The sequence below is a fragment of the Solea solea genome, chromosome 5 (genome assembly GCF_958295425.1).
Source record: "Solea solea chromosome 5, fSolSol10.1, whole genome shotgun sequence".
NCBI lineage: Eukaryota > Metazoa > Chordata > Actinopteri > Pleuronectiformes > Soleidae > Solea > Solea solea.
Genome location: NC_081138.1, coordinates 24,759,733 through 24,870,232, shown reverse-complemented (window position 1 = coordinate 24,870,232; position 110,500 = coordinate 24,759,733). Strand labels below are relative to the sequence as shown.

Here is a 110,500-nt window from a genome sequence, read left to right as displayed (position 1 = left end):
TTGCTCAAACTTTGTATACCATGTACCATATATGTATATATATATATATATATATATATATATATATATATATATATATATAATCATATAAAATGTATCTCTCTAAGTAACACCATTATCACCAGTTAAAATACAGTGGTGTAAATAGGTACAGCAAAGTCGGCTACAGACGTTTCTGTAGCGTTTCTGTTGGTCTCTCATCATCCTCCTCTTCCTCACATATACTTAACACACTGGTATAGTGAAATCAGATTAAGATGGAGTGAGAGATAAGGTGACTCTAATTATTATTATTCAATTAATTATTATTCTTTTGTTATTTGTTTCATGTTCTACACACTCTGGTCAAAAATCCTCCGATTACATACCCTGGTATATACAGTAGAACAGTATTTCTGATTGTCCTCCACCAGAGTACTACCAGAGGAAGCTTGCATACGTTTCAGTTGGAGGACAGGTTGGAGTAAACCATGGCTAATGTTTGTATTTGAACGGTCAGTACAGGAAGAAAATAGTTTGAATATAACATTTTGGCAAACATGTTTGTTTCATTCATCAGTTCTCAAGTGTTTGAGGCAAACATACTCACAGAGAGGTGATGGGGAAAAGTGGTGAAGTGTAACATAGTGAGGCCACATCTTTACCAAATGTCAGTGTATGATCTCAGTGAGTTGTATCCATGCAGAACCATGTGTTTTCATGCTGCAACAATTGATGTAGGGTGTTATGAGGACATAATCCTGACGTGTTTTACCCTGAAACATTAGGGTTGTTGTTGTTTTTTACAGATATAATGATAACACTATGAGGGAAAACCCACGACCTTTAATAGACCTAACCAGGTGCTGGATGTGCTTAAACCACATGTGCTTATAAACCTACATTCATATCAAGGAAATGACGCACATTTCAGTTCACACAATCACCTCTATAGACACACAAATACGTAACATCATTTTGGTTTGAGACCATCATTTCACATGTGTTGTTTTGCAGAATAAATGCGGCAACACACAGCTCCCACAAAAAAAGAAATATCAGTATACCTTGCTATAGTCTCTTTGGATGTATGGTATTAAAAACTGTTTGTCAGTTATATTCTTAACATGGCATGAGTATAAGTTAGTCTGTTATGTGTGCAGTGGCAGATTTAAAGAAAAGTTAAAGAAAAAGGACAGTTGTCGATAGTTTACAGCACTTTCTGCATATTTTAGATTAAAAAAAAAACATGATGTCATTTATTCTGCAAATGAATATTTTTAGATACAGTGGGTCAATGTGATGAATTTTGTGGCACGCAGTGGGAACAGGTCCACTCTGTCACTCTGTTCTATTTATGCTCTCAGCATTTTGAGCCAAATCATTCACAAAATGATCAATATTGGTAATTCACACAATATGAACACAGCCCAATTATAAACTGATGAGTACAACAGGGATAATGTGGGTGATGATCAATCCAACTGTTCCCTTGTCAGATGAGATCATTTTTTATCTCCGCTGATGAGGCTGTGTTGCTCAGTTGTTTTTGTCAGTCTGATTGTGAGCAGCATGCCTAAAATGTGACGGACAGGTTTTGATGAGTATGGAAATGACGGCTGAACAGCGGTAGACGGGGGAGTTTTTGATGTTTTTGTTAAGAAATGTCAGTAATCATGTCATAGGGCCTCATATAAATCAATGTGTACCGTGTAGTTTGGTTGAAATCTGGATTATTGATTAATGTTGACACTGTGGAGAAGTGAGCGGCCTTACAAGTGCGACAGGGAGGTGTTACAATACACAAAATATCTGTACGCTGGTAAATAGCTAATAAAAGTGAACCAAAGTTATTGAGACTATTGTGGAAGAGACTTTTAAACATTACATTTGTTTAATTGTGACAAAAGATAGATTAAAGAAAGATTAGACATTCTAAATATGAATTGTATGTGAAATAAATATAAATACATGGAACTGGTCATCAAAAAAGTAAATACAAATAAATACAAGTTGTTTGTGCACTTCACAGCATTTATCAAGCTGCGAGACTAAAGCCAGTTTCAAATCTTAAAAATAGGAAAAAAATCCATTCATTTTATTTGACGATCCCATGAATCGAGTGGTCAATGAAGACGTGTAAGAAAAACATCAACATTTTGTAGCTTCCATTGTGTCCGGAGGATTTAAGTGGCTTTTTACCCTTAACTAGTATATTTTTGGCCTCTCTGTAAAAATCTGTATGTGTAAACAGAACAATCATGCTTTCATATCATCATTGAGAAAGCTTTCTTCTGATTTGGGTGGAGAATCATCCATAAACATAAACAATATTTATGTGTCTGTAACTTTGAAGGATGTAAATACTAACTTTTAATTTTTAATTTTGCCACTCTGGGCTTATTCCATGGCAAGATAAATCATAAATAAATAAATCCTCCCGGTGCTCGATCTGCCTGCATGGGCCAAGTAATTATAAATGATGTCCAACTGATTCATTACCAATTAATCTAGATTGGGATTAGATCCGGTCGCGTCTTGGCAGAGGAGTGGACAGGTGGAGTGGCTCATAAAAATAGAATCCCTCTCAACTTGTGTGTGCATTTTGTGTGACTACAAGACACCCAGCGGCATATCATCTCCCGCAGAGTAGTTGGATTGCAACAGAGCCCAGAGGAGCAGCCAGGGCGCATGCAGACCATCAGGCTGTGTGTGTGCATTCTTAGCCGGGGACTAGTTTTCACTCCTCCATTCGGGTTAAGGGTAAACAGCACCGCCCCGATGGTTGTTTGTTTGAAGTGTGGAACGATCTATCGCACAGCGCCGGGCTCGATTGACACTGTCTGCTGATCTGCTACTGCGGATTGCTCAGAATAACAAGGCTGCTCGCTAATTCCCGTCTATCGGGGCTTTCGCCGAAGCACCGAGAGAGTGTTGGGTCCTCAAAAAAAGCCAACAAGGCAGGCAAGACCGCCGCGCCGCCGGAGTCCGCACCCCAGAATGGCTTCTGGAGACCTTTACGAGGTAGGATAAAACCATGTCCGAGGGAAATGCTCAGTGATATTGACGAATATTGGAATTAGGAAGTAAAGGGGAGGGCGTCGCGTATGTAAAACGCGGTGTCCTAAAGCCCTTTAACACGCGAAACTAACCAGAGACAGCGTGGACAAACACACTTTCTGTCGCTTCTGGTGTACTTTGACACCAGTGTTGGCAGCGGCGGCCAATAGATAAGAAATGGCTGAAACTCCTCAGTTGTGTCGCCGAGTTGAAAGTGGTGGTGAAGTGACAGCGGCAGCGCACCGAGAGCGGACGGTCGTGGTGAGCAGCTCGCAGGCGGATTGATGATCGCGAAGGTGCGCGAACATGCCAAAAGATACTGTCGGTCGTCATCACAGCCCTCACAGGTGTCAGTGCTTCAGTCGGACACGGTGTGGGTGTCTGTGGGAGTCGGCGTGAGCTCGTGTTCGTGGCTCGTGTGTGAATTTGTCACATTTTTGAAAGAAAATCAGGAGTTTGGGGCGTAAAAGTTGCCCCAGACGGGTGACGGGAAGGTCACGTCCCACTCGTGCGCATCATCACTGATGCCAGCATGTGCTCAAACATACTTTCACCATCGGCTGTGTGGAATGAGGCACTTAATGTCGTTATGAGGCTTAGTTATTGTCGACATGGTGTCATATGTTTGCCTTCATGGCTGTGACACAGAGATGGGGAGGGGGCGTATGAGGGTCTGATGACTTAACAGGACAAATAAATGAAAGTACAACACAATACATTATATATTACATTTATATTATATCATATTTCAATAAAGATAAAATGCAATCACTTTAAGACATAACACATGGTCGTATGTTCTTCTCTGCAAGTCTAGCAGTCTTCTGTGTATATATATATATATATAAAGTACATAAAAGGGATAGTAAAAGTACCAGAAAATTACTTTTATATGTTTTTACTTTTTATTTACTTGAACTAATTACTTTTTTATGTAATATTACATAAAGTCTTAAAGTATATCATATTTACTGTACTTAAGTATCAAAAGTAATTTAGGAGGTTCAACTGGAAGGTTGTGGGTTAAATTCCTGTATGAAAGATATGTGAATGGGTGAAAACTGTAGTGTAAAGCAACTCATTAAGACTAGAAATGCGCTATATAAATACTGACCATTACCAACTCTTCTTCTGATTTTATTTGATAGTAACGAGTAATAAAGATAGAAGAAATGTAGTGTAGAAAGTTAAAGTGCAGTAACAAAGTATTTGTACTTATTTGCTACATTACAACACTTATAATTAGCGATATGGACTGATTTGAAACATTTTTTTGATTAATCATGATTAAACATGTTTGCTCAGAATATCCAGCCAAAAAACTTAAAACATAAAACAAACAAGTATGTTCTAATCTCTATTTAAAATGCAAAAGTGTAAATGTGTTCCAAATGTCCACCTGGAAGGGAACTTGAGGAGCATGTGTTTTTTAGAAGATAACATTATCAGCTTTCACAGACAAACAGACAAACAGTCAAAAGCGATTGAGCGAGTTACAATGAGTTCTAACAGTTGAAAAGTGACAAGCAGGATGTAAGTGCCTGTTTTCAAAGTTTCTCTGTGAGGACCAGTGGCTATTAGAGTTGAATGATTTAGGTAAAACCTATATAATTATGATTTTTCTGACGTGTTGTGATATGAATCTATATTTACTGTGTAATATGATTCAAAAAAATGGAGCATGAACACAGGAGATAGCATCAGAATACTGTGCTATGATGCATCTTTGAGTCATGGCTTGTGTCAATCTTTTTTGTTTGAAATTACAATGATTAAATTGGAGCCCTCCTGATTTGCTAATTGTATTGTTTCGAACTGGAATTTTGATTTGAACATTTTCAGTGTTCAGCCATCATGGTTATGCAATGTATTTATTGCAATTGTTATGTTTCTCTAAGAAAGCGCATTGTTGTCTCACAAGAAATATAAAAAGGAATCACATTATTTGCAACCATATCACATTATGACAAGAAACAATAAATGATCTCACCATAACGTGTAATATTTCACATTATGATGTGATAAATTATCTCATAATGTGAAAATCATTTCATATTATGTATTATTGTTTAGCTAAGGGGAAATTCATTTTTGTATGGTGTATGAAAAATGAATAAATTGTTAAAATGGTTCATCTTCACTTTTTAATTAAGTTCTAACTCATGCTGAGGCATGGAGACGTGGCTGGCCAATAATTCAATAATACGCATCAAACTGTGTCAAACTCGAGGCCTGCGGGCCACGTCTGGCCCACTGTACCATGTGTCATCGGCCCCGTGAGATAATATTCTGTCTTTCCTGCTCCTCCACTGAAGTAAACAAATTAAATGTGGGCTCTGAAAACGCAGAGTGTTATAAGCACCTTATTTGTATTTTGCTCCCTCTCCTTTAGTTTAATAGGTTTTGTACAAAACAGCAAATGACTGACTAAAATACATGTGACGACAAGCAAATACAGCAGAGGAAATAAGATGATTTCAATGGAAAAACCATTCATAAATTCTTCTGATTCTGATTTACCACTCTTCTACATTTATGTTCTTTTGTGAGTACTCCAACCATACGTTTATAACTTGTAAACAGTAGTCCAATGTTGATATTTAGCCCTTCTGAGATTATTCCATGGGTAAATCAATTAATCTCATTTTCATGAAAAAAAGTATCCATAACTTTCACTAATATATCTCAACACGACACAGCTTTAATTTCAAATTTCATCTCTGAAGTTTTTGTTGTCTTTTTTGTTCATAAAGAAATATATAACCACAATTAAATTTGTCTTCAAACTCAATCTTTAACTATTTGACATCAATCATGATAATTATCGACATTGACTGATGTGAGACTTTGTTTATTGAGATGACGGTTTAATATAACACCAAGCTATAATTTCTCATTATAAGGTGATGCGGTTAATAATAATTATAAGAATATATATCTCGTTATAACATTTACACAAATGTTCACTTGGACTCAAAGATGGACTCAAAGGTTAGACTTTGGTGGTAAAATGTCAAGGTCACTGTGACCTGAAATCCGCTTGTTCAGCACTGATTGGGGGAAAAACACTCCACCCCATCGTCCAACTTCTAATTCCAAGTCAAGTGCATTATTGTATTATTTCAGAGAAGTAGTCGTGAGCGATATAGTACTTGTGTTTTTTTGTTTGAATACTTGATTGAGGCAGCTGATGATGAGTCACATTCAACCATTTACTCAAACTTTTTTTCATGCAGCATTTGTCTAACTCACGCATACACAGAGTACGCTTACGTGGACACCAGTAATCCGATCATCGTTCTTGTTCTGAATGAGACATTAAACGGATTATGATGTAGACATGAGTCGTTAATAGAATACTTCATGTATATTCCTGTTTTTACATAGTGCAGAGCATCGTGTGATTATTACTCATGTCGATGCTATGCCCACTGCTGAGAAAACCCCAAATAGGACGTTAAAATCTGATTTAAGACGTATACATGTCTTACATAATGTGACTAAGATGGGAATATGTCATGTAATGTGTGTGCAGCTTATTGCATTATCACTGCCCTCTAAAAGTATTTTGTGAGTGTGGATAATCCACTGAACCCTGAACGTCCAGGCCTGGTTCAGGCATAGGTTTAGTCATAGGTTATCACATAAATATATATATATTTATGTATATATATGTATATATGTATATACGTATATATATGTATATGTGTGTATATATGTATATATATATGTGTGTGTATATATGTATATATATGTGTGTATATGTATATATATATATATATATATGTATGTATATATATGTATGTATATATATATGTATGTATATATATATATATATATATGTATGTATATATGTGTGTGTGTATATGTACATCGGTGTGTGTGTGTATTGTTATTTATATTGTAAGTGTCTGTAAACAACACAAGCAGTAACCACAGTAACGTACTACTTGCTTGGAGAGGCTAACTCAGTGCAGCGTCATCTTATGGCACTTTGCCATGATACAGTTCTAGCACGACTCGCCTTGATTCTCCTCCCATTTGTTCTCAGTGTACTGAATCATTAGAATCAGTTAATTAAACAGATTTTTTCACCGAATCGATCAGTATACTTCCTGCATGACCGGATCACAGGCTCCTCTGACACAGTCAGTGAACTGAAATACAGCTGAACCGGTTGTGATTTGGCTCATGATCACCAGCTTTCAGCAGTGCTGTCACTAAATACACCAGACTCCTCTGTTTAATACTGAGATTTTATGTCCTTGCTAAATGTTGTAGATTATCGCATGTTTTGGGAATTTCAAGTGTTTTTAACTGATCTACAGTTCGGCATTGTTCGGTTTGATTCTTGTGTCAGACCCCGTGCTCATGACCTTTTAGCATTGACTCAGCTCGCCTGAAGAGGTACCAAAAAAAGCACCCTAATCCCTAATGGAAAAGCAAAACAAGTAGAGTCGAGCCGAGGGATGCCAGAACTGTCTAATGGAAAAGCGCCAATAGATTAACTACAGTGAACTCACTTTGGTTTAGACAGAAAAATGCGATCCGAGCAGCGCTGTAATCAAGTTGACCTCTGGTGCTACCTTCCGGAAAAAGAAATCAGAAATTCAATGGTCAGGAAATCTTTGTGATAAAAATCCCCTCGGTACATCTCCCTGCTCCGTGTTAGCATTTTGCTCAAATGACTGGTGCTGTATCATATGAAATCGAATCTGCACCTGAATCAGTTTTTGTAAATACAACAGATACACAACTTGTACCTCTTTACACATCTACTTCATTTTCCCTTTTTTTTTTTTACCATGCCATGAATGCATAATGTATGAAAAGGGAAAGTTTGCTCTACCACTTGAACCAAAGGCACCTTGCTTTTGTACCTGATTGACACAGATAACTGACTTGTAATTATCAGTACCCGAACACGATTTGCCAGCCCTTCAGGAATTAACTCAGAACGTCAGAAAGACGTGCCCTCAAAGTACATTTGATTATTTTCTTCAACATCCTGGTTACTAAAAACCATCACATTTTCAACGTCCTCCATGTTACTTTGTTGTGGACACCCTGAAGTCTTTGTCAGTCCTGAAAATGATAAATATCTCCGGAACGATTCATTTAATCTACTTTAACCTTGGTGGGAGTGTTGTTATGGAGCCCACGGAGGTGTAATGGCAAATTTCCTGTGAAAACTGTCACCTGGGCTTTGAATGAATTGTGTTCACATTCACCTTTGCCACCACCATAGTTTGAATTAATTCTACGGGGAAACACTGAATACCACAAACGGCTCCTTCTAAATAGACAGGTGTCGAATGGGCACTGTACCAGTACTAATTGATTTTTACTTTAGATTGTTCTTAATTTAGATCCCTATAAGATCACTACGCTCGGAAAACTAAGTAGTGGAGACCCAGGATGACTGTCAGTTGTCCTCTGTTGTGCACACATGTACAGTACATAACATAACTGTCTTGACCACTGTCTACTCGTCTTACTATGTTTTGTGTTGGAGGACCCTGAACAAGGAATTTGGCACCTGAGGGAAGATACGCCCTCCTCCACGCTTATGCTCCAGCTTGTGCTTGAACACAAGTGTTAACAAACCCTCTGATCTGTGGATACAACTCGGCTCTTCCGTCTACCTCCTCCACTCTGCAACTCTTTCTGCTATGCTTTTATATACAGTAATCGAAATCCCCCTGCTCTTTTCAGTGACATCGTTCCCCATCATATGTTCTCCCCATCGTGGAATATTCACAGACATGAGACATTCTGCTAGCATGAGGAGCAGTTATTACCATTCCATCTCCATTATTGGAGATTCTGGGAAAAACAGTTAGAGCAGGCTTCATTTTGAATTCAAAAGTCCAAGCCCCTTCCTTCAGACTTCCCTTCGAATGCCTCCGCCTCCAGAGCACAGGAACGCACAACGAACACTATGCAGCATCTGTAACTTTCGGTACTTTGGTGTTTGATACGGTTGCCATTTATCCTGTTGTAAGTTGGTGTACCATCACAATGACAAAAGGTCAAAACTCCTATATTTATTTTTGCTTTATTGCTGCCGTGTGTTGCACGTTCTGTGGTGACGTGTGACTCAGTGAAAGAGCAGCAGAGCAGCTGCTGCAGCTTCACGCGCCGCGGAGAATCAGTCAGGACAGCGTAGTTTGTGTCTGTGCGAGAACAAACCAAGCAATTGACAGCGGTTTCTGTTTTCGTATCTGACCGTAAGTGGAGCTCGATGCAGAGTTTCCCCTGACGCACTGTTGCATTGTCACTGTTGTTTTCCCCACACAGACGTGTACGGTGTAAAGGAATGTAGACACACACAAACACACACACACACAGATGTAGCATAAAAGACCAGTCAGTGTCAGTGTCACAAAACCAGACGCAAAAGTGATGATCATCACAAAATATGTCCTGCATTTGTGATGAGGTTGAAGGTAGAATAGTCACGGAATTGTGACACTCGGGTGCTGAAAGTGACAAAATGATGCATATTAAACAGCCAAAGCTGAGAAAAATTAAATACAGCTAAAAATCTATAGTGCAGAGAATCATTTGACACATCAAAGATGTTAAGATAATTGGATTATACTATTTTTGTAATATTGTTACTGTGGCATTTGAGAAAAAAAAATGCTATTATATAAAACTTTACAGCATGTTGACCACCCAGTGTGCAAGTGTTAATTTGTAAATTTTTTTAGAATGGATCTCCTGTACTTTCTTAAACGCTGATGATAACAGTTTTATCCAAATGATGATAAAATTACCAAGGGATGACCCTCTCCAAAATATCAAAGGTTAATTTTGCAATGCAGTGGATAATGCTGGTCATTTTTATCGAAGTTCAGTTATATTTTATTATACATTTGAGGGCACTAGAGATGTAAAAATGTTGGTCATAAAGTCCTAATTGCCTGTTCCTGTCCTGTGCTGCCTTAGGTGGAGCGGATCGTGGACAAAAGGCGGAACAAGAAGGGTAAGTGGGAGTACCTGATCAGGTGGAAAGGCTACGGGAGTAAGGAGGACACATGGGAGCCGGAGCATCACTTACTGCACTGCGAGGAGTTCATCGACCAGTTCAACAGTTTGAGACTGCACTCACACAAGCGGCCCAAAGCTCCCAAAAACCGCGGCGAGTCCCACATCACCAGCCACCCATCTGCTCCGGAGAGCTCCAGAGCTCGGTCCGAGTCCCGCAAAAAGAAAAGGACTTGTGGCCCCTCTATGGGGGTTGGAGTAGGAACTGTTTTAGGGATTGGAAGTGGAGCGTCAGGACCCACTCAGAAGCAACGGAGGGTGGGTGCGGGACCTGGGAAACACATTTTAGGAGACAGAATGAGCAAACCCGTGACTTACAACGCTCCTCTGTCAGCGGGGTCTCATTTTGTCCCTCCAGTCAGGGTTCCTCATAACGGACTGCAGAATGGAGACATGGAGCCTCCCCTGTACAGAGCAGCGGCGAGGTCACATCGACCACCCACAGACAAAGTGGATGGAGAACAAGGAGACGTGGATCCCACTGGACAGCAGCACGCCACTCAACTAGGTAAGCTGTCAAGGAATGTGCATGGAATTAGTTTTTGAGCCAAAAATTTGAACAATTTTTGATTTGAATTTTGAATTTGATCCTTTTTCTTCAACAATTAACCAAAACTGATCATTTAGTACTAATACTGCCTTGTTGGAGAAACTTCAAACCTATGTTTGGTCCTGACAATGTCTTTAATAATTCTAGCAGCAGCAACAATTTTGTTGTGATTCTTCTACTTTTCCAATATTTTAATTGAAGTTGAGTGATTTTTATTGGATTTTTATGGAAATCGCCAACATTTCAATTTATGTATTTATACAGTGACACAGTTTCAGTCATTTGTGTAATTCCAGACATTTTTACACACCATTCGATTTATATAGGACATCTCCACATTTTATGGTTCTTCAATATCGGCATTTAATTAAAAATATCCCCTTTGTGCTGCTGTAACTCCTTACAGCATCCTATGTTTTTGTTTTTAAGTACAAACCAATTTCCTGGGTTTACAGTCGACAGGTAGGCCTGTTATGTGTTTGTACAATGACGTCATTTAAATGTTTTGGCTCTGCACACCACAATTGATCCCAGATGAAGCCATCAAGGTGGGAATAAAAAGAAAATTAAATTCACCGGGGTTTTGACAGAAGCCTTACAGCCCTATTTATTTCAAATTGTGCATCCATTTCCAGAAGCTCCGATATATTTGGACCGTTTCATGACAGTTTTATGTTTATGGCCAGCTGTTCCCTTGTTATTTCAGAACATTAAAGTAGGTAAAAGGTCAGACAATGACTCCCAAGTGTTGAATTGGCATTTAGTAGCTGTTCACAGGAACTCGCACAGATCTGCCACAACTCTAAACCGGGGTAGCTGTTACTACTGATGTTGCAGATTTACTCGAGCCATAAAGATGTGGAAAGTCACTGAAGCTACAAAATAACTGTGTGCAGTGTTTGCTACAGAGACATCTTTGTGCAATTGAAAGGAGGCCATCATCCAGTTGATTAAGAAAAACATTTTTGGACAGGATTTGGACAGAGGCAAACCAATATTATTTTCTGTACAGCATATTAACCACATAATCAATTGGACATGGTGGACACAGTGTTATGTCCACCATGACAGGTGTAGCAGGATACATCAGATCTAGATCTCAAGTGTATGGGGATGATGGCACTTGACTCGGATTCAGCCACTTGTTGCAAAACCCACATGATGGTGCTCCAGTACAGATGGAAAACCACCCAAAACATATTTCACCCTCACTGAAGAGACAAAACTGGACAAACAATTTTACTGCTGTAAAGGAAACGATGGCAAAACATCTTAGGGGAGGAAATTCAGGACTTATAACTTTCTATAGCTTAGTTCACTGCTGATGGATTTGTAGGTAGGTTATAAGTTATGCATGTATATAAGTGTGTGTATATATATATGTATATGTATATATATGTGTGTGTATATATATGTATATATACATATGTGTGTATATATGTATATATGTGTATATATGTACATACGTGTGTGTGTATATATATATATATATGTGTGTGTGTGTGTGTGTGTGTGTGTGTTAAGTTGTGATTTCAAGGAACAGTAAACACTTTAGCGTCCACAGTCAATCACCTATCAAATAAAATGACTGAGACTGTTTGAGACGATATGAGGACTATTTTTTGACTGAACAGACTGAAAATACGTCATATATATATTTGATGAAATACGTCCTTGGCTTGGCTGTATTGTAGTTCCTTGGTTCATCACTAAATACATAGGTTATTCAGTTTAGTTCCGCACTTATTATTTCCCGTTAGATGATGATGATGATGACGACATTGCTCACAAACCTGACACTTCTACTGTGCAGAGTTCTGCTGAAGCACAGCTCTTAATGCTCCTTCTATTGGCCTTTACTACAGGAATAGCTGATAACAAATATGAATCTTACTCCTGGGTCACAGTCCAGGGTCTGTGTCACTGTAGTTAATCATTACATTCATTCATTCATTCAAAGTTATCTTGGTTTATTTTTTGCAGACATTTTGGATGAGAATGCAAGGGATGTTTACCACGCCTTAGTAACAGGACATGCGTGCTAAATACTGCATACTGCAATTTTTTGAATATGCAAAAATGTTTCATGTGTAGATTTGGGCTGTTGCCACACAAAACATTATTTTTAAAATAAAAAGTCAAAGGTCTTTATGAAATCTGTCAGTTCACTCATTTTAAAACGCCATTTCCAAACATATAATTTTGATAGTTTCAGAGCTCCTCGATGTGTGAACAAGATATTATGGATTCTAATCTACTAATCCTTGAAAGACATTCTCCTTATCCATCAACCTTCACCCATTAACCGACTGCACTGGCTGGGGGTTCCCCATGTGATTGCCCCGTCATTATGCAATTTCACTAAAAATAGAACCACAGATGTTGCACAGGACTGTGAAAATGTGACAAGATGGTGTCTAATTTATGTAGATGTACATTTTGGAGAGAGAGCACTTTTGATTTTAAGATTGACCTCCATTAAACATCATCGTCTGCTTTTGTTTTTTTACCTTAGAAAATCTGTGCCCAATCGGAAACTGTCAGTGTGTTTACATGCGCGTTAAAAGTCTGATTTTAGTTGGACTAAGACAATAATTTGGTTTTATTAATGACATGTAAACACCAAAGTCTATAATAACTATCTCCATTATATAACTATAATTGAGCTAGTATTAGTCAGACTAACATACCTGGATAATGTGATGTATGGAGGCGGAGTCAGACGTACTCTGCCAATAAATAAACATCCTCCTCCATGTATACTCGGACCCGTTGTCCGATTGCCTGTCTTAGTCAGACTACGGCCTTAGCTTGATTAAACTGTGCATGTAAACGTACTGATTGGTACTCTCTTATCATTTCTTTATCACTTTCAGATTATTTTATTTGCACCCATGGGTAAAAGTAAATATTTTACACAAAGTTCACAGACAACACTGACAACAGAATAACCCAACAAAACATGACAGAAAGAGTCCATGTTCCACAAGACTCTACAAAACAAGACCTACACTAAATAACAATAAAGTTGCCCTGTGCAGCTCAACATCCATCAGTAGGAAAAAACACAATCAAACAAAAACATATTGACACAGTGAACTGAGAGTATTTTTACACTTCTCAGAGCCCACACATTGATTTATATTTGCTGCCACTACTACAATATTACCTAATGGTTAAAATCATATTTCATGTTACAGCGATCTGAGTCGTGTTTGGATTCACTCGGCCTCTCCTGACTCTTTTCTTTTCTCTCTACCTTCACTTGCACTGATATATCGCAACAGAACAACACCTACACACTGACACACACACACAAAACCACAAAAACACAAACAAATCTGACATATCCGTTTCAGTCAGACTTGTTGAAAACACAATTTTGTTTTGTTTGTGAACTGAACTGATATCTGTTTAATTAGTCATACAGCGCAGGGTCGTGAGATCACAGGAGACCTGGCCACTTGTGATCGGCTCTCTCAGGGCAGATGTTAAAACCAGGTCTGAAGGCTGTAATGTGGACGGTCGAGTGGCAGTTGCTGGTCTTTGAAACCGAGGGACGCTCATTTCAAGCCCAGTTATTTATACATAAATTCTTGCATAAATTCTGACCGAGGCAGAAAAGGCTCTGCAACGCTGTCAATCCCAGTGTTTGTGCAAGTGGCAATTTTGCTGCATTTGTCCAATCGCCGTCCAGCTCACTACCTAATCTCATATTAGAGAATACTTGAAGCTCAGCTTTTAATGCGGAGGCTGCAATGGGAATACGGAAATCACGTTACTCGATCCGTCGTCTGTGATAAACAGCTGATTCTGGATGAGATAGTGAGGTTCTAATCACGTTATAGCACATGTTTAACCCAATTATATGGGTCAGCGCTAACGCTAATCCCTAACCCTAACCCACAGTACATATTTGATGACATGTTAGAGGAAGCGGAGCTTTGCTTGCTGTCTTAGTTACGTGACATTAGCTAAACAAAAAACCCTCTCAGAGTTTTTAAGACACACATCGGGGGTGACTGTGACTCAGTGGTAGAGTGGGTCATCTCTCAACCAGAAGGTCAAGAATTCAACTCCCCATGCCGACTTGAAAAGCATTATATAAATACTTCAATGGATGGTAGGAAGACTTCTTCAACTGCTAACGAAGTGTACAACTGCATGCTAAACTGGAAACTGCCTCTTACTAACAAGCTGGAAGGAAGCGTTTGTGTCCCCACCCCCACCCACCACAGCTGAGAGGAGGCAGACCCACTTCATTTGATAAATCGATTCCAGAAGATTCCAAAGACAGAGCAGAAGTCCAATTGAATGGCGTATTTAAGCTATAACCATGTGCATGTAAACATAGTTAATACTTGTTAGTAACTTTACCCATGGGTCACAAAGTGGGTGTATGTTGTCACATTTAGAATAGAAATGTAGTTGTACTTTTTTTTGTGACTCACTCTGATCAATTTGTTGAATGTGAAAATAAGATTAATATTCCTTCAAACGACAGTCATACACCTGTATATACACGTACACAATTAAAAGGCAGGTTCTCTTGTAAGAAAGTGTAGGGAAACACATGTTCTTCTAATAAGAAAATGTCGAATACGCCACTCAGTTTCAAAAAGAAAACGATTTTCAGTGTTTAAATTTTTAGCACCACACTTTAGTTTCTCAGTGCAATAAACTGTAATGGATTTATTTACAGGGCAGTCCTGGGAAACTGGATTTATTCCTTAATCATAAAAGTGAAAAACCATTGCTCATTCTAATTACTTAGAAAACTTAGTCTCTTGAGACTCATGAGTGAAGTTTCTCTTGTAGCTTTGTCAGGTTCACTTAGCTCAGTAGGTAAGTATAAATATTCTATTAGCTATATATAGCAGGTCTTTTTTTTTATCTTTATTTTTACCAGGAGGTCACATTGAGATCTGGCCAAGATCGCAGTCGTACAAAATCATAAAAATAACACTAAAACACATTAAGATCAAAGATCAATACAGCATATAACATAGAAGACATACAGCAAGTCTTAAAAAACACCCACAGACCTTTGTCACCACATTTTTTATGATGCTTAAATTTGCTGAGAGATCTTTCTGTATGTTGTTCCATGGTGCGTCATGTGATCAGTCACAAAGTCAACAAGTTCAGGTTGGAAACAAATATTCCCAAAGATATTTAATAAACATTAGCATAATATCTAAAATCAGCACATACATTTGCTCCAACACACCTGATTCAAACGGTCAGCTCGTCATCAAGCTCCGCAGAAGCCTGATAACGAGCCGTTCATTTGAATCAGGCGTGTAGAAATGTACATATCGGGAACAATTGACGGTCTTTAAAGCCAGACTGACCCGTCCGCCTCTGCTCCCCTGTGTCAGGCTGCCCTCTCGCCAATGGAAAGATGCACCTGCACAGCTCAGCGAAGCGGAAGATGGCGGAGGAGAAGGGCTACGTGTTCGACAAGCGGCTCAGGTACAACGTGCGACAGAACGAGAACAACTGTCGCTTCCGAGACATCGTGGTGAGGAAAGAGGAGGGGTTCACGCACGTCCTCCTGTCGAGCCAAACCACAGACAACAACGCTCTGACACCAGAGGTGAGAGAGCGCACCGATGTGCAGACACTTGTTTCACAGATTACACTGGCACGTGCATCCATCCATTACATCTTCCCATTGTAGAGGTCTTTTCAAGATGTAGCTGAAGACGGTGGTTCCCAAACTTTTCTTCAGACGTTTGACCTCCAGTCATTTGTGTACTCCTGGGAGTAGAAGTACCCCAGGGAATCACTGGCTTAAGACATTCATTTATTCCTCTGCACCTGGGGAGAGCCAGTGACAGGAGGTATTATGTTTTAGGGTTGTCTTATCTGTCCATCCTTTCCATTCTAGTGCACATGATACTTCAAGAATACCTTTGAGGGCATAAATATTTTGCTGGTCAATAGTTATGGTCTCTTTGAACTCACACATCCCATTTTTTTTGCCCTGTGAAAGACAATATCTCAGGGACTCCTTTAGGGAATCCTTTCAGATTTGGTACAAACGTTCACTTGGGCTCACGGATGACCAATTTAGAATTGGACTTATCGGAAGATAAATGTGGGTTTGATGTGAACTCAATTTCTCAAGTTGGACTTAAGTCATTATTATACAGATTATGGTGGTCAAAGGTCAAATTGACCATATGGTCTTTATAATGACCTTATTAGACTTAGTTGGTCAAAGGTAAAATGTCACTGTGACCTCACAAATCCCTTATTTGCCTTTCGAATGCATCATTTTGGCACAAATGTTTGGTTTTGGGTGGTCAAAGGTCAAGGTCTCGGTGGCTTCACAAAACATGTTGAACATAAGATGCTAGAAAACAATTTTTTACACGCTATCAGCATTGGTCAGATGAGGCAACAAGCACTGAGCAGTCGTTCTGGTTTCAGTTGCCAGCTGAATATGTTTACCTGCAAGAATCTAAAAAAAAAAAGAAAATACAGAAGCCCTCGGGGGCTTTTCATTGTACCAACAGACAGTTTCCTCAAACAAGGTTTCTACATGGAGGATAATTAGGAGCACACATAAACCAGCACAATGCCATCTGTTGTTCTAAAACCAAAATGTCACTTAAACTTGCAAGAGAATTATGCGGTAAATGTCTCTTCATAAAGGAGAAACCTTGCATAATCGTTCTCCAGGGAAGTGGAGATTCTCTAGGCCAGACTTTCAATGATTTCCACTGCTTGCAGTGTAGGAATAACAATGACATCTCTACAAGAGGGAGAGACTGTAAAAGAAATATGAGCTCAATGATTTCTAAGATAATCCAAAATCAAAAGAATAAAGTACTAATAAAGCCTCAATTTTGCAGAATTGCATGACAAGAAACTCCACGTTTAGGCTTTTGTTGGCATGTCTGACTTTGTGATGAGCTAAGGCAACGCTTCTTTGACTTCATCTCGTGCCGGCCCCTGTACATGTACTATGCAGACACTTGATGACTGCGCAGTCTCAAACGAGGTAAAACAAGAGCTGGTTTCTGTGACGCGGCTGCAGAACAACGCGAGGAGTACACGGGATTTGGAGATTTCAATTACAGGCTTCATTAAATAACTCATAAATGGGGGGAAAAAAAACAAAAAAGATTTTATGCATCCTTGTTAAATAGCTGATTTACAATTATAGTGAAGATGAGCTCCCTATTTTTAGAAGCGCTGTTATTAAGTTCTGTTGATGAAGCAGCCTCTTCTACAGGTGTTTACAACACACTGTATCGTGCTGTTTTTTCTCACGCTCTTCATCATTTTCACCCGCTCACTTGTGAAGAAATCAACAGCTAGTGGCAGAGCGAGCTGGGTATTGCATTGTTTTCCATCATGATAGAACACTGTGATCAAAAGGATTTCATTATTTTATCACAGTTTTGTCATTTTTATATTTGAAAATCCACACGTTTTACTTCACAGTGTCATCTATTGGTACGTAGACTAAATATTGTCACTGTTAAATCCTAAATAAACGAATGAAAGAGTTTATTAAGGGCTGGAACACGGGCACCTGCAGATGCACAGAATTAGACTCCGCTCTCATGCTGTAGCTTGTTGCTTTGTGATGATGATGATTCACTCCTTGAATTGGCCGCCCGCAGAGATGCACCAGTCTGGGATTGGCTGCTCATTTCTTCATGCCAATCAGTGTCGTGCTGCTCCTTTTACATTTGCCCTGGATGTTTTTGTGCCACTTACATTTCACTCTCTATATCGAGTGCGGTTTTGATTCATGAAAGTGTTATTGCTGTGTTTTTGGTTGTTGGTTGCCTTGCCAAACCACCATGACATTAGCCATTAGTTTGTGAAGTGTTATTATTTTCTATTTAAGTATTTTGGCCAGTGCCAGACACCACATGTGGAAAGTGCAGGCAGGGATGAGCATGATTGAGAGCTCATCCTCTGCACATCCACCTCCTCCACCTTCAACCGTGCACCTATTGGACCAGAAATCTATATCTTCCTCTGGGACTTTTAAACCCTGGGGAAGCTGCTAAAAAAGTGATTAACCCCCAATCCCATTTCCACAAGTAGCTCTGCCCTGTGGTGTTGTTTTTTCCACTCCTGCATGCACTCTGATGTCACAGATGAATCAGAAACCAAAGAGAGAAAACCCTATAGCTCTCAGTGATGCTGTTTCAGTGGTTACTATGTTGCTATGTTTCTTTAAACTGATCTGATCCAGTTGATGAAATAAACGATAGCTATGTTGACATTTAACAGTTTCAACTTCCCCTGTTTACGTGGACGTAGACATAATAAACCCTTTTTTTACACACACACACAGAGTGCGACTGAAAAAGAAGCTCCACTTGAGCCCTCAGATATTCCTCCTCTGCTCATCAATTGCATTTCCTTCCTCTCTCGCTTCTGTGACTTTCATTTCTGTCTATTCATATTTCTTCCTTTCTTTCTAAAAATGGGCCCACATTGTGTTCCTCAAACAATACTAATGCTTCTTCTCTTCAATGTAATGAAGCCACAGACTCAGCAGTTCTTTGTGCTCCCGGGTTTGATAAACAGAGGGAGAGGGCAGGAGGACATTTACATTAATCCAAGCACGTTTAATTTACTGCCTTACAGTATAGAGTTCTTTTTAAAGCTCCATTTTTTTCCTGCCATGTTTCTATATCCAGCAGTATGAATGAAAAGAGGAAATATGTCACGTTTTACGCTGCTGCACATGCACGTAATAAACCAAACCAGGAAGTCATGATGAGAATGTGTTTACATGGACACCTCAACAACCCCCTGGATCAGAATAAAATGCCCCTCCGTATGGGCTGTATTGGACCAGAGTATTCAGATTGACGTGTTGACATGCAAGCATTTTTATTCTGATTAGGCTTTTACTTTGTTTATTTGTGTCCATACAAAAACATAGCAGACAAAGAAGAAAGGAACATGTTTACCTTACATTCCCACTGATGGTGATCGGAGCCAAGGTTGATAAAAACTATGAGCGTTGCACGGTCATTTCAGTGAATGCTGATTAAACACATTCCCACTGGTAAAACAAAAAACAAAAAAAAAAGCTGATTAAATTCGGGATTAAACTGGCTTTTTGAGAAGTGGGAATGGGCCATGTGTGGCTCTAAAGGGGACCATCATTTACTAAATAAAGCTGTATTGGAAAAGACCTGGAACTAGTGATGGAGACCATAAAACTCCTTGGAGAAATGTTTACTTCTATTATAAATCAAGTGAAGAAAAGGGTTTTTTCTAATAGATTTGCATACAGACTTATTTTTGCAAGTAATGGAGTGGCTTCCTCATGGAAATTCTGGAGAAAAAGGTTTCTGGCACTCGACTTCGACTTTTCTCACTGAGACTTCCATTATTTACAGGCAGTCATTCATAATATAAGCCTTACAAAAAAGTGCTCATCTACAAATTAGATATAGCATACAGGAAATAGTTATTTATTTGTATGTTTTTTTTTTAAACATTGATCTAATTAAATTTAAAGGAAACAATTATGTGTCCTTTTTTTTCCCTCAACGGCTTCCTTTGAGATATGATAATATATATTAGTGAGGTTAGCATTTTGCAGACATCCATCCGCTGTGGAAAATAGGTTTTTCCCCCTCCTCCTCTCAGATTATACGATGTTCCTTCCACAGACGATTCTACCTTTGATTCAGTGTCACAGACGCTGAAGTGAACTAAACCGTACGCGTGTCTGTGTGTGTTTGTGTACTTTCATGTGTGACAGTAAGCCTGTAAGCTGTGGGTTTATCAAACGGCTCTGATCGTGCCTTCCCCCGCCTCTGTCTTTGAAGCATCAGAAAACAACAGATGCTCCGACTCGATAACTTCTGCAAAGAATGTCTTCGAATATACCCCCTATAAATTGTTTTTAAACGCAGTACAAAGTCATTTCTTGATCATTATCGTATCATTCAAATACTGTCATGACTGACCAAAGGAGCAACTTGTATATTTCTGAAAATTGCAGAGAATTGAGGTCTGGAGCTTGAATGTTCTCCCCGTGTGTGTGCGTGGGTTTTCTCCGGGTTCTCCGGTTTCCTCCCACAGTCCAAAAACATGCAGATTTTGGATTTGGACACTCTAAATTGACAGTAAATGTGAATGTGGGAGTGGATGTGGCCCTGTGACGGACTGGCGACCTGTCCACGGTGTACCCTGCCTTTCGCCTGACGTCAGCTGAGAGTTTATGACTTCTTTTCACTTCTTTTTATAATGTCAGTGAACATTTGTCTGAGGAGTTTGTAATCTCAATTGCAAGTTTCAGGTCTTATTCAAAACAACATGACGTCCACTTTATCTTATGACTCATATTTGTCCCACACTACAGTTGGGAAGTGCAGCTGCTATCAGCATGTGGTGTGTGCTGTCTGACAGATGATCAAGTGAACAAGTCATGTAAACATTTCACCTGCACTGAAAATGTAGCTCTCTAATAGCAAGCCCTGTGTCCTGATCCATGTAAATAGCATTTTTTTCTTAAGGTAATGTTCCATATAATAATCTTAGTTTTAACACTAACCAATAACTTTTAAATACGTAAATAGTTATTGAAAAATTCTTTATCCACTAGTCAATGGATTGCTATAGCATTTAGATGCCGGATCGCTGTAGCTGAGGCACAGCTGCTTTGTCCCTAAACGGTACAGTGCAGTTCAGATTGCCATGGTATGGTTTTGGACTTGAAATCCCTGAATTTGCACGACTGTTTGTGTAGGCCGCACGGTGACAGCTCTGTCAGCTCCACAAATAGTTTGGTATCATACCAGCCCACCACAGTGCAGCCCACCAATCAAAAGAAGAATGTGACATGGTAAACACTCCTTCATGCTGACATTATTTCCAATTTCAAAAACACCAAATAAAAACGAGCTTGAATTCCATCTCTGTCATAATGCATGGTACATTTAAAAAATGGTGCTTTCCCCCCCCCCCCCCCCCATTCTATTTCCTTTTGTCATGGAGAAGTTCTGATTCTTTAATTAACAGACCACTCTGCTAAGTACCACAACAGAAGGATGCCAAAAAGTGGGACAGTGTGGTTGCTGAACAACTTTTTGACAATGAAAACAAATTGCATAATGCACAATAATAAATAGTGTAATGTGGGAAACCCAGGTGAAAACACAAAGTCCAAGTTATTAGATAATGACAGTATATAAACATCCCTGCTGTCACAGTGCTCTGTTCATTTTCAATTTCAATCTGAGATCCTGAGTGGATGCCAGCTTTTACTCTGGAGGATTCGAAACGTTATTACAGTACTGTAACTCCTGTCTTTCAGTGAATGTGTGTGTGCGGGTGATAATAATGTAAAATGCACTTCCCCGCCCTCTTCTCCTCAGATCATGAAGGAAGTGTGTCGAGCGCTGGGCAATGCTGCCGTGGACGACAGTAAGCTGTTGCTGCTCAGCTCAGTGGGAACGGTTTTCTGCAGCGGCCTGGAGCCGTCCTACCTGATCGGGCGTCTGTCCACTGACCGCAGAAAAGAGAGCAGCCGCATCGCCGACGCCGTGCGGTAAGAGTCTTTTCCATCACAAACATGGACACACTCTTGTTTGGTACTGACTGCTGCTCTATGAACCCCCCCAAAGGGATTTTGTGTTGGCGTTCATTCACTTCAAGAAACCCATCGTGGTGGCAATAAATGGGCCAGCTCTCGGCTTGGGGGCCTCCATCTTGCCACTGTGTGACGTAGTGTGGGCCAGCGAGAGGGCCTGGTTCCAAACTCCGTGTGCAGCCATCCATCTCACCCCATCCGGATGCTCCTCATACACCTTCCCTCAGATCCTGGGTGTAGCCCTGGTGGGTCGAGCCTTTTTGGAAGATTTCACTTGATCTGTGGTGAATTGACCTGACTCAAACTTAAATATTAACGTGGCCCTCCGTGTCTCCAATGGCAGGCCAACGAGATGTTGTTCTGCAGCAGGAAGCTCACGGCACAAGAAGCTTGCAGTCGTGGTCTCGTGTCACAAGTCTTCTGGCCCACTACGTTTAACCAAGAGGTGATGCTGCGCGTGAAGGAAATGGCATCATGCAACGCAGTGGTAGGTCCTGATACAGAGGTAAATCTGTCTTCTGAATGTCGTTAAATTACCTTGTCCACTCTGTGTGTGTGTGTGTGTGTGTGTTTGAAAAGATTTTAGAAGAGTCCAAATGCCTGGTGAGGAGTATCGTCATGTCTCTCCTGGAGGAGGTGAATGAGAAGGAGTGTCAGATGCTGAAGCAGTTGTTGAGTTCCACCAAAGGACTGGAGGCGCTCTTCAGTTATCTGCACAGCAAGACATATGAGAAGTAACCGTCCACGCGAAGGGAACCAGGGACGGTCAGTCTGACGGAGGGAAACTCAGGACGCTAAGGTTGCAAACTAAAGGAAAAGTTGCATTGTTGTTTCCATTCATCAGCAAAAGGGGGAATACACTGATGTTCTGTTTGCTTCTATTGCTGCCGACAAATTGTTTCCTTATCACCATCTTTTTAAAGCAAGCTTTCGATTGGACATACAACTGTCCATGTCCAGAGGTTTGTCTTTTTTCTTTCTCAAGAGCAAAGGGCCAAATGCACATTGCAACGTTTCTGCACCTCTGTGACTCGCGTGACATCGATGTCTTTCAGAAAGCACATGTTAAAGTAATGTTAATATATATTAATTTATATTTATTTCACATGTTTAAAGACAGCTGTTTATATATTATACATGTTTCCATCCTTCCTTTGTTTGAGTTACTCACTGTTTTTCAATTGTAAACCAAAGTCTGCATGAGAACCGTTTCCTCGCTCGTGAACGTGCACATTCCATCTGCTCTGTACGGACAGGAGAAAACTACCAGGACTGTGGCCGTGAATCATCAAATTCAGACGTTGCTAAAAGACAATTGAAGCTTGGTGTCGTGTTCTTGTTCACTTCCATGTAGCTGATGAAAGCCAACAGGAATAGTTGTGCCCTTTGTCTTCAGGCCCCGGTATATTTCTGCACCAAAGTGCAAGGTCCCTGGCGCGGACCGTGGTATAGTCACGCGTCAGGGTCCTGTAGTATCTCACTTCAAGTCCGGACGCAGGGAATAGGACTCATTCCTACCAAAGAAGAAGAGAGCGATGCTGTGGCCCTCTTTACACCTGGCATTAGAATGCATTCCCTGTGGTCAGATACCACTTCACCACATGCATTTACACCTGGTGTCCACATCAAGATCCGATTTCCAGCGACAGACTACAGTGTCACATCCTGTGTACCACTATATCAACAACAATGTTAGTAAGAAAGTGGTCAGGCGCTATCCGATTGGAATCCAATCACAGAAATCGCATATTCTAAACAAACCATGATCTGTTTCTGGATATAAAAGCTGAAGATAGTAAGTCAACTAAATCTAAAAAAAAATGATTTATGATCAAGTTCAAATGCACTTACCCATGCAGACGCTGGCATTCTTCATGCGCTCCTCCTCTCCAGATATGGTTGCTGGGGTAGGCAACCTATTTTTTGGCGTTTGATCCAAAAAAAATTACATAATTTTCCTTTGATGGAACGTATGTTTTTTTGTTTTCTTTTCAAATCAAGGAAAAAAAGTGGAAAAGGAGAACATCTCATGTGGATGCTAGCACTACACACACACACACACACGTATTGAAATGGCACAATGATCCAGGTGGTTACATGAATTAGTGGCACATATTACATGGAAGATATAACGAATGACTTTGATCTACATATAGTGTAGTTGCCTCGCATGAGTCACTGTGGTGGTTCATACATTAAACACGTAGCTTCCGGCTCTCAATACAGACGGTAAGAAATGTGTGAAGTGTGATTTTTCTTTTCATCTGACAGTTTGTTTGTTTGTTTTTAACAAAAGAGATGACTCATGCTTGCTTCACCAATCGTCGCTGATCAGTCGTGTGACAATGCAACAGCTTTGTCCCTGGAGTCGACGTTGTCCTTGCAGTCGCGTGTGACGACATGAGATTTAAACAGATTTTTATATTTAAATGTGTACTATAGGTAGGGATCTATTTTGTTTTACCAAAAAAAAGAAGAAGAAACAAAGTAGGTCTGTGAAATTGTTTTGTAAACCTCAGAAGATATTTGTCCATTTTTTGCAGTCGTACACACGCAGTACAAAATAATATATAATATATAGACAACATACACTGTTTTGTGTAACCAATTGCATGTAATATGCATACATGTATATGTATGTGTGTGTATATATATACATATACATATATATATATGTGTATAAAAATGTGTTGCCTATTCTTCAGGGTATGTTTTGTACCAGCATTGTAAGTAATGTTAGAAAATGTTGCCGTTTATTTTTGTATTTATTTGAGATAGCTGTTTGGACGTGCAGTGCCATGTGGTTTCCTTTGCTCCATGGACTCCCCCCCCCCAACCCCAACTATAACTCTTAAAACTACCCACCCCCACAAAAAAACAACCAAAATAATCTATACTTATAATGTATATAAAATGATATAATGTCAAAGTCAAGATGCTAAAACCCTGCTGTCACTTGAACGTGTCTGTTTTCCTTCGGTGTTATCAGATTATTATCAAGAAGAAGAACATTACCAGAGGTAAATTGTTGTAAAAAAAATGATGAATGAAGTCGTGGGCAGATAATTTAATATATAATGGTGTGTTTTACGGAGTTTAACGAAGTGCAAACAAAATATTGATGAGATCAAAACGTTTAGTGTGCATAAAACACCCCACAAGGTTCTTTTGCGGTGAATTTCAGTGTCATGTGTGGCCGTTACAGTTTTAGTAATGAGGCATTTGTGACCAAAACCTCAGTTGTTCTTAAAGGAGCAGTGTGTAGGACTTAGTGGCATCTAGTGGTGAAGTTGAGTATCCTTTGCCTCATGCTCTCCATCCAAGTTTATATCAGAAATTGTGATTTGTCCATTCTGTACAAGCAAAAACACAACAGTCCTGTATTTCGTGTGATACTCATTTTATGAAAATCCTAATTATAGGTATTATATTCACATATTTTGGGAATGTTACACACGGGATCTTTAAATGATCAATTGAAAGATTGGGAAATTGAGGTAAATAACAGTTAAATTCCTCGTTCTTGTTGGGTTTAAGAGGTCAGAGAGGATCTTCTGTACGGCGTAGTTTCATTCACATTCACTCAGGTCCATCTGTAATCACACTGATCCTTTAAGACAGGGTTGTGTATGTATTTATTCATTTATTTATTGTGATTTGTAAAAAACAACAACATGTTCTTCAGTGTGTCATCTGAAAAAGAAAATGCAATTGTTAAAGAAAAAAAAAAACCTTCTAATTTTGAGTTTGTTTTTGCTGTTTTTTTCCTTGGCACCAGATCCTAACTCTCACCTCAGCATGTGTTTGAAGTGTGTGCTCATACAATTTCAAGTAAATTAGTTACAACATAGAAAAAAGATTCCTATTTATTATAAAAGACCATTTTTCCCCCCCACTCTTCTTGTCATTTATAATTACAATAACTTGTGCTGACTCATGTTGGTGTTTTTCTTCCTCAAAGCACATCTTAGGGTGCCTTACAGTTTAATTATCTGTCAAAGAGTGATCCATACTTTTGTGATGGGTAGAGTGAGTGAGCTGCTTCAAATAAAGAAACAGTGCTTTCACAGTGTGATTCGTGTTGAGCATTTCTTCTTGTGATAGTGAAACGTTTCTTTAGATTTCAACAGTAATATCACAAATTGCTCTTTGGCATTTTGTATGTTGCTTGCGAATAAGAATTGTCCTCACTGATGTAATATCCTTGTTGCAATCTTCATTATTATTATTATTTATTTTTTTTTTAAACACACAGTAGTCAGCCTGAAGCTACATCTCATCGTCTTCACTCAGGAAATGACTCGAGTGTGAACTTGTGACCTAAATGTTAACGTTCAGAGAAGTGAGCAAAGGGGTCATCAACAAAGAGCCGGTAAACCACTGAAGAAATGTTGACACGTCACATCTATTCATATCTATCTTTCTATTCCAATTCCAATACCATGCTATATTATTGCTTCAGGGTGATACAGTCGTTCACACTGGTGCCTCAGAGCAAGAAGGTTCTTTGTTCAAATCTCCGGTTGACTAAAACCGCTCTGTGTGCCGTGTGTCGTCCTCGATCTACCTCCCAAAGTCTCGCTGACTGGGGTGAAGGTTGACTGGTGACTCTAAATTGACTGTAGGTGAGAGTGTGAGTATGAATGCTTGAGTTTCAATTTGTCCTACTGCGCAACAAAATAAACAAAAGTGCCACAGAAAGTTTTGCTACAAACAAAATTGAGAAAGTTCCGAGGAGTGAGCACTATTTCACCTGTAACTGACCCAAACCTCATTGGTCTGTGCTCAGCTGAAATGTGGTGTCTCGCCTCTGGCAGTAAAACTAATACTTCCACTCAGTTAAGGAAAATAGAAAATACTTTTTGTTTATTGTACATTACCTCGTGATGTTGATCGTCCTGACCTGTTTTCCGTGTGTGATAATAATTCATGCACACATCCCCATTTTGTGTTAAATGCCTTCCAGCAGTGCAGAAAAGTGCTTCATGATTGACTGGATATGTATTTGCTGCTGCACCTGTTTTACGTTATGCACAATTTGGTGCATTGCACTTAGAAAAATGAAGCTTACTTACTGTACCCAGCCTCTCACCCAATGTCATCTGGGATTGGCTCCAGTTCCTTCAAAGGATAAACAGTATAGATAATGGAGGAGTGGATTATTGCCTACACCACGTGCTTTGCTGTAACAGCCCTTCCATCCATCCATTAGTTATACCACTTATCCTTTGATGATAGTAATGGAGCAAATCCCAGTTTACACTGGCCAAGAGCAGGTGTTTGCTGGTGTTTCAGCCCCTGCTGGAGCCAATCCCAGCTAACATAGGGCAAAAGGTGGGGTACACCATGGACAGGTCGCCAGTCCATCGTGGGGTTAACATACAGAGACAGCTACATTCACAACTATATTAAACTGAGAGTGTCGGGTTAACTGATTCACCAAACTGCATGTTATCGACTGTGGGAGGAAGCCAGAGTAACCGTAGATTACATTATTACATGTCATTTAGCAGACGCTTTTATCCAAAGCGACTTACAATAAGTGCATTTAAACATTTGGGTACAAATAAGAGCTAGAAGTAAGTAAGAGCTTCAAGTAAATCAAACTATGAAGTGCTAGTCATAAGTGCGATATATATATATATATATACATATATATATATATATATATTTTTTTTTTTTGTCGTCGTCGTCGTAGAGTCGGAAGAAATGTGTTTTTAGTCGGCGGCGGAAGATGTGGAGGCTTTCCGCTGTCCGGATGTCGATGGGGAGCTCGTTCCACCATTTGGGAGCGAGGACAGTGAACAGTCTCGAGTTCCGTAGAGTACCCACGCGGGGAGAACACGCAAACTCCTCACAGAAAGTCCCTCAGTTCTTCTTGCCATGAGGCAAGAGTGCTAGCCACTGTACCACCACATTACCTGAATGACTGAATTTCTTGTAGTGCTATTAATTGACAATGCTGTCAATAATCACCTTAGGGGTCATGTGAGAAGGCACATGACATTTTTGACTTATTTTCTGTCTAAAATGTATTTGTCTTAATTGTATTTAAATTGAACACTCTAAATTGACTGTAGAGAGACAACAAACAATTAGGAGACACCAGTTAACACAGAGAAGATCTTGGTCAAAGTCAGACAGATTTAAACCCTCAATCCCACTGCTGTGTCTGTGTGCCATCCACTACATCCCAGTTTAATACTTTGCTTTGCAATGACACATCACAGCAAAAACAGGTTCTTAATAATCATTTTTACTTTATTTTAAAGGAATAAATATTCTCATGAATCAATATGATTCTCTTTACAAGTGAACTTTCAAATGGCAGAGGATATTTTAAACATGCTTGTTTGCCTGCACCAAGGGCAACCAACCACTGGTCCTCTATTTTTCGGTGCATCTATTACACACTGAAATGGTCTGGTATGAAAATAATTAATATACCAGAATGTAACTGCTCAATTAAACCATTATTATATGATAGGGTTATGCATGTAGCTGCACTAATCAGTGAGGAGACCTAATACCAATTTTTATTCCACAGCACTTTAAGTTTGTTGTTTTGACCGAAACTGTTCTGGGAGCAGTGTAAGTTTTAGTTAGCAGGGATTATTATCCAGGAGCAACCTGTTGATTTTAAGCATTGGTATATGTGCATGATTTCAACATTTGTCATTTTCTTATGACTCATGTTTCTCTCAACAAAAATACCAGCTGTAATAGCAATAATAAATGGTAATAACAGCACTTTGATCTACTTAAAGCACACAATCACATCATACTTTATATCCTTCCTGTGCTGACACAAAAACAGCAGGGGAGGTATGTTGTTACACAGCTCCACGCTTTACCCAAATTGCAGAATCGGAACAACTTTAATTTCAGTGCCAGTGACAACATTGGAAAGTAAAATGTCCTTCAGAAAGGCTCTTTGGGCCCTTCTTTCAGCCTCCTTTTCATTTCCCGTGCATGCTGCACGCTGCGCTCCCGCTTCTCCAGACGCTGTTGAATGGTAAGAAAAACAAAGAAAACATAACTGACATGAAATAAACAACAACAGTGAAGGTCAGTTGTCTGAGCACTTGCTGTGTCTTACTAAGAAAGGACAAAAATAAACAGTACCTCTTTTTTCAAGCAAAGACGCATAGCGCGGTCCACATCGTTACACTCGCCAAAGAACTTCAGGACGTTGTGCTGAGGATAGCATGAAACAAGAATTACACCGAGTGATTGACTGTACAAAGCGCACAGCAGTGGCGACGACTTTGGGAGTGACGTACCTCTTTGTGACACTGCTTTAGACGAGCGACTAGCTCATTGCACTCAGCTGTGTGCAGGTGAGGTGACAGGTCAGGATGCATTCTGAGTTAAGGTTTAACTGAACCACTGCAGCTGCAGGGAAAAAGCCACAAACAAAAGGAGCACTGATTTGACTGGTACTGTGTTAGTAATAATGGTCGTAACGCATGCGACTGGTTAGTCGCAGGTTTGGAAACACGTGGAACAGAATCATAGTTAGGAGATACTGAATTCTCAAGATAGTTATACTTTTTCCTGCATAAGAAAGAATATACTGGCTGAACGGCAGCTATATATTAAAAGTAATTATTCATTTAATACCTTTCACACATATAACAAATAGAAGGCACAATAAAAGTTTTACTATTTGATTAATGTATCACTAAATGCATAGCTATTGTGTAAAATGCTCATAGAATTATTATTATACATTATTATTATAATGGTCAATACGCAACTTTGTACGGCATCACAAAACATGTTATCCACATATTTGAGATATTTAACTATTTATCACCTTACACTAGCCTGTTGATTTGTGTTCCCACTATTGAATTGAAAGTGTTTTCAGTATTACTTAATAATACATATGATATTTATCATCACTAAGTCAAGGACATGTCTGCTAAAGGATACTCATGCCTCCCCATCCCTCTCCTTCCTGAGCTGTCATTGTGAGGATTGAATTAACTCTTCCAATGGACGAGGACACTTAAACCTACAGAGACAGAGACAGGGGGATGTGCAATACAGTAAACAAATGCAAGACAATGATCCACGTCCACACTGAATCTTCTGGACCCATTTGAACAATACACAACTGACCAGAATACTGGCTCGTGAGAGCTCACTTGAATGGACTGTGGGGTGTGTAACTTTACAGCTAAGCTGAGTTTAGACACTGTTTTGAAACGTAAGTGTCGGGTTATATGCATTGTATGAATGTATAATTGTTCAACACAAGTTGTTTTGTACTGCTGTGGTGTCCTTACCAGGAGGAAGGACGTCACCTCGGTGAAATGTCACGTTAGCTAACCGCAAGGCCTAAGACACCGTTAGCATAGATCCATTTAACCCCGGAAGAACTACAAGGTACCTTCTTTTCTTCTATTCCGTTCAGTAACGAAGAATGTTTCTATAAAGTCTCGACAGTTCCCACTTCATTAGTTGTATTGACGCGAACCTCACCTTAGACACAACACGGAACAGAGGACATGCTGCCTTAAGCAACACAAGACAGCGCACAAGGTATTTGAGTGACATTCATCGGTAACGAATCAGCGCCCACCTTTTTCTAAATTGTCCAATGGCGTGTGTCCAAAGGCGGGACTTGAGATGGCGGAGGTTTTAAGGACATCCAAGATCATTCCCCTCAACGTACGTCCGTATTCGCTTTTTGTTGACCACTAAAACATGCATTCGACATTTTTTTACACTAAATATTTACCAGAAACTAAGAAATATAAGTATGTCATGCATTTCTTTCAAATATATGTAGAGGTAGAAGCCGAAACGGAGAAAAACGTATTATTTACATAATTTCAATACCACCCCAACTCAGCTGGGGGCGCTAAAGAAAATCAAGTTCCATTTTTGGCTGCATCTGATTGGTTGATTCGTGTAGCTGAATGGTCGACGGTTTGTTTGACTTTTTCGATCTGTACCGTATATTGTGTACGTTGCTGTTAGGGAACGGTCGGCCACTACATAATATAGAATTCGACGTCAGTGCGGGGAAGTATGGACGACCCTTCTCAGCGTTTACTGCGGCAACTTCTACGACGAATACCGGCTGGAAATTTAAAAACAACACTGGAAAAGTGGGGGCGCTTGACGGCGGCACAGTGGCGGACCATCGACTTTACGCAGACAAAGTCGTCGATCGTGCAAATGCTCGCTCTCTGCGCGGTGCGTGATACTTTTGTGTGAACCTGACTTTGTTGTGTGATATTAGTTGTATAATACTAGCAATTTGCTGAGTAACAGGCGGAAAGTGTGTTTATTTATTGAACCATGGGTTGCTCTTTGGTCGTGGAAGACAACGCTGACAACACAAACATGCCACGTTAACCACACGTAAATGGATTTTAAGTCATGTTTGAGTGACTTTTTCTTTTCTCTTTAACTTCACTACTGTTGTTTTTGTCTTCACAGGAAAATGAGTTCACTATGAAGCATATCACAGAACTTGAAATGATGTGTAAGTCACGTGTATGTGTTGTTTTGCTTTAAATAATCACACCACCATGCCTACAGCCCATGAATGATTTGTGTCACTTTGCTTTATTTATCGTTTAAGATGTCATTGACAATCCAAACAAGGGAATGTGGTATGCTTTCCAGCTCATTGACCCTGAAGGTATGTAAAAATAAAAACTAGAGAAAGCACTTAGACAGCCTAACTCTCATCTGTGCATTTAAGGTGTTTTCTGGTTGGGATATTTTCATAGTGTCTTGGTCATCATATAGTTTACATTGTATTGTTTATCAAATTCAGCACATTGTATGGTAATGTAACCCTTATTGTGTTTTGGTACACAATTCTAAATGGAACACATTTTACCCTTTTTGCCTGTTTTTAATGTTTAACACAATGCTATATCTTCCAGCTGATTCTCAATCTTTGGAGCTGACACAGTTCAAGGAGCAATTTAAGTCTCACCTCTGTGAGCTTGTAAGACATGTAAGTCAGATAGTTCTCGTCACTCACATTTTATTTTCAGTGCATCATTAAAAGATGTAATTGCCTTCTGTTGTTTAGCATCCAGAATTAAAGGTCTACTTTTTGCACTGCATTCAAGGTGTCTGTCAAAATCAAAAAGCACACAGACGAAGCTGTATGGATTCGGATTGCGTGGGGAGATAGCTACTCAAGGCCCAATCACCTGAAACCGACGTACATTGTTCACCATCTTCAAACCCCTTATGTCTTTGTGACTGGCCTATCACCAAAACAAAGGCCCCTAGTATCCCAGGTAAGGAATTTTATGTTAAAGTGATATATATATATATATATGTACAGTATGTGTATATATATATGTGTGTGTGTGTGTGTGTATATGTGTGTATATATATATATATATATATATATATATATATACATATATATATATATATATATATATATATACATATTTAATTTATTTGTTTTGTATCCCTCTCTAATAGAGTTATGTTGTTTACAGGCATTGGTGCTTTCATCCAGATATCATGCCATCAAGGCAGCTAACCTCAGTGGGCGAAATCTCACTGCCATCAGGGACCTGCTGATGAAGCAATATCAACAGGTAAAAAAAAAAATTTCTGATCATGTAAATATTGTCAGTGTTGTGGTTTGGAGTGGGTTGTTTCTCACTGGGGATAAATGCAATGTGGATTTGATGAAGAAGCTCCCTGGGGTCTGGGAGATGGTGGAAATTTGAAATGTGATAAAGAACTGTGGAGGGCAGCATGACTCCTCGGTGTACAGCCGGTTGGAAATAATTAGAAGACTCTCACTTTTGAAAACATAGTTACAGTTAGACTGGCCTGGCTCGCATTAAATTTGCAGTTATAGTCTTCCAACAAATAGCGTTTATATCATTGTATAATGTTTGAAATAGATGTAGTTGCTGTAATATGATGTTCCAGATTTGAGTGCATATATGAAACTTATCTCTGACCGTAGTTATTTTTATAAGACGGAGATGAAAGAAACGTATGCATGCAAAATGACACAGTTTCACACTGATGCTAGGTATATATGTATTTGATGTTTCCCTAATGTGATGTATCACTTTATTTAACACTAATAACAAAAGTTTCAGTTAAGCTAGAATTGAATCACAAAAGGGAGATTTAAAGATTTATCATTAAGACGACTTTACAGTAAATCACTTCACATTACATTATATCAATAAATATCAGTTATTTTGCAGAAGCAGCCTCTGGTCATGTTTCACCTTTGCACTAGAATTGTCATTATAGCACCTGTTGTGGACAAGAAATCAAAGTCAAAGCAGCTACTTTACAAATAGCAGCCTTTAGTCAAGTGTCAACTAATCACAGCCCCAACTGTAGGTTTTCTAATGCAAAATATCTGTGGAAGCCAGTTCGTTAATCGTAATTAACTGATGATTTGTTTCTTTTTTTTGACATTTTTTTTCGTTGTTACTAGGTGTTTCCCACAAGGTTTCCCAGCCCCCTTTCAGAAAGGAATCAATCAGTCTCAAGTATGTTTATCAAATCAGACCAACACTACATAAACTTAATCTTCAATTTAAGGAAATTCTACAGTCATTTTTATTCTTTTTATTCATTCAGCTTAATTTGTATTTATAGACCCACAGATAGAAAGAGAACACGCTGGACACAAAGAAAACAGACTTCAGATGGCATCTGAGACCTTCGGTGATGGAATGTTACCTCAACTACAGTCATCAGTTTACAAGGTACCCTGTCTGAGTTTAAATTGCTGTGTTGAGTAAAAGTTTAAGGGTCGCTGAATATCAGAATCTAAAGAAAATAAGTCACAAGTTGCTCTCTTCCTATATACCAACATGCAAATGTGAGCGTCTGAATAATTTTTGTGTTTGTTTCCTCAGCTGGAGACAAAATTCAGAGACCGTGCCAACCAGACCATGACAGAGCGGGAGGAGCCTTTCAAATGTGTTGTCAAATTTGCAAGCACCAACCTCTTGGAGTCACTTAAACTCTGTGTATCCTCAGGTACCATGAATTTGTTTGTCTCAGGAAGCTAAAAACCCAATTTGTATCCTCAGAAGTCATTTGAAAAAGTATAAACTTGCAATTACATATGTTGACCACAAGATGGCACATACACCCTATAGGACAGGGGTCACCAACCTTTTTGAGACCGAGAGCTACCTGAAGGGTAGAGAATAATATGGAGGGCTACCATATTAACATTTTATGCAATTTACCATTTAAATGATGAATATTATGCATTCAATTGCATACACACTAAATCCAGTGCTTACTCCTAGTGATTATCACAGTTTTTATAAACAATATCAGGACATTTTACTCAGTGATCATATGGATACATGCAAGTGAGGTGAGGTGAAGTGAAATGAGCCCACGGGCACCTCGTTGGTTGCTCGCGGGCTACCAAGTGCCCGCGGGCACCACGTTGGTGACCACTGCTATAGGAAATACTGGGTGCATTCCAGGCATACTCACCTCTTTGCTCCTGAACCTGTCTTCATACTTTTCAACCATTCAGTACAGACTATGACTATAAATAATCTTAGTTCATGGAGAACTTGTACTTTCATTCACTAGTGTAGATGGAACTAGCAGCCAACAAGTAGAGAGCAAGACATTTTTTTTAATTGCCAATACCAAACAATGTTAGAAAGCTGATTAGTACAGTTTACTGACATGAAAATGTTACATAATGGATGATTGGCCAATACATTCATCAAATAGCAGTATACATTTGAATTTTTCCATGTACAAATAACAGCATTAACACTGAAATATAAGGATTAACTCAGCACCACATATATGCAGCACTGCACAAACACAGTCAATCACTGTCAAGATGTCACATATCGCTCCCCACTGGACTGTCAAAACTTTATGACGTCCATAAAGTTTGCTGGCAGATGTCGGTGTAACTATTTGGTTTAGCCATGGTTGACAGTAAACTGAATAAAGTTGACAATAATTAACAAACTTCAGCCCTCATCAGACAGATCTCTATTAGTTTTTATTCATAATGGCTACATGTCCACAAACATTTTGTGTGTTATGTTGCCAAAAAACTGATTCGAAATTGTGTCTGTCATAAATAATTGTGATTAGTTTTCAGCTGAACTAACTGTGTATCTTTATATTTCACAGGAATTGCATCCACTCCTGTGACCCCACTGCTCTCATCTATTCCTCTAAAAGGAAGAAACTATTTTGTCATCACAGATAATGGCCCTGCTCCCTCCTCACAAATGCCCCTATCGCAGAACTGACGGTGATGAACACTTGATTTAAAGGCACTGTGTGGCCTGTTCTTACTTTTTTAATTTTATCTTGAACCTGCGGCTCCTGAAGAGTCATGGCTTTATACATTTTAGTATCACCTTGTCCTTTCTTTACGCTCTTGTAAATATATTAGTGTTGTGCAATAAATTCTTTTTTTATCATCTTTTCTTCCTGTTTAAATTATATCCTCTACTCTAAGGTGACTCCACTCTTCCCCAAAGGTCTTACCATCTCTCACTTTTCACTGTTGTCTTTCTGTAGCAACTCACTATTTGCCAAGATTTTACCATGAGACTTTTGCATCATGTTATGTTGTCATCTTCTTTCTATGTTCGAAACATGTAACAAGTCAAAGCTGTTGGTATAAAATGATAAGCTCATTTATTCAATAATGCACACTGCAGCTGTTTTTTCGCAGTCGCTGGCTGTGGTGTTCTTGCTCTTTCAGGTTATATTTTGAAACATTTTTGTCACTATTACTTATTAAGACCCTGCAATATGGAAAAATGTGGATTCACCTTTTAAACAACATGAATCAAAATCGGTATGCTTACTCGCATTGGAAGACTTATTGGTTTGTTTTGCCCATAATGATGGAAGATGTTTAGTAAAAATAGCTTTTAACTTCACTACTTGTTTTTAAAGTGGATAAATAGCTGGTTGGGCTAAAATCACAGGTTATCAAACAAATTAGTGTGTACCTATTGTGATGTTTGGATCACCATCATCTTTTTTTTTTCTACCATAGGTCAGAACTTGCTTTACCTGAAAATTAAATATGTTCTTTAAATGTTTAATTATATTAATAATACATTTATTTATAAAGCATTTTTTTTGGAAAGCGCTTTACAGTAAACAAATAATAACAATGAAATAAAATACACACAATGCAGAAGTAAAAAATACTAAGCGCTAATTAAATTACAGACACAAACCGCAGTTGTAAAACAGGAAAATATTAAAATGACATCAAGAAAGGCCAACATACTTAGATCGTTTCGATTTAAGTGTGTTGTTCCAAACAGACAAACGTCGACAAACCGTCGAATACTTTCTTCTATGTGGAGGAAATAACGATATTAGGGGTTAAATGTCTTCTGTGATCATAAACGACCTGAAAAACTTTTATTTTATAAAACGGAAACGTAGTCGGTACACCGGATATTACGTAACTGCTCTCGTCGCCCTCCTGCGCGTGAGGCATGCTGTCAACACAGTAACATGGCTACCTCTGCTGCAGGGAAGGCGAGTAGCAGAGATGCGGCTGTTGCAGACAGTCCGAAACACCACGAAGACTCTCCGTCGCAGTCACGGGAAATATTAAAGCCCACAATCACGGAGCTGACCAAAGAAGTGAGGACGAACATCCTCTGCACCGTGAAGGGATGTGGCAAGATTCTTCCCAACACACCTGCACTCAACATGCATCTGGTGAAGTCTCATAGAATAAAGGTAAACGCCGACTCAGTCTGGAATTGTGTTTGTAGGGGCTAACTGCAATGCTAACTTGGCTAAATGTCCGAAAACGCAAGTCATCCATAATAAGTCAGAGAAAACTAACGTAGCATTGACGCTTAGTGGAAAACGTACCTATGGTCAGTTTAGCGTAAAGTATACGCAGCTGGTTCTAAATGTGCGTGAATCACCGTGACGTGTAGTTAAGTTTACCTTTAGCCAGCTAGCTTCATTATAGTCATCAAGTGTTATCATAAACATGTGATTATTGATCATTTGTACAGTTTCTTTATAAATAGTTGAAGGCGGGGGTGTGGCGAGTGTCACATTTCATACAGGATATCAGGAACACTGTTGATGGATACATAGCTTGTTATCAATAATAAAGGGTCATGTGACATGTGGACTACCTGACCCTGGTTCTCATGTCCTCACTGGATTCAACTGAGGTTTTTTGGTGGGACGCAGTAATTCACTGTCTCCACTCAATGAATGGGGTTCTGTGGTTGGAAAGGCTGCCTTTTGTCCTGCAGCAGACTGAGCTCTTTGTTAAAAAAATAGGTGAATGTGAGAATTTGAATGAGCTCTCTCAGAAATTGGGATCAACGAGGATAACACTTAAAGTCCCAAGTCGGTGGTTACACCAGACTGACTGAGGCACAATCAGGGAGATCTTTTAACTTCAAAGATCCAGTGTGTAACATTCAGGATGACAGAAATGGTCAGTTGCACATTTGTTGTAACATTTAAAATAGAAATCTAATAGCCTTAGATCAAGCCTTTAATGTACTTGGATGAGGTATTGCTCATTAGAGGCTGCTGAAGATGTCTTTCTGACATCTACAAGTGCAGTTGCTACTGATTCAATGACATTTGGAGAACTATGACCCAGCTTAATGAGAATATACTAAGTCCTAAGAAGAATGACATCCTTTCTTGTGTGTGAAGGTCATCGTTGTTCCCTGACGTTCATGGAAAAGAGAGCAGTGAGTGGAGAAGTCCTGATTGTTACAGTCTTCAGGGTCTCCATTAGCTTTCACAAATTCTTACATAATGGAACTTTAAGTCAATAGTCTACAAATAGTTTTACACAACTGGTCGAAACAAACCATCAGGGAAAAGGGGAAACCTTTGACCCCAACATTTAGTGCCTACCCATTGTTTGTCATGTGAAAATAATTGAGTCAGTTGTGTTGAATTTTCTATTCTGCAAGTACACCACAGTTCATGCTTTGGCTACAAAGTGAGAGGAGGTAGCCAGTGGTGGTGATTCAGTGAAAGTCTTTGAGCCTAAAGCCACAGATGGCGCATCCATCCCTCCATCTATAATATATGCCGTTTGTGCTTTGAACGTAGCAGGGGAACTGGAGCCAAATTCCACTTGAAGATGGGCAAGAGGCAGGTTACACTCTGCACGGGTCTCCAGCCCAACAGACAGAGACGAACAACATGCTCACATTCTCACCTACAGTGAATTTAAACTCTAACCCCCTTCTCCTACTGCACAGAGGAGAGGTTATTCCTTATTCACCACCGAGCAATAATAATAATCCAGTTGACATGCTGCAAGAATGTGGAACACAGCATCTGTTTTTTATTTCCTACACCTTCACAACGCTGTTGTTTTTCTTGCAGTAATGTATTTTCTGATCAGTTATTGTAAGTGGGTGGCTGCTTCCCTATGAATACTGCTTGTATTTTGTATTTCTTTTTCATTTTAGCTTGCACACTCCATTTCCTTTCATAAGGCTAATGCATCTGTTTTGACTTTAGTCTGACTTCTATTCACAACACCTTCCTTAACAGCCAGTTTAGAGAAGATTACCATGATAGCATGATCACCATGTAGTGCAGTCTCCACCCCCAAAGAGAGAGATGAGCCACTTTAGAAGCTGCGTGGACTGACCTTGCTGTTATAAAAACACTGCTCTGTTTCACATTCAACCCACAACCACATGATGCAGCTGAAGTAAACTGCAAGCACATTTATTGTTGGCAAGATATGTATATTATTATGAGAAACCACAAGAGGGTTTATGTGCTTCACATGTTCTGCCCTCTACACTGTTACATCATATGGATGTGACCTTGACTGCTGTAAGGCTTAAGCATTAATGTCTGTTATGGACTGTGATGGTGATGTTTACGTACACACATACATTTAATGTAGGCGAAGATTTCTTTAAAAAGAACCAAACTACTCATTAGAAAAATACAATATTTAACTTAAATTATATTTTTTTTTCTGGGTTAAGAAAGTTAGTCTATGCATAACCATCACTTTAATTTTGTAGTCCCGATAATACCTCTGTGAATGTGCCTCTTTTGGTTGTTTTTTTAACACTTATATAACTAAGTATATACTGATGCACACATTTCACATGTAAACATTGCCTTTTTCTCTCATCGTTGATCTCAGGATGGAATTGTCAATCCCACGGTCAGAAAGGACATGAAAGGCTCTCAGAAACTTTACTGCTGTCCCATTGAGGGCTGTCCCAGAGGGCCTAACAGACCCTTCTCCCAGTTCTCCCTGGTAAAACAAGTAAGTCTTACTGTGCTACGTAACGCAGTCGGTGAAGTAAGACGATTAGGCCGGAAATTATTTTACAGTTAATGTAATTATTAATGCTGCCATGTGCCCTGTGTTTAACTGTAGCACTTTATGAAGATGCACGCAGAAAAGAAACACAAGTGCTCCAAGTGCAACAATGGCTACAGTACAGAGTGGGACCTAAAGAGGCACATTGAGGACTGTGGGAAAACCTACCATTGCTCATGTGGTTGCCCCTACGCCAGCAGGGCTGCTCTGCTCTCGCATATCTACAGGACGGGACATGAGATACCATCTGAACACAGGCATGTACACACATAAGCCAAATAAACTTTGTGCCGAGTATTTGTTTTGGGTTTGGCAAAACATTAACTCAGTCGGTGTCTGTGTTGTTCCTTTACAGGATTCCTCCGGTAAAGAAGCGAAAGATGGAGAGACTGTTGAGTGCTTCAGAAAAGGTTAAGACAAATGAGTCAACCTGTCAGATGATGCCCACGACTATTGAGCTCACAGAGCTGGCTCCCCCTTCTCATATAGCTCTTCACATCCCAGATTCAGCATATCAGAGCCTCAACCCCCGTAAGAGCCTGCAGAAGTTGCTCTTACCAAAGCCTAAAATGGCATTGGTCAGCGTTCCAGTGATGCAGTTTGCCCAGCTGCCTGTCCTCCTTCCATCTACAGAGAGTGGTGCCCTGCGGTCTGTGGTGCTGGCAGTAGACAGCCAAGGATCTGTCAGCACCCTTCACCTTTTACCACAAGCCACAGGAGCTGTTGTACCCCAACTTGATACAAACATTCTAGGTTTTAAGGATAGCATGCCAACATCACGCTCTAGCCTCGGGCCGGTTAGTACAGGCGTCCAGGTCAGTCTGGACTCTGCAGGCACAGAGGACTCAACCAGTAGCCCGACAGGACACCGGGGTAGAAGCACGTCCACCAACATTCAGACAGACAAATCATATTTATCTAAAATTCCCACAGGGGTGAGTATTGGGGAGGGACTAGGCTTGTGCTCTGTGGGTGAGTCATCTGTGTCATCGTGCTCCCAAACAGACATTAGTGTGAGTGCTCAAGTTCTCCTCCCGGTCAGTGTCGAAACCCAGACGTTTTCTTCCTCCCAAGCCAAGGTCACATCCTCTATTGGAGCCCAGACAGACAGCCAGTGCCTGAGCCACATTCCTTGTTCCCCCTCATCTGTGCCCCCATTCATAACCAGACAGACACAGACACACTTTGCCATGCCACTTGCTGACGAGAAGGCGCAGGAGCAGGCCATCATGTGCACTGATCTCTTTGGCAGCGACTCCCTGAGTGTCTCCACCCAGACTGCCTTGGATATAGATGACCCCCTTGCGCCTGCAGGAAGCAGCCTGTATGAGGACTCAAAGTCACCAGGTGGTTTGTGTTTTGGCGTTCAGACAGATGAGCTGAACTCGAACAACATGGCCGACAATCAGACCCAAACGATGACCTTGTTAAATGACCTAGAGAACATTCTGTCTGACAGCATGTCAGGCCACCAGGCTCTCACTGAGGCCTCCGCAGCCTGTGGTTCAGCTCTGGGTTCTGTTCAGGAGCAACACAGTGGCATTGACTTTGACTTTGAGGAGTTCCTCAATGCTGTGCATATTCAGACACAGACAGAGGAGAGTGAGCTGGGAGGACTCGGTAGTGACATGCCTCTCGAGTCTCTGGACATCCAGACCCAGACAGACTTCCTCCTGATGGATGAGTTGGACCAAAGCGAGGGACCAAATAGAACCCAAGCCAGCGACCTGGAGCTGTTCGACACTCAAACTCAGACCGATCTCAACTTCCTGTTAAATGCCGGTGGCCAGATGCCGCTGAGCAGCATCCTGCGACATTCAAGCTTTTCTATGAGCACAGAGTCCTCTGACACCGAAACACAGACGGATGTCCCTCCATTTGCCACGAGCCTCTCCGCTCAGACCGCCATCAGTCAGGGAGACCACGCGAGGCTGCTGAACAGCACCGAGACACAGACTGTGACCAGCCAGGCAGAAGGATTGGGGCACCTCTTCCTCACCAGCAATGAAACGCAAACCGTCATGGATGACTTCTTGTCAGCGGACCTCGCTTGGAATATGGAGTCCCACTTCAGCTCTGTGGAAACCCAGACATGTGGAGAGCTCTGTGCTCTCTTTCAGCAGCCCGAGAAGCCCAATAGTTGAAAGCCTCACCTAGCGAAGCTGCCTAAGCTTTTGCGGTACTAGCTTTCTCAAATCTGCCTCTTCCTGTAAGAGGAGTCGGTCCACGCTCTCTTTTGGCAGATTATAGTCTTAGCAGTGGGTAGTCTGTGAAAATGTCTTTCATCATTCCACTGGGGGCATTCTGTCCAGAGCCTTCCCCGGTACATATCCTACCTGCTCTGCCGCACTTTATTGGCTCAGCGGATGTGGTTTCTCAGCTCCTCTGACAGTTTACATATTTATTTGCACATAAAGAATAATAATAATGTATGTATCTTTTCCTCAATGCCAGTTTACTGCTTTTGTTTTCCGTGTATAACCACTGTGACTGGTCTTACCCAACGACGTAAAATCCACATTTTATCAGTGTTAAAATCTGCACTTAAAGGGATGACTTATTTAGCTGTGTGTGTGTGTGTGGCGTTTAACCTGCATCACAGCACACGGATACTGTATGAACACAGAACACATCTCAACTGTACAGTGTGTGATACTGCACCTTTAATTTATGTTTATGTTTGAAATGTACATATGGCCTTTACTTGGCTTGCAGAACAAACAACAAATTGCATCTCTGAAATGCACCTTTACTCATGAAGATGTGGCACAACTTTGAATTAAATGTTTGCGTTTGTCTCGTCAGTCGTTGAACACACACACTCGCTGAGAATTTGAGTATTTGAGAAGTTAACACTTTTAGGGGATGTCTTTGTAGCTGAGCAGTAAGTTCATGCGAGTAAACATAATCGGGTGTCATTGTCGTTGACTTATTGATTAGCTGGTTGTAAGCGTATACAGTAGCGCCGCTGACGTTGATTACGTGATCCATCCAGTCACTGTACAGAATCACATTTTGGATTAGAACTAGTATTAGCACAGGGCTATTGTATGAACACAACACCTTTGTAATCTGAGCTCCAACCAAGTCAACCGTAGGTTTTCATTGTTTTTTGTCCATTACTGCTGCATTGAATTACCTCATTGAGCACAAGCGCCACACATGGACCATGTTCTGCTAAGGAACACCCGTTAGAGCTGTTTGTAGGACTTGTTTATTTATTAATTCCTTTTATTTTGTTTGTGCCTTAACCCAAGTATTATGTTTTTTCGTTCTGTTACAGGTGACTGATTTTTGCTGCTTTGTGGCAAATTTTACACAAGAATAAGTTTTCTGTGAGCGGCAAGGAAAAAAAAAATAGTTTGCACCATTTTTGGTCTTTGAATTGCATGTTTTATACTTTATTCTATTGTGGCGTTATGATCATTGTTGCATGGATACATTGGAATGTCCCAACTGTTCTCCATAGTACATGTAGAAGGATGTCTGTCCCATGAATATAATGCTGTACAGCATTTAGTTGAAGGAAATGTGTTTGATATGATTGCCGGTGCAATTTGTAGATGTTTGCAGAAACGGAAGAATGTACAGAACATGACACTGTGCCCAAGGGTATAACATGCTCTAATTTTCCTGTGTTAATTATCATTTTTTTGACACTTCATTTCAACATTTCTCATATTGAGATTAGTACTTCTAGTTTGTGGTTGTTGAATATGAATCCAGAGTAGTTGCTCCTTGATGGTTTAGTGGCAGGGGAAAAATAGCCTTACTTACGACTCAATTATGTGTAGTAAAAGCCTCGTCAGTCTCAAGTGTCAGTCACAGTGCTTTATTCTCTCTCTCTCTTAGTGCATGTAGATGAGAATTTGTCTTTAACTGAAGTTAAACTGGAGTTTTCTTGCCTGTACTTGTAGAGTTGACATTTGCCTTGAATAACTGCTAAAGATGCACTACAGATGTTCTGAATAAACTGCAGAAAAACATGTATCACTTCCCTCGTCAGTTAATGTGATCTGTCCATGGCGTTCCCCAGTGTCGACTGGGATCGTCTCCAGCTCCCCCCCAGTGATGCACAAAGGATAAGCAGGATGAATGGATGGCAGGCGGTGTGGAAATCATGGTAGGAAACAACAACTCAAACGACACGACTACATGTTGCCACAGTGACCAAAAAAGTGCCGAAACAATTCATGTACACCAGAGATTCCCCAAAGTTCAGACCCCAGAAAAATCAGTAAAATGCCTCAGGCAAGATCATGTAGTGTTACATTTAAAAGATATTATCGGAATATATTATGGAACATTTAATGTCACAATTCTGACCTTAATTAAAAAAAATGATTAATGAATGCTTGTATAAATCTTATTTGATCCCATTTCTACTTTGAACAAAATAGATTACAGTTTTGGCCTTAATTGCAAAGTCCTGTGTTTGTAAACGCAACATATTAAATTGTGAAAAGCAATATGAGGCGTCATATTTTATTAATGCAACATATTTTTTAATAAATCTTAATTTAGACCAATGTTTTTTTTCTCGTGTGAAACCAGCAACACTATCTTTGGCTGGCTATGCACTCACTTTACCAAACACCCACGAAGAAAGCAGGGGTCGATGAAATCCTGTGTACTATACTGTACTGTAAAAATGGTTTCCATGATCAAACATTATAAACATTTCACTGTGATACATCTGCGTTCTACTAAATCTGAGAACATAAGGAAAATGAAGACAATATTATGAATGGTAAACCGCATTCTGATTGCGGTTGCCCTTACCTTAATGACCTTAAGTAATCATCAGATTAACATGTGAAGTATGCCCTTTTCCAGGGTTATTAGAGCGGTGTAGATACATGTGGATAAGAATCATATTCATACTATGGAATGGAATATTTTATTAGCAACTCATGTAAACACAATTGCAATAATAACAGTATATGGTCAATAGTTAGATTACTAGTGTACATGTAAACACAGTCACTGTTATATAAGAGAGTTAATTTTGTCTAATTTTACAGGAAAGCTCAACAAAAAAAGAGGTAGAATAATGAAGCAAAGTAACAATTTCAACCAGTGATACAATAATATATATATTCCAGGATCTTGGCATAACACTGTATAAACCAGATTCTATCTACGACCTTCAGCAGGACGATTGACAACAATGAAAGCTTCACTGAGCAGATGCAGTATAGTTTGGCCATTGATTATATCACGTATAGACAGAAGCTATAGCACAACACAGTGGTACATTTCATACAGAGCTTCAGTGTAGCTTTGAGTTGAGGTGTGTGAGGGAGGCAGACTTACAAGGCAACTTTAACAGCTGAAGAAAAAACAACACTTGTGGTGAGTGGTTAGAACAAAATAAGCCACAAATGGCCGAAGCTGCTTCTTCTTCTTCTCCTTACTTGACTGTTGTGGTGAGTGTGTTAATGTAAATATTGAAACTCAAATGAAGGACCTGTGCAATGATTAACTGAAGAACATAGAGGTATACATGTCCTGAGATGTTTAACTTCTAAATATTACTCCTCATCAGATAATTCCAGTTTTATTTCACAGGCCTCATACAGCATGGTGTTTTGGGGAGAGCGACGCTAAGAGTGGAGAACAGGAGAGGCTTATGCTGACATGTCCGGTGTATGGAGGTCAGTGCTGCAGAGTAACTATGAAACTCATCGTTGGCACCAGTGTCTCCTCTCGTGTCACTCTTCTTACCAAACATGAACCAGTCTTCCTCGAACATTTCTCCCTCTGGAGCCTTCTTACCACTGTGACCCTTAATCTTGGCATCCAGGTGTGGGGGCTTGATCGGTGGGAAGAATGTGAAGTTTGTTATGGGCACCAGAGTATTAGTGGGCTTGTGGCTGTTTTTCACGGTGTTACTGTGTCTGGGGTTGTTTTTGTGAGGCTTGGTGGGCCTGTTATCAGAGTATTTTGAGGACGGGTGGTGACGCTGCAAAGACGTCTCTCTGAGAGTCCCTTCTTCCCCTTGCGTGGCACTGAAGACGGGCCGCTCTGGAGCGTCTAGCCGCAGAGGCGCCACAACAGTGTCGCTCAGTAAATCCACTTGCTTCTCTAATGCCGTGGATTTCTTTAGGGTGTAACGACGTCCTGCCTGCGACCCGCAGCGATGCTCTGCAATGCTGGTTGAGCTCTCCGGGTCAACAGACGAGGGCTCCGGGTTGTCGGCTGCCTCATTCGGGGGTCGCCTGTATTTGTGTTGGGTCAAAAGAATGCAGCTCAGTGGAGCAGCTCTGGCCCAACCACAGACCTGTGTGAACATGTAAAATAATGTAAATATGAGTTTGCAAAGCATAGGCATTATAATGAAACTTTATAATGATTTTGATACTTGTTATATATCTTTTTCCCTCTATGTTTATATTCTTATATTCGTCAAGTTTAGTTCACTGTAACAACATTTTCCCATCCTGGGAGAATGGATCCCTCACCATGACTCTCCCTGGAGTTGTTCAGATCTCATTAGATTAGATCAGATTAGACTTTCACTTGATACTGCAGCAAAATGGTAAAAGGTTGGACCAGAATGAGTAAACAAATAGAATCTTCTTCTTCTTCTTTCGGGCTTCTCCACCACAGCAGATCATCTGCCTCCATCTTGCTCTATCCCCCCACGTCCTCCTCCACAACATCCATTAACCTTCCCTTTTTTCTCCCCCTGCCCTGCAGCTCCATCATCAACATACTTTTTTTTCCCCCAACATAGTCACTCACTGTCCGTCCTCCAAAAAACATCTCAACCATGCCTCTCTTACTTTATTTCCAAACGTTCAACCAAGTCAACAAGTAGAATAAGCAAAAGATTAAAATCAATAAATAAATGAATCTAATCTAATTATCAGGAAATCTCAGTGTGGTTAATAATATAGTAATAGAACACATTCAGATATTTTATGCTCTACCTTTGTTATTCCCAAGTACAAATGATATTGCTTATATACGTTTGCCACTGTATAACTGACACGGGCAGTTGATACACACTTAAAAAAAGATTAAACACAGGCAGAAAACATGTTCATTCACTTACTGCTTCTTCCAGACCAGAGTAACGGTGGTAGTCAGGCGGCTCCAGTTCTTTCACAAAGATCTCCTCACTAATATCTAACAGGACTTCAGTAAGTCTCCTCTCTGGTGTCTTGTCTGTTGCCATTGTTCACTTTGTACATGCAGGCTACTCCAGGGTGACATCTATTAATAAAGAACATTTAAGAACAGAAATGACCTAAATATCCCCTATACATGTGTGATGTAGAGAGTTTTTAGTCGAGTTACAAAGACACAAACACTTTCTCACACACAGACTTAATCCACTCACCAAAATGAGGCAGACTTCTCCACCTTCGGTCTCAAAAAAATAAACCTTGGTCAACAGTTTAACTTCTGCTTCTCAGTCGTCTGGCTCTCACGGAAGTGCAGAGCCAGTGAATGCCTTCGCAGACTCGAGCGCCGCAACGCTGTCGTCATGACAACCCGTGACAAAAGCGCAGCGACTGAGACGAGACGACCGCAGTCAGGCACGACACATCACTGTTTAGACTAGTTAGGTGGATGTGTGACGGTGACACTGTGTAAGAGGCGATTTCACAATAAAAGCAACACAGGATAAAGCGGTAGATGATGGATGTACATGTCACAAATTAGGGTTTTTTAAAACTTATATTTTAATAATACGTAACACTCTTAGTTTGAGGCTCTTATGGTGTAGAATTTTAAAACAATTAAAAAAAATTAAAGCTCTAAACTATAACCTGAAAAAACTTCCTGTTGTGGGACCACTTCCACTTGACACAGCTTTAAATGTGACATTATTCACATTTAATCATAGAAAACATGTATTTAAAATAAATAAAATAATTTTGCTACTATAACATGCTTGACCACATTTGAGGATGTTCTGATAAATTTCAAAGTAAAAAACCCTCTGAAATGTCAAAATGTGAAAAAGGAAGCCACCTGTTGGCACATAAAAGGGAAGAATTAATCTTCCCTTTTATCTTTAATCAAAGACCAATCCCACACTGACATTTAAGGGGCTTTAAATGTGACATTCTCCATTTATTGAGTGTCCATTTATTGACACTGAAAGAGTTGATAAATTTTTTTTTTTAAAAACTCTGTGTCTCTGTGAAAACCAACATAGCTAATAAAATAATCCACTTAAATACCAGACATTGAATGACAGGCCTATGGAATTTCAGAATCTGAAAATAAAGTTTCTGTTGGCTCAAAAATAGGAAAACAATGACTAATCAAATACCATTGAAGCCAATAGATCATGTTTTGACATTCAAGGGGCTTTGAATGTGACATTCTCCATTGATTAATACTGAAGGAGGTGATGTTCATTAAAAACGGTGTCTTTAATATGGATTAAAGCAAACACGCGGGCCACGTGTGGCCCCCCCATTTGATGTCCTGCGGCCCTGCACTAATTTTAAAATGATCATGAAAACTGGCCCTAACTGAAGAAAAATAATTTTGATTATATTTTAATCATATTTAATCATTTAGAAGCATGTCTAGTGTTTTAATTACTATTGTCTACATGTTATTTTGATTTCATGTTTGATTCTAATTTTATTTCCGTCTGTTTTTGTTTATGGACACTTTTAGATATATAATATCTAAACAGTTCATTTTCCCTGACTTTTTTCACTTGACTGGCCCCCTCCTGACCAGCCTAGAAGTTCAGTGGCCCCCGGGTATTTTTGAATTTGAGGCCCCTGGTTTAAAGGTTAGCTGATGTTCTTTGCAGTGCAGAACTTAAATTTTCATTGTAAATTATATTTGTATTTTTTGTGGACATCCACCAAAACACTAAATCAAATACCGTTGAAACCAGTTGTTCATATTTTGACATTTATGGGGCTTTAATTGTGAAATTCTCCATTAGAATATCCTCATTAATCTGAAATTGAAACTGTTCAATGGGAACAGTTGCTGCACTACGTGTCGCTCTGCTCTCCGTTTAGCAACATCTCGTGAAAAATCATGTAGATTAGATTTAAAAAAAACTAATATCTCAGTTTTCGTTGTTTTCTCTGGTCCGGGGTTGGTCACAGTGAAGCAGTGGCGCAAACATGAGGGAGTTTGCAGGTTTGTCAGCGGAGAGGGAGGAAACCATTGTGCAACCTACAGTTTTGCACGTACAACACCCGCAGGGACAAACTCTGGTTCACATAAGCTGAAAGAATTACGCGCTGCACCATCACCACATGAACGACCGGAGACTTGCAACTGCGAAAATCATCTTAAATAATATATATATGATTTATATATTTTTTTTAAAAAGGGGAACACTGTGTTCCTGTTTATCGCGCACGTTTATCTCGAAATTTAAAGCGAGCGATCAGCTGGGGCAACCTCGCTCTGTGGTGACGCACAGTAACACCTTGGATTATTGGTTCAGAGCGGCAGTGTGTCAGTGTGTGACGCGGCCGGAGCACCTATCCGCGAGGGGGACACTCACGTCAGACGGCTCCATCTCTTGCCTCACTGGTCTCTCCTCATCACGACCACTTCGGTTCTGCAGTGCAGGGGCTGCAGCGATTTATGGAAGAGGAGTGCGTGCGTCCTGTACCGGTCATGCTGCCCCCAAAGAACTGCCTGCCGAGGAACTACAGCTGTATCGCCGGTCTGTTCGGAAGCCTCGCTGCGGCGAACCCGCGGCTCGAGGATGGAGAAGATTATGACATGATGAACGGCACCTGTGAGCCCATCGAGAGCCCCGTGGTGGACGAGAGGCCACGGGGCAGAGAGGTCTTCCTGAAGCCCCAGAGTCCGAACCTGCGTCGGAGATGCAAGTCGCTGCCCACGCACACGGAGAGAGCAAAGTTGGAGATCTCCCGCAGCAGAAGTCCAACCAGTCAAAAGAAAGTCCGGTTCGCGGACTCCCTGGGCCTAGAGCTCATTTCAGTGAAGCATTTCGATGATTCGGATGTTCCCGAAGTGCCGGAGCGCATACTGGCCAAACTACCCAAAGGACCTGTGCACCTTAATCACCGGGACACCAAATTCCCCCGGTCACCTGCGCAGTCGTTATTCATGGAGTTGCAGTTCACTAACCCGGGCACACTCCCCGGCTTCGATCAGAGAGTGAGGGAGGTGAAAGTCCTGCTGGAGATCGTCGAAGCGGACGAGTTCAGCCTCTCCGGGATCGTGCGCGTGTTGAATATGGCCTTCGAAAAGAGCGTGTTTTTGCGGTATTCCATAAACAACTGGATAACATTCATGGACAGCTTGGCGTCCTACGTGCCCAACTCCAACGACGGCGTCACCGATAAGTTTTCTTTCAAGATCGTCATGCCCACCTTCCTCGACAGCGGCGGCGCGCTGCAGTTCGCCATTAAGTACTGTGTCGGCGGACAGGAGTTCTGGGACAATAACAACGGGGACAATTACAGAGTGCGGCGTCAGCCGCTCAAGATGTCCCCACCACGTGAATGGGAGAACGGATGGATTCACTTCATCTGAGCTGCACGTCCACCAGCGGTGGGCACACTGCGTGCGTAATTTTACGCGCACTTGATCCCCGGGTACCTTAATTATGACTGTAGCCTGTTAAAAAAAAGATTTTCTCCCCTGCCATTGTCAGCTACATACATTTTGTGACGCCACAGTATAACACATGTTTTGTCGTGATGTGGCGACTATGCGACTGTGGCCGGTTTAGGAGTTGCCCAGAGGGGGGGGGGCTCTGTACAGCTCGGTGCCCTTTGGGGAGGGCATGTTCGTGTTATGTAAAAACACGTGCCACGGAAAACGTGCCGGGCGATGCCAGCTTCTGGCATCACTGTTCATTTCAGGAGATGTTGTGTATATAGACGTTTTTTTGGCGGCATGGTGACACGAGAGTCATAGTTTTGCATGTGTGGGGATGGGGTGGGTGGGGTGATTTTGGACCGACAGACCACCAAATTCATGGTATCATTTCCCACTGTCGTGTCTTTGGAAAAAACCCGCCTTATTTTAAGCCATGCTGTGTGGGAAAAGTGCATTAAATGATCCTTTAATTAGGTTTATAATTATTTATTTTACCTTTTTAAACATTTTAAATAAAGGCCTCTAATGACAGGTGAAAGACCTGCAGGCATCCAAACCAGGGACACCATAGTTTGTCATCATTCCACTGTCAACACCAGTTGTGTATTGTTTTTTTTTATTAACATAACATTGATTCAATATTTCTTGCCAAACTTTAAAGTTAATGTCCAAAGACAATAAATTTAAGAAATATCTATATTTTCCCCAAATTATAGCTATATATATGTTTAACTTCAAGTCATACAAAGATTCTCGTCATGTTCAGTGATGAGAGGTTTTTTTGTTAGTTGCTCCCCCAAAGAAAAACAAAGAAAAACACAAGTCAGACTTGCCTCCGTTTCCTCGTGGACCACTAATTCAGGATTGTCATTCTGAAAAACAGATATTTTTCGCAGTATAATTTTCTAATAGATACATTCAGATAAGAGAAGTATTCTACGTTTTAAAATGTAAATGTGTATTTAATGTTCTTGATTGCACTGTGAGACACACACTCACTGTGTTCGTCCAGCTTCTGCTGGGGTTAGAGGTACGTGATAGTCGTCGTGTACCAAGCTTCGCGCTGCTGCTCCTCACACCTTCACACGCAGACATTTCCATCACCAGAGTGAGACCTTTTGACCGATTGATTTCTTTCCATCACATGCCTTGATTGATGTTACTCAGTCGTCTTCCAATCCTGCCCCCTGGTCATTTGGTGTGGGGGAGTTGAAGTCTTTCTGGCATAAAGGTGCGCTTGTCATTGGCAAAAAATCTTTTAGTCTAATTAAAGACAGTTATTCATGGTGGGTTTTTTTATTACATCGATATTCGAGTGAGTGCAGAGAGCTCAGTCTCAACAGGCAAGGTGCTTTTTTTTTTTTTGCACTGTAATCTGAACATCACTTTGGCCTTTGTTTACATCATCATGGAAACAGAGGGGAGGCATGGCTGTTAGTGAGGCCATCAAGGTCGGGGTGTGGATAAAAGACCATTCCTGTAACCACTTAGATTTTGGAGCTGTTCCACTGTGAATCCATCAACGTTGTTTGTCTCAAAATCTGATAGGGTTTGTGTCGTCGTTGTGCTCCGAGGCTACCTGACGCTCTTAGGATAGGTTCTGCTGAAAGGTGGCCTGGAGTGATTTGATGTTTGCTTCATGGTGCACTTTCACTCAGCTCACTTGCTTAGTTGAATAGACGGTGGATGTGTAGAGAGAGTGTTACTGTGTGTTATGTTGTGACATCAGTGTTGCATATGGACTTTCTAAACTGTGTTCAAGCGTCCGTGCAGTATGGTCAGTATGATGTGAGTACACAGGGCTGCAACAATTCATCTATGAATTAGGGATGCACGATATTGGACCTTTTGCAGATATGCGATATATCGGGAGTGCTCTGCCCGATAACCGATGCCGATACCGATATGTATACATTTTTCTCTGAGCCCAGCTGCAGAGGGTCATTTAGTCTCTTCTGTAGTGATAACATTTTGCCTAGTAAAATAAATAGCGGCGTGTTTAGCCTCCTGTTGTCATCAGTCATATCGGCAGAGCTTAGTGCTTTGATAATACATTTTTATAGCCGACATAGTGCCGATAATATCGTGCATCCCCCACTATTAATTGATTAGTCATTAACTACTTGATAGCAAACTTCTTTCATTATTGTGAATATGTTTTTTATCACCCCCCCCCAGTATTTGACGGATGAATCGGTTACAAAAGTGACAGCCCGACAAGAGATGCATCAATGCCAACAAGTCGCGAAAGAGGCTGTGATTATTATTATTATTATTATTAGTTTTTACAATGTAACACGACAGTGTTGAGACTTACTGTGACATAAATAACTGTCTATGCATTCTTCACTTGAGTTTTAAGTTTCCACCACAGCTTCATCCAGCGGTTGTTATTGGTGCATCCCTGCACAAGAGAAAACAAAGGGCTTCTGGTCTGATCAGCTTTTTACCTCAACATATACATCACAGTTTACTCACTGATATATAGATATGTACGTAAATGTGTTAACTGTTTCACGCTGAATGTCCTCCTGTTACTGTCCTATGATGCGTGTATTTCGAAGCATTTTTTAAAAAAGGAGACTTTAGGGGGGATGAGGGATGAAAGTGTATGTGATGATGTTGGCACGGTGTAGGATTGGAAAAAAAAAAGGTCCCAAAATAGTGAATTTATAAAGCACACTTACGAAATCTAATCTCGAATCGAGTCAAAATGATGCGGATATGTGTTTTCCAACACGGGAGAAATGTATGTGGAAGAATTTAAATGAGCGGCTACGGTGAAGGTGAACACTGCCGAGTTAAATTGTGTTTTTATGTGTGTGCATGAGGGAGGAAGACAGCAAGTGGTTGTATAGGAAGAATTTAAAAGCAGGTGAAAAAGGGGGGGGGGGGTAAATGCACAGCAGCGTTTAGTCACTTTTAAACACGAGCGACTTATGATTGTAGCTGATACTGAGCAAACTCAGTGAGGTCAGGGCGAATGCACTTTGAGTGAGAATAAGGAAAGGACCACAGTGTACACTGTATACCAGAAGAGAGCTTCTCCTGTGAATACCTACTAACCATTCTGTCTTTTTACTGCTGTTTTCTCTCACTATGGAAAGCCTAAATCACCTCTGTCTAAATTATAACCATTGTATGGCACCAGAGTTATTCCTCGGTTTTTGCTTACTAGTCTGTGATTTCCTTTTCTTTCCTGTAAATCCTATGCAGTCTTTTTATGTGTTGTAACATCTGCAGTTTTTTTTGATTTGTACAATGAGATGTCTGTCTTTTTTTTTCTTTTTCATACCTCTTTAATTTAATGCTTTGTTTTTAGTGCTACCTAAATATTTTGTTGAAACGTTGTTTAATAAAGGCATTTGTGATGATAAGCCTCATGCAATCAAGCGTTTTATTCAGTTGCTCCCTGCTGATGATGTCAACACTGGATATGCACAATAATGAAGTCGCTAATTAAAAAAAAAACCCAATATAATCTCTTTCACCCCAGCAATCCAGCACAGTTTACTGTTTCTCTAATATAATCTATGATATGTGATATGTGCAGCTTGTATTTTTTGCAGAGTTGTGCATGTGTGTGTGTATTCCCAAGGTGTGAATGACTATCAGGTCAGTGGAGCATCTCATTAGCTGCTAGCTGCTCGCTGGTCCCCATCCTTGAAGCAGTGCACTGCAGTGGGCCATCGCCATTGTTGCGATGTCTGCAGGCATGTCCTTGAATCCATCTCAGTCACACGTGATGCCCTCCTGTGTTTATTTAAGGGATGGGATGGAGCATGAGGAACAGCTGGGCAAAATTTGCAAGGAGCAACAAATGGATATAATGGATATGTTTGACATTTATCTTAACCAGAACATTTAGGCATTTTCTTTCTAATTTACAATATAGTAAAGTTCACTTGGCTCATTGTTATGAACAAAAATGAAGGAAAAAACTGTCTATATTGTGACTTCTGCACAATTATTGCTACTTTATATCGCTTATATACTTTTTTTTTGACACATGAGAAGACAAAAAAAAACAGATTTCTTGAAGCCTGAATAAATAAACCTATAAACACACATACACCCGCAGGATGTCCATATAAGGAGTTGTGAATTATTCCCACGGCAATTTACCAAGGGTGCACAGGTTCAGCACAGATCTGTGCCGGGTGTGCATTAAGGGTTAATATACCTCCACTGATACTGTGTGTAGTGTTCATTTCTCATAGTTTATAACATTGCACTTTTGTATTTTGATAATTACTCTCAAATAAAGTTTTTATTTTGAACAATTATAATAGTTTTGTTCTTATATAGAATTGAATAGAACAGTTTTCTAGTCTAGTGCATTTTCCAATTCCCATAGCATTCACACTCTGCCGGCACAGCCTTGTCTTGCCCTAAGGCGACTTCGGCATGTGGACTAGCAGAGCCGGGAATCGCCCGAAGGCCCAGTGTGTAACATTTATGTTTTGGGTGTGTGTTTTTTTTGCCAAACATTGAATATACTACCCATAAGTACTTTTGTATAAGCATATAATCTAAATCTCTCTGTCGTGTTTCTACAGGAGCCCATATGGACAAACCAGAGCACGTGTTTTGCATTTTGAAGCAGAATCATTGACAGTACTATGCAAACAAGAGCAAACAAGAACAAGACCAACATCTTTTCCAGTACATGCAAAGGTGACTGGAACTCCCTGCTCGGTGCTTGATTGTGAGCTGATTCTTTCACACATTTAAAGCTTTGGGTGAGTGTACATGTCTTCCGATGTCTTCCTATAGAGGACAAAGTTTGGTTCAAAACCATAGTTTTGAGGACTTTTTTTTACATTGCAGGGACATTTTGTCTAGTCACTCTCTGTCAAAATGGATTTTTGTCACACTTTTACACAAGAACCTGAGGGTTAAGTTGATGGTCATGGGAGGGGACATGTGGTTTAAGATATGGAAATTGAAAACTATAAACAGAAGATGGGTGAATAGGCTCATTTTGCAATGTGTAATGGATGGGGTTGGGGCATTAGAGAAGTGTGAAGTCTCTTATCATGCCTGGATGTCAGGACCTTTCCCCTTCTGACATGATACACTGCTTGAACACTTGAGATAAGGTCAGTAAAATAGAGATACTGGAGCTGTTCTCTCGATCGTACACAGCAGAGGTCAGGGTTTACAGTAGTTTTGGCAACAGTTACGCTTAGAGTTGAGAGGGGCCAGGGAAAATATGTGTTTACGTTGTGCGGGCGATTTATTTTCAGCCGATGACTTGAACTGTGATGACCCAAAGTTGCGGAAGTTGTGTTAGACTTTTCTCACAGCTGTGTTGTATAGACTTCCTGGTCACTAATAGCTACTCTACACGCTGGTTTAATGCTCTGAGCAGCCAGTCGGTGAGAATCCATATGGCCAGACAGTAAAAAACCCCTGTGTGAGATTCTAATTTAATTCTATGATTAGAGCTACTCAGCAGCTTAGTTCGAGTGGGAAATCACACAATTCCCAAGAATACGTATAAAGGGAGATTAGAATAGCTAATGTGGCTAGGTGGTGAAGCAGGAAATAAAGACATGCCCAGAGTGGGCCATTTCTGGATTATAGCGCACATTACCACGTGAAAAAAACAACAACAATAAACTTTGATTATATATCTTAAAGCCAGAGCTAGAACGGGCTCTGTAGCATAGCAAAATAAGACAAATTAGTGTAGTGTGACCTGTACTCCTCAGACTTGTTGTTCCAGAGTCAAAAAGCCAGGTCCCCCGTGGTCCTCAGTCTAGATTATGGGATGTAAAGATCAGTAAAATGTTGTGTGCTTCTCTGCACAATCACCACAGAGTTGTAATAGAGCCGTAACGCCATGTTTATCTACAACTGCTCGACGCTCTGATTTGCTCTTTCCCTCTATAGCGTCCCGCATTAATAAAGTGCAACCGCAGACGATGACGGGCATTCTCGCCCCCCACCTGTGAAGATTCTCACCACCTCCAAAGTGTTTTCTTTCAGCACAAATAGGTTTCATATTTTCACTTTCAATAATTCATGCCAACGCATTCAGAGAAATGCTGTGGCGTGAGATTAATCCTGACTCGGCAGCAGTCGGGGCCCATGGAGCAAGGATGCTGTCATAACCTTGTCTCGGTGAGCACTGGACTTGAATTATTAATCGGATAAATGATCTTTGTACTTTGGAACATTTTCAGTGTGTTGTTTTGAAGTGACTGCTCGCACAGTCGTCCAAGTTTTCCTCCTTATTCCTTTGATCACAGCTGTTTCCTTGGGTAAAATCATCCATCATGTGGCTTCCTTTAAAATTCTTCAGAAAACTTTGCCATACAGTGTTTGCTTGTGTTCACTTGCTTACATGAGGCCACAAATTATTATATGAGATGTTATCTGCTTGCCCACTTGTCCCTCTGCTCCAGCTCCATACCTCCTCATGTTAAATCCTTTCTGTGTTGTCATGACTCATGTTTTATAGGTCAGTTTATGAAGGCACAGATGTAGTAATTAGATAATTAGGTGCTTGACAGAGGAGGTGAAAAATAAAAACTCAACTTCTCCTATGGAAAACTACTTTTACTGTATGCTTCCCTTTGCTGGGAACTTCTGCTCCATTCAATAATCAGACATCAGGAAAAATTAGTTTTGGGTGTAGCCTGGAATGCAGTAGCTTGTCTGTGAATGCTATCATCACCAAAACCTGTCTTAACAGGGTGCGCCACTGAATTATTCTTTTATCAAAGTTACACCTACAAAATGTGTTTGTACTCAGAAGAAGAAGAAAAAACATAGTGGTAAAATTGTTTTGGTGTACATAACCGTTTGTGTCAGTTCCCACATTCTTGAAAAAGTTGATTCCCGATCGCTCATTTCCCCGCACGTACGCACACACACACCATGTTTGGACTTGTTACTGGAAATAGGTGAGAGAGAGATGGATATCACAGGAAAATGCTTCCAAACAATATAATGGCCTTGTGCCACAACTGCATACCACACTGAAGCCTCCAGAGCAACCAAAATAGAACCGTGTATAAAGTTTGGGTGTCCGGAGTTTCATGTCCACATGCTCAGAAATGATAAAGAGCGCTGCAATATGAGCCAAGTACACGAGAAAACACTGTTCATTGAGAAAAATGGAAACATAGATTAGGACTTCTTTTAAATAAAGTGATCCTTAATGGATGAGTAGCATAATTCATGATGTCTTGATACACTAAGAGGGATTTTCCATCCATACGTCCGTCCCTCCCTGTGAGCAACAGTGCAGGTGTTTGTTCACCTTGCTTGTTCTCTCTTGTGTTTGTTTTCTGCACCGTTTCATTTGACTGAATAGCTGTGAGGATGGAGTCACTCCTGAGGCAAACGTGAACGTGTCAAGCATATCGTAAAATGCAGTGGTAATTATCGGAACTCGTGCTGTGTTTTGTGATGGGGAAAAAAACCCACAGGAATGGAGTGACTAATGACACAAGTGTCTGCTTCCTGTAAGAAAACACGACTATCCCTCGCTGGGCTGGTGTTGAAACATGGTGGTGCTAGACGGCAGCCACCGTAAAGTAAGGCTCCTAAATTTTATAGCTTATTTTAAGGCCACTCTACACTCATTCCAGCATATTTATGGGTAGTATATTCAATGTCTGCCAATAAACATACTGGTTCCTTTAAAAGGATATTTGTACGTGTGTTGCTGTAGGTAATGACTCATTGCCTGTGTGTACCTTCTTCACCTAGAACCAGTGCATTGCCTTGTAAACACAGCAAATTTTCAATAGAAAAGTCAATGATTTTACATCACGGCACACAGGAGTTATTAGAACAGGTATAAAGTTCTAGTGTATTACTTTGTGACTTCTGTGCTCCCATGTTGTCGTATTCCAAGTGAGTGGTTTACAGATTTAATTTTACAGTTCAGAAAAGGCTGTACAACCGTGAGATAACGCAGCATTCATATTCCTAATCTATCATAGTCATCGGCATAGATTTTAAAACCATACATACATACACTTGGCTGCTTTTTGCACAGAGAGCATATAGCATAGGATCAGCTGTATGTACTTCTCTAACTTTTCGTGAGCATTGCACATACTCCACTTTAACCCAGCATTTCGGCTGCTTTATTCCATTACTATGTTAAAACGTACAGTTTATATACGGAGGCTATGTATGTGCAATATAGAGTGTCTTATATCCTTTTTTTAAGCACAACCTTGGCAATCTGATGAACAATTTACATATAAACACACCTGAGCAAAAAGTATTCAAAATGTTTAAAAATCGGATTGAATTTGTGAAATTTGGAAATACGTCACAGTTCAAAGTTCACTTGGCTCGTTTTTATGAACAAAAAGAAAAGGAAAAACATTTCTATTCTGTGACTTGTGCACAATTATTGCTACTAAAACTCCAAAAAGAAATGAATCATAACTTTGACTCACACATAAGAAGACGAAAAACTATTTTTTTTGAATATGTGACCTATAAACACACAGTTGTCTACCATGGGTGCACCTGCGGCACAGATTTGTGCCCTATGTAATAAAATGTAATAAAATTCCCATGTTACGTTTGAGCACAGCAGGAATGATTGCACCAGGCGATTTTGCTCTGGGTAAATAAGCCAAAGAATGCTTCAAATGTCATCCCTTTGCTTTTCCCTTGTTCACTGCTATCCGCTTCTCATCCTATAAATCTTGCTCATGCAAATTAAATGTGTTTTGTTGTTTTTGTCTGTCCTTTCTGTCTCTCCTCTTCCCTTTCAATATCCTGGACTATATCTGTTTTTCCAACAACAGAGTCAGCATCCAGACCAGCGCAGACAGTAAATGTCTTGCATTGGCACCAGGGAAGCACAGAGGCACAAACCATAAATAATATAAATAACCAGTACCGCAAGTGGTTCTGAACGGGTTTGAGCTCGAGGGCTCGCGAGTCTCTGTGCGCCCACGTCGACACGGGCGCCTCAAGCTCATCTCCCGTTCATTCACCACTTGCATTACTGGTTATTTTCAGTCCTAGTTATTTTCAGCGCTGTCGCTGCGCAAAGTTAGAGGGCACTTCCTGTTTGAAATGGCCAACTTCCTGTTTGGGAAAGGCGTTTTTTTTTTCAATTCAATTAAACTTTATTGATCGCTGAAATGTTATGAGAACTGTGTGCCATTGTAAAACCTCACCAAAAGTAACGGAGTAACGCAGCGTTAGCGTTATCTCGTTTATAAAAAACATAGTATCACGTTTATGTGATATAATTATCACGTTTATACAATATAGTATCACGTTTATGTGATATGATTATCATGTTTATACAACATATGGACACATGGACACACACATAAGCCTGACTGAGAGAGTAAGGATCTGTGTGGTTGATGATGTGTGAAAGAAATGCTTAGACTAACCAAGTCTTTGTGAGGAAATCTTGCTGTAGGGATGGTCTTCATTGTCCTCTGGCACCTGTAGACAATCATCACAATCAGAATTGTTACATAATGTCAACAACTTCCAAAAGAGATGACACAGTACCATAGCAAACATACATGTTTGTTTCTGATGGTCTGCTGTGGACACTGGAGTCATTGTGGATGCTGGAGTCATCGTGGATGCTGGAGTCTCCGTGGATGCTGGAGTCACCGTGGATGCTGGAGTCATCGTGGATGCCAAAGTTGCAGTAATATTTGTGGTTGCTGTCTTGCAGCAGGGTTTAAACTGACGGACAAAACATTTTTCATAAAGCCACAGTGATAATGGCTGCTTTGCACACAGTCAAGGTGGCATTTGTAGACACTGTATCCTAAAAGACAGACAGGAAAAGTGATTCAGAAGTTTCAAGAAACACACAATACATTTTTTAAACCCCAAATTGTTACATTTCTTCTTAATGAAGAGGTTCAAAGAACAATCATTATCAGGGGCATTTATAAAAATGCAGGAATCGTGAAACTTTTTCTCAAAATCTAAATTCTCAACAACAGTGAAAATAAAATACACATGAACTAAAGATTCTATACACATGAAGTACAGTACACATAGATGACATGGCTCCAGCATTAGTTTACTTATTGTGAGTGTCTGATGTTCAAAGGGATGAGTTGAATAGTCTGATGGTCACACAGAAATAACATCATATTTCATAACATGTAAGGCTCATGGGGAAATGAAGGCCTTTCAGCATTGAAATGAAAAAAATATTTGATAATATAGATGGAATTAAATTGTAATTCTTATTTTTAACATGGGAAAATGTTTAATCCAGAATCAAGTAGTAATGAACTGGATTGCATTTCCCTGTCCTAATATATATGCAGGCTAACTGAAATGAATCAAATCGAATAACACTGTTGACCGTGATTCAACAGAACTTATTTCTAAACATGAACAATATTATTCATATCAATTTATATCAAATCTTTTATCTTAACAATTGTAGAGCTGAGGTCACAAGTTTTCAAATTAGCAACAGCAAACTGTGCACAACTTCTCAGAGTCATTTAAAGATTAAAAAACATAAAAAAACAAAATAGAAATAAATAAAGAGCATGTAGTTTATCTTATACGTTTCTTGGTGGAAAATGAGACCCCCTGTCTCAATGTTACAACCTGTATATATATATATATATATATATATATATATATATATATATATATATATATATAAATAAATAAATAAATAAATGCTGTTACAACAGCTATCGTCACAGCATTGCAGACATTAATGGTTAGTAAAGCAAATTGATTAAATGTATACAAATAACGAGTATTCATACAGTGTTCAATATTAAAATGCGTCCTTTATTCATTCTTACCTTGTCCTCTGTCATTGTTTAAGTATAACACGTTGTTTCGTGTTGTTTTTAAACTCTCGGATTCTCTCTCTTCGTCCTTCTTCTTTGCCAGCGTAAACGTCATCACGTTTCAGACGCAGTCTCTTCTGTGACCCAATCAGAGTTGAGTAGGTGTGTCGTGTAGTGTGAGGGGGTGTGTCGTGTAGTGGTCTGCGGGTCTGCAGCTTAGACCCTTCGCCATAAAGAGGAGACCCAACACACCTGCTCGTCTTTACGCAGGTGTTTGATGACCGCTGATTGCTTCCTCCTCCTCTTCTTATTTAATCTCCCTCCAGCCGACAGTTCCGTGATGTTACTTTGAAGAGAAGCTGCACGAGCCGTGGAACGAAAAAAAAAAGACGCGAAAAAAGTGTTGCTGCTTAACTACTGAAACTGTTCCGGGAGAAGGAAACTTGTAGCGGCAATGCACCAACCGCCATTAAACCTCAAAAAACGAGGGAACTTTAAAAAAAGAAGAGAAAGAAAAAAGTTAACTACCCCGGCATGACGTCAGACGCCGAAAAGGTGGCCGCGTGCATCAGCTCCTGTATAAAAACGCAGCAAAGGCGCTCCAGGATGGCGTGTTCGACCTGGTCCAGATTAGTGGCCTGTCCAGAATGGTGAGTAACTTTTGTCAAGTTATCTTAATGGTTTGCTGAATTATATGCTCAAATTAATGTTAGCTTAATTATTTGCTCAATATTAGCCTTAGGCTACCTCAATCTGAATTGGCAGCCATTTTCTGGTTACAGCAGTTAAATCATTGGTTTAAATGGGGCTGCAACTAATTTCTATTTTCATTAACCTGTGATTTATTTTCTTGTTTTTGGTCCATAAAATGTTGTTCACTGTTTCTAAATTCAGTTATATACTTGAATTATTTGGATTCAGTGATTGCTTTAATAGAGCAAAGAAATTAGGAAATATTCACATTTAACAAAATAAAGAAAATCTGAAACTCAAACACGTAAACCAATCCATTATCAAAATAGACAAAACAAGACTAAAAACAAGTTAAAATGGCTGCTGTGCTATGTTAACGCACTGTTCCATTCATGGCATTACTATTGAGTTTTTCACTGGACAGACTTATTTGTTTTTTTTAATGTTAAATGTTTAAAAACAGATTCAGGGTTATACATGTCTTTTATAATTCTAAACTTGTAATGTGGCCTAGTCATTAAAATACGAAGTTTTTTTTTTTTTTAAGGAACAACCTGCTTCCTGCTCACGGAGACCTGGTCTGACTCGCCATATACAAAAGCCTGAGGCTGTCAAAAAAAGGTGAGTGACACCTTTAGATATAATTTACTACATCATTGAAAATGTTATGGCTAATTTTCATAATCTATTTAACTGATGGCAATATATCATATTAATTTAATCACACATGTACGTTTTTTTGTGTTTTTAAAGAGTGTGGCTACTGACATTTATATACTTGAACTTAAAAGGCATTCCTTAAATCTTAATCAACTTTATTCTACATCACTTGTGATTATGCTAATGTATTAGTTTCACTGTTGGAATATAATTTGTGCTGGCAGCAATGTTTTTACTGAAAGTGAGTCTTTGTATCTCAGGCTGGGTGAACCATCTCTGTACCTCATACAAACACATTATAGAACACCTTACCTAGTTATTTTACATCTGTCACAGTATGAACTTGAACATTGTCAAGGCTGGAGACTGGACTCTAACATTTTTTTGTTTGTTTTTTTTCCCCCCAGATTGATCTTCATGAAGACTGTCAAATAGTAAGGTGTCATAATTTAATTCTGGGTGGCCGCCGTGTCCCCACTCTTTCTTGGCCGCTATGCCTCCACTCTTTCTTGGCCGCTGTGCCTACATCTCTCTGCATTGTCCAACATGGCCACGTTCTTTCTTTTCTCCTGCTTTCCATCTGTCAAATAGCTGAGTGTTGTACATGGAGCATTTGCCACAGGTTGGTTTTGTATGTTCCTGTCCACCTTATTGGGTGGTCCTAAATCTGGTCCTTGTTGGTTATATTTTTGTGGAACTGCTGAGCGAGTGATTTGAAAGAATGAGGTGACTGATGGAGTGTTTGAAATTCTCTCTCTAAATGAATGGGTTGTGTGTGTGACTGAGATGCCTGTATTGAATAGTTAAGATGGTCTGAGAATATGATGATGTTCAGCAGTTCATGTTAAAGTAGATATGGTGTCTTGAAGGGCCTAGATGCTTGATACGTCATAATGCACTAACATTTCCTTTTTAGGTCTGTCTACAAAGGGTGAGTCCATATTTTTTTATTTCTTCTCTGGGGGCTACTGTCTTGGCCTCCATTTACATGCAAAGGTAAGAACACGCCTCTCTGTGGAGGCGTTTTCTTGCCTTACCACTCTACCTTTTAAATACTTTTTCTTTCAAACTGTTTCTTAGGACGGTAAGTGACACGCAGGCCGCGGGCCATCGCTCTTCCGACCGCCGTGTCGATCTGTCCTGGCCCTCCTCGAGCCATTCCTCACTTCTAAAAGGAAAATATCAACTTGAACTGTTTTCTTTAGCATTTAAATATAGTGATGTTGGAGGACCAGATCTTAAATGAGGTTTAAATGGATGGTGGTGTACAGTTAAAGCTAGATGGTAGGAATAAAATTAATCTTGTGCCTACACTCTGTCACAAGGATTAGACTTCTTGGCCGCTGTGCCTTTTTTTTCTTCTCTTTTCCATCGTGGCCATTAATCTACCGTTAGCCTTAGCACGTTAAAATAGATCCTGGTGATCTACAAACACAGCACCTGGCTTTGGATGGCAGCTTTGCCTTTGGTTTTGCCATACGTCCTTTAATGCAAGTAGTCCACGATGGCCACTGTGCCCGTGCCTTCATGGCCTATTTGTATTATTGTACGTCTGGCTTGCGCGTATAGTCATTTTACATAGACAAACATGGGTGCCTTCCGCGTCCATGCACAGTAAGTGAACTAACCTGTACTTTCCTTCTAGCATCAGTCAAGAGGAGCACCGACATCACTGCATGTCCATCTTAATTAGATCGCGTTTTAGTTAATGTAAAATTTCATGTTAAGTGCAGTTTTTCTTTCTTGCTTGGCCGCTGTGCCATTACTATACCTGCTCTGACCTGAATCTTGATTCTTCATGGCCACTGTGTCATGACTGTACTTGGTCTTTATGCCAGTCTATAATTTCTGATCTGTTTTTCCTACTAAGTTTTCGTGTGTGTGTGTGTGTGAGTGAGCGAGTGTGTGTGTGTGTGTGAGCGAGCCAGTGTGTGTGTGAGCGAGTGTGTGTGTGTGTGTGTGTGTGAGCGAGCGAGTGTGTGTGTGTGTGTGTGTGAGAGAGAGAGAGCGTGTGTGTGTGTGTGTGTGAGAGCGAGTGCGATGACTGACTTGGACTGACGTTAATCTAACCTTTGGACCAAGACTAACACTCCACTTGACTTTAGTGCACCAGAAAGGTGGACAAAATTTATGTTGCAAGACTGGCAAGATGCACACCAATTAGACAACAAGCAAATTCAAATTCTTTAAAAAACAGGTAAAAGTTTTACCTTTTAGGTAAGTATTAGAGGCCTTTGGCACATGATCTTTGTGGGTAAATCGTGTCCACTCAATTTATAAAGTTAGTTTGCATCTAAACATTTACAATGCCTGACACAATTTTTTTGTTTTGCGTTACTGAGTGCAAAGGCCTTTATTTACACACTGACACATGCCAAGACTGCCATCATGGCATGTGTCACTGTCTCTCTCACTGTTCTGTCTGTCTCTCTCTCACTGGTCTGTCTGTCCGTCTGTTCTCTGTCTGTCTCGTGTGGCTGGTCTCCGCCTGTCTCATGTATGGTCTCCACTCTGTCTTTCTGTCTCTCTCTGTGTCTGTCTGTCTTGCTGTCTGTCTGGTCTCTGTCTGTCCTGTGTGTGTGTGTGTGTGTGGTATCCGTCTGTTGGATTTAGTCACTTTTTTAGTCTCAACATAAATGGATGATTTTAAAGTTGATTAGTCTTGATGCGTCTGATTTCTGCAGGAAATTGTGGTACCTTATTTTGAAATGGCTTTAATTTAAAAATAAAATTTTGGTCTTGAATTTGATTTATCATAGTTGCAACTTGGACTGTTGACAAACGTGGTAGCTGATGAGTCATGTAGTAAATGCATCAGAGTTTTCTGTAGCTTGTCTAAAGTTCTTTCAAAGTGCTGTAAAAATGTAGTAACTGATTATGATGAGCTAGACCAGGTCCTTTCTTTATTCTCAACTGGTAATTGCTTTGATAAGATAACTAGTTCCTGATTTGATTACGAAGCTAAACATTTGATTTATATGCAAGTGGAGTCACATTAGATTGTAGGTGTTATTCAGCCCATGGATAATGTTATGATATACTTTAAATCTGGCCTTTGTTGGCACATTTAAGTCTTAAAATTTCCGCACTGCCATCAGCCTTTGTAGTCGCTAACTGAAATCGAATTCAATATTAAGACTGACTTGTCTCACTCGGCCAAGTTTATTTCCCTCTAAAGGAGTTGAACCTTTTTGTGTTCATAGTCTTTTTGCGCGTCATGTTGGGAGGCCTCCCAGCAGGGGATTTTTATCTTCCCCTGCAAAACTATGCGTTACTCGCCTTAGGGATGCAGAGCTATCCTGCATAGTTTCTTTCATAAATTAGATTGTACAGTAGGTTGCAGGATTAGAGCGCGTTTCTTTTCTTTAGGAGGACACAAACCTGGCAGAGAGACAACTCGGATTATTTAAGTGAAAGTTGCGCTAAATGTTCAAACTTGTTATCTTTCGATACGATGACTTGAAGTAAAAGCTTTATTCTGTGGGCTGAATTCAGACAGAAATCAGACAGAATTTGGCTTCATCTTAATAACTGTTGTGCAAGTACCCTCTTGTAGCAGGAGTGAACAGCTGCAGCTTTTTAATTTATTTTTCGTTATTGGATTTTTTTTCTTGGATTGACTTGGTGTCTGGAGCTTTGTGGTTAACAGTGACCATGTTAAGGTGTAAACACAAGTGGTCTTTTGCCTCTTATTTGCGAAGCTGGCAGCTGGTTGAAATGATAGGACTTTATGGCTTGCCCAAAGTGGGATTTTTGATAGAGCATAGGGTTAACACCTCACCATACACTAGCTATTTAAGCGCAGTGTCGGTAGTCCGTTGTTACCCATGACTTTCTTTCAACTTTCATTAAGAAGATGCTTAATCCCAATGTCTTGGTTGATGGCATGAGAAACCGCTCATCTCATAGATGTGTTGGCGAAGTTCCTCCTCTGATTTTTGTAGACTTGCCCTAAAGTTTCTCTCCGCTTTAACTCTTGTTGAGCTATGCATTAAATGATTCCTCCAACTTGTCTCCATATCAAATCTTTTTCTCCCTGCAGCCTTCCACCACCCACTGCTGCTGTTGCATCTGCTAAAGGTAGCCGTATCCTGATTCACTGCGTCTTCATGTGTTGGGTAAGAAGTGTCATTAGACTACTAACAATTTAAACACCTTTTAAATGCTTGATCTAATTTACCCAAATGGTTCATCAGTTTAGGACAAAAAATCCTTGAATTTGACATTCTTGGGGTCAGTAACCTGACCTCTAAATGTTTGGGAAACCATGCAAAAGATCGTAAGCTCTCTGCATGACCCAACAGCATCGATGTTTGAGTTATTTAATTGCTCAATTTTTAAATCAGTCAAGATTTTATGAGCTGGGTCTACTTCACACAACCGAGAACAAGGTAAATTGAGTCGACTCGTAACATGGTAGGGCATTTCGTCCTTCCCCTTCTTCTCTGTGTGTGAGGAAATCTGGCCACGGATCCTGACTGAGTGGCATACCATGGCTGTGCAGTTTCCAAAATCAGACAAGGATCCATCTGATTTTGTGACTCTGCTTGTCATGATATGCATGTATCTTCCTCCAAAACAAAGGATTGGAATGGACAGGTTTGTAGTGTAAATCACATCACATCACTTGTAGATGGTGAAGCATTTGTTTAAATTGGGATCAAGCATTTTCAGGTGTCTGCTTTGTCAATACTCTGATGCCACGTCTTGCTAAACACACGAGAAGCTCTGAATTGTGAAACTGCTGCCTCTTGCAGATGTTACAACAGCATTGGCTGTTGAAAGGCTGCAGGGAGAGAAAATGAGATCTGAGGACAGGAAAGTGGAATTGATTTCATGCTTAGCAAAATGAGGGTTTCAGCAGAGGACCTTTTTTGTGGCGAGGCTACGGAATCAGAAGGAACGTTTGTCTGGGCAACTGGGAGATTTTACAGTTTTTCATGCAGCCAACCAAGACATTGGGGTTAGCATCATCCCAAATGGCTGGCAAAGATTGCTTGTAACTGTCAGTGTAGGACAGGAAAGGCAGGTATAGGTTAGGGAGGGCATCCATCGCTGAGCTCTGACTGGATGTGAGGACCTGTCACACTTGACCAGGTGAGCTACCTAAAGATTTGTCATTTGTTTACTTCTTTTTTTTTTTTTTTTTTTTTCTTGTGACTTATGAAATTCTTCCTTGTTTTGAAGAGATGAAGGCTGCAGCACATTCCTGGATCAGATGACTCCATGTTGGACAACACGACCTGTATAAGTCCCGTCCTGGATGGCTGCGGTGATGACCTAGCCCAAGATGAACTGACCTTTTCCACGGGATGTCTTCAGGTACGTTCTTTCAGATGGTACTCAATATGTTTAATCCATATTTACTTCATACTAAAGTGTGCTGACTCCTATTTATTTTTTTTGTTAGATGTTGGACCTTGCCAAACTGTACACATGCCTCAATGGCGGCTACGTCACTCGGCCCAACAGGACATGGTCACCGAGATTTTTTTTTTAAATGGACTTTAACCCCCCCCCGTCCCCACTGACCCACAACCACACATGACAAAACACTATACATGTGATGCATCACCACACTAAAATACAGACACTGCTACTTTCAGCCTGTAATGTTAGACATTGAAAACTTGTAATTATTGCCTTCTTTATGTCAAGTAAAACTTTTGTTCTTAACTTTATGGTTGACTTGTATTTTTTTCAGTGATTCTGTGATGAGTGTTATTTTGACAAGTTAGTGCTTTGAACTTAAAGATGTGGAATTCTTTTAAAACAAATTGCACTGATCTGTTACTGTAGACTTTTGACACTGCTCCAAGTGTTCGGTTGATCTTAACCAGAAAACTCAAACCCTATATGGATTTGTATAAAGTTTTAAAGGGAATATAATACATTGGACTCTAAAGCAGGGAATGCTACAGTGGATGGTGATGCTGCTACTTGCCCCCATCTCACAACTTCCTTACTTCTAGCCACTAACACTAAATATGGCTAATTATGCCACTGAACATTAGACTACTTTGCTTTAAAATGCCTTCTTTTAACTACAGATGTATTTTTACTATTTGTACTATGGAAAGCACTTTGTAGAGTTGTTTTGAAAAGTGCTATTCAAATAGTTATTTTAACAGTGTTGCAGTACTATTAACACCAGCAGCAATATGAGCAGTCACACATGCAATGCTAATATTTCTGACTGTCTCAGCCTCAGGTAGGTGATGTGATGAATCACAGCCAGATTACGCTCCACACATTAGTGCAGGAAAATAATCAGCAGTTAAAAAAAACACAAAAGTGTGAGGCACAGATGTACAAGATGTTTCCCAAAGTAAAGATCAGACTTGGGACAACCGTGCGGTAGACAAAGAAGTCAGTGGCTTGTTGCAAGCTGCAAACACTGGTGACCCAAGATGGAGAGAGGGGCGAGGAGACGATTCTTCCAGTCTCAGCATCCAGTGCATCATGAATTCGACAGCAAAAAGAGATGACCGACATTTTGGTTGTGTGATGATGCTTTTCGTTGTCTGTTTTGAAAAATCTGAATTATCGCCAACTTACGCCATGCGACATTTGAAATTTTTTTTTTCTTATATTGAATAGTGCAAAGCGACAAGACCGGCCGACAGAGGCAACGTGATCTGTAAAGGTCAACTGGTCATCAATCATGACACCCAAGTTTCTTGCTACTTACTTACTTACTCGAACTGTTGCCCCCTGAAATGTCTGTGCACACCACTGGTGTTTGTGAGCATCCAATCCAATGGTGGTGCAGCAGAGCCGAGGAGAGAATGTCTCTGCCCTGCTGTGTCTGTTATTTGTCTGTAATAGGACCCCAAGATGCAAACTGTGTGTCCTCGCTCAGCGGAGTGAGAAAGTACCCCATCGCCTCTCGTTGACCATCTTCAGCTCCACAGGCATGCCATGAGCTCTCGGTCAGTGACGTCACTAACCCTCACCCCTCTCCTCGTTTTCAAAATAAAAACTGTGGTGTGGTGTTCGAGAGCAGGAGGGAGCGCGCGTGCGAGTGAATCAGCAAAAACGTGACTGCCGTCAGGTCAGACCTTTGTCCGCTTGTGCACTCACTGCACATCTGGGTTCTGACGATGTATCAGGCGCTATGCAGTGATTATGTGTGTGCGTGAGTGAATGTTGTCTCTATATATAGGCTGTGTCTGTCTGCCCTATGGTAACCTGAATCATATCTGTTTTCCCCCCTCCGGTGGCTCCATCTCCATCGGCCCTCTTGCCTCTGGGTGCAGAGCTCTCCCAAGCAGGTCTCATTAAATAGTTATGTTGCATGCACTCTGTCACACACAGCGTCTTATCTGGCTTGCTTCCCACAGCCCTCTCCTGTGTCTCTTTGATTTCACTCCTGCAGACAGAGCAGAGTCACATGGTGTGAATGTGTGAGTGGACGTGCAGTCGTAATTCCTCAGGCACTGGTCATTACACGCACTAACCTATACCCATTCACATAAATGTGTACAGGATCAATTTATCCTGTACCATAAAATCAAATTATATACAGTATATATAATAATATAAAGAACATACTGTATACACTGCAGCATATCAGTTTCAACTTTGTGCAGTTGAACGTGATACGTCTCCATCTCACTGGAGGCGTCCGTCCTTGCCTCCGTGGATGCGTGCACGTGTCGTGAACAGTGTTTCTTCCTGACGAACCATAACTGTTGCATTTCACGCATGTGTGCACAGAGACTCTGCACATGAGGACTGATCCTCCCGAGGAGGGAAGCTGACTCTCTGCTGCCCTCTCTTGTGCAAAGACGGTAAAGCAATATTGTCATTTTTAAGTTTGCATTTACAGTACTTTAATTTAAGTGCTGCATCCGGGCAAATAAAGAGAAAACGAACACACACACACTCGCGCAGCAACCCTTTTAAGGACTTTTAAGGATTTCCATTTATGAGTGAGCCTGACCAAAGCCTTATCTCTAATGTAAACCATAACCAGTTAATGCCTGACCTGAACCTTAACCTAACTACAATTCAAATCTTAGCCCTTAAACTAAAATAACTGCCTAATTAAACCAGGTTTTAGTCTCTTGACAGCTCAGTGTTTATCTTAAGGTCTTAAATAGGTTACTAATACAACACACACAGACACCTTCGATCAAATCACGTATGGAACAACTCAGACAGCTAAAGAACAAGCCTCAGGGTGATGTATTTCCTTCTGCCAGGACAAAAAAACCCCACAAACAAAACAACTAATATATGATGATATTGATGGCTTTTGATGATGTATTACAGTGCACATACAATAATATTGCATTATACATATACATATACAACAATAAAGTCCCATACCCTAACTTTAAGCACCATCATCTAGGCTTAATTCCAAGCCTACAACGAAATCTTAACCTCTAGAAAGCATCACAGTGTCCTCTCAGAACACCAACACGTAGCCACAGTGATTATTTTGGGACAAATACATCATCGGGTTGAGGGAAAAGGTTTTGTTAGTGCCCTATCTGAATGTGACTTGTGTTCTAAAGGTTCCTGGGCTGTCTCGATGCTCCATAGGTTATCAGATTAAAGACAACAAAGAGCCGAGAGTGTGAGCGTGCTGGCAGCAGACAGACACATGCGATAGCGCCCGTCCCCCGGGGGCCCGGCCATCAGAAGCAGCATCACTGCCTCCATCTGTCTGAAGGACTGCACTCTCTCTCCTCTCTCACCCTCTCACACTCCATCTGGTGTCTGTGATCCTCTGTGTGTGTGTGTGTGTGTGTGTGACAATGACCACTATCACCACAAGAGCTAATCACATGACGTGCATGTATTTAAAGAAATGCTCCTGCCTGATTATGACGCACATTTATTTATGAAGACATTTTTCCACAGCAACTGTAAGTGCACTGCTCTCTTTTCTTATCAGGGGTTCAACTCTCTCCTCTTCCTCATTTGCTGCCATCCCTCTAAAGACTGTTGCCATGGCGACCTAGTCTTCCATAGATGACACCCTAATGTCTTCCCAGTCCTATGCGAGTGAGTATGGTTCAAACCAGTAGAGGACACTGGTGTTACTGATCCCCATTTTTCTTCTTCTTCTTCTTCCTCCTGAAAAGTAGCTCATGTTAGATTCACACTGTGAGGTTTAAACGAAAAATCTCTGTGAATTCATCACAATAGCTGTTGGACATGTCTGACAGGAGGTTGAGGTTTTGGCAGGAGATGAGCGGCTCTCTCTGTGTCCTCCACTTGGTGTTGTTTCAGCTGGAGAGCATTGTGGAGTGCAGAGACAGATCCAGAGGGGAAGAATTCGGCCTCACACTAAAGACAGACAAATACAAAACAGGTTCACACTATATCGCAGGTATTTCTTTGCAATAAAATCCTAGTCCAAGTGCACTTATTAAGTTGTTATTGTTATAGACTTGAAATAATTATGTGCCACTTTTGAGGTACAAATGTTAACACAAATATCCGATCACTTAAGGTGTCAGTGGTTCAAGGCATTGAGCATGCAGGCATGGCACCAGAATGAGGAAGGAACCTGATTTAAGGAACTATGAATATGGTATTAGCTTTGCTACAAGAAGACCAAGGTTCACGTCCCTGTTGGAGTTTGCATGTTCCTCCAGTTTCCTACTAATTTCCTGACCAAAGACATTCAGATTTGGGGATTAGGCAGATTGGAAACTCTAAATTGAAGTGTGAGAGTGAATTGTTGTGGCCCTGTGATGGACTGGCGACCTGTACAGGGTTCCCCCCCCCCCGCCTTTCTGCCTATGTCAGCTGGGATTAGCACCAGTGCCTCCCTGCTAACCCTGCATAAAAAGCAGTAGAAGATGGATGGATCGATGGAATATGGCATTATTGTTGGTGCCAGATGGGTCTGGTCTGAGTATTTCAGAAACTGCTGATCCACTGGAATTTTCACTCACAACCATCTCTGTTCTAAAAAAAAAAAAAAGAAAAAGAAATATTTAATAAGCAACAGTTGTCTAGGTGAAGATATCTAGTTGATGCCAGAGGTCAGATCAGAATAAGAATAGTTTATTCATCCCCACAGGGAAATTGACTATACACAAGTATTCAGACTGGTTTGAAATGATGGAAAATTCTGAAAGAAGAAACTCAAATAACAGTTTGGCACAACCAAGGTATTCGGAAGACCATCTTTAAATGCGCCACATTTCATTGTAACTAAATGATGGTGCCTTCTTTCATCACTTTACATGTTATAGTCTGTGGAGTTGAGATTGTACATATTCCTTTTCTATTGGGGAAGTTAATTAGACGTATAAATGACACTGACGTACAAACTGACGTTGAGTAATTTTGGTTTGTTGGAGGTCAGCGAGACCAAATTAGATTCCACTAAGTTCTTATTCACATGTCGTTTACTCACTTCATCTGTTTCTACTGTGGCTCTCCCCAGAAGGCTCATGAGAAACTTTTACACAATTTGAAAAGAATTATATTTAACCACTCACCTGCACAGACTTGGTTCATTCATCACAGCGTCGGCTGCTCCCTATGTCTTCGTCTGTGGAGTCTCTGTGCTGGCAGACCCGAAATGTGACAACATACAAGCTCGGAGACTTATTTACTCAGACACTTCTTCTCAGTCGCATTCTAATTCATATTCCTCACATGAAAACTCTGTAGAATGGGATGTGAATAAATAAAATGACCATAACCTAAGACAACCTTTTATAAGTGTGAAACAGTGGAAAAAGTAAGCAATTCCAAACACCAGGAAATCAAAAAAACAAGAAGACTATACATCGTAAACAGCATAACCAGAATATACAGTATAGCGTGGGCAGACTATAAAGAGCTTTAGATTACAACTAAAAAATACAGAGGAAAGCTTCACTTTCACGTGGCCACATCTGGAAATTTAACTTAAATCAAATTTACCTATTATATTGTTGTTTACTCTGCGGTTTCCTATAGATGTAGAGATTAGATTAGAGAGATTAGAGTCACTTTATTGTCATTGAATACGTGCAGTACTCTTAAATTAGACATCTAACCCAAAAGTGCAAATAGTGACAGTCCATAATACATTAATGTAAAAACAATTTTAAATAGTGTTTTTTTATGTGAGTGACACTGGAGACATGAGGGGAAACTTGATTAGACAACATCTGGAATTTAACCCATCATATGTAAACTGAATGTAGGGACAAATGGAGGCTTTGAGATTATATTATTCACCTAATTTCAAATTTCCACACTCAGTTATGAAAGTGTAGTCTGGTTCTGTAGTGGCCGCTTTCAGACTCATGATGGCAGCAGAGCGACATGATTGAGTTCTTGGAGCCCTGGGAGACTTAACAAGGAAATAAAATGTAACCTCATCCTCTGGGCCTTTGAGGAGTCTGGTAAATTGCTGTATAAAAACACTCATTGGCCCCCACTCCCCACCCCCACCATCTCTCTCTCTCTCTCTCTCTCTCTGGCTCATGCTCTCTCTGTCTTCAGGGGATGGATTGTAAGGACTGCTGCCTATTAATGAGAGTCTGTGAGAGAGATGTGTTGAAGCAAGGCCAGCTCTCTCGATCTGAAGAATGTGTTGGCATATACACGGGGCGCCACTCAAATGGAACTTTAATTTATTTACACAAAAACCAGAACAATCGTAAAAACAGACCTCGCTGCCGAGAGCTAACAGCTTCGCTAGTAAATGCCGGGACATAACTTCCTTTAACCTGAAAATTAACCTTTAATGGGATTTTTTTTTTTGCACAGTGAATGGGAGGAAGATAGCATGTCCTTCTGTGAGTGGGTGTGCGCCTGTGTGCGGGGTTGTGCATGTGTGTCAGATGGTGGAGGTGGGCTGTGAACGAGCCTTTGATGTAACCTGCCAAGTTTCCCCTGTGGACAGCAGCTGTTATGATAAACACGCTGTCTAGTAGCAACAGATCCTCCCAAGATGGTTCCCCACCCCACCCCTCCTCTCCTCTCCACTCTCCACTCTCCTCTCCTCTTCACTCTCCTCTCCTCTCCTACTTTCCCTCTCTTCTCTCCCAAGGCTGTGTTTAATGGAAGGGAAATGAAAACAATAGCCCTGCCATTCTACAGGCCAGCAACAACTCTGCCAACCTGACAGTAAGCCAGGGAGACAGAGACAGAGACAGGGAGAGAAAGACTGTGATGTACCAAACACAGGCCAGACAGTGGGTTCTTTTAAAGGTGTTTCCACAGCAGGGGTGAACAGGGGAGATTGATCGTGCATGACCATCGACATTATCTATCCAGCCAAGGCAGCGAGAAACAGAGATGAGGCCTTTTGGATGTCTAAAAGGCTGCTGGTGGAAAAGCAGCCTTTATGTGAGCCAGGTTTTCACATAGAATACGAAACAGAGGTCACAAGACCTAATGGAAATGATTGAATCTACATTTTTGTGTAGGTTTTTCAGTCTAAAATACACATTTCTCCATTTCCATCAGACCCCTGTCCATTCGGACAAAAAAAAAATATGACTTCTGATTTCCAAACGTTATTTTGTGCTCATTCCACTCTCAACAGATTGGGATTGAGATTTATTCCTTTTCCAAAAACAGTCTTGGATTGTCAGTGTGTAAATGGTTGATGGATTATTACGGCAACTGCCTACACACACAGTCTGACAAAAAGACCAAAGAATAGAATAAATTCTACATCTTCCAACCGTCCATCCATCATCTAACCACTTTATACTTTGAGATTTTTAGAGAGAGAGTTGGAGCCACTTCCAGCTGACATTGGATGAGACAAACCATTCACACTCACGTTCACATCTATGGCCAGTTCGGAGGCTCCGGTTTGATGCGAGGCACCAGCGCTAACCTTATCCAGATCATGTCAGATTCTTAAAATATCCTATTCTTTCATCTTAATCTTTCATAAATTTAGGTCAATAATCTGCCCAGCACAGGTCCAGCGAGTACAATTCAGTGCAGATTTCCCACATTTCACACTTCCCTTTCCCAATCATGTCAGATTATTATTGCATACCAAAAGTATGTTGTTCCTTTTCTTCTTCATTTTTCATAGTTAAGCTTCCTCTTTCTCTTGATGGTAAGTACATATAAAAAAAACAACTATTCTAAGGTTACAAAAACCAAACTGCTTTTATTTATATTATGTATATATATGTATATATATATATAATTATATTATATTTATATTATATTTTAAACAATTATTATGAGAAGTGTATTTCATTTACACCAATAAACCTATCTGAATGTTACACACTGGACCTTTAATAGAATTATGCTGGAATATTTCAAAACTCTCTAGCACAATATTTAGCATGGAATGACAAAACTATCTAATTAAAAAAAACAACAACAGAATCTCACAATTACCACACAAAACTAAGTCCCACTGACACATTTTCACTGTTTATGTCTGATTCTGCAAGGAATTAAAACATTATTTTTTCTTATTTTTTTCAGTCAATGCCGTCTTTTACTAATTCAGCAAAAGGTTTGCTCATCAAAGCGTTGCTCGGTCTTGTAAAATGATGTCATGTAGCTTTTGGTTTCCATGCTCTCTGGCGCTCGGTCATGTGGATACGCATGTCGAGTGTTGACTGATGAGTGATGATGCAGGAAGGGTTTGAAGACACACACACATGCGCACGCACACACGCACACACACGCACACACACACTGTGGTCACGTCTGGCCCAAACCGCAGGCACCCATGTGGAACCAGTGAGTGAACAGTCCTTTATTCCTCCTGCACTGAGCTGCTTTCTGAGTAAACTACCTCACTCAAACCCTCTCTCTCAAACTTTGTGTGTCAATTCTTTTTACTCACTCACATATTTCCATAGCAAGCGTTGTCTCACTTCAGTTTGCACACTCTCTTACCTGCAGAGTTCTTGCTAATCTGCCCGGCAACCTTGCCGTGAACTCTGTCTCGTTTGGCTCGTCGCCCACCGATGGGACACACAGCCCGTTTGACCCGTCGCTGCCTGTCCAACACGCCGATTGGGTTACTGAGTGTGTGCTGGAGTACACGGGTACTACACCTATCAGGATGCCTGGCTGTGCAGGCTTGTGCAGGGGGGGGGGGGACACAATGATCCTTTTACAATATCCACTCCACTGGAGGCACAAGCCACCACAGAAGCCCTGTACATGTGTGTGTGCAACATAAAAACACAAACATTTGTATTTCATCACTAACGTACAGTACCTTCCCACCAGTGGAGTGTTGCACTGCGAGTATATCAAGTTGCCTGTTCACCCCATCACTCTGTTTCGGCACATTTGCCTCTTTCCAGTATCCTCCCCTTCCCCAACACACACACACACACACACACACACACACACACACACACACACACACTCCACTGACACACAACATTAAAGCAGCCCCATACCTCAGGCATCAGTCAGTCAGTTAGCTAATACATCACGGGGGAAGTATCTGCTGAAGAGAAGAGGAAGGGCAGGAAAGTGCAGCGGTTGGAGTGGGGAGACGCCGAGACACAAGAGAGAAAGAGGAGAAGATGTAGCGCTGAAATCACAGTGATGAATAAGGCGGAGGATGCTGGTCGCTGGCACAAGGGATGGATGGTAGTCAGGTGTAAATAACTTGGAAAGAGATGTAAAAGGCAAAGGTGAGGCGAGGATAAAGTGCTGTATGTTAACAGACGGGGGCGAGATCTTTTGTTTTCAGGGTCTTTATCCCTCATAACTATGTCCCGTCTTGGCTTGTAAAAAACGCTATACATTTTTCTGCAGTGACAAACAGACACGAGGATTTATATTGGTCAGAAATCAGTAAAACTCAGACAGGGAGAAACCGCAGTACTGTCAGGATCTGAGACCAACAATGGGAGATTGGATAAATGCAGATGCTGAACCGCTGGGAAATGCAACAGTGTATGACAGGCTTTACCACAGCTGGGCTATTAAGTTACTGGAGGATGGATATCAAAGAAATGAAGAGAGAGAGGGGGGAACAAATGATTTAGTCTATAAGAGTTTTGTGTTTGCTTCATTGTAGCTGATCATGGTATAGAAAGAAAAAAGAAAGAAAATTGAACAGTGGAAAAAAAACAAAATTTCCAACTGATAACATTTATTTGTGAATGACTGGATTGTGGAACCTCCAGGGAAGGATGTATGTGGGCAATGGTGGTGAAAGAGGAGCATAGGGTGGAGATGGAGCCAAAGGAGTGGAAAAAAAAGAGGGAGAAAGAACGAGAGCAGAGAGAGGTTTCCCCTGCAGGGCTGTGTGGCTGGCTCTGTGCTCCTGTTCTGCTAGGAGGCCGTGGCTGGCTAAATAAACAATCCTAATTGGCTGTGGAGCCCCACTAGTCTGAGGTTTCACTCACTTTCATCCTGGGGAAGCTGCCGGGAAGCTGTGGGAGAGCTGAGGTGAGGCATCATGACAAACACACATGTGCTCAATCATTCACACACATGAGAACTCGCAGACGCACACACACACACACACACACACACACACACGTATAAAGTGAAACTTGATTGCATTCACAGAGGCTGCTGTGCTTTTTGATTCTGGTCGCCGTCTGTTATCAGGTAAATGGTGATACATGAGAATGTGAGTGCGAGCTGTCGTGAATGGCCTCTCCTGCCTGCAGCTTAGCTCAGAGGAGAATAATGTGGCCACCTGCTCGGCACATCTGGGGGTAAGCAATCACACACACACACACACACACACACACGTCTGTGTCCTTCTATACTTGTGAGGACACTCAGGCCTGGGACATCATCACATCAGAACAACTAACTGCCTCATTGGTTTGTGTTGGAGGGGGCAAATGGCACCCACACACACATTGGGTTGTCTACAGCAAAGTAGTGTGTGTTGAAAGGGAAATCAACACATCAACTTCAACTTTGGCCATGTCTGGGAAGAATTTGGAATCAGTCCTCATGTTTTGTGAAAGAGGACTACCTCTTTAGTGTGTCCTCTTGTCCTCTTATTGCCCCTAAAGCCCTGTCAACACCGACAAGAGCAAACGCATTACCCCACCGACACCTGGTGTGTGTCCCAGGTCATAGTGCACGCTTTGGTCCCGCAACTTGACTTTAACCATCTTAAATAAATACCCAAACCTTCATATTGTATTTATTATTGTTTTTTTATCTCAACTATTTAACTTGTTTAACTGACTTTTAATTAATCAATGCAGTTTTTAATGAAGGATATTTAACATTTCTTTTGAAGACTGGCTAAAAGGTCGTCATAACAATAGAAAATAGACAGATACACACACATAGACACACACAAACGCACACATGCACATGTGGACACTTTATAGAGACATAATGCATTCCCTAAAGCCCCTTACCTGAACCCTAAAACCAGGTTTTAATCCTCAAAAACCCTGTTAAACTTGTGTTGACCAGCAAAAAAAGGGCCTCACAAGGTCAAAATGTCCTCATAAAGATAGGTTTGTTTAACAATTGGTCCACACACCGTATGTACAAACAAACACACACACACACACACACACACACACACACACACACACACACACACAGCCATAGCAAAAAGGACTAAGTTACACTAACAGTATTATGACACTGACTGAAACTGAGGCAGATGCAGCAAACTTTATCCTTTATGAGCCACTCACTGAGGTCTGGTGAAGACATCGATGGGCTCTCATTTTAACGGCATAAGCACATAGCGCTCTCCACTTTCATCTTGTAATTGCATTTAAAACTAAACAGTCACATTGATATCTCCCAGAGGGAAATGAAAAAGTCAGCGAGATGGTCATGGAGAAATATCTTTATGTAATTACTCATGGAAATCTTAGATCAGACGTGAAATGATGCACCGACTGCCTGCCGCCCCTCTTAAAATGAATGAATGACACAAGCTCTTCAAACTCTGCTGCAATGCCGAATACGTAACCTCATTTTAAAAGAGGTTTCTTGGAAAAAAAGGGTATACCTTCACTTGCTGAAGACCAACTTTTCAAAGCAACAGAAATGCATTGTCTGAGCGAGTGGAAGAGAAAAAGAAGGGAAGCTCTTTTGCTCTCAAGAACCTCTTTGGCCCTTGGCCCGGCATAGCTCGGGAAGGGGGATTGTGAAAGCGGTTGTCATGGAGGAGAGAAGAAGAATCAAGCGCAGCAGAGGAGGATGGGAGAGGAACAGATTTGCTCTCTGGAGATACATACTCTTGATCACTTCTCTGCTTTCAGTGTTCCGTTTTGCAGGATCAGCAGCAACAAAAAAAAAAAGCAAATAAAATATGAGAAAATTGGTGGTAACTGATTATTTTTCAGTCACATAAATGCTTTTTTTTTTGGCTGGTATTGCAAAATATGTACTTAATTACATAAATCCCAAATCTGAAATGTTCCACTGGAAACCACAAATGTCACTGTAACAGTTGTGCAAAAGGAAAAACATTAGGTAATTCACTGCCATGGAACCAGTGAAGCTGTAGGAGGCAGGATTAGTCGAAAAAAAAGAAGAAGAAATGTTGATCGTTGACTCTCATCATTAAAAATGTTGCTGGGATAGCAACCTTTCCACTTATGTGTACTTGCTGCTAAGTAGAGCAGTCAATAGAAGGCTCTGTGATTGGAGTTTCCCTTCATAAGCTTTATTTCCCCTAAGGAAAGCCCTAGAGGAGGTGCAGAAGTCTAGTTATGTGACGCTTGCATGTGTGCCTGGCTTCCTCCAATAGTCCCAAAACATGCAGATTAGGTGAAGTGGACAAACTGACCATAGGTGTGAGTGTGAATGGTTGTTTGTGTCTGTATGTTGGCCTTGTGATGAGCTGGCTACCTGTCAAGGATGTACCAGCTTTAATGTGTTTTCCTTAGTTCAGGGGTTTTCCCAATCCTGCTACAAAACACCTGATTCAAATGAATGGGCCGTTATCAGGCGAGCTGACCATCAGGTGTGTTGGAGCGGGGCCACATCTAAAACATGCAGGGCAGCGAGGGGGGGGCGATCCCCAAGGACCAGCATTGGGAAACACTGGCTTATTTCAACCAGTGTCTGGACCAGAGTGGAATCACAGCTGATCTGTGCTGCAACGTGTGAAAGTTATTGCTTCATTTACAGCGTTTAAAAAGAAACACACGCATGAAAGAGAAATGCACAAATGTCTTCATGGAAACTTCATGGTCAAACACCAGGAGAACCCTCTTTCTGTGGGAAACCACTGACCAACCTGCTCCTGAAGTGCCTGAAACATTAAATGCTCTACATCATCAAGTAGGTTCATCCATTTTTTTTTTTTTTACTGTGAGTAAGAGAGATTAAACTATTTTAAAGTTAAATAGGACATACAGTATAAGAGAATGAGTATCTAGAACACCCATCCCATTCCAGTCAAAAGTGATTGTGGGTCTCTTGGCTGGAGCCGAGATGATTAACGTGCATTTTACATTACAGCGTCTAATTCACAAATGAAACTTACGTGCAAGTAGATAAGGAAAAATAAAGACTTTAAAATGTCTTTTGTCATCATCACATTTCTAACGACTTGTTTCACCCAATTGTTTCCTCGCTTTCTTCCAATTCTTCTTCTGGAAATTTCAGAGGTCATAGTGCTTTAACGGTTCTGGCAACAGAGACAGAGCTGTGAATCAAAAAAGAACTGTCAAAGAAAAGATGGCTCTGACCCAAATGCAGCACAGTCTGCCTCCATCCTTCATCCCTTATGAACTTTTCATCTTCTCCTTCTGACGACACCCCGGCACTCGCACAGCGGCTTGTTGCGTGACCGACACATCGCAGGAATCCAGGCGAGCCACGAGAGCAGGAGCCTGTGTGTGTGTGTGTGTGTGCATGTGTCCAAATGCACATACAGTATGAGTGTGTTGAGGTTGTTAAACACTCGTTGTGCGTATGTCAGACACCTCATGTATCAGGCAGCACCTCTGTTCACCAGGAGACAGGGGCTTTTCCTACCCAGTTTGAATAACACATAACACACACACACTTACACACACTTTCTGGCCCCAAATTCTTACTGAGGACACTGGTAGACATAATTTATTCCCTACCCAACCCTTAGCTCAAACCCAATTCTAACGTTTACCCTAAAACCAGGTGAAACCTAGAAAAAATCCCTTTAAATTGGTTAAAATGTCCTCATTTGGACCAGAATCTGAGAAGATAATTCTGGGACTACATGTGTGTAAATACATTTTCCAGTGGTTGAGAATAAAGGTCAAAGGACAAGTGATCTAGCTGCACCAAGCAGCATACACATGCATGTACATATGATGTGCAAAGACAGACATTTGATAGAGGGCTCTGGATATGAGGAAAGATAGAGGTGAGGTGGATATTGAGCACTAAATAAACAAGGAATAGGATTATTTGATAAAAGCACAAGGGTGGGCGATAATCGCTTTTTCCTAGTGACCTTTGAGACGGTGTAAATTCATCTCCATTTCCCTGGCAGCTCACTTACACTAAGAGAGACAGACATAGAAGGACAGAGAGAATGAAAGAGGGACTGAGCACACAGGCAAAGGAGGGAGAGCTTGTGAGTGCGCTTCTTCCGAAGGCGGCAGGCGGCCAACAACAACAGCCGACTCCAGTAGGTCGGCACAGGAAGGGGGGGTGGGGGGGAGAGAGTATGTGTGTGTGTGTGTGTGTGTGTGTGGATCTATGTGTGTGATTGTCACAGGCTCCGTTTGAAGACCAATTTCAGAAATAAGCACAAAAGCTCTGTCCCCCCAGCTCATGTTAATGATAGGGACCTAATAATGGCCGATGCTTTTGTACGTGTCTGTCTGTGAGTGTGTGTGTCAAAGCCCGCGTGCACCCTGTGCTCCTCAAGTCTTCCAGTTTGTTGATGTCGAGCCAGAGGGTCTTTCAGCTGTGCTGGTCCCGGGGGAGTCTTCACACCGCATTCCTTTCCCATTATTCCAGGCGTCTCTTTACGAGCGGCACCGTCCCCAGATTTCGGCTGGCCTTTCCTCTCGTCCCTGATGTCCTGTGTTGTCATCCTTGCCGTTATTTTCTGCTCGTTTGCTGCTGCTGCTGCTGCCGCTGAGGTGAGAGGTGATGATGTGTCAGAGAGCAGGAGGGAGGGAGGGAGGGGCAAGACGTTAAAAGGATTCTCCCCCGCCAAAGTACGTCTAAGTGTGTGCATAAAAGAGACACTTAGGGTATTTTCAAGTGGGAATGAATGAAGTACTTGCATGAGTCTTATAGAGGATGGTGTACAGAGCACTGCCTGGTTTTCTAAAAGCTTCTATAGGTTTTTAACCACACCGTAAAACTCACATTTTTTTTATAAAGTTCCCTTGATGTTTTTTTTTTTAACTTGTATTTATGTGTGTGAAATAAATCAAATTTTAAAAAAAACAACCTCAACTAACCCTTTAAACTCTAAACGATCTTGACTAAATGAAAGCCAACAGAGCCTGTACAGGCTACACCAGGTGAAAGCAAATGTCCCTCATGCATTTCAAGAAGGACCATGGACTGTAACCTGTACAGACGGAGAGAGACAAACATCTGCTGCAGTGAACAGGTGTCCCGGGATCTCCAGTTCCACATGCATCACTGATAACCCAGCAGGGAAACACCATCGTTTTATCACTCATCCTCCTCCTCCTCCCACTCATTCAGTCTCTCTCTCTCTGGCCTCTTTTACTCATCACTTCCTCTCCACTCCTAAATGTTCTCTCTTCTTCTTCTTCGTCTTCTTCCTCTTGTGGGTCTCGGTGACCTGAGAAGGGAGGAATGTTCATCGCAACTATGTCAAGACTTTTCAAGGTCTTAGATGGGGATGAGTGTGTGGAGCCTCGGGCCTGGGGGGAGGGGCCTTGTGACTGACTGACAAGTACAGGTGAAAGTGTACTGGGTCAACTGTGTGTCACGGAGGACGTACAGGCTCCAGCCAGACTATGCCTCTATGGGACCAAGGGGAGAGGTCAACTACAGCTACAAGGGAAAGTGGGAGCTTTCTGACCTTTGTGTCTTATGCTTATGTCACGAGGGTAAAACTGCCTTCTGCCATCTCTACTTTTGAATTTACTTTTACTGTACCATGAGCATAACTTGGACCAGGGAATGTAGTGGAGATTAAGATAATTAGGAACTCTTGTAAGTGAGTTAAGGATCTTATAATTTACACTTTTCTTAATAAAAAGAAGGAATCCAGCGGGGGTTTAACTTCAGGACACTGTACTGTACGAGCTGGACATGTTAGTTTTTCCATGTTCAGAGGAAACACATTCCTTAGTTCCACCTTTGACCTCGGAGAGAGGGAAGAGATCCTGCAGAAATGAAATGAATAAAAATGAATAAGCAGAAGGTCCAGGCTTCTCCTCAGCTCAGATTTAACCTCTTCTTTCTTTGTGTCTCTGTATTTGCTGTTTTCACACTGTGATAAAACTGTGTGTGTATGCAAGTGTGTGTTTTAAATTGCAGAATCTTAATATTGCTACAGTGTAACAATACTCTGTGATAGGGTGTACATAAAAATCAACAGTAAACTGATATTTTGAGACACAGCTTGTAAATGTTCCTCCTCCAGACTTCCAACTTTAAAAACGTAATTTCATATTTCTTTATTTAACCACGTTTGTAAATTGGTTCCTTCACCTCTGTGATGACGCTTCCTCAAGGATCTTAGCAGCTGACTCTTTCTGGCTCATGCTTTAATTCCTGTGTCACCTCCCTGTGATGGCATGCACACCCTTAACTTCCTGCCTGGCAGGATGCAGCGCTGTGGTTGGCAGCTAAGAGTGGCTGCTAATCATGGCAGTTAATGGTATTAGCGGTTTTGAAACATTGAGACACTTTGTTTTCTAAACCTTTATAGGAGCGGGTTCTTTATTTCTACCCCAGCTTCCCTGTTACTTGAACTATATTCATTTACCAGGTGAAGGTAACTAGTTTGGAATAGTGTATAAAGGGTTCATATTTAAATCTAGAATTTAGTTGCATTATACCGGCGACATGTGTAGCCTACATCTTAATCAGATTGTGATGTCCTTTTAAAGCTTTCACAACAGTGGACATAATCTGAACATATATATATACACATCAGATTAAGATTAATAGCCACATTTTTCACGACTCTATCTGAGACAGACAATTACTACAGCCCTGTTCACATCAAATGTTATTGTACAAATTACATGGAACTATTCGACATTGTCAACAGGGAGTGAGTGAGTGGAGAAGCAGATGCGGAAAGAAAGAGAGGAAGAGAGGAGAAGAAGTGAAAATATGACAGAAGAAGGAAGGGAGGCGCTGAGTGAGTAAAACAACAAAGGAGTCAGGAGACCTATCCATCAAACCTGATTTGTACACATCCGCTCAGTCCTGTGGGAGAAGTCTAATCAGGCAAAACGAGACAAAACGTCTGCTTTTACGGGTAAGGGTGACTTAAAATAAGCAGCATTAACAGTGAAACGAGAGAGGAATATGAGGAATTGCTGTTCTGTTTCACAGGTGGGCGGTTAATGAAGCAGTGCTCAGAAGTCACAGAGGTCACGGTACTTTCCTGCTGTATCTGAGACTAACTGAGAAACTTCAACTGCTGCAATCCTCATAGCTGTGACTTACAACAAGCTTGATAGCAGTTATTAAACTGAAATGATGCAAAGGCATTTATAGATTTGTTTATATATTAATGTATCCAATAAAAAGGGGTGTATAAAAAAAACAAATGAAATGAGAATTGATGGAAGGCGTTTTGTGTTTTTTTCTGTGACACTTTTTCCGGCTATAATGTCAGTTGAAATGTGGTCAACACGCAGCATGTCATCTGTTTTTGTTCTCACAGTTTTGGACTCCAACTGTGTATTGACATGTTCAGTTCCCAGGAAATCTCTTAAGAGGAGCGCTGTGATGGAACTGTAACCTAATCCTTTCCATCAGGCCCATATTAGAGAGCACAGACACATGCAGGACTCCATAACGAACAAACACACACACACACACGGTATTCTTGACCCGCTTATTTACTCTGCTTATTCTGTACCTATAACTGTGACACCAAATCTATACTGCAACCAGCTGATCTGCAGGGGGTTTGGGGGAAAAAGTATTCAATTGTTTTGTTGCTCTCAGACAACTGATTCATACAGTTACCATCTTAAATACCCAGAATGCATACTGGTCAGCCTGTGTAATGTATCACAACAAAACTCTAATTGTCAGCTTTTCTAGCTTGAGTCAAGAGAAAACCTTAGATACAGAAGAAAATGTAGATTTTGTAAAACATCCTGAACTAAATAAAATAGAAAAGTCAGTCAAAGTCCACATTTTAAAGTTTTAAGTTCTGCACAGAGTTCAATTAAAGGTATTGTCACATGACATATTTATACTGCGAGGCGCTGATATGAACCCGTTTTCCCAGCGCGCACATACTTGCGTCTGTGCCCTCCCCGTGCCCTTGTCATCACCTCCTTCTAACAAAACTCCCACGGGCCCTGCACTACTACTCAACGAGAAAGTTTGTATTCAAATCACTCTCACATTCCCTTGCATTCCCTTTCTCCCTTGGCTCTCTCCACATACATGCAAGAGACATTAATGTCTCCCCTTCCCACCGTACCACAGCCTGGAGGGCAGATAATCGGAGCTCACGTGAGATCGACAGCGTTGTTTCTCTCACACATCTCTCCAGAACACAGGTCATTGCATACTCCGTGTGCATGAAATATGAATTATTATTATTTTTTATATATAAATATACGATCAAAATGCCTGCACAAGCTGGATATATAGGAATGTTAATGTATGATAAGAGCCATATGGAAGCCTGGAGAGGCACTGTACTGTATATCCTGGTCCCTTCCAGAGGGAGCTGTAGTAGCGTCAAGAAGAAGCAGCAGCTGTAATCCTTAGGGCGTGTACTGTTTTATACATTTTTGTAAATGATATGAAGACCGAAAGGTCTTCTGGGGGAGGAAAATAGTATATATCATCTTCTAAGAGCTCAGTCTCAAACCTTAAAGTCGACTGCACCAAGACAGCAAGAGAAAAGAATGTAAAATAAGACAATGAGCAGAATGTTTCCATCATTGATCTATCTGTTATTTTCTCTCCTCTCCCTTGTGCTATTTCTTTTTTTTTTTAAATCCTGCTCATCTGTGATTTGCCTCCAGGAGCCTTGGTTCTGACTGGCTGCAGAGGGGGGATTTCCCAGTTGATGCAGTACCAACACGTGACACTGCAAGGCAGTGTTGTAAATCTGTGCTGACAACATGTCATTAAGTGTTTCACACTGTGTTAGATAATGAGTAATTGGGGGGAATGCACATGCATCGTGGAAAAAAATTATAAAAATAAATGGTATTTGCGAACGTATTAACCAGCTCGACTAATCTCTGTGAATACACACTAATGTTTGGTGGCACTGTCTCTGTTTTCTGTACTTGTGCCCCCACAACATTCACTCCCCCCCCGGACTGTGGGAACTGTCAGTAGAAACAGGCTGGCATCACACAGGAATGCCCTTTTTTTTTCTCTGTGATCTTTCTTGGCCGACATGGTGAAGGGGGGGGGGGAGAAAAAGCAAATTCTTGAGTGAGCAGGGAGGTACACAGAGGCTCCGGAATATCTGTGTATGGCTGGAAAAGTATGTAGGAAAGGGGGCACAGTGATGATGAAGATGACGTACAGATTTAAAAAAAAAAAAGAAAAGGGGTTGAAGAGGTCGACTTTGACTCCCTGACATCAGTGAGTCAGTAGACAGTGGCTTAGGCCAAGGGCAGGACACAGTGGAATGGACAGACATAACTGTTTACATGTTATGTTATTGTTAAATTGGAGTTTGATTACTCGATTTGCCGTCTCATCTTTGTCTGAGATACTGGACTGCAGCAACATGGAGGAGAGGAAAAGAGACTTTACCAGAAAGTTCCCTGGTTATAGAACGGCTAAAAGGAATTTTCGACGTTTGTCATCCAGGTTATAGTATATTCAAGGGTTTAGCTATAGGCAACGGGGATTGATAAACTATACAATTGCAGTTGCACATTATGTCACAGGCTCATGTTGTCAAATGCCGCGCAGAAACAAACAGCAGCATCCTAATGTGCGGATGCTTCCTGAGGCACGAGGCCCTGAAAAGGATCCTAATTAACGCAGAGAAAGTCAGAGAGATTGTGACAGAAATGTCTGTCTGCAGCTGACATGCATGACAGCTGTGGGATTTGGCAGATTTATTTGCCAAACGTGGAATCCAAAGCTTCACAGAGAAGGCCCCAGATCAAGAACGCCAGAATCCAGAACTAACTATTATTTGGGAATGTGTGGGCTCAAAATCTCTCACCGTGACAGAACTTATCTATCTGTCTATCTATCTATCTGTCTATCTGTCTGTCTGTAAGAATAGCCTAATTATTTGTACATTTAAGCAAATGTAGGCAGTGTTGTAATGTAAAGTACAAATACTTTATTTGTATTTCTAGCAACTTTTACTTTTACTCCACTACATTTCCTCTATCTTTGTTACTCGTTACTACCAAATAGAGGAAGAGTTGGTATTATGGTCTGTATATAGAGCGTTCTAGATGAGCTGCTTTACACTATGGTTTTGCCATTCACCCATTTTTCATTCCCATTCACACGCTGCAACATGGGGTTATGTGTCTTGCTCAAGGACTCTATATAGACTAGCAGAGCCAGGAATTGAACCCACAACCTTCCAACTGAATGACAACTCGCCCCCTCACTGAGCTACCACTTTTTTTAATACTTTTACTTCTAAAACTTAAGCACATTTTATATCAAAAAATTACTTTTGATACTTAAGTACAGCAAATGTCATATAGACGTTTACATAAGTATTATTATAAAAAAGTGACTTTAACTTCTACCATGGTCATTTTCTGGTAAGATACTTTACTCACTTTTAGGTACTTTATACAAGACTGAGATTAGGCTTCTCTGTATAAATTATTGGGTGAAATCATCAATAGAATCTTACAGGAGAATCTCTAGTTGCGTATCTAAACCAGTCTTTTTGTCTTTCTGTAGCTGCTCAATCTTCTTTCAAAAACATGTACATGTTGTTTAAACTCATATAAATTCATATTTTGCCCTGAATGCCCATGAAGGAAAGCTCAGCTCTGTGTATCTGTGTAAACAAAGATTAAAAACATATTCAAATGAAGGACTTTAAAAAAAAAAAAGTTTTACATGCAGAGCAGATGAACTCAACATGCTGTGGAAGTCCTCTCGTTGAACACACGCACCGGTGCATGTTAAACGGTGGATATCCTGTGCGTGTACTGTGACACTGGAGCAGCTACTGTGGGAGTACGCGCTCATAATCTGTGGAAAATTATTAGTGTGTGTGTGTGTGTGTGTGTGTGTGTGTGTGAGGGGGGGGGCTGGGGCTGGCGGGGGTTTCCTTTTGGGGGTGTCGAAGCGCGTCCCACGGTTTGGGGATGGCGCTGTGTACAGTGGGAGAGAGCGAGCAGCCAAACTTTTGCAGCGCGCAGGCAGGGAAGGGGACGGACCCGTGAATCCCAACTTCTTCTGTCAAATGGATTTCCAGCGCAAACACGCGGACCACAGACTTGAAGTGACGCGGATGTACGCGCTGTTATGCGGATGTTTTTGACCAACTCTCCGTCCGTCCGTCCTTCCTTCCTTCCTTCCTTCCTCGACAGATAACAAGTTAACGGCGCGCTACCTTCACCGCACGCTGCCGTTCCAATGGACTCTCGCCTATCTTATCATTCAGTGAGTAACTTGGACTAAAGTTGACTGGATGGTTTCCTGAGCTGCAGATAGATGCGGACCGGGAGCATGGCTTCACTGTTGACGCCGTGTCATGTAGCCTAGTCTTGGCTGTTTTTTGTTTTTTTAAAACAAAACAAAACAATGCACTCCCCCCGTGACAAGGACCTGGCAACCTTATCTCGGAAACACCGTCTCATGGCTGCAGCTATGCCCTGTGAGGACAGCCCTCTGCCCGGTAACATATCCAGGAGCGACCGGAATGGATTAGCAGGACTCATTCATTGTTTTATATGTGGCAGCGGAGTTTCTCCAGGGAAGGAAATAAGGTTGCAGGTGGCATACCAGAAAGAAAGGATTCCCTTTTTCCCGTTCCTACAGAACCAGGAGCCAGCACCGGGTGCGTGTGAAGTGAGCCCGGATGGACATGCGCTGGTGTGCGCCGTGTGCCACTGTTTCCTGTCGGAGCAGTGGAACTCCTTCGAGCGGAGCAGGACGCCCATTGAGAAGCGCATGTACTGGTTAAAACGGCCCTACCAGTACGACTCCCGGCGGGTCCCGCAGGAGTGGAACATATCCTATGACCTGGAGAGGAGAATCGGCATCGGCGGGGGCGCAGAGTCGGATTTCTCCTCTTTTTCTGAAAACGAGAACATGTCAGACCAAGAGATGGACATGGTGGACAGAGCCGGCGTGGGCAAAGACAAGTGTCTGAGAGCAGCGCCTGGCAAATCGCCGAGAGATAGTGGCAGGAAAAACAATGTCATCAGTGTTAAAAACAGCCCGGATTCACAGCGGGCGATCCGCTACCCGGTGGGTGTTTATGGGGCGCAGAGATCACCAAAAGCAGAGAGTGTTTTCCCTGCCAGGCGCGGGTCTAAGATTCTGAATAACCTCTGTCAATCATCAGAATCTCTGGCAAAGAGCCAGGAGAGATTCCCCCAGCGATGCTATGACAGCCCTCTCTCTGACACACCTGTGCAAGACAACGGGGTGATTATGCGCAACAGGCGATGGCTGGAGGAGGGGAATGTGAGACACGCGGAGCCGCGTCACATCCAGCGTGTTGTCGACGGCAGCTGTGCTGCGTCCAGACATCCATCACTGCTGTACCGAGGAGCGGGCGAGGACCACGCCAACGCTGCTGTCACCACTAAATGTAACACAGCAGTGCACCAGCAAAACAACTCTGACAACTCTGATGAAGACGAGATTAATATAACAAGTGATGATGATGATGATGACAGAGACATGTATGAGGGCAGAACAGGCCCAGCGACTCAGGTGAGAGCTGCCAGAGAGCTGTCAGTGAGACAGGGTGTCCAGCAGCATGACACTGTGAGTTTCAGGCCAGAGGAACGCGTGTGCTTCATCTGTGGCACTGGGCTCAGACATGATGACAGTTTCCAAGTCAGCGTTCAGAAACAGGAGAGGGCACAAGGCGAGCCCTTCTTCCCCTTCCTGTGGCTTCACTCCCCTCCCCGCGGTGCGGTGCCCATCAGTGTGGCAGGTACAACCCTGGTATGTGGAAGCTGCCACACTTCCCTCATGCAGCAGTGGCAGAGCTTCCAGCTCGCCGACGTGCCTGTCCTTCAGCGCCTCTATGTCGTCCCCCTCAACCAGACCACCAGTGCTCTCCATGCTCCGCAGCTCACCCCCCAGGAGGGAAAGGCCCCAGAGCCAGTGGAGTACATACCTAAACCCAAGACTTCCCACGAGGCCTGTTTCCTCTGTGGCCAGGAGTGTAGAGGTGATATGAAAGTAGCATTTGCACAGGCCGGTGCTGGCAAATCCCGTGGTGTGATGTATTTCCCCTTCATCAATATGTTGCCGTGCCCACCGAACGCCCAGGCGCTGAGTAACGGCCGCGTCCACTGCTGTCCGCAGTGTCATTTAATCCTGGAGGAGATCTGGAGCGCATACAGACTCAGCCTCACCGAGGAGCTCATCACCTCCGTCAGCTCCTTCCTGGTCAGGTACCACACTGCCATGGCCACCGAAGGGTCCGAACCAGGCAGTTCCCAAACAGGTGTGACCTGCCGCCCCGGCAGCTCCATGTCGGTGTGTTACTTGTGTGGCGCTGAGTTGTTTGCAGGTGAGGAGTACCAGCTGCACGTCAACCCACCTGGTCGCTGTGGGGAGAGGGAGCCTTTCTTTCCCTTTCTCACTGTCCACCCTCCTGCTCCCCGCGCCAAGCCGGTGGATTCTACAGGCCTGGTGTCAGCCTGCAAACTCTGCTATCATGACCTGCGCGCTCAGTGGGCCCTGCACGAAAGCAAGGGCCCAAATCACTCCATTCCTTCCACGTCTGGTTTACCCGGGGCCAGTCCCCAGCTGCCCAGCTCCCCCTGGGCCCGGCAGTACAGCTGTGAGGCCTTTGTGTGCTTCTTCTGCAGGCAGGAGCAGCGCAGGCAAGGTAGGCTATGCGCTGTCAACATGGCCAGGCTCCCCGTGTTCCTGTACGCCCCCCGCAGCACGCGCACACTCCTGGTGGACGATGGAAAGAGACTGGTGATTGGCTCGTGTGTGGAATGTAAGGCCATGGTGCAGGTGGGACAGAGAATGCAGCAGGACCGGGAGAGACTTGGACACGCATCCTCCGGGGAGGAGAGGAGAGAACCGGAATCGGCCTCTCCACGGCCGAGACTCATGGTAAGAGCAATGTAAACTGCCTGATGTGATTGTTCCCCCCCCACCCCCCGGTGCACTTATTACTCATGAGAATGACATTCATGCTGTTTCCTCCTGCACCCCCACAATGTTTGCCCTAATACAACCTCTGAGTCACACCGGGACGGGTGATTTTTAAACTTTTTCGGGGGTGGGAGCGTACACAGCTTGGATGAACAATGATGAGACAAACAATTTTCATGAAAACTTACTTGTATAAACACCACAGGAGAAGTATGGCGATCCGAAGGCCAAGGGCAGCTATGTGTTTGCTGCGGTGCATATGTGTGTGTGTGTGTGTTGCAGTGTGTTTATTTGAGCAAGCATGACTGAGTGTGCCTCAGCCAGTGCTGAAGTTTGTTTTGGTTCGAGCACGTTAAGGGTCTTGAGGAGTATTTCCAAGTAAGTTAATGAGTTACATTATTTAGACAGACAATGACAAAAAAAAAACCAACACAAATGCATGCAAAAGAAACGCCAAGCAGATGTATATTTCCTTAGAAAACAAACTTCAAAAACGCCTGCAGGAAGTTGGACTGATTATTCAAAGTGATCAGTCTCCATTTATACTGAGCGGTGATTTCAATAAATTTTCATCAAGTCTGATTGCTCAGTAAACAATACAAATTAGAAGTAAACAAAGCAGACTGACACATTTATGGATTTGGTTTGTCACAAATGTCTTATTTCTATTTGTTCCCAGGACTTGAGTAATAAACAGAGTGACTTTAAATTAAAAATAAATATACAACTTGCACTGAATTCCTCCATCTTTGCATGTGGAAATATTAGCTCAAATACTGCAAATACTCAGACCTGGCAATTACCTGCTCTCTTGCACGAGGCCCCTTTTTCATGGGAGACATTTTGACAGGTCTTAGTGGGAGAAGCGCAGGTGAAAGTCATCATATTAATGATGGATTAGTTCCACAGTTGCGGATGTGCGTGCCGTTACACTGTCGTACTGTCCTGACTTGAACTGAGCGCTGCCGTCATTAATGTTGTCAGGAACACCTGTGGCTCTCCTGCTAAAACATGTTAAAATACCTGCCGATGTTCAGTGGGAAAAAACATCTGTGGACATATTGTCATGTGTGTATATCGGTGTGAAAAGGAAGAGATAACACTTTAACGAGAATCTGCAGAAAGTAACGTGTGTCATGTCTGTCTGTAACGGCACGACGTTAATCCATGGCTCTGTTATTGCCTCATGTGACATCATCGATCATGATCAATGGCATTTGTCATTAGTACCTTTTCTTTTTCACCTCCCCCCTCAACAACACACTCATTAAATCCACATTTCTCTGCTTTTTCCAAATGATCCATAGCAGAGAAATGTAGTTTATTTTCTTCTTTTGGTGCCACATGGAGGTTTTAATGCAGAGCAAATGAAGGACGATGTGTTGATGAAAGGCTGAGTACCATTTAGACGGCCAGTTGGCTCCGGGAGCAGCTCTGCACGGCTCGGGCTTATCCGACTCTCTTTATTATCTGTCTCGGTGTTCGTGTCCAAGATGGTCTCAGATGAGCTCATAGCAATCATATGTAAGAGGCTACTCCTGATATAGAACCAGCTCCATAGCAGAGTGGCTGGAATGAGAGTGAGTGGTGTCAGCCAGGGCAGGCAGGGTTTCAGGTGATCATTTTGGACGGCGAGCGTTGCAGGTGGCACAGCCACTTTTGGCTTAAGTGAGCCCGGTGACCTCATGGCTGCGAGAGTGCCAGTGTTTCTGTGGGGAGGTGAGGGAGGGAGGGAGGGAGGGGGAGTGAAAGAGCTGCAGGGCAACAGGTGCTCTGTCCTCTAGTGTCATCTTATATGCTGGAGAGCGTCTGTCATCACTGGGGTTTGGGGCTGTCAGGAGGGAGTGCCCATCTGGTTTCCCTTAGTGCTGTGTGTGCCTGGTTGAGTTGAGTGTACAGTGGCAAAGATTACCCCATGCTCCCAAACAGGCATTCTATTCTTTTCTATTCTATTCTATATGTTGCCTCAAATCCTCAATATCAAGAAAGTTTGGAGCAGAGTCAGTTCCAGAAACGACTTCATATTTCACATTCAAATTCAAAGACATAACCGAGACCGAGACAAGACAGAGACATGTCATACCATGAATACTCCTCGTTCGCTATGGTGTAAACATGATTATTCATGTATGAGCGCTCATCCTGTGAAGTGTGAAAAGGTCGCGTCGTGCTATGATGCATTTTTTTTTTCCACCTGCTTAGTGAGATATAAGTCTATGAAATGAGATCTGACACAGGACACTGTGGTCGCTGTTAAGTGACACGCAGACGCACACACACGCGATCTGCTGCTGTCGGCTGTTGCTGTGTGTAATTATTATGTTGGACGTGACCTTTGACAGGTGTGTGAGTTCTACCAGCCGCCTTCTGGGGAGGGTCTACTGGTCAGCATATCCTTCACTTGCACTCTCGAGAAAACAGATGTCCCCTTTACGGCAGAACACTAGAAACGTGTTAGGAAGGAATTTTGTACGTTTTTAGCTTGGCAAATTTGGGGTAAGATTGCAGAATGACATCATTATTATCATATATGTATATATGTATATATATATATATATATATATATATATATATACATATATACATATATATATACATATATAGATATACATATACATATACATACATACATATATGTATGTATGTCGTAGTGTTCATAAGGTTTTGTGATTTGTGTGTGAGTGACCTTTGACCACTGAAATTTACCTTTGAGCCAAAATGAACGTTTGTGCCAGATGTGATAAAATGTCCTACCAGATTTTTTAATTTCCACATGAGGCCACTCCAGACCATCACAATCTAATCAGTGAATCTCTCGAGTTCAAATGTTCGTGCCAAATATGAAGACATCAAGATATTCCTGAGACACTAGATCAAACGCATGTTTTGTATTACAGTGGCTTTGACCGTTCATCCAGTCCGACTGAATTTTTGTACTAACTTTGAATAAATTCCCCCAAGGTCTTCTTGACATATTGTATACATCATAATCACGGGCCATTGGCTGTTGCCAGGCACAGAGCCATGGAAACATGATGGAGAGATAGATGAAAACTCAAATGATTAGGGCCCTAAGATAAACACATGATATCTGTTATGTGTTGGATCAGATACCAATGCTGATACTCTCTCTCTCTCTCTCTCTCTCTCGCACCAGGCGAAGGAGAAAATCAGCAGTAAATGCAAATGTGACTTAAAGTTTGAGTCGTGTTCAGATTTGCCGAAGTGACCGAAAACTTACCGCCTCACTGGCAGAAGACCAGCAGCTCCTGTGTCTATTCAGATTGTGGCACGTGAGATAAAGCGAACTCAAGGCATACATATTCTTATGATATGGAAGACTTAAACTCTAAGTGAGCTCTTTGTTAAGTGGCTAATAAAGATTTTAGCCACTTAACAAAGAGCTATCTCTTAACCGCTGTTGTTTTAAGGATCAGAACTCAAGTTTAAAATGATTATTGATTAAAATAATCCCACTGTCTCCTTCAGAGAGTTTTCTGCACGTACAAAGACATAACAGGTCTAAAACTGTCAATAAACAACCATCAGTTCAGAATTACAAAGATATCGCTTCATTACATACCATAATACGAACTCACGTGTGTGAATTATTCTTTTTTTAGCACGGTTATTATTGTTGGGCCATTAGAAGAGCAGAGCTGCATGAGTGCAGTGTGTCTGTGTGTGTATGGGAGGGTTTGTGTGGTTGCCGTGGTTGTGCTGGTGTGTGTGTGTGTGTGATTGGTGTAAAAGATGGACTGTGTTCTCACTTCATGGTCCATATCCTGTGAAAGAGGTATTTGCAGTCACAGGAAAAACATGCTGGCAACGTGACAGTGTCGCCGAGTAAGATTTATAATGTAGTGAAAGATGGAGCGGGGGGTGGGGACGGGGGGGGGGGCAAAATTACACTTTGAAATATGGATGCAAAGTTGAAAACGGGGACAAAGAAATGATCCTCACGGAATTATTGGGAGGAGAAGAAGAGTGGAGGGGGCTCAGAGAAGGTGAGGGGTTAATGGGATTTAAATCACATCCATGGCTAAACATACGGTAAAGTTCCATTCTTGTCAATTCATCACAGGAGGAGCAATTTCACCAGAGCCAGAAATTGAATTCTATTAAAAAAATGTGTTAATTTGAGTCATGTGAGGTGGTGCGGTCATAGCATATGTTGTCCGCTGTCCCTGTGCATGCCTGAGCGGACGAGTTTGCTCAGTTAAAACCATTCATATTTTGCATGTTTCCTGCACGCTCCCTCTCTCCGCTCAGTCGCGGAGTTGGACGCGCTGCCTTCGCGTTTCACCGTGAATCCTCTGGTATATGAAGGGCTTATGTTCAAAGCTGTTGGAGGTGGGTTTTGATTAGGCACTCAAAGCTTTAATCGCCCTCTTCCCACTAACACCCTTCAGTCTTCCATTCTTGGCGATGTCTGGATGGAGAGATCAGATCTGGAACGGAGTCGATGAGAAGGACGACCTGCTCCAATGTCTGAGTCTTTGTTTTTTTTCCCTTTTATGTCTCTGAAATGCGTCATGTTTGAGGGACGCCATGACACCCTCGGCCAAGGCTTTCTATCCATCCACAGAGATGGACAGAAAGCAAGATGACCCACCCTGTCAAAAAGTTTAGCTTCACAGCATGAAAAAGATGCACAATGACGTAAACCGACAAGCATCAACAATTAAATGAGTCAGCAGACCGTGTTGGAGCGACTGTCTGTGTAACAGCAGCTCCTTTTTCCTTACGCTTCTGTGAAGTGCCGCAGCGAGCGCTCGTGTGCTGATGGATGGAAGTGAGCTACGTGTGAAAAGTGGTGGCAGGAGACAGAATGTGAGCTCAGTTTGTGAATTCAGTTCACTTTGTTCTAATGCAAAATGTGCAATAGCAATATATAATTCAGTATTTTTTTTAAAAAAGACACCATTTAAGCACGGTACTATTTTAAAAATGATCAATTAAACAACCGTATTGTAACAAGCAATACCCAACCCTGGTAATTGCGCTTGCCCACAGTGCATACAGCATGAAACAATAGCTCTGTGTCAAGAGAAATCAGTGTAGGACCCTGAGACGGAATCCAATCATTCATTCATTCATTCATTCATTCAGCTTTATCCCGATCTGGAGCCAGTCCTAGCTGACATATGGAAAAGGCATAAACGTTGCCCTCCTTGCTTTGGTGTTGTGCTCCACATCAGTTTCAGTTTGGTCCAGCAGACATCTCACTGAAGTGATTTCAAACATATAACACACATGTTTCCACCGTCCTAACCCCTAACCCTGATCCATTACAGTCCAACAGGATAGAGTGGTATTGTGGCACAAGTGGTGAGCGTGCTAACCTCAGCAACCTCTCAGCTCATCTTCTACAGGCACTAACCTGAGGAGAAACCAAACCAGCGAATGGAGCTTTTATCGCAATTTTTTTTCCCACGTGAACTCTGTATTAAAAGGTTTACTTTTGGCACCGTTTGGTGAAACGATCCATTATGATGCCTGTAGGACTTGCGAGGGAGGCATTTGTGCTGACTGGATTTTTCCTCTCAATTTTGATGCTGCGGATAGTTAAAGATGTCGAGACTTTCGAGGTTTGATGGAAGCAAATGAAAGAACAACGCCATGGGAGAAAGGACACGGTGAAAATGCAATAGAGGGAGCAATGCACCTCCAAATCATTGAAACGGTTTTGGCATCAAACTATGTGTGTCCAATGAGCCAAAGCGTGATGTGAAACTTGTAATGCTCCTGGTGAGAACCAAGTCGGTTTGAGTCGGCTGAATTTCAGTGTGAGCAAGGGCAACAACTGCTTCTGTTGCAAAACAAGCGAAGAAAAAAAAAGAAGAAGAAATAGTCGGACAATAAATTCAATAAAGTGTGTCTGGATGGATGGAGTGTTCCAGACGTGGGGAGACTGCCTTGCATCGTCTGTCATGTATGAAAAGTGTGCGTCTGTACTTAAAGACAATATCTTAAATCCATATGCTTACTTTCTGAGAAGTGTCAGACATTTTCAGGACTCTACATCTGCTGTGTTCTACTGGGGGGGGGGGGGGGGCTGGCATTTCGTGGCAACATGCCAGTGTGTGAGAATGACGCTATATTGCCCCGAAGTCTGGGTTTCACAGTAGTAAACTCAGACTGACTGAGGTAATTATAGATTATAATGTAACTATAGCTTTGCCCTCTCTCTGACAGTTACCCTCTGGCCACAATCCACCCACAGCCACATGTAAACGCATACATTCACATACATGCACTACACTTACATACATGCAGCGAGTGTAATCTTGATCCTCATTTATGCGGAGAACAGCTGCAAGTGTGTGTGCGTTTTTGTGCACATGTGTGTCTGCCAGGTGGTCGGGAGTGCTGGCAGGTGTTTGCACCCTGTGTGTGTGTATGTGTGTGTGTGGGGGGGGGGGGGGGGGTTGCGGTCTTGCACCTGGATACAGCTGGAGTGTGTGGCAGCACGGGAGCTAATAGTGGAGCTATTTCCTTGCCAGAGATTTAATGTGTTAACCTGTGCTCTCAGATGACGGGATTATACTCGTTGACTGACTTTCGCTGACTTATTCTGGGCGTTGTTGATCAATAATTCCATCATAACCTTTCAGCGTAATGTAAATGAATTGATCTGAGGGGGAGAGCGACACCTCCGCAGCTTCTTGGAGGTCTGCAGCCTTTGCACCCTCTGATTTGTCAAGTTAGACTTTGATAAATCACAGAGAGTGAGAGCTCTCTTATTGGTTCTTCAACTACATGCTGCAAAAAAAACACAAAGGCAAGGACAACACACGCAATTAAACAGGAAGAAGGACGAAAACATTTATGCCTTGCAATCCAATGTATTTATAAAGCACATTTTAACTGGACTGAAAAGAGGGAAGACTCTCTCTCTCTCTCACTATAGCCCCTGTAGTGGACTATATATATCTCTATATATATATATATATATATATATATATATATATATATACTCCATTGCCTCTGCACATAGACAACCAGCCAGCCAACCAGAGCAGAGATAATAATTAGCATTACTGGTGATCTCCTGGGAGCTTATTTTGGCTGAAGAAGACATTCCCTCCTTGGTATTATTGCCTCCTCCTAAGTCCTGGCCCTGACCCGTCCCCACCCCCCTCCCCCCCAAAATGCCACCCAGCCACCTGGCCTGTCACATACTCAGCTTGTCCTGCCAGTTCCAGGACAGCTGGGAAGAAGGAGATGAGAGGGATGTTTGGCCTACGCCTCGCAATAAGCCACAGACTGTGATATGTCTGGAATAATGCAGTTGTATATCTCGCATTTGTGCTATTTTGAGATCTCGGCTGCGTGCTTAAATTAGATCCTTGACTCAGACAATGGTGGAGATACTTGCTGCCGTAGATTTTATGCTTGTTGGAATAGCTGTCCGCCGTTGTCTCTGTGGGTCCCTTTTGCCTAATTTGAGCAGTTGAGGATAATATTTGTCACTTAGTAGCGCCTTAGGCTAGCGTCGCAGTTTCCACATCCACAACTCGGCACAACACTGTCGAGTAGGCTCAGAGTTATGCACATTTCATCATCAGAGCACGACTGCGAGGTTTTCAATTTGATGTGTCCGTGGAGAGCTTCTGTGTTCCGCACTAAGTACACTCCAATTCGACTAGAATCTAGTATAATGAGAACAACTCTTTGCCTGTGGTGTCTGCAGCTGCCCACAGCAGTACATGCACACGTACGCAAGGGAGGATAATTGAGGCTTTATTTTCGGTTATGATTCAGTTGCCGTGGCTGGGAAGCAATCCAGAGCGCCGTGCAAACAAAGAAGGGCTCCGTCAGAGAGGCCTCAACGATAGCCAGGTGACTTCAATGGAGATACCGTCACTGGTCAAGCTGTGAGTGGACATGCGTGTATTAGCACCGATGTAGCCAGGAGTTGAGTTGCTGGGACTTTGTGAATACTTTCCATGGACAAATGTCTCCCGCATTGACGTCGCCATCCCATGAGTCACAAATAAACCATCACTGTTTTTCCATTTGTGTGACAGATAGATACCACAGATACTTCCCGGAGGGCTGTCATTATTTATTTGTTACATTCTGCCTGTTATCCCTGTCAAGAATGCCATTTGCACGGTTGAAATTTTATTAATATAGATTTCATGTAGCCATTTACCACCTCCGGTGATGCCTATGGCTTATTGTGAGCATGCCTAACCTAATCCGAGGATGCGAGGATGGCAGCGTGCAAGCATACGAGCTGCCAGCTTGGTCAGTGGTATTTCCCACATGGTCAAGAGCCGACACACCAGTCGCAGTTAATGTGCCGAGCGCGGCCCCAAGGCCGTGGTGATGTAGTGAGAGTGGTAATAAGTCACTGGAGGAGGTCTGACCCGTCACAAGCGATCTCCAATGGTATGGCTGCAGTGTTGTATCACAGGTTTACAGGGACAGGATATATTCTGACCACACTCGCATCACATTAAAGGACAATTTGCCGTGGACTTTAATGAAGAAAAGACAAGACCTTTAAAATCTGGTGTTCCTCCCTCATTATAAAATGCTTAAAATGTTATTAAAGCCAACCGAGGCGGAGGAGCTTTAGATGTTTTTATGTGCTTCTACAGGGGGCTGTAAAAATAGGACTTGGCTCAAGTGAGGTGTCAGAGGTCTTCTCCTCTCTCCTTTCTTTCTCTTTCTTCTCCCAGCTCCGTCATCTGCCCATCTCCTCAGTACCACCATCAGCTCAGTCCTCTTTCTTTCTTTCTTTCTTTCTTTCTTTCTTTTTCTTTCTCTGCCCCCCTCACCCTTTTCCCTCTTTTTCCCCCATTTCTTCCCCTCACTTCTAACCCCCCCCTCCCCTTCATCTCTCCCTGTGGTATTAGCGGGGGCCACATGTTGCTGGCCTCTCCTGGTGGTGTGAGCCCCATAGCAGACCCTGGCTCCAGGCTGACGCGTAGCTTGGTGTGTGTGTGTGTGTGTGTGGATGAGAGGGAGAATGTAATGTGTGCCTGCATGCCTAGGTGTGTGTGTGTGTGTGTGTGTGTGTGTTAGTGTGTATGAGGCCGCTAACACAGTAACCTGATAGTGGCGCGGCTGAGCTGTACAGAGTGGAGCAGTGCTGTGATTTATCCCGCAGGCTCAGCAGATGGCTGCAACAGGAGTTTGTTTAAGTTTGCTTCAGAGCCGGGCAAGCGGCCAGGAGCATAGAAAGGCCCTGCCAGAAAAATGTTCACTAACTCTGGATGCCTAACCACACTACTCCCCCTCTCCTCTCCCTTCTGCTTTCCCCTAACCCCTCACAGCCCCCTTAGTCCAACTCTCTCTCTCTCAGTCGCTCTCTCTCACACACACACACACATGCTCACATGCTCTTGCAGACTTTCTGTCGCTACTCTCCTTTTACCCCTCTCTAATTTCTCTTTTTCCTCCCATCTGCTTCACACACATGCTTACACACACACACATTGAAACACACACACACACACACTCACATGCACGCTAGTTTTTGCATGCTTTTCTCCTCTGTCGGCCACATCCTTGATGCAGACATGATCTCACACCTCAGGAGGGGGGCATTTAAAGACGGTCCATTCTGGAGGGGGTCTCCTGAACACAACCATATGACCGACAAGTTGCTGCTCATTCTGGACCAGAGAGAAGCAGAGACACTAACAGAAGCGCACACACACACACACGCACACATTTCGCCCAGTGCGCACATTGCAGATGATTTATGAGATTGAGTCCAGTTGGGTTTTGATGTCCATGGCTCTGGTTCAAGCTCTCGGGCTCTGTTTGCAAATGTGATGACAAGACCTGTCACATCATCTCAGGTCAACCAGGTGATAACTTCTGACCTTCTCCTTTTATTGCCTTATCTGTCGCTGAGCTGTTTCTTGTCTTTCCCCCCTCTTCAGAGTGAGTGCAGAGTCTTTTGAGCCCGACTTAATGATTTTTTTCTCTCCTTAATCTACTGAAGCTGGATTACCTGCTTGAAGTTGACGACAGCCAATCAGAGTGATTTATCCCTCTGAGACGCTTCTGTTGCTGATACAGTGGTCTGACGGCCGACTGTTTGATTTGATTTTGCTTGTTTACACGTGCACAAAAAACACAAATAATATATGCACAATCAAGAGCAAGCGTGATGGAGAGATGCATCAGCCCACAGGAGGCTTATTTACTGTCTTCTCCGCGGCATAAATCAAGGAACAAAGGAAAAAATAAACAGGAATCAAGAATGAAAAGAGTGAGAAGAGGAAGAGGCTGAGCCAGGAAATTTCTAGACCTCAATATTTTATTCATGTAGCATCGTTAAAGGATACTATCAAGCTGCAACACACTGACCTGGGATAGAAGGCTTTGTGTTTACGTATATAGATGCGTGCGTACGTTGAAATAGTTCTGTGTCTTTGTCCTCTTTTCCGTCTTTGTCTCTCAACATTATGAAACCTCAGCGAAAACTAAAGTCATCCAACACATGTTGCTGGTTTGCTCTTATTACGCCACGGAATTGACAAAACGACGAGTATCAATATCTCCTTACTTTTCTCGGTGAATTGTTTATTAAACAGCGCTGTCCTCCAGTTCTGCATGCCTGACATGCACACGGGTGCAAGAGCCTGTTTGGTGCTGCTTGTGACCCAGGTTTATGTATCCCTATCCTTCAGTTCCACAGTGACTCTCCAGTCACTTTTTCTGCTCTGCTTTCTCATTTTCAAGTCCATACCTAACCAAGGGAAGGAATTGGACATCCCGGTATGAGTATGTATGTATGTATGCACTCTATCTATATGACTAATTGCGTAGAGGCTGTTGTGTTTTGGCACAGATGGTTGTTGTTGTTTCCTCTGAGGCAAACATAAGTTATGCCTCCTGTCTCTTGCGGCTTCAGGCCAGAGAACCACCTCAGTGTTATCTTTGCTGTATAAGCCTGCAACACTTGGATAAGAGGCACGTGTGAGATCCAGATATATACTGCACATCAATATTTTATTCCCTATATTATTATTATTATTGTGGAGAAAAAACATTGTATCACTGAGAGAGAACATGAAAACACACCATACAATTTGCAACAACCTTATTTCTGCAAGGCATCTCTCCTTATTAAAGTTTTTTTTTTTTTTACTTTTACATATTGTTTGAAAGAAAGCAAAAAAACAACAACCCCATATGTCATGGTCTTTCTAAATGCCAGGAGATGATCTGACATTTAAATCATACGAGAGTCACTCCAGAAAAAGACAGATGTCCCCCCCATCATCAGTAGCAGGTAGATGTCAGGAAATATAGCTTTTTAATCATACACATTATTATTAATACTGTGTACTTTCTGTCTGTACGACTCTACTTGTGCTCTTTCTTTTTTTTTTAACCCCCGCTGAAACCTACACATTAGACAGAAAAGACAAAAGGCGGAAAAAGGACAACAAGAGAGAATTCTTTATAAGGGTTTCGTATCTGCGTGCAGCTTTGCCCCTCGGTTTCCTTGGAGGAAAGGAAGTGAGCGGGTCACAGGTCAGGCAGCTTAGCAGCCTATGAATATTTATATGACAAGGTTATACTCGGTTGACACGAATGTGCTCTGCCAGAATTATTTCCACAAGTATTCTTGTCTCCTATATTACCTTCTATATGCTTTCTATGGCGTATATAATTATTAAATAATAAATTCAAATTGCATCTGTTACTAGAAATACTACAGCTAAATTCTCCCACCAGAGGAGCACAGATGCCCACACTAACTTGTGATTTACTGCAATTATTATCCAACCCTTTTCCTTTTTTTTTTAAGCTTCGTAAAATAGCAAATTAGATCACCCTCTCTCTTGCTTTAACTGACTGGTATTTGTACAGATTTCCCCCAGAGGATGAGGATGAGGAGATCGAACCCTGATTGTACAAAAAAAAACAACATTTAATTGGTAACAGTAATACCAGTCAGGTACTTCATGTTCTTTTTTTAACCAAAATAAATAAAACCATGTGCCATCTTTGATCTCCAGTCCACCGAGGCTCAAATCCAGTCCACAATTCATTGAAGAACACAGTGTGGATTGTGGGTCCTTTCAGAATTCAGCATTCATAAATAAGCAGGTTTATTTTCTCTGTCCTTTTGTAAAGGATAATATTATTATGTCTTTGGACTGCGCCAGATGGGGTGTGTTTCCACCTGTCGGTTTGTCCGAGGAGAGCAGCGAGTCTGGAGGCTTCTGCAAACCAGAGCCCCAGACAGACTGACGCGGGCTGAGCAGTGATCAGACGCGTGTTTGACTAGCACTCAATGTGGAACATGTGTCCGCAGTGTTGGACAGACAGCAGGCTTTGGATGGGCTCCCACTCTGCACAGCTCCACAGGTGTCAGAGTTGTTCATTGTTTTGTATGAGCTGGTGATCGTATGCGAAGGCTTTCATGTGTTCCGTGCACACATGCGAGTGTTTTGGGTGCTCGAGCATCTTGAGTGTCTGTCAGCGCTGATCAAAGCCGCCTCTCTCTGTTGTTTTCCTCCATTTGGCTGAGTCAGTGTGCTCTGAGTCCGAGCTGCTTTTATGGAGTGTTGCGGAGCCAGTCGGTGGCCTGTGCCTGCACGGCTGTGGTTCTGTTGGAGCTCCATGGTAGGCCGTTAAACCTGACTGACAGCTCTGCTTTACAAGCTGCTATACATCAACCCGTGGACCTGCTGCAGCCGTGGGAACACGGACACGTTTTGTTTTTGGTGCGTGTGCGTATGAGAGTCGTGGAGTATAGGTGGGGGTCAGCATGGAGCAGAAACATGGCCTGTCGCTGAATGATAAGGGCTGTTGACCCTCTGACCTGTACCTTGCTGTGACGAGGTCATCTCAAGTTACGCCTGGCCAAATGTTCCTCGTCTCCTGGCGTTAAAACGGGAAGGTCTAACCTCTGTAACTGAAACCTTTTCTATTGCCCGGTGATGGATGATGTTCTTCAGTGTAACCTTATGTTCAACAAACACAGACAAATGAACAAACAATGAGTGTAGGCATGGCAATCAGAGTCTAACTCATGATATCATACTATTACAACATTTTGTTTGTGATAACCTTATTTTCCCTTCTCCAGGTTTGGGCTAAAGAGGAAAATATTTTTTTATAATATAATGAAATAATTTTACATTTACTGTTTGTCTGCAGGAAGGCAGGAAACGTCTCCACCTTAATATTACAAGCATCAGGTTTATTGCCAAGATGAAGCTTATGAGGGATTTGCTTTGGTGTTTTGTTGTATATAGAACATAGAAATAGTATAAAGTCAAAGGGATAGAGTGTGATACAATTAAAGTAAATTCATTAATAAAGTATTGTAGGGACAAAAATGAGCAACAAAACATTAAAAACACATATTTTTGGTCATTCGCTTACTTTATTTGCTTAAATTTGTATCTATCCTGATCATATTTTGCTTATTTCTTTTAGCACTACATGGTTTGGGATCCATAAAGTACCTCTATCTTCCTACAGAACATTCCATTCTATTCTATTCTTTTGATGCTTTGATTAGAGGATGGTAGGACTGTGCCTCGACTGGAAACTGCCTCAGGATCTTGACATGGGCAACATTTGATTGAATGTAGAGATGCTGAGGATCTAGAAGATGACGAGGACTCTGCTGAGTTTGACGCCGGGCGCTGATAACCGGGCTGATGGTGACAGGGGGTGAAGGAAGGTCGTAGCTGATCTGAAATGACGGCTTCCTGCAAAAGAGGAGAGATTGAATTTTTTTTCGAGATCACCAGCTCCTATACCTTTCAGGAGGAAGTTGTTGCAAAGGGTTAGGTCAGTTTTGATAATTGGGGATTACAACCACACCACCACCTCTCAATTCTCAAATTGTTTCCCAGATGTTAGTGTGATTGGATTGAAAATAAATAAATAAATATCTTTTATTAAATGAAGCCTAACTCTGTATGGGACTGAGACAGAAAAGGCTCCGGTAACATGGAGACATTTCTTCAACGCTGTCAATCAAAAAGTGGTTCAGCGTCTCAGACGGTTCCTCCAATCATCATGTATCAGCCCAGATATTGTCGCGTTCATCCAATTACTGTCTCGCTCACTGCAGCGAAGAAAACCCCAATTCTGTGCGGTATCGGAGAGAAGAATTGAAGCTGAGCTTCCACTGGTTTTATCAAGAAAATCAAAAGTACATATTTGACCATTTATTTTATGACATTTGCCGTCTTAGAGCAACTCTCACACTCTTGCTACGCCAGTGCTGCCGCACACTGTTGCCACTGGCAAAACTTTGCCACCACCACCACCACCCCTTCTGAAACCCCTTCTGGTTTGAAATCGTAATTGGTGTCTTGCTTGACCTTTCTTGACCTTGCCTTGTGCTCTCTGTTTGGCTGAGCATGCGCGGCCGTTATCGCCAAGTCTCACTGCTTTTCCTTTTGTTGCAATAAACAGTTTAAGTGTTCCCAACTGAACAAAATGTTTTTAAAAGGAATTAGAAACATTTGGGCATTTCATGTGTGTAAAACCAGTGTGTATGAATAGGAGCGAGTCCTGTGTGTGTGTGTGTGTGTGTGGTATCGCATGGCTCAAGCCTTAGGTAAATATTTGACGACTTCAGTTAGCATCGTTAGGAGACGTTCTGTCTTCCATGGGCTCATTTTCGTGTGAAGCCGAGGGTGACGTCAACTTTTCCCCCAGAGGATCACATCCAGGAAGACGGCGATTTTGTGTGTGTGAGATTTTGTGTTTGGAGCAAAAATCTTATCAATCTGAGCAGAGTGAGGTAAACTACTGATGTGTGTGTGTGTGTGTGTGTGTGTGTGTGTTTGTTTGTGTGTCTCTGTTTAGAAAAGTCAAATTACCCTGCACTTTGTTTGTGACGTCCACTTAATCACATCTCTGCTCCCATGTGGCACCTGGGCTCTGCTGCATACAGAAAGCATCGTTTTTGTGAGGTGTGCTGGTTTCTGTTAACTTTTGTATGGTTTACATCTCAACACGGGTAATTCAAACAGGTTTAAAGGTCAGACATTGTTTAGACTTCCATTATTTTATTTTTGTACCCCTCGAACATGTGGCTGGGGCTTGTGTACGTGGGACCTCCTTCTCTCTTTATCTTGCTTTGTTATCCTTCTTAATTTTTTTCTTAAATAGGAGGATTAGAATGTATGGGTGTTTGTATACTTGGTCTTGTTGCCTCTTTATAACCTTTCTGTTATAAACACTGACTTTCTTAGGGCATATAGTCCTCAAGGGGACCAAAACCTGGTCCTAATGAGGCAGAACCTCATGTCTGAGGCTCTGGTTGAAGTTGGGATGAAGATATCAGCTGTGGTTAGATATATGTTAGATATAAGGCCTTGGTCAGGCTGTTGAAATGAATCAACGTCAATGCAGTGTCCTCACAAGAATAGCCCTGGCATAAACACTGACCTTGTCCTTGTGGAGACCAAAACCTGGTTCTAATGAGGCAGCATGTCATTTCTGAGGAACTGGTAAAGTTTAAGGCTAAGATTTGAATTGTGGTTACGGTTAAGTTTAGGGATAATTCTTTGTTCAGGCCGTCCAAATAAATGGAAGTCAGTGCTGTGTCCTGTGAAGAATAGCTGCACAATCCTGTGTGTGTATGTGTGTGTGCGTGTGTGTGTGTGTGTGTGTGCACACAATCCAAGCACAGATGTTCTCAAAGGTCCTGGTTTTTGAGCAGTACTTCTCCCTCTTCCTTTGCAGAAAAAGGGAAGTGTCTAATAAAAGGCGGGTGTTTGAGAAGGGGTGAGTCATGCACACACACACACAGCGAGAGAGAGAGTCGGCCTCCCTCAATCTCTCTAAGCTCGTGTGAGAGAGAGCGAGCGAGGCAGGAAGCAGGGAGGGAGGCTGTGCCAAGCTGGAGCTGAATTCCTGCCAAGAGTCTACTTGTTTGCTCGTCTGGCTGGAGCCAGAGGCTGACCTTATTAGCTAGGAGGGCAGCCGTCTTATTAAAACACATCTGGCGCTTAGGGAGCCCAAATAGTCCTCATATTGTCTTCCTGCTTGCTCCTGACCTTGCGTTACCTACCAGGAATGCTGACAAGGGCTTCGCGCATCTGTTGAGAGTTTCACCAGGGTCTTTCTCCCCCCCCTCTTCCCCCCCTCTTCCCCTCCCTTTCACCCTCGCTGTCTTTGCTGGCGCCTGCACGGTAGCTCTGTGGGACCTGTTTTTCTTCCTCCTCCTCCTCCTCCTCCCCCCTCTTTTTCCTTTTCCACACACCACCCCTCAACACCGGCACCACTTTTCAGCGTTGCATCCTGGTACCCCCCATGGAGAGAGAATTTCTTTCCTACCAGGTTGCTGTGTGGATACAAATACTCCTGTGTGTATTTCTTTTTTGAGGGAGCCGTATCCTGGCTCTGCTTAAATAGCTTTTCGCTGGATATTTTAAAGTGTGAACGGTGCCATGTCCTGCTACTGCTAGATACTCTTTATTGTCTTGTTATTTTACAGTATGCACAGTTCCCTTACAAGAGAGCAGCTGAGACACAAGCTGATACTGTACCGGCTTCACAATGGATACACCTCAATGATATTGTGTTTGTGTCCTTCACTCCAAAACACATTGGGCCACCTCTAAGATAAAAACCTTCAAGATAAAGTATATTCTTTGGCTGTCAGATGTTCACCGTGAGAGCGAAGCAAAGGTGAACCGCTGCGCACTGGCCTGAAAACAACACTATCATTACCAGACTTAACACCTGTAAGTGCCTCTAAGCCGCTGCAGATGGAGGCAAAGTGTTCCACTTTACGCACCACTGTTACAACTCACTGATTTCTCTGCACTCTACACCTGCAGTACTCTGCTTTCCAGGATAAAAAAAAAATCATTTGAAAGTGTGCGTGTATGTGGGTCCACTTTCTGTCTGTGCTGCACAGCAGGCAACTGTTCATGCTCAACCTCCTCTGGTCTGAGGTCAGATTTGAATTCATCTGTAACCCTAGATGCCCCCTTGACCCTGACCCCCTTTTTAAAAACACATCAGTCTTCCCAAACAGCCAACCAGGTCACGGCCTACCTCATCCTCCAACCCCGAGCCTCACATCCCCCCCCCCCACACACACTTTGTGTTTCCTCTCCTCTGTGAGAAGAGAGAAGAAGAAGGAAAAAAAAAATGATAAGAAAATAAGTGAGACAAGGTGAGGGTAGGCCTGCTGATTTTTCTCCAGCGGTTCGCAGCTGTTGTAAATTGTAGGAGATTACGAAGCCTTTAAATGGATGACTATGAGTTATACGCGTTTCCATGAGCAAACAACGTGTGCTTCCACTGACAGCGTTTGCTGTATGTGCTGCACTGAACATCTGTTTGCTGATGGATTCTGGACTCACTTATCTCCCTCGCATCACTCATCCCCCTTTTTTCGCTGCCTCCTCTCCATTCTCTGGCTACACTGGACATCTTGTTTTCCTTTTCATCTGCCTGGCGTGTTTGTACAAAAAGCTTCGCTCTTGTGCACAGCGCAGCGTATGTGTGGCTTCGCTCTCGTCTCCACACCCAGCAGCTCTGCGTTTGTCTTCATTCCCCCCCCCCCCCCCCCAGGGCCGGCCGGAGCCCCGTCGCAGCGTCACAGGAAGTGATGTGTCACGTGCAAACCTATACACATGTTCCCCTGCGATGATTCATATCTCATAACTTGGCCTTTATCTCGCTCTGGCTTTTTCTTTTCACTCCACCAGATGCCACTGTGACTCTGAACAGAGCCGAGCAGTCACTGCTGGGGTTCATGCACATGCTTTCACTGGTGAGCTGTAAAGACTCTGTCACCAACTGCATGTGCTGCTCTTATTGGCTGCCAGCACATTTTGTGTAACGAAGCTCACTCTTGAAAAACTGCACTGCGGTGAGGAATTCTCTCGAGCCTGGCGGGGGGGGGGGGGTTTGTTGACGCACACACACATGTGCGGTATTATTCTGTGTCACTATCAAGTATGGATGGTAACGTGATAAGAGCCCTCAACCTCGTCTGACCACCAACTCTCAGCGCCAGCCAGGCCTCTGGGAGAAGCTTTATTTTCTTTGCTGTTAGTGAACTTTTAACGGCTTCAAATCTCTGTATGCTCGTCTTAGCTGCTGTGTTTGTTTAGTGCATGTGTGTGTGTGTAGCCGCACATACAGTACATGCGCCATGCTTAGCCATCTACCCGTAAACACGAGAGAGAGAGGGAGAGAGAGAGGAAGAGCAAGGGAGAGTTGACCGGACAGACCCTGCATCCTCTGGGGAGATTCCTGACATTCCTCCACTTCCCTGCCCACTACAAAGAGATCCATTCCCTAAGGCACATCACAGCTCTGCCTTGTTACACACAGTCAGACACACACACACGCACGCATGTGCAGATGTGAAGATGTGAAGAAATCCCCCGTCTACTGTATGCTTAACACACTTTCAGAGGGTGCTGTAGCAGCCTACACAGATCCAATTACTAAAGCTAATCTAAACGAGTGAAGTAAGACGGATCGATACCCCGTTCACAGTGTGTATTGGAAGTTGCAGTATCGTAAAGTGGAGTGTCTTCCTCCGAAACAACCGCAGAGCTTCCTCCTTTGCTCTCTGACACTTTCCGTTGAAAAAAGCGACCTGGCACATCCTCTCTCTGTCTGCCATTTTGTCTCAGTGTCACTTTGAATTAGCTTCATTTATAGAAAGGAAGAATTTATTATTTAGACGTAGAGAAGACAAAATAATGACTGCAAACTAAAGAAAGCACCGACTCTGGATCACCACCAAAACCTAACCTTTTTCTTCCTTGGGTCATACATGCCTAGAAAATGTAATAAAAACCCATCCTTCACTTTATGATATAAGTATAGAATCAACATTATATTTGATACCAAAAAACTCCCAAGTTATATATATGTATATAGTTTCTATTTGT

General features: G+C 41.8%; 7 protein-coding genes and 2 long non-coding RNA genes across 15 annotated transcripts in view; 7 read left to right on the top strand and 2 right to left on the bottom strand.

Annotated features, from left to right (window-relative positions):
* The first annotated feature begins 2,669 nt into the window (after positions 1–2,669).
* On the top strand, positions 2,670–24,249 carry LOC131460038 (chromodomain Y-like protein 2). Its single transcript, XM_058630282.1, has 7 exons — positions 2,670–3,003; positions 9,994–10,600; positions 16,024–16,241; positions 22,015–22,187; positions 22,264–22,474; positions 22,573–22,716; positions 22,809–24,249. Exons 1-7 carry the CDS (start codon positions 2,980–2,982, stop codon positions 22,965–22,967), a joined length of 1,536 nt encoding a protein of 511 aa, XP_058486265.1. The 5' UTR covers positions 2,670–2,979; the 3' UTR covers positions 22,968–24,249.
* A 4,220-nt stretch (positions 24,250–28,469) lies between these two features.
* On the bottom strand, positions 28,470–30,791 carry cmc2 (C-x(9)-C motif containing 2). 5 transcript variants are annotated; one of them, XM_058629639.1, is made up of 5 exons: positions 30,524–30,791; positions 30,168–30,249; positions 29,513–29,583; positions 29,355–29,426; positions 28,470–29,234 (listed from the first exon to the last, which is right to left on the bottom strand). In XM_058629639.1, exons 2-5 carry the CDS (start codon positions 30,202–30,204, stop codon positions 29,151–29,153), a joined length of 264 nt encoding a protein of 87 aa, XP_058485622.1. In that variant the 5' UTR covers positions 30,205–30,249; positions 30,524–30,791; the 3' UTR covers positions 28,470–29,150. The 5 variants fall into 5 exon arrangements, with proteins under 5 accessions (XP_058485622.1, XP_058485623.1, XP_058485625.1 ...); XM_058629640.1 differs by having other exon boundaries at positions 30,720–30,788; XM_058629642.1 differs by lacking the exon at positions 30,168–30,249 and having other exon boundaries at positions 29,513–29,629; positions 30,524–30,790.
* A 361-nt stretch (positions 30,792–31,152) lies between these two features.
* cenpn (centromere protein N) lies at positions 31,153–35,674 on the top strand. Its single transcript, XM_058629680.1, has 10 exons — positions 31,153–31,439; positions 31,686–31,731; positions 31,831–31,890; positions 32,141–32,214; positions 32,333–32,506; positions 32,717–32,818; positions 33,688–33,742; positions 33,852–33,961; positions 34,115–34,238; positions 35,379–35,674. The coding sequence occupies exons 1-10, from the start codon at positions 31,272–31,274 to the stop codon at positions 35,498–35,500; spliced, it is 1,035 nt and encodes a 344-aa protein (XP_058485663.1). The 5' UTR covers positions 31,153–31,271; the 3' UTR covers positions 35,501–35,674.
* Positions 35,675–36,699: 1,025 nt separating this feature from the next.
* Positions 36,700–43,558, top strand: atmin (ATM interactor). The gene is made up of 4 exons (XM_058630246.1): positions 36,700–36,965; positions 39,388–39,513; positions 39,628–39,827; positions 39,926–43,558. Exons 1-4 carry the CDS (start codon positions 36,735–36,737, stop codon positions 41,712–41,714), a joined length of 2,346 nt encoding a protein of 781 aa, XP_058486229.1. The 5' UTR covers positions 36,700–36,734; the 3' UTR covers positions 41,715–43,558.
* A 902-nt stretch (positions 43,559–44,460) lies between these two features.
* On the bottom strand, positions 44,461–49,137 carry LOC131460002 (uncharacterized). 2 transcript variants are annotated; one of them, XM_058630226.1, is made up of 3 exons: positions 49,073–49,137; positions 46,631–46,791; positions 44,461–45,853 (listed from the first exon to the last, which is right to left on the bottom strand). In XM_058630226.1, exons 2-3 carry the CDS (start codon positions 46,751–46,753, stop codon positions 45,131–45,133), a joined length of 846 nt encoding a protein of 281 aa, XP_058486209.1. In that variant the 5' UTR covers positions 46,754–46,791; positions 49,073–49,137; the 3' UTR covers positions 44,461–45,130. The 2 variants fall into 2 exon arrangements, with proteins under 2 accessions (XP_058486209.1, XP_058486210.1); XM_058630227.1 differs by lacking the exon at positions 49,073–49,137 and adding an exon at positions 46,919–46,953.
* On the top strand, positions 48,428–53,516 carry LOC131460001 (protein phosphatase 1 regulatory subunit 3E). Its single transcript, XM_058630224.1, has one exon. The coding sequence runs from the start codon at positions 49,156–49,158 to the stop codon at positions 50,074–50,076; it is 921 nt and encodes a 306-aa protein (XP_058486207.1). The 5' UTR covers positions 48,428–49,155; the 3' UTR covers positions 50,077–53,516.
* A 7,734-nt stretch (positions 53,517–61,250) lies between these two features.
* On the top strand, positions 61,251–64,173 carry LOC131459905 (uncharacterized). The gene is made up of 3 exons (XR_009240299.1): positions 61,251–61,576; positions 62,167–62,240; positions 62,687–64,173. It is a non-coding gene; the product is annotated as an uncharacterized LOC131459905 (long non-coding RNA).
* Positions 64,174–64,724: 551 nt separating this feature from the next.
* LOC131459794 (uncharacterized) lies at positions 64,725–67,908 on the top strand. The gene is made up of 3 exons (XR_009240283.1): positions 64,725–67,376; positions 67,467–67,601; positions 67,690–67,908. It is a non-coding gene; the product is annotated as an uncharacterized LOC131459794 (long non-coding RNA).
* Positions 67,909–88,672: 20,764 nt separating this feature from the next.
* Positions 88,673–110,500, top strand: part of gse1b (Gse1 coiled-coil protein b) — a 162,578-nt gene continuing 140,750 nt past the window's right edge. Inside the window, exon 1 of one of the 2 annotated variants that reach the window (XM_058628567.1) lies at positions 88,673–91,583. In XM_058628567.1, the coding sequence (XP_058484550.1) occupies positions 89,076–91,583 (2,508 nt within the window). In that variant the 5' untranslated portion in view covers positions 88,673–89,075. The remainder of the gene's footprint in view (positions 91,584–110,500) is intronic. The other variant, XM_058628566.1, reaches the window with a different exon arrangement.

Coding starts and splice junctions, on each gene's coding strand:
- cenpn (XM_058629680.1), top strand. CDS start 31,272: ATGGACGACCCTTCTCAGCGTTTACTGCGGCAACTTCTACGACGAATA. Junction 31,440..31,685: donor AAATGCTCGCTCTCTGCGCG/GTGCGTGATACT, acceptor TTGTCTTCACAG/GAAAATGAGTTCACTATGAA. Junction 31,732..31,830: donor CACAGAACTTGAAATGATGT/GTAAGTCACGTG, acceptor TTATCGTTTAAG/ATGTCATTGACAATCCAAAC.
- cmc2 (XM_058629639.1), bottom strand. CDS start 30,204: ATGACAGCTCAGGAAGGAGAGGGATGGGGAGGCATGA. Junction 29,427..29,512: donor TAAAGCAGTGTCACAAAGAG/GTACGTCACTCC, acceptor TGCTATCCTCAG/CACAACGTCCTGAAGTTCTT. Junction 29,235..29,354: donor GTCTTTGCTTGAAAAAAGAG/GTACTGTTTATT, acceptor ACCATTCAACAG/CGTCTGGAGAAGCGGGAGCG.
- LOC131460001 (XM_058630224.1), top strand. CDS start 49,156: ATGGAAGAGGAGTGCGTGCGTCCTGTACCGGTCATGCTGCCCCCAAAG.
- LOC131460002 (XM_058630226.1), bottom strand. CDS start 46,753: ATGGCAACAGACAAGACACCAGAGAGGAGACTTACTGAAGTCCTGTTA. Junction 45,854..46,630: donor ACTCTGGTCTGGAAGAAGCA/GTAAGTGAATGA, acceptor ATGTTCACACAG/GTCTGTGGTTGGGCCAGAGC.
- LOC131460038 (XM_058630282.1), top strand. CDS start 2,980: ATGGCTTCTGGAGACCTTTACGAG. Junction 10,601..16,023: donor GCAGCACGCCACTCAACTAG/GTAAGCTGTCAA, acceptor CCCCTGTGTCAG/GCTGCCCTCTCGCCAATGGA. Junction 22,188..22,263: donor CGCATCGCCGACGCCGTGCG/GTAAGAGTCTTT, acceptor ACCCCCCCAAAG/GGATTTTGTGTTGGCGTTCA.
- atmin (XM_058630246.1), top strand. CDS start 36,735: ATGGCTACCTCTGCTGCAGGGAAGGCGAGTAGCAGAGATGCGGCTGTT. Junction 36,966..39,387: donor TGAAGTCTCATAGAATAAAG/GTAAACGCCGAC, acceptor CGTTGATCTCAG/GATGGAATTGTCAATCCCAC. Junction 39,828..39,925: donor GAGATACCATCTGAACACAG/GCATGTACACAC, acceptor GTTCCTTTACAG/GATTCCTCCGGTAAAGAAGC.